This window comes from Squalius cephalus, assembly GCF_949319135.1.
Source record: "Squalius cephalus genome assembly, chromosome: 15".
Taxonomy (NCBI): domain Eukaryota; kingdom Metazoa; phylum Chordata; class Actinopteri; order Cypriniformes; family Leuciscidae; genus Squalius; species Squalius cephalus.
In genome coordinates, this window is record NC_137136.1 from 13,765,675 (window position 1) to 13,909,574 (window position 143,900).

The 143,900-nt window shown below is 37.6% G+C and overlaps 4 protein-coding genes across 22 annotated transcripts; 3 read left to right on the forward strand and 1 right to left on the reverse strand.

Annotated features, from left to right (window-relative positions):
• Positions 1–4,249: 4,249 nt before the first annotated feature.
• Positions 4,250–75,251, forward strand: ptk2ab (protein tyrosine kinase 2ab). Of its 16 annotated transcripts, XM_079894525.1 has the most exons (35): positions 5,622–5,733; positions 13,075–13,101; positions 32,773–32,999; positions 35,377–35,543; positions 39,180–39,267; positions 40,220–40,299; positions 40,703–40,765; positions 41,503–41,557; positions 42,864–43,004; positions 43,310–43,387; positions 43,463–43,561; positions 43,655–43,772; positions 44,894–44,933; positions 45,235–45,293; positions 45,928–45,945; positions 47,249–47,305; positions 48,261–48,281; positions 48,840–48,937; positions 49,945–50,029; positions 51,316–51,416; positions 52,583–52,698; positions 52,908–53,008; positions 54,751–54,840; positions 55,177–55,381; positions 60,341–60,452; positions 62,902–63,090; positions 65,295–65,381; positions 65,514–65,660; positions 66,317–66,430; positions 68,889–68,951; positions 70,728–70,767; positions 71,309–71,427; positions 73,052–73,207; positions 74,250–74,330; positions 74,428–75,251. In XM_079894525.1, exons 1-35 carry the CDS (start codon positions 5,697–5,699, stop codon positions 74,638–74,640), a joined length of 3,492 nt encoding a protein of 1,163 aa, XP_079750651.1. In that variant the 5' UTR covers positions 5,622–5,696; the 3' UTR covers positions 74,641–75,251. The 16 variants fall into 16 exon arrangements, with proteins under 16 accessions (XP_079750644.1, XP_079750645.1, XP_079750647.1 ...); XM_079894518.1 differs by lacking the exons at positions 5,622–5,733; positions 62,902–63,090 and adding an exon at positions 4,250–4,426 and having other exon boundaries at positions 71,309–71,412; XM_079894524.1 differs by lacking the exons at positions 5,622–5,733; positions 13,075–13,101 and adding an exon at positions 15,274–15,883 and having other exon boundaries at positions 62,974–63,090; positions 74,428–75,249.
• Positions 75,252–76,988: 1,737 nt separating this feature from the next.
• On the forward strand, positions 76,989–120,164 carry ldlrad4b (low density lipoprotein receptor class A domain containing 4b). 2 transcript variants are annotated; one of them, XM_079894549.1, is made up of 6 exons: positions 76,989–77,134; positions 90,269–90,786; positions 95,345–95,485; positions 115,819–115,973; positions 118,036–118,086; positions 119,502–120,164. In XM_079894549.1, exons 2-6 carry the CDS (start codon positions 90,747–90,749, stop codon positions 120,051–120,053), a joined length of 939 nt encoding a protein of 312 aa, XP_079750675.1. In that variant the 5' UTR covers positions 76,989–77,134; positions 90,269–90,746; the 3' UTR covers positions 120,054–120,164. The 2 variants fall into 2 exon arrangements, with proteins under 2 accessions (XP_079750675.1, XP_079750676.1); XM_079894550.1 differs by lacking the exons at positions 76,989–77,134; positions 90,269–90,786; positions 95,345–95,485 and adding an exon at positions 106,354–106,698.
• A 6,160-nt stretch (positions 120,165–126,324) lies between these two features.
• On the reverse strand, positions 126,325–129,627 carry fam210ab (family with sequence similarity 210 member Ab). Of its 3 annotated transcripts, none has more exons than XM_079894552.1 (4): positions 129,499–129,627; positions 128,001–128,448; positions 126,974–127,085; positions 126,325–126,860 (listed from the first exon to the last, which is right to left on the reverse strand). In XM_079894552.1, exons 2-4 carry the CDS (start codon positions 128,402–128,404, stop codon positions 126,540–126,542), a joined length of 837 nt encoding a protein of 278 aa, XP_079750678.1. In that variant the 5' UTR covers positions 128,405–128,448; positions 129,499–129,627; the 3' UTR covers positions 126,325–126,539. The 3 variants fall into 3 exon arrangements, with proteins under 3 accessions (XP_079750678.1, XP_079750677.1, XP_079750679.1); XM_079894551.1 differs by having other exon boundaries at positions 128,001–128,439; positions 129,499–129,621; XM_079894553.1 differs by having other exon boundaries at positions 128,001–128,430; positions 129,499–129,585.
• A 9,495-nt stretch (positions 129,628–139,122) lies between these two features.
• On the forward strand, positions 139,123–140,221 carry mc5rb (melanocortin 5b receptor). Its single transcript, XM_079894547.1, has one exon. The coding sequence runs from the start codon at positions 139,194–139,196 to the stop codon at positions 140,178–140,180; it is 987 nt and encodes a 328-aa protein (XP_079750673.1). The 5' UTR covers positions 139,123–139,193; the 3' UTR covers positions 140,181–140,221.
• Positions 140,222–143,900: the final 3,679 nt, after the last annotated feature.

Consider the following 143,900-nt stretch of genomic DNA (forward strand, 5'->3'; position numbering starts at 1 on the left):
TTTGATACGGATGAATATGAAATTTTTTTAGAGTGTTTAGTTCAGTGGGTAGGGATCTTAAGAAATGCCCTCAAATGGTTATCTTCTTATTTAAAGGACAGAAGTTCTCTAGTACAATTGGGAATTTTCTCTGATTCTGCAGTTTGTGTTTGTGGGGGTTCCTCAGGGGTCAGTTCTGGGGCCCATATTGTTTTCTTTGTACATGCGACCACTCTGCCTTATTTGTCGAAAATATAATGTTGCTTATCATTGTTATGCAGATGACACTTAACTGTATCTTTTGTTGAAGGCATATGATGGATCTGCATTAAATGCCCTGATGAATTGCTTAAGAGACATTAAACTATGGATGGCACAGCATTTTTTATAATTTAATGAAGCTAAAACAGAATGCCTAGTGTTCGGCTCCATTATGTCACCCACGTATATACTTGATCATCTAGGCCCTCCTGCCTCTAAGTATAAGCAAGCAAAGAATCTGGGAGTGATCTTTGATTCAGAGCTTAAATTTGATTAGCATGTAAACTCAGGGGTGAAGTCTGATTTCTTTAATTTTAAGCGCATTGCAAAAATAAAACCCTTTTTGTCTTGATTTAAAGCAGGTTATACAGGCTTTTATATTTTCAAGTTTGGATTACTGTAATTATTCGTTGTATCTACGGCTTCCTCTTGTTCTGTTGAACTGCCAAAATGCAGCAACTAGGATTTTGACTGGGAGTGGACCCAAGTAGCAGGTCAGTGCAGTTTAAGGTTTTAATAGGTTTAAAAGGTTTTATTTTATTTTATTAAAGGTCCCCAAATCTCGTCTAAAGTCCAAAGGGGATTGTGCCTTCTCTGTTGCTGCACCCTGCCTCTGGAATAACGTGCCATTGGATATTAGATGCTGAACTACATTGGGTCATTTTAAATCATGTCTTAGGGTGCATTTACTTGCCCAAGCATATGACTGAGTCAGCATTACACCTTGTTTTACTGTTGTCTTGTGGTTTAATGTATTTTTGCTTTGGTGTTTTATGTTTTTGGTTCTTTGTTATTTATGCTGTTGAAATGTTGTTTGAATGGAAAGCACTTTGGCCAACTCGAGTTATTTTTAAATGTACTACCGAAATAAATAAAATGTATTAAGAACCAATTGCTGTGCTCTTGAAGCGTATACTTCAGGAATGGGATTGCTCAAATCTCAACAGTGGAAATGTTTTTCTGTATAGCCTGAGTATAAGCAAAGTCTTTGAAGCTTGTAGCTGTAAAATATAAATAACAGTTTAATATATCTTTCTGAATTAATTTGAAAGCTTTCAGTCCTTTTAAAAGCTGTTCTTATTTTGAAAGAGCTGAATATAGAATCGGGTGAGGTTTGTGGAGCTGCCATGTACACAATTTCCTGAAAAGCCTTGGATCAAAGGAAATTGAGGTCCAAACACCAGCACTGCCTAAAGATGGACTGAAGCCATAATAAGTAGATTGCGTATCAGTGTGCCAATCATTGTGGGTGTCTCTGGAGTGGCTTGTAAGATTGTATGAAAATTTGCTCTTTTACTCTGCTATTTATCTGGGTTTTTGTTATTGCAGGGGTTTGTATTTATTTCATATCAGAAATGATTTGGTGGAATCTTGTAAATGTCTGGGTCTTATTTGGTCCTCAGCAAAAAAAAAATATATATATATATATATATATATATATATATATACAGGTGCTGGTCATAAAATTAGAATATCATCAAAAAGTTGATTTATTTCAGTAATTCCGTTAAAAAAGTGAAACTTGTATATTATATAGACTCATTACATGCAAAGTGAGATATCTCAAGCCTTTATTTGTTATAATTTTGATGATTATGGCTTACAGCTTATGAAAACCACAAAATCAAAATCTCAGAATATTAGAATATTACATGAAATCACACAGTAATTACACAGTGATACCATGGTCATTGAACCAGGTTTTGGTTCTTTTGGCAGTGTGGGCTGGTGCAAATCCTGCTGGAAAATGAAGGAAGCATCTCCATAAAGCTTGTCTGCTGAAGGAAGCATGAAGTGCTCTGGAAATGTCCTGGTGGACGGCTGCGTTGAGTGGAAAGCACAGTGGACCAACACCAGCCGATGACATGGCTCCCCAAACCAACACAGACTGTGGAAACTTCACACTGGACTTCAAGCATCTTGGATTGTGTGCCTCTCCATTCTTCCTCCAGACTCTGGGACCTTGGTTTCCAAATGAGATGCAAAATTTGCTCTCATCAGAAAAGAGGACTTTGGTCCACTGTGCTTTATTAAATCCAGAGTCAACGCAGCCGTCTACCAGGACATTTCCAGAGCACTTCATGCTTCCTTCATTTTCCAGCAGGATTTGCACCTGCCCACACTGCCAAAAGAACCAAAACCTGGTTCAATGACCATGGTATCACTGTGTAATTACTGTGTGATTTCATGTAATATTCTAATATTCTGAGATTTTGATTTTGTGGTTTTCATAAGCTGTAAGCCATAATCATCAAAATTATAACAAATAAAGGCTTGAGATATCTCACTTTGCATGTAATGAGTCTATATAATATACAAGTTTCACTTTTTTAACGGAATTACTGAAATAAATCAACTTTTTGATGATATTCTAATTTTATGACCAGCACCTGTATATATATATATATATATATATATATGTTGTCAAAATAATGCAATAATATATAAATAATTTTAAAATAAAAAAACTATTATATATATATATATATATATATATATATATATATATATATATATATATATATATATATATATATATATATATATATTAAAAACAAATTTATCATTATTACATGCAAAAAAATATCATTACTGTATGTATCAAATGTATTTTTTCACATTACAATAATGAGATAAAGGGTGTGGGGTAAATGTGATTTATTGAAATTAAAATAATTTGCCAATGCATACACAATGTTCTAAAAATATTAATGAATAATATTTAATAAAATAGGCTTTATTTTCTTATAGAGTAAATTATAATTTCTTACTAAATATAATATATTGTTTACACAACAAAAACAAACAGAATCTCCTCCTAGATCAGCCCTTTTTTTTCTTGCAAACAAAGAGTGTTTTTAATGTCACATCTTAGAATATCAATGTTTATGTGGAGTCAGCATTTGCCTTTAATATTTAAATAAATATGACTTAATAAACATGGAGCCATTCTGAATCAGCCCTCTTGCTCAGGACGTGTTTGCAGAAGGGACCCTTGGCTGTTTTTTGCCGCCCATGCAAAGAGCAGTGATTGGCTGATGTGTAACATTCTGACCCTGGGGTCAGCCATCTAACTGTCAGACGTCACTGGAAGGAATTTTGGGGATGTGTCTGGAAGACAAAGCCAGCATACATCTATCCTGTCCCTAAGTCCCTGGATTGTCTAGTGTGTAGGCGTGAAGCACATATCAGTGCTTTCAGAGCTGGTGTGCGCAGCATAAGAATGAATTTGTTTAATTGAGAAGCAAAATAACAGACAGTTGATTCATAGAAATTGTTAGTTTTGATGTCAAAGAAATAGCACATTCTTCAGTAAAGTTGACAGGTGCAAATCATACTGATGTAGTCAAGTCAAGTGGATGGTAAGCAATTTTTTACCTTGTTGGTGACATTTCCAAATGAATCACAATCAACACCAACTTCAATATCTATAATATATAGTCTACTGTACCAGTAGCCTATATAGATTATTATTTTTCCATTAGAAAATTATCATCAGCTAGATTATATTTTTGGTCTCAGGTCGAGTCAGCCATATTGGAGCGAGCGATTCAGAACTGCAGCAGCGAGCGTTGGGAAGCCCGATTCATTTACTGTATCGGTTCGTTCGACCCGTTCATTTCAGCGAACCGATTCACTGATTCCTTTGAGTCATCATTCAAGGGTTCCCTGCCTGAAGCCTATGGACTTCAACACATATTTAGTTAAATTCGCTGCATATCGCTGTGTTTTCGATTAAGTTTATACAAATGTAGATTAATGTTAAAAATGATTTGCATTTGATGCTGAGATAAAGATTTTTGTCTCATTTTTTTTTTTTTTTAACAGACAAATGTTCTTTCCCGTCACACATGTTAGCGTTATAGTTGTCATGTCTCTCACGTACATTTTAATTGTCAATTTTCTTCCTTATACAGTCCATTGATTTGCAAACGCTTTGCGAGTCGGTTCTAAAGAACGATTAAAAGGATTCGGTTCAGCATAATAATTCATTCGCGAATCGGTCATCACTATCAGCAGCGAGTGAGAGCAAGAGGGAGGATTCCGGCTTCAGATCCACTACAGACCCCACGGAGCCTGGACGGACCCACAAACAGCGTTAACACGGGATACCAACCTAAGCCCAACATTACAGGGTGTTTATCAAGAGGGCGCGTTTTTGGAGACATTCGATGAAAAGAATATGGTAAATATTGGTCCCTTGTTAAGAATGCACGTTTTATATTTGCTATAATAATTGCAATAAGTGTGTTAGCCTGGTAGCATAGCGTGAGGGGCTCGGATCTGCACTTGGACATGAAGAGTGGGCTTTCCTGGGCCAATTTGACATGTTGTGTTGAATTAGATTGTGAATGCGAGGCGTGTTATTGCATTGCAGCGTGCTTAGGATTCCCTTATCGTTATGAAATTTCTGATAAAAGTCATCTATGCACGGTTTTGCAAGACAAAATGCTCCTGGCAATGCGAAAGAGACCATACCCAGCAATTTTAAGCCATTCCCAATGTTTTTTTTTCCTCACGGAAAATGCGTCGTGTCAAATTTAACACCAATCTGCATGTTTAATAACCCGGTGTACATATGTCTTGATCGCTGTTGTTTTGTTATCTTGAGTTAACTGTGTTGTGTTAGGGTCTGTGCTGTGTATTGTTGTCAGACTGTTTCTGTTCACATGGTGAACTGAAAACAATAACAAAAGACAATGCGAACCAATTTTGTGCGCAGGCAAGCTTTATTAGCATTTGCCCAATTTGTTAGGGAGGCTATGTAGCCCAATATTTCGGATAGCCTACATGCATGGTTTGGAGGGTTGAACTGGTTAAATTCAATTCAGTTTTATAAAACAGAAGAAAAAACTTATTGGAAAAGCTACAATAATAGCAAGGAGGATGTGATATCTGTCCACAACCATATTAAATTATTGATCTGTTTATCAAAGTTTTATTCTTTATTCTGCTTCTTTTCTTTTTATGCTGACTTAGAAATTCGTGAATGAATTGTTCTTTCTATTGAATCTCTTGAACCGCCTCGCACAACTTTTCTGAACGATTCGTTCACGAATCAGACAGATTTTTTTTCTTAAATCAACATATAGGCTTATACGAAACCAAGTTGGTTTAAAAATAAAATTTTATCAAAACGTGGGAAATCTAAATTACGTAAATAACCTTGAAAAAAAAAACAACAACTAATGATGCAGATTGCAGAACCGGTTGATTGCAAGGACCTGTTCGAGAGAGCCGATTCACATAAATGACTCACTAGTAAGTGTTTGCTCTTCACCTGCTTTTTATGGATGTTGACCAATCAGAGCAGCGTTATGTGGTGGGCGGGGCTTCTATAGGCGTGTGTATGTGTGGGTAGCAGGAACCCTTTGCAGGTATTCTCTAGCGTTACGTCATTAGCACAGGTAAGGAGCACTGAGGAAAGAGCCTGGAAAGGTACATGGAAATACATCATGCAGTTCTGGAGTTTTCTAAGTTGTGCTAGTGCAGGTACGTGAGACTTTGTTATAGTGCTGACATTAATCACAGGGGCATTGTGTAATGGTAATCATTCATTATTTACAAGCTGCTCAAAGACAGGAAGAGGGTTTCTAACAGGCAGCTTAGGGTCGGAAGCTTATTTCACATTATATATATAAAACCCATCCAGGTGAAGCATCTCATTTGAAAACATTGCTTTGCGTACTCGCATATGGGCTCATCTATAAAACAAAGGGCATTTTTTCTGCTTCAGGGTGGAGTAGGGTTACCTCAAGCCATATTTCATATTTCCAATGCAAATGTGATCGGAAGAACTCCAGGAGGCTTGGCTTGGTGTGGAGCTGCGCTCGAGGCTATGTTTTTATATGGTGGTGTATTTTCAGTAAGCCTCGATAATAGTCCTCAAATACTAAATAAAAGAGCTGTGCCTGTGTGTATAGCCATTTTCACTGTTATTGCTTAATGTACACGATCCTGCAAATGTTTTAAAGAATGTTTTGGTTCATTGTTTTGGTTTGAGTAATGGTAGGATGGTAGTGTCTCTAGCTTGTTGTGGTCTTTTACATGGTGGTTTAATGCTGTTTATCTGTGTTATAATTGATTAGGTTTAGTTTTTAAATGTCGTTCGCCATATGCAGGTGATGTGTAATGCATTGCAACATTTGTTTAGAACAAATTCCTGTGTATTTGACAAGTCTCAACATAGCTTTGGTCCGCTGCAGGTATTGGAATGATCCACCAGGCAGGCACAGCGAATGTTGCTTATACATTAAATCAGCATTGATGTAAGTTTTAGAAACCTATGCTGTAGATGTTTTAAGAGTTTAGCCTACATAATATTCAGTAACCTTTCAGTGAACTTGGATTGAAGAGTAAAGAGACCATTAAAGGAATATTACGGTTTCAATGCAAGTTTAGCTCAGTTGACAACATGTGTGTTGATTATCTCAAAAAATTACTTTCACTCTTCCCTCTATTTTTTTATTGCAAAACCAAGATTGAGGCACTTGGAATGGAAGTGAATGAGGGAAAGTTTTGGCAGATTTAAAAGCAGATTATGTATTATTTGAGCTGTCAAGCTGTTTAATCGATCATTTTTTGCATTCATTTTAGGTGTTGTGTTATGGCATCAAAGTTGTAAAATTGAACATAACTTTACAGAGAAAAGCTCAAGCCATGATTTTTTTTTTTTTTTTTACACAAAATCACGTTAACATGCATTTTGTTTACATCTTGTGTCTATAATTCTGTTTAACACATTGGCTCCATTCACTTCTATTGAAAGTGCTTCACAGTAACCTATATTTTCATCTCTTTAAAGGAAAATGAGGGACAGTGGAAATTTTTTTTTTTGTGATAATCAACATTATGCCACAAATGCTGAGCTTAACTCGCTGATCCTGGAATATTTCTTTAAATATATTACCATTATAAATGTTTGTTGTTGTTGTTGTTTTGGAAAGAAAAAAACTTTTACATTTATTATTTAAAAAAATCTATATTTCAAATAAATGCTGTTATTTATTTCGAATGTTCTAGTCATCAAAGAATTCTTAAAAAAAGTGCTACAAATATTAAGCATTACAACTGTTTTCAATATTGATTTCTCAGTAATGGCTGCTGAAATGTATCTTTGTCATCTCAGGAACAAATCTAAATATATTAAAATAGAAAAGTTATTTAAAATAATAATGTTTTACAATACACATATCTTTACTGTATTTTTTATGAAATAAAGGCAGCCTTTTTTGAGACACTTTTTATCAAAAGCATAAAAAAAAATCTCACTGACCCCAAACTTTTGAATGGTAGCGTAGTTATTGGATACTTCCATGTATATATTTTTGTTTATTCAGTAACTGAACTAGCTAATTAAATCATATGGTGGTTTGTCTGCCATTGTAAATATAGCTATCAGCATTTTGATTTACTCATGTTGAATCATGTGTATTGTTCGACTATTGTATCGCCTTCAATGTTTACTAAAATCGGAATCTTTGTTCTACTGTCAGTCTTGTATCTGATATTGATCGATGAGTGTTGACTCAGTGATGGCTCGCGTAGATGACGTTTTTTGCCTGCATGGGTGAATATTTATGTTACCATGACTCCAGAAGCGCATCAGGAAAATTTGGTAAAGAAGATCCAGTTTCTCCTACCTGAAGTGCTCCTCAACCGAGCATTGGAATCGTCAGGTGTGTGTTATTAAGCCAGGGCATGATGACTGGAATGTGGATTTATTCAGCTCAGCCAGGCCTCAGGGTCTTTTTTCCCTCTGGGCTATTCATTAAGGGAATTATCCTGGGCTGCTTTTAGGCCGTAGGGTGACATTTTCTCTGTCATTATTACTATTGATTGGCTGAGGTCAACACAAATAGCAGCGATGAGACAATTCTGTCTGACTGATTTCTTTTTAATGGTGATTTTTACTTTTCAGGGAATATAGCCTAGTTTTTGGGAGATACTGTTCTGATCACATCATCTAGTGGGGGTGTTCTGTGGTACCCGAAAGAAGATATTTTGACAAATGTGCCGTGGTGTCTTTGAGTCCAAACAATAAGTCAATGGAATCACTATGGACAAAAACATTTTTCAAAATACTTTTATGTTGAGGAAGGGTGAATAAAAGGATGACTGATTTGTCATTTTTGGGTGGACCATCCCTTGAAGTCATCAGTGGTAAAGCCCTGTCGCCTTGCATTGATTCAGGCCCCATTTACACTTTGTATTAAGAATGCGTTTTGGTCAATGGAATCACTAGTAGATGAGGGAGACACATTTCCGTTTACACCTGGTGTTTTAAATCCATCTCTTTTGTCCACTTTCGACCACTTCTGTCCTGATTTCTTTGAGGGGAGGGTTTTTTCAGATCTTTTGATCTAATGGACGAAATAAGCTCATGCAATTTACATATGAACACGAAAGGAGACGACGGAAAAACACAGAAAGCAGCAGCTTTTGTTTCTGCTCTGAAAGCCACAAGCCTGTTCCGAACGCAGTGAGTGAGTGTGTTAGAAATCAAGAATGGTGAGAGAACATTGTGCTTGGTATGTTTTTTGTCTTGAAACTAAACTTAGGTCTTCAGCCAACAAACTTAAATCCCGTCTGTCTAGTGCGCTTCCCATAATATTTACGCATTAAGTCAGTAGGTGGAGAGTAGGCGGTGTTCTGTGGTTGTTGGAATGCATTCAACCACATGAGCGTCTACACCAGGGTTTCTCAAACTCGGCCCTGCAGGGCCACTGTCCTGCACAGTTTAGCTCCCTAATCAAACACACCTGAGCAAGCTAATCAATGTCTTCAGGATCACTAGAAACTCACAGCTAGGTGTGTTTGATCAGGGTTGGAGCTAAACTGTGCAGGACAGTGGCCCTCCAGGACTGAATTTGAGAAACCCTGGTCTACACCATGAAAGCAATCCGGTCGAATGTGTTTTCAACTACCTTTGGAAGTGGTCGAAAGTGGACAGGCTCAACTTTTTGGACCCCGTTTACTCCTGTATTTGCCGTCGTCCACTTGTGATCCAATTGATGAAAACGCTTCTTAATACCAGGTATAAACAGGGCCTAATTAAAGTCATCTCACCATCTGTACCTTAAAACTGGTCTCAATTCAGCCTCTGTCAGTCAGCAGCACCAACACCAACGTGATGAGTCGTTATGGCACTGTCACAGAGCTGTGACTGCTGAGAGGAAAGATAAGAGGTTAAGAAACGGGTGAATTTGTGCGCTGTAAGCAGAGGGGGGCTTTGAGAAGGGTTTGCACTGATGGATGTCTTTTGTAGATGCTGTTGAGAGGGGTCAATCCTCTCCTCGCTGTCTCTCATTCTTACTCTTCCTTCTCCCCTGTGGCTTTCTCTCCTCCTATCCTCTGCCCTGAGTAAAACACATCTCTCTCTCTCTTATGCTTTTGACTCTATTTGTACTTGCTTTTAAGAAAAGCAGAAGGGATACAATTCTGACCAATAATTATTTTGATGTTTATGTGGCTGATAAATGGCATGACATATATTAAAATACTTTTTTGTCTAAATATATTAAAAACTAACAGTTAATTGTTTTAAATTGTAAATTTAGACATCACAAAATGATAATGTCAGTATAAAAAGATTAGCCTATATTCAATTTGAGATTTGCTGAGCATTACATTTAACAATGTTATTAAATTAGTTTTTTTAAAGTGAGTGTAAGATGACTGCAAAAGCATTTAAATGTACAAATAGAGGAATTGAGCACATGCGATTACATATTTACTATTTATTGATCCCAAAAAACGACAAAATTCTTGAATATCAGATGACTACCTGATATGGTACAGATATATATTGTGCATTTCTCAAAATATTCCAATGCAACTTCCTGTTTGCATTCGTCCATTCATTGGAAAAATTAGTTGGAGGATTTTAACATTTAAAAAGATATTTTCCGCTTTGCTCTCTGTGATCGTGAGCATAATGTTTAGCTTGCTTCTAATCTTAGTTTTCATGTTATTTCCTAGATTTATTCTTTGTGTAAAATGCTCTGGGTGTCATAATAACTTGGCATCAGCGTTTCATAATAACAACTGATGTTCTCAGAAAACTTGTGCAAGATCATCTGGCTGTTATTCAATAAGCAATAAAGACATCATTAAGATATTGGCTGTCATCCCTCTTTAGTCTTGCGTAGGTTTGCTTTCTTATTAAAGGGATAGTTCACTTTGAAATTAAATTTTGGTATGTTTTAGCTTACCTGAAGGGCATCCAAGATGTAGGTGTCTTTTTTTCCGCAGTAGTTTCAATTTTGATATTTTTAGGTCAAACCGTTCTTGTCTGACAGTCATATCATGCAGGTCTATGGTCACTGTCTCAAAGAGCATGCACAGAGTCCAAATTAAAACAATTCCCCATCGTCCAAATTAAACAATTCCCCATCATAAGTACACATTGATGACCTAAGACACGAAACGAGCGGTTTGTGTGAGAAAACGAACAGTATTTATATTGTTTTTACCTCTTATAAAACAACCACGTCTGAATGATCTGAGGGCGCGGGCGCTTGTGTGACGTGTACGCAGACTGGTGCATAGCTAGATGTCTCATTAAAGACATTCGTTCCAATGAACTGCCGTAGCCAAGGCGACCTCTAGTATATATATCTATGCACCAGTCTGCGCACACGTCACACAGCAGGAAGCGCCCGCGCCCTCAGATCACTTGGACATGGTTGTTTTATAAGAGGTAAAAACGATATAAATACTGTTCGTTTTCTCACACAAACCGCTCGTTTCGTGTCTTAGGTCATCAATGTGTACTTACGATGGGGAATTGTTTAATTTGGACGATGGGGAATTGTTTTAATTTGGACTTTGTGCATGCTCTTTGAGACAGTGACCATAGACCTGCATGATATGACTGTCAGACAAGAACGGTTTGACCTAAAAATATCAAAATCGAAACTACTGCGGAAAAAAAGACACCTACATCTTGGATGCCCTTCAGGTAAGCTAAAACATACCAAAATTTAATTTCAAAGTGAACTATCCCTTTAAGAGTTTTTTTTTATTTTTTTTGGAAAATCAAAATAAAACCAGCTTCTCATGGTAGAGTTTCTGGTCCAAGCTTGTCATTTATGGTCCAAGTTGGTGTAGATGGCTGTTCTGGCTGGAAGTTGATCTTTTAGACAACCTTGTTCCATCAATAAAGAAGCGGCCATATTCCAAAAATCTGTTTAAGTTAGTATTACATGTTTTTTCTCGCACAACACAGTGTGTTTTTGTCTTATATTTATTTACAGAGACATTTCTTTTATATTCCTGTTGAAAACATTGATGTAGCATGACTGTCAGTTTTTGGAATTGAGCACTTTCTCGGATTGGTGTGATGAATCAGTCAAGAGATTATGTGAGCGATAACATCTCAGCTTCTTCTCCTGCTCTCACTCTTACAGTCTCACAGTCAGGCCTGGAGCTACAGCGCAGCCTATTACAATAGACGAATGCGATGTGTGTGTTCATTTATGACAATTTACTGATCTTCTCTGTTCTCGATGAAGGATGGCTTCAGTGTTTGTTTCTCTGAGCTGTCTATTTTTCACAATTACTGTCTGCTTTGCTTCTATTTCCCTCTAGTGCTATGCGAGCTTTAGGTTGATTGTCAGTTTGATAGCTGCCTGCATTTATGAGAAGATCTCACTGGCATTAACTGTAAAGCTGAACATAGTTCACAGAGTGAAAGTTGGTCGCTGGCAGAGAAAAACAAACCAGATTTTTTTTAGGTTTTGTAGAGTACTGCAGTGACCTTTGAATTAAGTGCAGTCTTACTTATCATCACAGTTACAAAGTCTGACCGCCTTTTTGTTTATTCACCTTTTCAGCGAAATGCAGTGTGAAATACTGATGCTTTGAATAGCTGAAATGCCCTGCATTCCAATTAAAGTGCAGTGAAATTCAGCATCTACAATGAGAAGATTATCCAGCTGTATAATGAGATGGCTTTGCTGTGGTTGTGATCGTCGCTCAGCCTCTGGCTGACCTGCAGTGGGCTCAAGAATGACCTCATTCTCTGCTTTTTGTATCACTCTGTCCTTTCTGTCTTCTATAGTTTCATGCTAATGATCCTTGGACATAATTCTATTCTATTGTGTTATGTTGTGTTCCAGACAAACATTTTTTATGTTCAGTTTTTTTGTTAATGATCACTGGTCAGAATTCTATATTCTATTCTATTCTATTCTATTCTAGACACAGAAATGGAAACCTTTAAAACCCCATTAAATGGCTTAATGAGGGCAAGTTTCATTCATGTGTTGACATATTTACCGTATTTTCCAGAAAATAACTCACAACTGACTATAAGTTGCACCTGGTCAAAATTGCATTGTTGAAAAAAAAAACTAAAAATTGCATCGCGTCTGTGTATGTCACATTTTGTTTGTAAATTTTGAAATAATGTAACATACCAAAAAGTTAATGAAACATTTACAAACATTCATTATAAATAAAAACAAGAATGTTCGCATATAGATAACCTCAAAACTAATAGACTGGTCTGGGTTTTAGAATTTCTAGTATAGTTGCAGTATTTGTGCTTTAGTTGTAATTTCATATTTTTTCCCTGTTTGTTTTCCTTTTCTGTGTCAGTGGTTGTTTCAGATGCATTTATCATTATGCGCACATAAACACATAGTCTTGACTGTAGCTGGTGATTTGAAGTTGAAGTTGAAGTTGAATGTGTAGATTACCAGAGCAGTTGACAGCTAGAGGGCTCTCTATACACACACTGGTGCTTGAACATACATCCAATGCTTTTGTATAATGAAGATTATTTCTGCAAGTGTATAAACTCTAATATGATTCTGTTATTTTTTGCAGATATTTCAAGGATATCATATTATGCAGGTAAGACAACCTCTTTTACTTTCCCTTTCTCTCTTTCTCTCTGAAATGGATTTCAAATTGATCGGAGGGGGGGGAAATGTCAGCCTAACCTTAATCCACCATTTACTGAATGTGAATTGAGTAGAGCATGTTCTCCTATAAAGCAGATCAGTACATTCTGTTCCAAAGCCTGTCAGATGCCTTTGGGCTGCCCATATGACAATGGAGCTGCATTTTAATTCCCCCCATAACCAGCTTTTCTCTTTTGATGTATTATTCATTTATGTAAAAACACTTTTTAATGCTGTAATCTCTCAAGCTTTGGTTTTTTTTTTTCTTTCTTTTTGTTTTGTGTGTATTTTTGCTTTTAGTGGTGTTGAGGGAGTGTTGTTCAAGTCTAGATGTGTAGTTTGCTGGTGCATCTTCAGTTCATTCATAGTTTTCTCTGGATCAGATTCATGATGCCCAACCAATCAGCTGATGCTTCATATTTTTAACCTTGTTTCTTTCCATCACCAAGGGCATTATTGTTGGAAGGAAGGAGGGCCTTTTTAGACAGTAGGGTTCCTGTGTGTCTGTTTGGCATCTATGGAGACCATTATTAAGCACAAAATGGGGCCTATTAGCTGATATTTGAGAATGCGGTTAGTATAGCAGGAAATGACCTGTTTGCCCTCCCTATAGGGAACGAGTGCTTGGAATGGTAATGAATATCTCTGGCAAACATGGCAAGGTGAAACTCTTAAATAACAACAGCAAATTATTTTCTGCATTATATGCTTTGAAATCAAACGGTAAGTTAAATTATAACAAAATAATGCACAAATCTGCTGGTACAGGTCTTGTACTGTACTCAGTACAGGTCAGGAAGAACTGTTCTTCCTCTACTAAGTTTCTTGACCTTTTGTCTGTTTTGGTCATCACTGTATTTATCCATAAAAGACAAGTGGTCAGCATTTCTCCATTCTATTTTTAGCACTCTCTTAATTGTTTTTTTTATATATATGTACAATTAACTGTCCTGTCTAATAATACAAATGGACAATAACACTTCCAATATATATGGCCAGTTCAGATATCTTAATTAAACAAAACTATTGAATATCAATTCTAGAGATTTGTTTTTCATTGGAAGTGCACATTTTATCAAGCCAAATAACACTACTTTGTTCACAAATAAAGAAATAGTTTGAATTATCATTAAAAAGATGTGAACCAATTATTATATAAAATATAATACAAATATAAACTGATGAGAATCAAAGAGAATCTGCTGTCTTTTTTTTTTTTTACTGATTTTTAAAAAGGTTTTTCAGTAAAATTCTGATATATTTTACATGCATATTTACAAAAAATATGATTTTTTTTTAGAAGTTTTGTGGATGTTATTTACTACTATCGTTAAATCGTGATATCGTCTGCATTGTATCTTCTGCAATTTTTGATATATACAGTGCCATTGCAGACTGATTTATGGTAAATCTCTGATAATTTTTTGTGTTTGTATAGTAAATAGCACAGTCTTAGCTGTAGTTTGTAATCTGAAAAGGTATGTTTGGGATTACACAACTTCTGAACTATTTCTTCAGTACATTGAAAAACTGTGTTGAAGTTATGTAAATTGCAAAGCTTGATGATGCACTTGTTTGCTAAAAAAAACTTTAGCTACATTTGCAGCGATGTTTCATCGTTTATTTATGTGCATCTCTGCAAGTATGGGCTGTTGTCAAAAACAGGAAACAGGCTTCCTTCCTTGAGCCTTTGTCAGGTAGCTTACGGACATTCCTTCAGTCGCTCTCTACATGAAACTCCACAGCTGTCCTGAAGAGCCACAAACAGTCTCTTGATGAAGCAATATAACATTTCTACCATTATTCATAAGCTGATTAGGGGTTCTTCGAAACGATAATGCTTTGTATTTAAATGTGCAACACAATGCCGAGAATGTAAACAGAAGCCGGACCGCCCAACTGAATAATCCTGGTCAAACCCTGACCCTGAAAAACCTGCTCGGCTGCTTCTTTTAGCTTGGTGGTCTGTGTTTTGTAAACATAAACTGGTCAGCCAATAGCAGTTGGTTTCACAGGACTCATTAGCATATTTAAAGAGGCCCCTCCTCTCATTTCAGTTGGCCTGATTCTCTCTCTCTCATCCCTCCCTGTTACACATACTTTCTCTCCTGACACACTCTGCCGGATTGTGAAACTTACACACGCCGTCACCGCAGTCTCTCTTAATCTGGATGAACCTCAGAAAGGCAGCTAAAAGGAAGCATTTTAGCATGTGAGGATTATTCTTGTCGACATTTCTGCTTTTCTTCCAGCCTTTCCTGCCGCATCCATTCTCTGGAATACTCCGGACAGCTGTGGGATTTCCCAGTCACTTTTGGATGTTTTTCCACTGCTCTTGTTAGTGGTTTTCGAAAACAAGACCAGCACACCTTGCATTTGTATCTACCTGGCGTCCACCCTCTTTCCATTTCCGCTTGCTCTTCTGGATCACTTCATGTTTTCGCACTTCTGGATTAGAGCATCCGTCAGCTGACCAATCACCTTCCTGTGACCTCGCACTACGCCCCGCCACAAGCCTTTGAGGGCCATCCCTGGTGGCCTGGTCAAAGTGCGTTGCGGTGGGCCGGGGTCACCCCCTGCTCCCTATGACTGTGTCAGGGAGTCGGAGAGCCGCTGGGCCTGGGAGAGAGACGAGAGAGGAGGCCAGCGGATGGAGAGCAGCGGCTGCAATCCCTTCCCGCTGTGCTGGGCACGAGGAGCCAGCGTTTACTCCTACCCTCCCCCTCTGCCAAGTATGTCACCCACATACAGCACTGCAATCCGCTTCCACGATACTGTTTCACGCTCGATCTGTCTTACAGGATGTGGAGTATTGATTTAAAGGAGGTTGAGGAGAAAGGTGTAGGAGGTCCGATATGACCTCTCAGTGGTTTTCGTCTCTAGGTTTTTGCTACTGTCCTTTATTGTGGTATTTGCTCTCAACAGAAGTGCTTTTGAATTGGGTTTAGTTTAATATCTCGGCAGATGCCTTCTAGCACATCATCTATATTTGTAGGTCTGTGCCGCTACAATCTTACATTGTTTATTGCACTTATTTTTCCTCACAATATTGCATCAGTCCTTCATGTTTTAGAGTAGTTTTATTTATGGTACGAGATAAAAGTGAAGCCAATAGCACAAGAGATTCACTCACTCGTGTTTGGTGAAGTATCAATCATGATCTATCTATGATATTTTGTGTAATGTATTGTGAGATAGTTGACCATTCCAACCTTAATTTATACCGGACTCGACAACCTGTTAGACCTGTTAGACCTTCAATTTATTTTGCTAAATGGGTTAGACTACTGTTCAAAGGTTTTTTTTTGTTGTTGTTTTTGAAAAAATGTAAGTATCTTATGCTCACTAAGGCTGTATTTATTTGATTAAAAATACAGTAAATACATTAATTAATATTGTAAAATTAAATGTTCAGCAGCCGTTACTCCAGGTTTCTTCAGAAATCATTCTAAAAATCTGGTTTGGTGCTCAGTAGACATTTCTTAATATTATCAGTGTTGTAAACAGTTGTTCTACTTAATATTTTTGTGGAACCTTTGATTTTCTTTTTCATAAAGTGCATTTATTTGAAATAGAAATCTTTTGTAACATTATGAATGTCTTTACTGTCTGTTTTGATCAAATTAATTTATCCTTGCTGAATATAAGTATTAATTTCTTAAAAAAAAAAAAAAATTGTACTGACCCCAAACTTTTGAACAGTAGTGTATAGTACCAGACTAGGCAGTTTAGTCTTAGATTTGTTTTACAGACTTACATGAGCAAGGGTCAGATTTTAATTTTTGCAATCTGACTTGAATCATATAATTTATTATTCACGGACCAAAGATTATTTTTTACTTGCATTTGCCACTGAATGTGTGGCCTGTATGCCTATGTTTACCCTTCCTGATTCCAAAAGTTGATTTATACTGTTGTCCCGTGTACAAGTCTGGGCAAAGATATTAAAATTTGCTTATTTCTTTCAATTATTCATTCTTTTTTGACATGGTTTCAATGAAAAGCAACCCCTCTAGAGCAGGGAGTTTTGATGGATCTCTTCTGTATTATAGGACTGAGAAATCAACTCACTGTCTATGAGCTCCAACTCATTAGGCTGAGTTTAATGAACAATCAGAGAGCCTGATTATCTCTACGCTGACATCAGTGCAAGAGCAGTCATGTAGGTGGAGTAGCTTCATTTACTGAGGGGTGAATTCCCACCTGAGCTATACTGATTGTGTATGTGGGAAGCTTGGCTCATACGAAATACCAAATATATCGTTATTTTTGTCAGTGAGATCTGTGAGTTTCATTGTGTGGCTGATGCATGGTACTGTTGCAGAAATATTTACACTTGTATTTTATTGTATTTATTTTACTGGCTAATAGGCATTCCCGATATTAGCTTTCCTACAGTACATACTTATCTAATTGCTGGGAAATTACCATTTGTTTATAGCTGAGTTAATCAAATCTCAGCAATACTGGTGTTAATTGGATATTATATGCCTTTACAAATGAATATACCAAAGGCACACCGCTTGACAGCCACTTTCAATTATTTTCTCACATTTACTCTTGGGCCCTATTTCACACAGCGATTGCAGTTTACTGCCCACAGCCACCCAAGCTGCAGAAAGGAAATTGTAATTGTATTATTTTATCATAAATTTAATTTATCAAACATCATTTATTTCTTTTTTTTTCCTCTCTAACTGTCCAGGCCATAGATAAAATCAGACCTCCTGCATGACTAACTTCTCTTCACCACAGTCAGACAGTTTCCTTTTTCTGTGCACCAAATACAGATTTTATAGCCATTAAAAGATGAGAATTAGTAGTGTGTGTGTTTTTTTTTTTAATGCAAGTGGTTACAAAAAATGTATGTAACTTCATTTTAAACATATTTTTTGTTGAACTTTTTAGGGGTTCAAGCATGAAATGCTGAAACCCTATTGTAATTGTAAGGATTTGTAAAACGCATCGTGCAGGACAAACCGTAAGGCCTAGAGACTTGAAACCTGGCCAGATGGTAGGCCTCAATTTGGGGACAACCTATCAGAGTATGACCCCGATTGGCCCATAGGTGGCGCTACAGCAACCAAAAGTTCAAAATCGCTCATAACTCTTAGACCGCTTGTCCCAGGATCAAGTGTCTTATATCGTTGGAATCCTTGGCTCGAGGCGGACAAAATGGCTATCTCCGATTTGGATGTAGGCAGGGAAAATTTTCTGCTATGTCGGATTTTGTCCAAAACCTACTTTTGCGAACTAGTCCCTGGTTTTTCGCCCGATCGGAACCAAACCAGTCTAGGACAATTCTCTGGACTCTCTAGATCAATAATTATCAAAAAAAAGTTGAACTTTGCCATTTGGGTGGCTGTAACAGGGTCATTTAGAAAAGGGGCGTGGCAAAATACACTCAAAAGCCTATAAATCCCAAAGGAAAACTCAGAACTTCACAAAAATTGATGAGCATATGTGACAGAACATGGTGAGGAAGCATGCAGAGTTTCATGGAGATCGGACCATAGGTGGCGCTATAACTGGCAAAAAGCCTTCATTCTTATTAGGGGTTCAAGCATGAAATGCTGAAACCCTATTGTAATTGTAAGGATTTGTAAAACGCATCGTGCAGGACAAACCGTAAGGCCTAGAGACTTGAAACCTGGCCAGATGGTAGGCCTCAATTTGGGGACAACCTATCAGAGTATGACCCCGATTGGCCCATAGGTGGCGCTACAGCAACCAAAAGTTCAAAATCGCTCATAACTCTTAGACCGTTTGTCCCAGGATCAAGTGTCTTATATCGTTGGAATCCTTGGCTCGAGGCGGACAAAATGGCTATCTCCGATTTGGATGTAGGCAGGGAAAATTTTCTGCTATGTCGGATTTTGTCCAAAACCTACTTTTGCGAACTAGTCCCTGGTTTTTCGCCCGATCGGAACCAAACCAGTCTAGGACAATTCTCTGGACTCTCTAGATCAATAATTATCAAAAAAAAGTTGAACTTTGCCATTTGGGTGGCTGTAACAGGGTCATTTAGAAAAGGGGCGTGGCAAAATACACTCAAAAGCCTATAAATCCCAAAGGAAAACTCAGAACTTCACAAAAATTGATGAGCATATGTGACAGAACATGGTGAGGAAGCATGCAGAGTTTCATGGAGATCGGACCATAGGTGGCGCTATAACTGGCAAAAAGCCTTCATTCTTATTAGGGGTTCAAGCATGAAATGCTGAAACCCTATTGTAATTGTAAGGATTTGTAAAACGCATCGTGCAGGACAAACCGTAAGGCCTAGAGACTTGAAACCTGGCCAGATGGTAGGCCTCAATTTGGGGACAACCTATCAGAGTATGACCCCGATTGGCCCATAGGTGGCGCTACAGCAACCAAAAGTTCAAAATCGCTCATAACTCTTAGACCGTTTGTCCCAGGATCAAGTGTCTTATATCGTTGGAATCCTTGGCTCGAGGCGGACAAAATGGCTATCTCCGATTTGGATGTAGGCAGGGAAAATTTTCTGCTATGTCGGATTTTGTCCAAAACCTACTTTTGCGAACTAGTCCCTGGTTTTTCGCCCGATCGGAACCAAACCAGTCTAGGACAATTCTCTGGACTCTCTAGATCAATAATTATCAAAAAAAAGTTGAACTTTGCCATTTGGGTGGCTGTAACAGGGTCATTTAGAAAAGGGGCGTGGCAAAATACACTCAAAAGCCTATAAATCCCAAAGGAAAACTCAGAACTTCACAAAAATTGATGAGCATATGTGACAGAACATGGTGAGGAAGCATGCAGAGTTTCATGGAGATCGGACCATAGGTGGCGCTATAACTGGCAAAAAGCCTTCATTCTTGAAAAACCTATTTTTGCGAACTTCTCCTAGGTTTTTTGCCCGATCGGAACCAAACCACTGCAAGAATATTCTCTGGAGTCTGACAATCAGTAATCATCCAAAAAATTCAAAATTTCAATTAACGGTCGATAACTGGAACCAAAATATTTGATGGCACCAGGGCCACTTTTACTAAAACGGTTATAAATTGTGAACAGAAAGAGATTTTTTTGCTAAACTTGGGATACATCTTCCTGAGCTCAATCTGAGATCACTTGAAAAAAAATCGTAACAATTGTCCACTTGGTGGCACTATAAAACGGTTATAACTTGTGAACGGAAAGAGATATTTTCGCAAAACTTGGGACACATGTTCATGAGCTCATTCTGAGGTCACGTGAAAAAAAATCATGACAATTGGCCACTTGGTGGCACTATAAAATGGTTATAACTTGTGAGCGGAAAGAGATATTTTCGCTAAACTTGGGACACATGTTCATAAGCTCAATCTGAGTTGACATGAAAAAAATCGTGACAATTGGCCACTTGGTGGCGCTATAACAGTGAAAAAAATCATGAAAATCGCTATAAGCGCACCCAACTGTTAGTCTACTGAAAATTGGCACGCAGTGTCTTTGTCCAGGGTGCCATGATAGTCTATGAGAACATTGGTGTATCTCAAAAAACTCAGTATAAGTCATTGGCACAATGCCTTGAAGGAGCCTTAGAAGTTTCAAGCCAGTGTTTTTTCACAGGAGTGACCTCCTAAGACACCTGAATCCTTGCCGAGTCATGACAGGTTTCGCCCATAGACTGTAAAAAATATGGACAAAGCGTCTGTGACGTCACCCATAGACTTTCTGCAGAACGGTTTTGAAGCCGTTTATGGGGGGTATGGGCGGCGCCATCTTGGAAAATCTTGGGAAATCCTAACCCCGCCCACCTTCTGACGCAGCGCGCGTCACTCAGCTCGCTCTGCTACTCCGGTTATCTCTGTGTATATTTTAGGCAACAAAATATGTTATAAAACACCATACTAACTCTTTTCGTTTTCATTTAAAGAAATCTTAATATTATAGCCACACAAATGTGGTTCAGGCAACGCGTATTGATTATATTCACTGCACATAGTTTGCCTATTTATAAAAAAAACCAAAATATAAAACACAAACCTGCCTCTTTTTTGTTTTAAATATAATATAAAAATATTAAACATTTTAATATGGTCCAGGCAATATGTGCATTTGTACTAAACAACAGATTTTGCAGTAAACAACATATAGATCATCTTCGTTGTGTTAAAATTTAAAATGACAAAACTCAACCCAGTCTCTTTTTGTTAAATTTCAGTTGTATCAATATTAGCCATTATAAAAGTATAAGTAAAAGGTATAAGAAGCTATACAAATAAAGCAAACAATTCAGTCAAACACACAAAGTCAGCGCTCGATCTAGTCTAACAATACAACAGTAAAGTTAAATAGCTTATAAAGTTATGAAACTTCCCCTCAGCAAAAACGATTGGCCAGGGAACAAATTATAGTTTCACAAAACCAAAAATCGCCCGTTAGATATAGACAAGACAAATTATAACTCATGTTTAACCACTACAGAGACCCCAGGGTCAGCGGCGAACGACTAGCCGAGGAAAAGCTGTTCCAGGCAGGGTACATGCGCCGAGCGCCCGGTCATCATCGCTGGATCTCACAACTGGATAAAATTTTCATAAATCTTTAAATAAACCACAGATTTTAGCTTTAAATAACTACATTCTCGCCTGAAAAACTCTTAAAACTACATTTCATGATACAGAAACAGTAGTATTATATTTCAACTGTGTTAAAAAAATGGCGCTTCTTATGTTGTCATTCTCCTTGGCGCAGCCTAAGCTGTCAATCAAGCTGTCAATCAAAGTTAACCACGCCCTTATTTGTCATACATTTTATATCTAAATACTATCTAAACTAACGAGTTAGAAAAAAATTCACTACCCTCGCCGTTGTCAGGCACTCGGAACCTATCAAAAAATACAATAAAAGTCCATGGGACCAACCTGTAAAAACATGAATTTATGCTGTGAAAACGGACATTTTAACATGGGGGCTATGGACATTTGCTCCCTTTTGGGACCTTCCCCTAGCGGATTTTCGATGTATTGCAGTTTTTCGCACTTCCGGGTAGGCTTCATTTTTCAGATGAGAATGTTGCCCCTTGGTTTCGCCTTATGGTTTTTGTAAGTGTCATTTAGAGCTTTAAAAAATTGTGGTTATCTTCAAAGCCGTTAGTCCGATCGAGACATAAAAAAAAAAAAAAAGCTAAACAATAACACCAAAATGTTAAAATTATGATAGGGACTGACAAAAAAAATATTTAAATCCAATCAATTTCACCCATGGATCAGTTTGATGCTCTCACATGTTTGAAACGAACAATTGATGGATTGTGATGAAATTTGTTTTGAATTGGGACTGGCGAATCCCTGTCCATAGAGCTAGTAAGTCCCGCCCATCCGTAAAACCCCACTGGACCTCTAGGTTGAAAAATCGTCAATGCAAGTGAATGTGAGAAAATAATTCTTTTCCGGTCCAGTTTGAATTGTGCCATGAATGTGAACATACGTTGTCTGTGAATTTTTTATATCATTTTTCATGTTACGAGTTTGACAGTATCTTGTATGATTCTTTGGCTAGCAGTTGTGGAAAAGACATAATGAGAAAGACTACATGTCGCCTATGTGACGTCACCCGATAACACATTTTTCCTTCCACTTGTCAAATCACGGTGCTCATGCTGCGATAATCTATGGAGACAGATCGAGATGCTTGTGTGTTTTGTACCCAAATGTCACCATTCAAACCAAATGGGCTGTTCTTTCTTCAGATTCCCGTCTGATGTAAAAACTAGTTGTAGTCCACAAAGTGCTCTCACACAAAGTCTAACCGTATCAAACTTCTACCCGCTAAATTGTGGCATTCTTCACACGAAAAATTATATTAAAAATTCACAGACAACATATGTTCACATTCATGGCAAAATTCAAACGAGACCAGAAAATAATTATTTTCTCACATTCACTTGCATTGACGATTTTTCAACCTAGAGGTCCAGTGGGGTTAGCGGAAGGGACTTACCAGCTCTATACTGTCAATGACCGCTTGCAAAGACCCGCCCACTTTAGTTACTGTTGCTATGTCTGACAAGCGACGCCACTCTCACACCACACCAAGTTCTCACGCAGTGAAAAATACATTGCGGATCAGAGAGGAGACTGCGCGCTGACAGACAAGTACTTTTGATATGAAACAAAGTCTCACCTTTCAAATGTAGTCATTTTTTAGAGACATTTAAACAATAAATACCATTTTGTGACTCTTTAATGTGTCTGACAGATCGCTGTAGACTCGAGGCTCAGTTAAAGCTGCTCGTGAACCGATCATCTCTTCCTTCTAGTTAATTTATAGCATTAAAATAAACATAAATGAACATATAAGGAATGTTGTTTTAAAGTGCTAAGACGTCAGTACACTTTGTTTTTCAAATTGAAATCCTCCAATGTTAATCTACTAACTCTCCTGACTGCTTTGTTGGACAAAATGGCGGATTATGATTAGTCAGATCGCCTGTCATTTAAACTCCCTGCGAAGGGTCAATTGAGAATGCCCATGCGCACAATCCTGATCTAATCGACAACTTTGCAGTTGCACATAGGAAAGCCCGGAAAATCCCGCTATAATGTAAGAGAGCATCTTTTTTTATGTATTTGGACCTAGGCCTAACAATGTGTTATCGTGCGCTGACACCATGTTTTTTTTTGTTTTTTTGTTTTTTTTGTTTTTGGTGAGGCTACTCCTGATTTTGCTAGTCATCTCATCTCTTATATGCTGTGTATGATCATATCCTGCCCTATTCATGGTAGCCTACTTGCAGACATTGCGTCATCAATATCATCAATTGCGTCATCAAGGGGCCCGCCTTGATAATCCTACTTAAGGGCCCAGTGTTGGCTCGTTACGCCACTGAATATAATTGTCTAAACTCCTTATCAAAATTACATATTTACAACAAATTTGACACATATATATGGGCACACTTTGAGTACTACTAATAAAAGTGGTGGAGATCAGGCAAGACTGTAAGAAGACTGCTATAACTGCTAGAAAAAGGTGCTATAACTGTAAAAACGCTTTAAAACCATATATTTCCTATGGTAAACTGCCTGTATTGGCTGTAAATTGACTTTTTCATCTATGATGACAGTTGTTAAATGCTTGCTAAATAAAACTTAATGTCTTTTGATGCTTGTGAGCTTAAAGGCCTTAAAGGCCTTAAATGCTTGAACCCCGATAAATGCTGCTTGCAGCTTTAATTTTTATTTATTTTTTTATAGCTATCAAATCTAATATATTGAGTGATTCCAATATTCAAGTCTGTGATTTTGAGTAAATGGAAAAGACCTGTTTTTATTTGACATTCAGTAATGTTGTATCCTAGAGTTAAAAGACAGAAGATACTTGTTCCTGCACTGGCATTAGCAAAGCTATTGCTCAGACACAGCATCATGCATTATGGTCTTTGTACATATAGCCATTCACAACCTAACCATAAGCTCTACTCTTCAGCACAATGGTTACCATAAAACCTTTAGCTTAACAGAAATTCCTTTAAATGTCAAAAATTACTGAACATTAAACATTACCAGGTCTTTCCATTCACTCAAAAACACATAAAATAACACTTCATTTCAACATTTACTCTCCTGATCCAGCCATATGCAAAGCATGCTGGGGAATAAAAATCCTCCGTCCAGTTTCAGTTAAAGCAACAAAAATCAATTACGTAATCTCAACACAAACGGATTAAGTAAACTTCAATTTTAAATTTAAGTGGATTGAACCCAATGCAGTTAAGTTAGGACAAAATGTATAGCAATTGTGTTACATTAGCTCATTTTAATTAAGTAATTTGAACAAGCAGCAAAGTCATATTTTTCAGTGTAGATTTAGTAGCAGTACGGTGTATTACACATAAAAAGTTGGAAACTGACCTCTGTTAGCCAAGGGCAAAGAAATGAGGACACAGTGAACAATGACAGGGCAAAAGTACATGAAGAGGAATGAGAGATGAAAACTACACCTTTTCTTTTGTCACACCTTTCTCATGTCCAAGGGTTTGAGATCTAATAAGGCAAATAAATGTCAGTCTCTCTCTCTTTCTCCTTTTCCTTCCAGCTCCTGTCTGTAAAGAAATTGAGTTGGAATTGGGATAAACCATTCCTGTCTTCGAGGCGTGTGTTTGCTGCAAAGAATCTGTATGTCTATTGGCGTCATCTTGTGAGAGGAGACTGAATCCTCTACCTATGGGTCTGTGCAGAATTACCCCATGAAAAGACTTTAGTCATCTTCTAAGTTTAACCTATAGCTGTGGAGGAGCCAGTGAAATAAACCTTAAGTGAGAAAGAGATATCGAAAGAGACCACTCTCACTATCAGATGTCTCAGCTTACGTTTCTTGAGCTCAGATACTGGAGCTTTTTGTGTGGTGTCCAGTCTCTCAGAGATTGAGTTCTTTGAAAAGACTATTGCTGGGAGAAAGATAAGGTGAAGGCACAGCACATGCATACTAAAATGATTACAGTATGACATGTGTCTAAGCAATGACTTTAGTTTTATCTAAATGATGTAGTTTTAGCATGTTTGGTCAATTTTGTTTCTGTTTTTTTTGTGTGTTTTTTATTTTGGGTTTTTTTGTCTCTCTCTTTTTTTTTTTTTTTTTTTTTTTGCTTCTGTCTCATCATTTGCCATGTTCTTTTGAGTAACCATACTAACATCCCATAATAAACATCTGACATTTGAAATGTACACGTTTAAGTTGCACTTTAAAATTTTGTATCACGGATAATTGTTTAGGCTGCAGTCCAATAAGAGAGGGAAGTATTTAGGGGGAAATTGATAACCATTCTGGCTACTGTATGACTGAGATTTTGGAAAATCCTACTGAACGCATCAAGTACTGAAACAAAGCTTCTCTCTCTTGCCTCTGGTTCAGTCAAGGACATTCATCTGAATAATCTTATGCACAGTGAAACTACCATTCAGTAATTTTTCTTGTTTGATTCAATGTAATGCCACTGGACCTATTTCCTCTATGGAAATAGCACAGCTAAATATAATATTCTCAGGTGTTACAGTGCAAGCTCCTGTGGCCATATTTAGCGTCAGGATTCATAACGGTTCAGGCTCAAGCAAAAGATTTGAAATTTGAGTGTTCCGTTGGCTTACAGCTGTTGTTTTTATATTTTTGACTCCCCCATTTTGACTCTTCCAAAGGATTGTCCAAGACAGTAATCAAAGTAATTTTGATGTTTTATTATGTCACAGAATGTAGCAGAAATACAACATTCAGATGATATTTGCTAGAGTTTGAATTAACTGTAAATGCTAGGTGCCTTTGTTATCAGTCAGATATGTGTGTGAACTCCTCCTCCTGACCAAGGTCCCATTGAACCACGTGTGTTTACTTGTGGGCGAGTGCACATTCGTGTGTGTATGTAGGCCGGAGCGAGTGAATGCAGTCTATTAGCTGGTTTAACTCAAGTGTTGTGATTTTAGGGCCGTTGAATCCAGGTCTTTGACTCATGATCGTCTTATCAGGAAGTGCTGTGTATTCTCCTGGTCTCCTCAGGGCAAACGCACAGGAACTGTATCACCGGTTACGTGAACCATGGGCCAGTCTGGACACATTATGATAAGCAGGATGTGATGTCACACAGAGGAAGCTACTGAAATGTATTGTCTGTTTGAATATGTGAGGGCTGGAATTTGTGTCCGAAATGTGTACCAAAAGACTGACAGAGACAACGTGGATTTAATGTTTTGTTGACGTCCTTTGGACCCACCGAAGTGTATGTGTGCTTTGCACTTTAGTGCTTGCGTCAGATCATTGTTTCTGTTTTTAGAGGGCCGTTTGAGCCCTGAACTATTGAGATCTGCGCTGGCGTGTACCTGCTGGCCCTTCTTCAGAAAAGGTAGGAGAGGAGTTCAAAATGAACTAAAACTAACTTAAAAAATGCTATAAAATGGGTCTTTTGCACTTACCGGTTGTTTCACACTGATTTAATTTCCCATTTGCAGGGATTATTGTGTTGGTTACCTTAATTTTGTTTAACGTCATATCATTTTTCGAGTTATTTATAGATTAGGTAGTTATTATATATCAGTATATCTGTGGAATGCTTGAAACTGATTGGTGAAATAATGAATGATGTCCAAGACAACTGACCACTCATCTGCTTTGTTCAGGGTTTATTTTACGATAATGACCATGTAGGCTTATCGTCACCAATATGCTTAGCTGTTAACCATCATAATAGAGCTGCAGACAAATCGTGGGAATGTTTTGAGCTGATTTAGCTGACGTGAAACAGTCAGCCATTGTGGTGTTGACCTTGCGGCTTTGGAATGCTGTAGTTTGCCATCGTGGATTGTTGTACTTGAAGCTTTTTTGGCAGAATATCTGACATTATCATAGTCCCCAAGGCCACTCGTCTGGCATGCTTGCAGGAGACATCTGTCCCTCTGAGGTGTTGGTGTCTGGACCTTTTCCTTTATTTTCTCCTAGGAGTCCAACCTCCTGTTAGTGTCTGCAGTATCCTGCTGTAAATTTTGCCCTGACAGTTAAATATTGTGCTGATCAGCCCTTCAGCTTTATCAGCGTTGATCCAAAGCTTTGGAATTGCCTTGCTGTCGTTCGTTGCCTCAGTAGTTGTGTTCAGGTGACACCTCTGAAGCGACTCGACTAAGAGCTTTCATTGTCTTGTCAGTGTGTTTTGATTTATCTATGTGTTCTGCAATGGATGTAAATGTTTTGTGCTCTGTTAAATGTATTTTTCTTTTCTTTCTATTCTGAAAAAGAATATTCACTAAAACTGATAGTTCAGCCATTTACTATATCTTTCCCAAACACTAAAAATATTCAATTGTGGATGTTCCTGCAAGCTTTTTCCATTTGATTGATTATCAGAACCAATGATATTAGAATCAGAATCAGAATCAGAATCAGAATCAGAATCAGAATCAGAATCAGAATCAGAATCAGAATCAGAAAGAGCTTTATTGCCAAGTGTGCTTGCACCCACAAGGAATTTTTCTTGGTACTGAAGCTTCCAGTGCACATATACAAATACAAATACAACAAGAAACATAGTAATACAAATTCTAAGAATAAAAATATATAAAAAATAAATAAAAATAGTATAAAAGTAAAAAAGTAGGGTCACAGTTGGGTTTAGTCCGAATAAACATTTACAGATTATGAACATATTTACAGTATTTTGAGTAGTATGAATAATATAAATATAAATATCACCTGAGTTAGAGAATATTGCACTAGACAGTGGGAGTCTAGCGCATGTTACAGATTTCTAAACATATTTACAGTATTTTGAGTAGTATGAATAATATAGATATAAATATCACCTGAGTTAGAGAATATTACACTAGACAGTGGGAGTATTGCACTTACAGGCATATGCCTTGGGGGCATGTTAAGTGTTCAGAAGGGAAATGGCCTGTGGAAAGAAACTGTTCCTGTGCCTGGATGTTCTTGTGGCCAGTGATCTGTGTCGCCGTCCTGACGGTAACAGTTCAAACAGGTGGTGTCCAGGGTGAGTGGAGTCTGTGATGATTTTACCTGCTCTCTTCCTCACTCTGGAAGAGTACAGGTCCTGGAGGGTTGGCAGGGGGGCACCAATAATCCTCTCTGCAGTCCGGACTGTCCGTTGTAGTCTCCTGATGTCCGATTTGGTAGCTGAACCAAACCAGACAGTGATGGAAGTGCTTAAAACAGACTCAATGACGGCTGAGTAGAACTGGATCAGCAGCTCCTGTGGCAGATTGAACTTCTTCAGCTGGCGAAGGAAGTACAGTCTCTGCTGGGCCTTTTTCACAATGGAGTCAATGTGATTTGCCCACTTCAGGTCCTGAGAGATGGTAGAGCCCAGGAACCTGAATGACTCCACTGCTTCCACAGTGCTGTTCATGATGGTGAGAGGGGGGAGTGCTGGGGTGTTTCTCCTGAAGTCCACGGTCATCTCCACTGTTTTGAGTGTGTTCAGCTCAAGGTTGTTATAGCTGCACCAGACAGCCAGCTGTTCAACCCCCAGTCTGTAAGCAGACTCGTCACCATTTTGGATGAGACCGATGACAGTGGTGTCGTCTGCAAATTTCAGGAGCTTGACAGAGGGGTCTTTAGAAGTGCAGTCATTAGTGTACAGGGAGAAGAGCAGTGGGGAGAGAACGCACCCTTGGGGGGCACCAGTGCTGATGGTGAGGGTCCTGGATGTGAGTTTCCCCAGTCTCACTAGCTGCTGCCGGTCCGTCAGGAAGCTGGAGATCCACTGACAGATTGAGGATGGCATGGAGAGCTGAGTCAGTTTGGCTGTGAGAAGATCAGGGATGATGGTATTGAAGGCCGAACTGAAGTCCACGAATAAGATCCGTGCATAAGTCCCAGGTCTGTCAAGATGTTGCAGGATATAGTGCAGTCCCATGTTGACTGCATCATCCACAGACCTGTTTGCTCTGTAAGCAAACTGAAAGGGATCCAGCAGGGGTCCAGTGATGTCCTTCAGATAGGCCAACACCAGTCTTTCAAACGACTTCATGACCACAGATGTGAGAGCGACAGGTCTGTAGTCATTAAGTCCAGTGATTTTAGTTTTTTTGGGAACCGGGATGATAGTGGAGCGTTTGAAGCAGCAGGGAACTTCACACTGCTCCAATGATCTGTTGAAGATCTGCGTGAAGACTGGGGCCAGTTGGTCAGCGCAAGCTTTTAGACAAGCAGATGAGATGCCGTCTGGGCCTGAAGCTTTCCTAGTCTTCTGTTTTTTGAAGACTCTGCTCACGTCCTCCACGCAGACCTTAAGCTCAGGTTGGATGGCAGAAGGGGGGAGGAGAGGGGTTGCAGGAGGTGATGGTGGATGTGTGAAGTGCACATCAGAGCGGGTGTGAGGTGTGAGTCTGGGCTTCTCAAACCTGCAATAGAATGCATTGAGAGTGTCAGCCAGTTGTTGATTCTCCACAGATGGGGGGGATGGTGATTTGTAGTTGGTGATGTTCCTCAGGCCTCTCCAGACTGATGCCGGGTCGTTGGCTGAAAACTGGTTTTTCAGCTTTTCAGAGTAGCTTTTTTTAGCAACTCTGATCTCCTTTGTCAGTCTGTTTCTGGCCTGGTTGTACAAGATTTTATCCCCACTTCTGTAAGCATCTTCTTTGGCATGACGAAGCTGTTTGAGTTTCCCAGTAAACCATGGTTTATCATTAGTGAATGATAAGAATGTCCTGGTAGGAATGCATGTATCCTCACAGAAACTGATATATGATGTTACAGTATCTGTGAGCTCATCCAGATCGGTGGCTGCAGCTTCAAAAACAGTCCAATCAGTGCAATCGAAGCAGGCCTGTAGATCCTGCTCTGCTTCGTTGGTCCATCTTTTTACAGTCCTTATTACAGGTTTAGCTGATTTCAGTTTCTGCCTGTAGGTCGGTATAAGATGAACCAAACAGTGATCAGAGAGCCCCAAAGCTGCCCGTGGGACGGAGTGATACGCATTCTTTATCGTGGTGTAACAGTGGTCCAATATATTACTGTCTCTGGTAGGACATGTAACATGCTGTCTGTATTTTGGCAGTTCACGGGAGAGATTTGCTTTGTTAAAATCCCCAAGAATGATTAAAAGAGAGTCTGGGTACCTTTGTTCCATTTCAGCTATATGTTCAGCCAGCTGTTGTAGCGCCGCGCTCACACACGCGTCTGGAGGAATGTAAACATTCGCGAGAATGAATGAGGAAAACTCCCGCGGCGAGTAGAAAGGTTTACAGTTTATGAAATGCGCCTCTAAATTAGGAGAGCACATCTTCTTCAGTGTTGTTACATCTGAACACCAACTTTCGTTAATGTAGAAACACAATCCACCACCTCTCGTTTTCCCCGTTAGTTCCGCGATGCGATCCGCTCGGAACAGCTGGAAGCCCGGCAGATGTAATGCGTTGTCCGGTATGGCTTCACTCAGCCAGGTTTCAGTGAAGCACAGAGCAGCGGAGTTTAAAAAATCCTTGTTAGTGCGGGTGAGGAGAAGAAGTTCGTCCATTTTGTTAGGGGCTTTCGCACCGAATAGTTCTAGCAACTAGCCACTAGGGTGGTTCCCCGAGAACTAATGGTTCTTGGAACTCCTTTTGGAGGAACTAATTTAGCTCCTACTTCAGAGTAGGGTCTAACCCAGCGCTATAGGAACTATCTGAGTCATGAGTGTACGCTGATTGGCCGAACGCACGCGAAACACCAGCACCCGCCATTTTTAAAAGGCAGTGTAAACACAGATTATAGTTTACAGATTATTATTTACTCCAGAAACTAACTTGACGAACACAGAAAACAGTGATAGATGGGCCTCTTAACCTTTACGCTAAGGAGAAAGTCCATCGCAACTTTGAGGGGACCAAACCAAACATGATTATGTATTTGTGCTCAGTTAGCAACATTGGATATCAACCAGACGGCATACACTAATAACTTTTCATTACTGTCTACTACTTCTATGTATAACAGTTCTATCTAATAAAGTATTAGACAGGACTGTTAGACATATCGTAAACTAATGAACACGGAGAATGCGAGCACTGTGTGCACTCTGGCATTCAAAAGCGCCGTCAAAACAAAGGTCCACCGCGCCGTCAAAATAAAAATCTCAACAACAAATTCAGATTTCCTACTGGCAGTGCGAAAACAACCAGGAAACCGTTCCTAGGGGAACTAAAATCGTTCCTAGTTCCTGCGGTGCGAACACGGCAAAATCCGGGTACTTCTGCCAATAGTTCTAGGAACTATGAAAAGGTTCCTCCAGTGCGAAAGCCCCTATTATAATAATAAATTGTTCTGTAACGATAAAGGATTTAGACATGTTTCTTTTAATAATAATTGTAACACTTTTCAATGTTAGTTCACATTAACAAATGTAGTTAACTAATGTTATTACACGGCTCTGTGGAATAGCCTACTTGATTCTGATTGGTCAATAGCGCCATCCAACAGTATGTTATTCCCAGATAACAAGCGCTCAAAACAGATAACGCAGGCTCATCCGGGTTACTGAAGTCAGCAGTGCTATACGCCTGCTAGGAACGTTTTTTTCTTTGTGGAAGTTTTGTGTTTGGTGAGCTAATAAAATATTAAAACTCAGTCAATATTTTGTGTAGTTATTTAATTATGCCATCCAGTATCGTGGACTCTTGTTTCATACAAATGCAGCTGCTGCCATTTTGTGACTATTGTTTTGTACACTGTTGGATTATTATTATGAGATACAAAGAGGTACGATTTTAAAACCGTTTAATCTGAAATCAATATATCTTGTCCCCATAATTATTTGTGGCAAAATGCTGTTTAATAAGTGATATGAATGACTGTATACCGTATGTCCGTTTAGTTTGAACTTGCCGCGCTGCAACTGCTCTCTCCGCGGAAGCTGTGCTTTTAAAGCACATTTCAACTCCGATCAATATTTCGTGTCTAATTATTTACTTATGTGGCAAGTAGCCGTGTAATAAGCGGGATAATGTACATCCAGCCGGTGGTTCTCTCAAAATAACCCCCTTCAGGCTGATCAAGATCCTCATCATCCTGTCAGGGGTTATTTTGAGAGAACCACCCGGCTGGATGTATAGTACATTATCCCTTACTTAACAAATGGGAATATTTCATTATTTATAAAATTATATATATATAACTTTGTTCTCTGCAGAATATGACAGACAGTTAGCACCCACCAAAGCCATGGCAGCGGCTTACCTGGACCCCAACCTGACCCATGCCCTTAACCAGGGGGTCAAGCCTCGCTTCAGCGCAGGGATGGAGCGGACGGCAGGGGCTCTGGAGCGCGTGCTCAGAGTCTTCCACTACTTCGAGAGCAGTAGTGAACCCTGCACCTGGTCCAGCAACATCCGACACGGGGACTCAACTGATGTCAGGGTGAGTCTGCAGATCGACTGGGTCACCCACTAATTTGTTCTCCAGGATACACAGCACAGAACTTTTAGGGATGGCCATATCGTTTTCATCCAGGAGAGAGAAATGCAATGTCATGGTCTTAGTGAGACTGATAATATTAGGGTACGGGTATTATATTACTATTTGGTAAAAACTGAAACTGAAATTGAAATTGTATACATTATATTATGTTATTTAGTGCTGTAGGAATCTTGAATCTAGGTAAAAAATAAACTATATATGCAACTTAAATGTAAAAAATATTTTATAAATGGCAGCTAATGTTATATAATACAAGTATTATTCATTGTTAATTTGCTTTTTACACTAGTTTCACACATACACACAGATCAAGGCGTTTTCTTTTAATTCTTTGATGCGACACCACAGCTCATGCTCCCAGTGTGAATGCTGTAATCAGTTCATGTGAGTGTATGTGTATGTGATGTGAATCTGGTGTTATGCTTGCTCAACGTAATTTGCCAATTGTTGTGTGCAAGAATGCCGGATCTACAGAGAACAGTCAAATAAATGCAAATATGCATGCATAGAATGTATGTCGACTGTAGAGAGCATGTCAATATGAAAACAAAGCCAAGATATTTGAGAAAAGTGGGAAATCCTGGCTGGATGATTTAATTTCCATGTCTGGAAAAAAGTATGGTCACCCTGTCGTCGAATTCTGTATGTGAGCTTTTATTATTATTATTATTATTATTATTATTATTATTATTATTATTATTATTATTATTATTATTATTATTATTATTAATATTATTATCATTATTATCATTATTATCATTATTATTTTCTTTTGCTTAAAAAAAAAACATTGCAAAAACATTATATAGATTAATTTCAGCCATCATGTTGGTTCTCATCCATAACATAAAAATAATTCATATTAAGATAAATAAGAGACACCATTGTTAGGCATGGCCACTGGAAAATGAATGTTATTGGTATCAGGCAATAATTTTTTATTATTCAATAATATTATTTTTCTTTCCAAAACTAGCAATAGAATTACAGTCATATTGTCATTATTAAATGCAAACAGACAATAGATAGGTCATCATATTAGCTTTTTGGTAAATCAGTAATTATTGGTTACATGCTTTCCTTATTGTTAAGAGGACTATTTTCATTGACTGAAATTGAGTTCTAAATTGTGTATTTGTGATGTTTAATTGTTGTTTTTGAACTTAGTAGAAGTCTTATTAAATGGATAGTTCACCCAGAAATGAAAGTTCTGGCATCATTTACTCACTCTAATGTCGTTCCAAACCCGTAAGACTTTTGTTCATCTCTGGAACACAAATGAAGCTCTTTTTAATGAAATCTGAGAGATTTCTGTCCCTGCATTGACAGTCTACACAACTACCACTTTGACGCTTCAAAAAGTTCATAAAGAGATCGTAAAACGAATCCATATGTATCGAGCGGTTTAGTCTGAATACTGATTGATACGTCTTATTGATGCATTAGTTTTATTGATACTGACACCACAAACATTCCTGTGTAAGACTAAAGATGATACTTCCTCTGAGCTTCATGCTTTTCAGCATTATTCAGAATACAGCTCTCCGTGGCCTAGAACACTCGTGGTAAAACCCCCTCAGACAATGGCATGCTACTCTAAATTATTTAATGAGGTTGGTTTTTGAAGCCAAGTAGCCGTTGTTAGTTCAAAGCGTATTGTCCCTCTTTCATCCCTCACACATCTGCCATCGTCCCAGTTTTATGCAGGTTTACATCTGATGCTCTTTAGTCGTATCTGGTCTGAACCTCATCCAAACCTGGCTCACACTAAATGATCAGATGTAATCTGTGGGAGTTTATTCAGGTGGGTTTTAGTGTGATAAAGCCCTGTGATTTATCCGTGTTTTCCCGTTTTTAAAATGTTATTTGTTTTTTTTAGACATGCTACATCATGTAGTCCGATGTCTGTAAGGAAATTGAAAAGATAATGGCCATGAAATATAATTCATCACACACTAATGTGGCTTATCAGTTCTTTCCTCATGGCTCATGCATTTTGCAATTTGCATAATAAATTAAATAACAGTTTTTCCATCCTGTTAGACATCATATATTATGCTACAGCAGACTCTTGAACATCCTGCTCTTTCTTGGTCTCATCTATCTCCTCTCGCACAATCCCACAGAACCAAAGAACTTACTGACCCCGTAATATGACACATTGATCAAAGAAGGATTAAACTGAAACTCTTCTGGCTTTGAACCGTTTCCTTCAGAATATTCTCTCAGATTCACTGAGATGTGTCCTGCTTTGAATATTTTAGAAACTCTATAGGGTACTATACGTTGTCACCAAATTGTTGTGTGTGTTTTTCAGGGCATTATACAGAAGATCGTGGACATCCATAAGGTGAGGTGTGTGTCCTGCTTTGGTCTGCGCCTTTGCCAGCTGAGAACAGGTGAAGTTCATTGGCTCCACCCCGACATGGGCGTGTCTCATGTGAGAGAGCGGTACGAGCACAGCCATCCTCAGGACGACTGGAGGTGAGTCACTGTTTTAATGCCAATATCATAACCATAAAAGCAATATTATGACTCGGGAAACATTGAGATCATATGACCAGCTGAGTCGTGTAGTTCTACTCAGTTAATACAATTACAGTTCATGGCAGGTCCATCTGTTTTTCAACCAATGACAAACAGGCTGAGTGTTCAGAAGTTTGAGGTCAAACTGGGGTCACTAAAGTTTAATGTTTTTGTAACATTATAAATGTCTGTATACGGTCACGTTTAATCCTTGCTGAATAAAAGTATTAATATCTTTTGTTTATTTTTTTTTATCTTCCTGACCCCAAAGTTTTGAATGGTAATATACTTGAAAATAATGATTATTTGAATTTTAATTTAATTTGGTGACACTAGTAGGGCATAAATTAGTTGGCCAATATTTGTCCATTTTGTGATTTATCATAATTTCTTTGTGTAAAATAATAGTAGTGTGTGTGTGTGTGTGTGTGTGTGTGTGTGTGTGTGTGTGTGTGTGTGTGTGTGTGTGTGTATGTGTGTATGTGTGGCCTGGTAAACCCTACATTATGGGGACAAAATGTCCCCACAAGGATGGCAATATCCAAAATCCTTGTTCGTGTGGGGACATTTTTTGGTCCCCATGAGGAAAACGGCTTATAAATCACACTAAGTGATGTTTTTTTTTAAAATGTAAGTTTTCTGTGATGGGTAGGTTTAGGGTTAGTGTAAGGGAATAGAATATACAGTTTGTACAGTATAAAAATCATTATGTCTATGGAAAGTCCCCATAAAACATGAAAACACAACGTGTGTGTGTGTGTGTAAACAAATATATATTCTTGTTTTTTTTTTCATTTCATTTGCTGGTTTCAGAAATAAATCCTTGAATTGTAAATACTGTATGTCAACATTATAGTGGCCACCTTACTTTTTAGATATCAGTTTTAACATTGGCCTTTGAAAAATGTGTATTTTAAATGTGAATGTTTTTTACTTTTTACTATTTTACTTTTTAATATGCTCTCATCAACAATCATGTTTTTTCATATGCACTTAAAAATAAAAGAAAGCAGAACTATGTGCTTTCTGCAGAGGAAGTAACCACAAGCTTTAGATTCTGACAGGTCTATGTTGCCGCACAGGGGCTTCGTAAAGTGTGCCATCACTTTCTGTAATATTTCCCCGTACTGCTTTATGTTTCTGTCTACAATACAATCAAAACACCTCTAACATCTCTGAGATGGCACATCGTTGACATCTGACACCACTGTGGTGCTGTGGCACATTATTAACTATTATATTAGAATTAGAATTTTTTTTTTTTTAGGGCTATTGAATGAAATGATGATGGTTCAAGCCTAAAACCATTCGGGAAGGTGTTAAATTATGCAAACCTTCCCTTGTTTCATTGTACATTCCAAAATCTTTATAACCCCATACATACTTTGAATAGGGTCATGCCTATTTTTTGAGGATGACGCTGCATATCGCTCTGTTGGAAAGAATTATCGGAGTGAATAAGCTGTTCATGTTTAGAGGATGAAAGAATGATATAATGGCTTATGTATAATTCATTCAGTGGGGGTGGATAATTCTGCATCAAACTGAGGTTGACCCAGTGGGCGGAGCTTCAGAATGAATGTGGCTAGTCGTAGTGAGTTTTATCTTAATGAAGCTAAATAAAGCAGTCCCTGCTTAATTGCTCTATTGTTTATATTCCATTCACGCAGCCCGAGGCTTGTTTCACCCATCTTCTTTCTTCAACCGTTCATTATGTATGAATGGGCTTTTTATGCATTTACGGGGAAGTCCGCGGTTCAAAGGATGAGCTGGATTCTGTTCGCCCTCCAGCATGTCTTTATAATGAAAAACAGAGCTCTGATAATAAATTCAGCATTTGCTTTAAAGCAAGACATTTTACCCTCTGCAAATGCACATCAGCAGGTTAAATTCCTCCTTTTTACTTTCTGAAGAAATGGAAAAGAAACAGACTTGCAGTCTATCTCTTGTTTTTCATGGTCTATGATCGTGTTTCCCATATGGAAAAATATTATTCACCACAGCTGAAATTACAGTGATAAACTGATATAAACCAGAACTCCAAACTGGTTCTATTTTAATAATAATACTTTTTTTTATTGGTGGGAATCTGTGCTAGTACATGTAGAAGAATGTTTCTATGCTGATTGGCCTGATTGTAGAGGGACAAAATTTCTACAATGTTTATGATATCGACGCTGAGGTAAAAACACTATTGTTACACAAATGAATGAATTTTGCACTACTCAGGAAGTACATCAAAACCAGAAAGAAATGGTAACTTTAACTACCCTAAAACACACTTTTATATTGTATTACACAAATAGTGTGTGGATAAAATATAAGTAAAATGCAATATACATTCACACATTTTCATTTTATGTGTACATTTCTGACATTTGTTTTCAGTATATGTTCATAATTTATTATTAATTCGTTTTTATTTACTTAGTATTTGGTTTCCTACACTTATGTGCTATTATGCAAAATGCTGAAGCATATGCACTAAACTAAAAGGGTTGGTTCACCCAAAAATGAAATTTCTGTCATTGATTACGAACCCTCATGTCGCTTCAAACCCGTAAGACCTTCGTTCATTATCGGAACACAAATGAAGATATTTTTGAAGAAATTCGAGAGGTTCTGAACCAGTCATAGGCAGCAACATCATTGCAATTTTCAAGGCCCGCAAAGGTAGTAAAGACATCGTTAAAATAGACCATGTGACTACAGTGGTTCAACCTTAATGTTATGAAGTGACGAGAATACTTTTTGTGCTCAAAAAAACAACCAAAATAACAACTTTATTTAATAATTTCTTCCCTTCCCTCTTCGAATCATGTAGCTTATAAGGAATCAAGAATAAAGTCAAATGAGGCTTTTTAAACAAAGTGACAGAATCTGTTGCTGTTCTTCCAGATCCGAACGTTCACAAATTTCCCGCACAAAAAAGCCCAAGCCTACAGATAGTGCATACCGTCTTTGTCAGCACAGATTATTTCCACAATGCATTTTAAAACTATTTGAAACTCATTCTGTCTTGATGTTCTGTGCATCATATCTGAGGCAGATGGCAGCAGGATCCAGGTACATCATCCCCAGCCGATTTAGAGAACATAATTGTTTTGAACGTGTGAGGCAGGTGCCACAGCATTCTGGCTCGTTCTCAGGTAGAGAGATGTGTTGAACTAATTTAGTGTAATTGAGAGCAGACAGTGAGCCAGCTGTGAGAGAACAGGGTTTGATTTTTACCTCCCAGACAGACAGCTGCTGAGACCAGCCACTGATACCACAGTAATTGTGTTGTCTGGCAGACTTTAGAAGATCATGTCTCACCGGCATCTCTAATCAGTCACATATGAGAGGGAAGATGAGTAAACCGCTCCCAACCATCATCATTGTTAAGGATTCAAGACACACAGTAAAGATGTTCAACCTGAGGGCTTCATTTTCTAAAGCATCTGTTGTGATTGGTCAGGCTGTGTGACGGCTGCCAGTCATTGATGATTATTTTGAGGTTTATGCTGAGACGGTGCAGGCAACTTCAGATAGAGCTGACAGCATGTGCTTTTTGTTATTAGATCGTTTCTTTAATTCTCTCTCTTCTCTCTCCAGATATGAGCTACGGATTCGATACTTGCCTAAAGGATTTTTAAACCAGTTTACTGAGGACCAGCCAACTCTTAACTACTTTTATCATCAGGTGATTGTTTAATTTGGCAGCCTGTGTATTGCTGGCAAACCTTTTGTTAATGATTCACCCCAAAATCAAAAAAGGTTGAAATTATACTATATTGCAGGCTTCATTGTCTTAATACAATTATAATGTAAAACTAAGTACTCCCACTCTCTAAGTACACTCCCAATTCTCAATAAGGAATTGCAAAATAATAATAATAAAGAAAGTATTTTAGCGTAATGGTGTTATTTGTTGTACAGCTTTTAATTTATGTGGAATATAATTTCAAAAAAGACAATTATATTATAGATGTTTTTGCAAAAATGAGAATCATAATTGTCATGATAAAAATGTCACAATGCAAAAATGTAATGGTCCTACAATAGGTATGTTTTTCTTTATGCCAATTTTTAGTGTATTTTCTATTTAATTTTTTTTTTTTTTATCATTATTTTGGGGTGAAATATATATTTTCATGAGATGCACCCACACTGAGTGATTGAGTGGTGGTTTAGTGTTCAAGGCTCAGGGGCCATAACTGGTTTGATCACTGCCAGGTTACAAAGATCAAACCATGAGCTCACAAACATCATTGTAAAACACTTAAATGACAAGTGACTGGCCTTCGTATGTGAAAGTTGCACAAACCAATTCCACCTGGTCCTTGTGTGACGATCTATACAAAAGAAATGAAGACAAACGAATTACAAATAGCTTGAATTGAGAGGAAAGTACTGCTACATCAGTTATCAACCTTCATTATTTTTTTCATGAATAGTAAATTACCTCTGTATTATTGTGTTTCTTGTAAATTGAAACTCCTCATTGTCTTATTTTTTATTTATTTGACATGCAATATCGGTCTGCTGAGGAGGAGTGAAATTATAAATTCTGTCATCATCCATCCTGTTCAGTCCGTATAACCTTGTGTCTTTCTCCTTGCCTTGCCTAGACTAATATTTCTCTGTATGCCCAGGTGAAAAGTGATTACATGATGGCGATTGCCGATCAAGTTGATCAAGAAATAGCACTTAAACTAGGCTGCATTGAAATCAGGTATGTGTGATACACATTACATTATGCAGCACAACTGTTTTTAACATAATAATAGGGAATATGTTTCTTGGGCATCATGTGACACTGAAGACTGGACACAGAAAGCTGAAAGTTCAGAGGAATAAATATTAAAATATAATGAAATAGAAAAGTGTTATTTAAAATTGTAATAACATTTTACAATATTACTACTGTTCATTATTTTTTAAATGTATAAAAATAAAATAAAATCTACATTTACACTGTATTATCAAATTAATGCAGAGTTAGTAAGCAAAAACGGTTTAAAAAAAATGACCAACCCCAAACTTTTGAATGGTAGTGTAATTTTAAGTGTTTTCCAATGACTTTTATCAACTAAGGATTGAATTCAGACAAATCACTTTCCTCTTCTCTGTTCCAGGAGGTTTTTCAGGGACATGCGTGGTAACGCCCTGGATAAGAAATCAAATTATGAATTATTAGAGTAAGTACTGCTGTCTATGTTTAGATCATTCATATCCAGTTCTAACCTTGTGCCCGTGTTTAATTACGTGATGCATCTTCAGACAGAATCCGTTTTTATTGAACTTGAGAAATTTTGGTCCAGTTAGCTTTGATGTAGGTGATTTCTGCATCAGGTAGTTGTGAGAAAGTTAAAAAATAAACTGTACACTGTTTTGCGAGAAATGAAGTCGACATTTGTGGAAGTTCTTCCTGTTCCCTTCGTCCTTCTTCAGAAGTCTGGTCGTGTCTGTTAGGAAGAGATGCGAGCGGTCAACCGGACAGGAAGAGAAATGCTTGTTGCTGTCACTATTAACTTATTAAATTCTGATCAGTTCTCATTATTCATATTATCATATAGAGCACTGTTACCTTATGATGTAATGCTGTGTATTTCAAAACAAGCTCATATTAGACTGAAAGGAGTACTCTAGGTCTTTGAACCATTAGACGATTTCTCTCCATCTCTTTTTCTTTCAGATTGTGTGTATATGGGTCAGAATATCTAGTCCGTGTTGCATGGCCCTCTGAAACCCGTCTGATCTATTTTGAGTAGGGTATAATTGATCTCTGCGTATCTCTTGCAGTGGTGCAGCGGCTCCATTACTGTAGTGTTTACACCGGAAGAGACAATAACCTCTACCAATGGTTCAGCCTGATCTGAGGTTTTACTTTCTTTGAAAACTGAAGTCAGTGTCTTTCTGTATTCTCTCCCTGCAGGAAGGACGTTGGTCTACGGAGATTCTTTCCAAAGAGTTTATTAGATTCAGTAAAGGTAAGACATTTCTGATGCTCCTGCGATGACTTCCTCAAAACGGTGGTTGTCTCGATTTATTGAATGTGAGAAAATGCTATTGTTCAGGCAAAATCAATGTTATTACCTACCTGGCTTCTTCTGCGGTCTCACACCCCTGAGATGATTTGGCCCAGTTCTGTTCTCTCTCTCTCTCTGAAGAAGCCACTGAAGGGAACCGTTCTAATGAAATGCAGTTTGCCACAGAGCCAGTTTCCTTTTCCACCTGACCTACCTAGTCCGTTTCAGTCTTCAGTATGTTGTGGCTTGATGTCTACTGTTATTTTAGATGCTTGTACGGCATTATTCTTTGAAAAATTCTATAAAAATTCATTGCCACGCGTTTACATTTTTAAAAGAATTACTTAAATTAAATTACATATTAATTTACATTTTTTTCAATTTATTAATTTTTTTCTATTAATAAAAGTAAATATATGTACATGTTTTCTTTTATTTTTATATATGTAAAAAAATTGAAAGACAGAATATTTTAACATCCAAAAATTATGCAGTTCACATTTACATTTTTGCAGTTAGAATCTTCTGTGCTTCTTCTTTTTAATTACTGCTCATTGAATCATTGAGATTGTAGACTAAATTGCAATCCTGTGTGCATTTAAAAATTGAGGTTGAGAATGGGAATAGCATTTGTGTCCCCTAAGGGATTTCCCTTTTCTTTGTTAAAGGGGATTTTCTGCATATTTTGTGGCTTTCGCTCTCCTCTGCTCTTCCTTTTCATAGTTTACATTCTACCCCAAAGCAGCCCAAAATCGCGCCTTTTCATTGGTTGCCATGGAAACCCAATCCCATGTCAAGAGGGAAGAGAGAATTACCGACCAGTTTTGAGGATCTTTAGATTCTGCATCCCTTATGGAGAGGACCCTGATTCTAATTGGCTATTTATCATGTCTAAATAATGAATACTTTTTGATAGTGTTTGCATAATTTGACACACAGCTTGTTTACACCATTAAAGATTCATTTGAAAGCTATTATGAAACTGTTTAAATTTGGATTATAAGACCCCCTATTGAGATAGCTGTCATTATTCTACGGAGACGGTTTTATTTTAGCGATTTCCTCGGCTATGGTCTTTAGTCTTGTATTGTGCCATCAGAATGATTGACATTCTCTCTGAAGAAATATTCATTTAGAAAATTCAGTTATGAACGCCATTTCCTTTTAAAAGATTAAAATGTCCCAGTTTGTTGAAATAAGGGAACCTTTAAGGGATTGTAAGTAATAGCTTAATTTGATTACAAGTAATTGTCTTTTGTCTTTTCAGGCTAAATCCCTGCGGAAACTGATCCAACAGACGTTCAAACAATTCGCCAATCTGAACGATGAGCAGTGTATCCTCAAATTCTTTGAGATCCTGTCCCCTATATACAGATTTGATAAGGAGTGTTTTAAATGTGCTCTCGGGGTGAGTTGAGTTTAGATGTTAATTAATTCAATTCATTCAAATAAAGCCACAAGTTGTCTAATAACTCTCTTGATTTATTATTTCTTTCTTGATGGTGATGTAATGGTCTGTAGTGCCCTCTGTTGGCTAAAAGATGAATGTCATCTCCAAATGGTCATAATCTTTTTTTTTTTCTTTAATTTAAATGGATACAGCCTTTAATCATTCGTCAATGTGATGGGAAAATAAAGTTGCATTGTATTTATTAGTTTGTTTGTGTTTCATGAAGTGTTTGAGTTGAATGTGTCTGCTGTTGTGTGTGCTAGTCGAGCTGGGTGATATCAGTGGAGTTGGCCATCGGACCAGAGGAAGGCATCAGTTACTTGACTGACAAAGGCTCAAACGTAAGTCCTGTGGATGGGGGAATGAACTGATAGACATCTGTACAGTGTTTATTAAGTCTGTATCTCTTTGTGTAGCCAACACACCTCGCCAACTTCACGCAAGTGAAGAGTATTCAGTTTGAGGAGCGAGAGAGGAAGGGAATGCTGCAGTTAGATGTGGCTAGAGCACCTGAGGTAACACCCACACATTTTTCAGTGTATTATTTTGTCTCATGTGTGGTTTTTGTACATGGATATAATGGTACAGTGTTCTTGTGCATTTCTCAGCCTCTGACGGTGACGACTACAACACTGAACACTGCGGAGAACATGGCCGATCTCATTGACGGCTACTGTAGACTTGTTAACGGAAGTTCCTCATCGTTTATTGTCCGTGTACAGAAAGGTGAGAACACATACATATAGACACAAATACAGATCTCAGACAAAATAAGATACTCTTCTGTTCAAAAGTTTGTGATTTAAAAAAGAAAATAAATTTAATTTGTTAACTTTAGTGCATTAACTAACGATGAATAATACATTCTTGCAGAATGTATTATCCTTTATGTTAGTTAATAAAAATTTTCATGTTCATGCTAGTTCGCAGTGCATTTAACTAATGTTAGCAGATACAACTTTCCATCTTAAATGTATTAGTGAATGTTGAAATTAATATTCACTAAGATTAATAAATGCTGTATTGTTCATTGTTAGTTCATGTTAACAAATGAAACCTTATTGTAAAGTGTTACCGAAATTAATGCTTTTAGTCAGCAAGGACACATTATATTGATCAAAAGTAAAAAAAAAATTTTTTACATTTAAAATAAATGCTGTTTTTATTTCTATTCATCAAAACAGTCCTGATTTTTTTTTTATCACGTTTTCACAAAAAATTTCAAGCAGCACAATGTTTTTAACATTGGTGATAATAAGAAATGATTCTTAAGCACCAAATCAGCATATCTGAATGATTTCTGAAGGATCATGTGACACTGAAGACTGGCGTAATGATGCTGAAAATGTATTACATTTTAGCTATTTTAAATTGTAATAATATTAACACAATTTTACTGTATTTTAATAAAAAAATACAGCACAGGTGAGAGACTTCTTTCAAAAACACGTAAAGAAATCTCAAGAAATCTCGACCCCAAACATTTGAACTGTATATATATATTATGCAAAACAACATATTTTCCTAGTTGGAGGTCTGCTAAAAATAAAGCTAAAACAAAATCTTGACAAATGAACTGACCTTACTAATAGATGCGCATCTGTTACTAGCATGTTCACTCTTTAATTATCACATAAACTTAACTGGATTCACTTCCATTGTCACTCCTCATTTGCATAAAACACAGCTATTGCACATTTCCAGTGGTCACTGTTGCTCATGTCACCTCAAATCATCAAATAAACTCTGAAAATGAAAATTATATTAATACTCAGTTTTTTTGTTTTGTTTATTATTTCTGTTTTAGTTTTCACATTTCAATTTTATTTGTCAATGTTTGTCAACAGAAGGAGAGAGAGCTCTTCCATCTATCCCAAAGGCTCCAAAGTAAGTTTCTACCCACAGTTTTTCATTAGATAGACTCAGCTCCTCTTACACACTCTGTTCTTGCTCCTTTGGCCTCTTTGACTCAGACATGTGGAATCTCTCAGTGTACCCTCAACTAATGTGACGCGCAGCCCAGCTCCCATTAATGTGACTGTGGTAGTGCCCATCTGTTATGTCATCCTCCCTGCACATGCTAATGGAACAGACCGGCACAGTGGCTTCAGTGTAGAAAAGGTCATTCTGTGATTTAAGTTTGATTGAGAATGTACATGATTCATCTTCTTCAACCTCTGTCACACAGATCAGCAAACCATGAGAAACGGTTGCAAGGAGTCAAGGCCAAAGCAATCTCCATTTCAGGTAAGACTTATCCAAGAGGACTGCACTGTGACCTCGCATTTTCACTGACAATGAGTTTAATCCATAACTAATTCTAGCCATGTTCTTTGAACCTCTGATGTTTTCTGGAAAGCCTGTTGAGATCTCATTAATTCTAAGTTGTTCGAGTTGAAATGAATGTGGTCGAGTCTGTTGCTCTGTATCTAAAACTCCTTCAGTTACTTTCTAAACCTTCTCCAACTTACTTTTGTGTGTAGAATGTCCCCACAAGGATGGGGACCCGAAGTCACCTAAATTACAGTGGTCAATGTTCCTCACAAGGAAAATGGCTTAATAAACACTAAATAATGTCTTAATGTGAGTTTCACGGGAAAGAAAGTGTCATTGTCTCAGTGGAAGACTAATAGAGATCACTAGGAAGGCCCTCACCATGATAGTGGATGTGTATTTAATATAATCTAAAACTTTTTTCAAGAACTTCCTCTTGCTAATAATGGTTTGGGGCTTTGTTTTATTGCATTGTGTAACAGCCATGAAATACTTTTTTGTGCTGTTGCCTCTCCTTCTATCTGTTATGATAAAGACATTAATCTAATGCTTTCTCTTTCTCTCTGTCTCTCTTCTTAAATCTTTTGCATGCTGATTGGATCCACAGATGATATTGGTGGGGATGGTAAAGTCCAATTTTGTCTTGAGTCTTATGAGTCATCTTGATCAGCGTGATTTTGCTGACCAAAAAAAGTTGAATATGTCAATGATTCTAATGCGCATTTAAGTTTCCCATAGACTGTCAATACACTAGTTTTAGAATATAGAATATTTGAGAATATAACTTTAAGATATATTATCAATTTAAAATTCAGTAGCTATAAAAAAAAAATGAAATGATTAATTTGCGCCATCACTTTTAAATGCTCAAAAAAAAAAGTCTACATGGCATTTTTCTTATAACAAAATGTTGTAATAAAAATATATTTAGGTAAGAATTGCTATTTATGTATTTTAAACTACATTTTTAACTTTTCAACAATGCCTGTTTGGTGAAAATTATGGTTTCTTTTTTCTTTCTTTTTTGTAAACAATTTTAGAGCAAAAGATATATTAATATCATCAAACAGCTGAACAATATCAGTTATTTTAATACATTTTAAATATATATATATATATATTGACCAGCCATATTGCCTCAAACTGAACTCCCAACTATTTGTATTTGAACTTAACTCAACACAGCAATATATTTGTCAGAGAATATTAAGTATATATCAAAGTGAGCTGAAATTTTTGCTCAGAAGTGTTTTCCTGTTTGATAGCACAGTTTGACTGCATTCAGTTTCATGTTATAGTCCTATGAACTCCAGAAAAACAAAATACCTAGGTGTATCTGTGTGCTTACAGTGGAATTTGATGTTGTTTTGATCTCGTAAAACTATTCAGTTCAGCCATGTTAGAGACTTTATCTAAAGAAAACACACATCCTTTTCTCTAATAGTAAGGGGAAAGTGTTTGCTCACAGCACTCCACTCGCGGGACTTCACTGACAGTCAATACAAGCTGTCAAAATCTGTTGACTTTCGCTGCATTGCTGAGTAGAGATTATGTGACATAACTTTTTCCTTAAAACCAGACACAATAGCTGTCAGATTACCCATGACTTCATCTGTTTTTCCCAATGACACCAATGCTTTAGAAAGAAATTCCCCCCTCTCTGCCAGATGTACTCGCTCTTTAAACACACGCTCAGATATCACAGTTGCGAGGATGTGATCGAAGCCAACTCAAACTCCTGCAGAATACATAGACCTCCGAACACTTTTAAACTTAGCACTGCGGCGTTAATGGGGAAGAGACGGTGGAGTGTGTGAGTTGTGCCAGAGATGAGAAGACGTGTTTCCGAGGGGGCTTCTGGTTTTAGAAGGGCTGTTTTTAGCTGGTCTTGGTTCATTAGGACTTAAAATACTGTTTTCCCTTTTCAGAAACAGATGACTACGCTGAGATCATAGACGAAGAGGACACATACACCATGCCCTCCAGTGAGTATCACAGGTTTACAATGATCTCAGACCAGTATTATGGTGCTCTGGCTTAAAAAATCACTTTAAAACTAAATCAATCAGCTAAAAGTAGATCCTTTTTGTGTGTTTTGTCCACAAATATGAACTTGTTGAGGAAATCCGAGGTTGTATATTGTGAATATTTCAAATTTGACTTAAATAAATCTGGTAAACTATTGGTATCATAAGTTAGTTCAGCTGTTCTATATCGTAAAAGCAAAATATATCATTCTGCAAATTTTCCTAACCTACTTTCCTATTATCTACCTGATTTTTGAGCATGCTGTTTGGCATCACAGACACAGACGCTCTTGAGACGTTTATAGATGCTTGAGTCGGTGTCGCTTTCTGCTTAGCTGTTCTTTTAGGTCTGAAACTGAACTCTGTAACGTGGCGTTCAGTTTTGTCTTTCCCTTTCTGTGCGCTTGCATCTCAGTCAATCATCATTTGCTCAGTGTGGGCTTGAATATAGGAAGTTGTATAATAACAACAGAACTAAATCCATGTATTGACCAATCCTGGTCACATGGACGCTGTTCCATGTGCTTATAGGACACAAGGGAAGCATTGAAATGGATATGATGTTGAAAGCCTGTTTTATAAATAGAACAAACATTTAGCTATATCATGTATTATTTTTTTTTTATTTAAGAATCTTGTATGTTTGTAACCCCAAAATTACCTTTTTTTTTTTTTAGAATAATATTGATAAGTAAATGTTTTATTTATTTATTTATAAATAAATAATCTGCCCACAACTGTGAAATTAATATAAAAGTGTTAAAATCACCGGGCCGTGATAACAAAACTTAGCGTTTGTAAGCATTCATGAAAATGTTCTTTATAAAAGGAAATAATTATTAGTTAATGGTGATCTTAATGATATCCAGTGTTATATTTGCCACTTTGTTTTCTCTCGTTATTGGCACAACAGAATATTATGGACTAGATGAAGGTAAAGCTGTTTCTCCTGCTGTTTTCATTCCCTTCCCTTCAAATGCTTGAGACTTCATGTGTGACGGTGGGGCCTGTGTGTTTGTGTGCTTTCGCTTTGCCTGTCTGTGTTTCTTTTGGTTGAATCTTTATATCCTTATTTACTGATGTTTTAAACAGAAATCAATGTTTTTTTGGATTTACCCACATATATGCTGCGTTTTGACTGACACATTCAAGTTCCACTAAAGGTGCTCCAAACTGGCTTTGACACTTTTACGTATTTTTGTTCAGTAACTCTTTTTTTTTTTTTTCTCTTGTTCATGAATAAACCTTGGTATATTTTCTTTATTGAGTCTTGTTTGCATTTTTGGTTTATAATTGTGTTTTAATGGCATGTATGGGATAGATTATATTTTGGAAAGCATATATGAACAGATTCAGATGGAGTAAAGAATTGCATGGTGTCTTTGGTTCTTGGTTATTTTTCTGAGTACATGGTGCAAAGTGGCCTGTGATAATCATAGATGAAATCATATTTTTAAGTGTTCGTTCACTGTAGGTCCATTTTGTCTTTCAGCCAGAGACTATGAGATCCAAAGAGACAGAATTGAGCTTGGACGCTGTATAGGAGAGGGCCAGTTTGGAGACGTCCATCAAGGAATCTACCTGTGTCCGGTATAAATTACTTGTTACATTTTATTAAATTATTTAAATGGTAATTATGTGAAATATTATTAGAATTTGAAATAATTTTCCACATTTTTTTCTTGTAAAATTATTCTAAAATGCTGATTTGATGCTCATCAAACAAACTGTTGAAAAAGGTGGTGCTTTAATAAATAGATGAACAGAAAGTTCAAAAGAAAAGCATTTGTTTGATTTTTTTTTTTAACAATATCTTTACTGTCACTTTTGATCAATTTAATTCATCCTTACTGAATAAAAGTATTAAAGGGTTCACCCAAAAAATACAAATTCTGTCATCATTTACTCACCCTCATGTCGTTCCAAACCCGTAAGAGTTTTGTTCATCTTCAGAACACAAATTATGCTCTTTTTAATGAAATCTGAGAGATTTCTGTCCCTCTATAGACAGTCTATGCAACTACCACTTTGACGCTTCAAAAATTTCATTAAGAGATCGTTAAACTAATCCATATGAATTGAGAGGTTTTGTCCAAATTTTCAGAAGAGACACAAATGCTTTAAATGATGAACCAATTTAAATTTTATTTAACCGATTTTATTCACATGCTGTATATAAGATATGGTAAACTCATCTGTACTTGCTTAATGCGTGAGAACAAATGCATTTGTTCTTGCAGAAGCTCAAAGTGTTGCGTAACACAAGAATGAACCTCATTGGTTCTCACACGTCAAGCAAACATGCTTGAGCTTCAGTTTACCACAGCTGATGTGTGAGTCGATGAATGTTTATATGTGAAAAAAAGCCTAAATTGAATATGTTCATCATATAAAGCGAATATGTCTCTTCAGAAAATTTGAATTAAACCGCTCAGTTCATAAGGGTTAGTTTTACTGAGTGTTAGATTATTAAAGGTTCAGTCTTTATTAAAGTATAATTTTCACACTGTGATAAGAAATAATTATGCCATATGAAACGGGAAGCTGGACTAAAACAGTTATTAAATGCTTGTTTTTTGTTTCTTTTTTGCCGTCAGGAGAACCCAGCACTTTCTGTGGCAATAAAGACGTGTAAGAACTGCACCTCGGACAGCGTTCGAGAGAAGTTCCTCCAGGAGGCCTGTGAGTGTAAAATCTCTGATACCCAGCAGCCCATAACAACACTGAATATCTGCGTCATTTACATGGCTGTGTCCGTCAACTTTCCATCACTTAAATTAAGAGGAATGTGTTTTGGTTAGTTGGTGCGGAAACTCCAAACATTTTTAGTTTGTAAGAGCACAGCTGTTGGCTTTTGTACACTTGAACAGGTGCTGGTATGAGTGAGAGTGAAGGAAAGGTCAGGCACTAATAAATAGGACATGATGTTTTTACCACAGCTTTTATAGATCCTTCACAGATAATTAGATTTAACTGTATAATTTAGTTTTGTCTGATTTAGATACACATGATGCATATCCCACTATTCTGAATATCAGCTAGTAATGTCATACCACACTTATTAAAGGGATAGTTCACCCCAAACTGTCATAATTTACTCACATTCAAGTTGTTCCAAACCTGTATGAATTTCTTTCTTCTGCTGAACACAAAAGAAGATATTTTGAAGAATGTCGGTAGCCAAACAGTTGATGTGCCCCATTGACTTCCATAGCTTTTTTTCCTCCATACTATGGAAGTAAATGGGGCCTCATATCACAATGTTTCACTATGTATAAATGAGTAGTTCTCATTTGGTTTTGCCTCAGGACCCAGATTTTACTTTAAGCAATGTGTTGTGACCTAACACAATACTACATTTTTTAGGAGATGATATACAAAAGAAATGCACTTAAAATAGAATAAAATTCTTTACATACTATGCGAGTAATATATTGTTCTTTCATTATAAATGCAACAACAAATATGTACACTACTGTTTAAATTTTGGGGTCATGAAGACCAAGGTTGCATTTATCTGATCAAAAATACAGTAAAAACGGTAATATTTTTAAATATTATTACAATAAATAATAAATATAGAAATACTATAATTTAAAAGAACTGTTTACTGTTTTGTAATGTTAAAATGTAATTTATTCCTGCAATGACAAAGCTGAATTTTTTGCTTCATTTCTCCAGTTTTCACATGTCACATGATCCTTCAGAAATCATTCTAATATGCTGACTAGTGCTATCAATGTTGAAAACCGAACAGCATTCATTTGAAATAGAAATCTTTTGTAACATTATAAAATGTCTTTACTGTCACTTTTGATCAATTTTACTGAAACTTGTACCCGAAACTTTTGAATGGTAGTGTATGTTTTTCATAACAAATGCAGTTATACTGTATATGCTGCAGTACGCCCTGCTGAAATGTCATAGCAGTGATGTTGGGCTAATTTTGTCTCTCTGTGTTCCTGCAGTGACCATGCGACAGTTCGATCACCCGCATATTGTTAAGCTGATTGGTGTCATTACAGAAAACCCAGTGTGGATCATCATGGAGCTGTGCACACTGGGAGAGGTGGGGCTTTTTTTTTTACTTATGGCAGGCAATCTGGGTTATGTGTAGCAGTTTGCATTGGGTTTGGGGAAGGGTTTTTAACACGTCATAAATGTCCAAGGGAACATGTCCTGATATTAAACGCATTAAGCTCACATTATTCGCAAAGATGGCAGCTGGGTTAAAGCTGGAGGAATCTATCATGACTGCTTGTCTCATAAACTGGCCATAAAGGCGTAGCAGAGATGATTGCTAGCGGAGGCTGTTTGTCACAACACTTCTCAGATGATTCAATCCAACTGAGACACTGTGAATGAGGGTAAATGGGCTTTCTGATGGGAAACTGTTACCTGTTAAACAGCTAAAAACTCTCTAAAGGGGTTCTGCATTAACATAAAGCCCTATTTACACCCGGTGTTAACATCTGTCTTGGGTGATCCGATAAAAAGCGGACAGCTAAGACACATGCTGTTCACATCTGGAGCCAGATTGAGAGAACATTCTTTAGAGTACTTTACTTTAGAGTAAAGTAACTTTAAAAATGACTGATTTTATTTTGATTCCCAAATAGGAATGTTCTTATCTTTTTTTCTTAAAGGGATAGTTCACCCAAAATGGAAATTCTGTCATGATTTACTCAAGGCGTTCCAAACCTGTGTGACTTTTGTTCTTCTGTGGAACACAAAAGAAAATATATGAACTATCCCTTTAAGATAGTTGTTAAGACAAAACTTTACAAAAATGTAAATGTTCTACAAATCATTGTAAATAACTTAAAGTTAGAATAACCTCCAACTTGTCTTAAATCTCCAACGGTAACATTATAATTATTTGGTTTATATTAATTTATTTGTTTCAAATATTAGGCATTTCAATTATTCAAGCAACTACATTAAACAAATTTTTTATATGCACCTGTATTTTCTATTTTCTTAAACCTGTGTGCTGCTGTCACAGTTGTGGGAGGAAAAAAACATAGTAATGCAATAGAAACTCATGGATATAGTCTCTGGTTTCCTGACCTGTACAACAGCTCCATCTAATGTTCATCGTTGGTTTTAACTCTGGCAGTGCTGTTAATTGTTAATTCATGTAGTTAAATTTGCTGTGCATTTGCATAAAGCTTGCGTAATATTATTTCATTATTTACTGATATATTTATGCATTTTTTTTCTTTTCTTTTTCAGTTGCGTTCCTTTCTTCAGATTAGGAAGTACAATCTGGATTTAGCATCGCTTATCCTGTTTTCTTACCAGCTCAGCACAGCCCTTGCATACCTAGAAAGCAAACGCTTTGTGCACAGGTAAGTGTCCACATCTTGCAAACACTGCTGGTGTCGTAGTCATCACTTCACTTTTCTGTTGAATGTTTTTGAAGGAAGGATCAGGAGCCTCATCTAGTTGTACTTCTGCATGCATTATTTATTTGACTGATATTGTACTGATAGTCTGGATATAAGGTGTCTACTTAAAGGTGTCTACTGAACATTTGTTTTCCTGATGTTTTTTTTAGGGACATTGCGGCACGTAACGTTCTTGTGTCTTCAGTGGACTGTGTGAAGCTGGGAGACTTCGGGTTGTCTAGATACATGGAGGACAGCTCTTATTATAAAGGTACGAAGGCACTGTCGACATGTATACCTTTTTTGTGTGTGTGTGTGTCCACAAAAAGAAATAGTGGCAACAGAACAAACAGAGAGCAAAATGGTGAATGTAACATAAGCTAATACAATACCTTTTAACAGACATAATTGAGTGTGAAAAAAAAAAAAAAAAACATTCTCACATATATCTGTATCGGCAAATACCAAAAATGTCATCAGTATCATACTCGTTCTGGGAATGTATATAGACTATGTTTGTATATAGAATGTATATATAGACTGTATATAGACTATTTAGATCAATGCTTGATCATCAAGCAATATTCAGAAACGGGTGCAGTTGTATTTTTTCTGATTATGTTAAAATATGAGAAACAACTGCCTATTCCAAATTTATAGAAAAAAAATATCATTGGATGAAAACTTGGCTAGTAAAAACATTTATAATGATACACAAGATTTCTATTTCAAATCAATTCTGTTCTTTTGACTTTCTAGTCATCACAAAATCTTGAAAAAAAAAAATATATATATATATAAAGTAACTCCACTTGTTTTCAATATTGATAATAATAATGTTTCTTGAGCACCAGATCAGTACCAAAATTCAGCAAGGATTATGTGACACTAACGCCGGTTTCACACTGCACGCGTTAGCAGAGCGTATTTTTTTCGGCGCCCATGTTAACAGATTAGAGCATTCACACCGCACGCAGAGGCGGCGCGGCAGCGCGGCAGCGCGTAGCAGGAGCAGAGCAGGAGCAGCAGTGGCGCGATAAATCTTACACTGAATTAAAGTGACAATGCATTGATCATGGCCAAAATACACCTCAGTTTTACCCAAAAAGCGCATTGATGATATCTATTGTGTTTTAAACAGTCAATCAAATGACCAACAGCAATTTAAAAAGAAAACAAATGTCCAAAAACAAACTTGTTGCCCGAACAATAAAAATAAAGATGAGCCAAAAGTTATATAAATGAAATGATTAATAAAATAAGCTTCTTGACAAGTCTTTTCTCTTAAATGTATTTGAAAACGAAATAAAGCAATGCCAACTTACCAATTATAGAGTAGCCTACTCTGTCTGTACACACGCCGCGGTTCAGCCGCGCGTGACAAACGCTGCTAGTGTGAAAGCAAAACGCACGTGTTCTGCTCCTGCGCTGCTTACGCTCTGCTAACGCGTGCAGTGTGAAACCGGCGTGAAGCTTGGAGTAATGGCTGCTGAAAATTCAGCTTTGCCATCACAGGAAAAAAATAACATTTGAAAATGAATTAAAATGTAAAAGTTATTTAAAAAATGTTTTTTTTTTTTTTCTGTTTTTTTTTTTTTTTTTTTATCAAATATATGCAGCCTCGGTGAGCATAACAGACTTCTTTCAAAATCATTAAAAAACATCTTACCAACCCCAAACTTTTGAACGGTAGTTCACATTGGTAGTTCACATTTTCATGTTAAAAAAGAAGAATATTATATACATAAATAAATTTTAAATTCTGCACTGTTTTCACTCAAATTGCTATGCTGATAATATAATTTGTAGTGAAAATTGTTGCATTGTTGCATTGAATTATATATGTTACATATGAAAATAATGCCAAAATGGAAGCATTCTCACTAGTGGTCTAGTGGAACAGACTCTTCTCATTCTCTCTCTCTCTCTCTCTCTCTCTCTCTCTCTCTCTCTCTCTCTCTCTCTCTCTCTCTCTCTCTCTCTCTCTCTCTCTCTCTCTCTCTCTCTCTGCAGCCTCTAAAGGAAAACTACCTATTAAATGGATGGCGCCAGAGTCAATAAACTTCAGACGTTTTACCTCAGCCAGCGACGTGTGGATGTTTGGTAAGTGTGTGAGTGCTTTACTGCTTTCAATTCCTCTAGTCAAAATCAGAAACTCAAAATCATGTGCATGTTCAGACATTGAAACGGCCCACAAAAACAGTTTCCATTAGCATTATGCGTTCAATGCATTTGGGACATCTAAATCGTTTAAAAAAATGTGTGTGTGTGTATAAAAAGAGTGTGTGTAGCAAAAGTTTAATTAATAGTGTAGATTGGGGAGTGATGCCACTTGTTTTATTGCAGTCTTTAATTAATGCTAAAGTTGGGTTTCATCTAAAGTGGAATATTGCAATTGTCTTCATGTGCATCTAGATTCACTTTATGTTTGTGTTTTAGGGGTGTGTATGTGGGAGATACTGATGTACGGAGTGAAGCCGTTTCAAGGCGTGAAGAATAACGACGTGATTGGTCGGATTGAGAACGGCGAGCGTCTGGCTATGCCTCCTAACTGCCCGCCGACCCTCTACAGCCTGATGACCAAGTGCTGGGCGTACGATCCCAGCAAACGACCACGATTCACTGAGCTTAAAGGCCAACTAAGGTCAGTCCACATAACTTTGAGTTTTGCATAAATTCTGCTCTGTTCCCTTTTAGCTGCATTTGAATATTAAAGGTCATGGTCAACAATTAAGCTTCCTTCTTAGGCTATGTTCAGACTGCAGGCAAATCAGATTTTTTTTCTCAAATCAGATCTTTTAAGGTAGTCTGTCCACACTATTAATTGCAATAGTTTGTGCGTCCAGATATAATCAACCTATCTGCATAGGTCGCTTTGTAATGACGTAGGCGTACGGACGCATGTGACGAGGCTTTCAAAACCGATTGCAGGAAAAATGAGGTGCATTATCTCTCTTTCAAAATAGAGAGAACTCTGTCTGTCGCACAGGAAAAAATCCACAACGGAGGAGGCTGGCATACATGTTTGAATGTATACTTTCTGCATTTCTGTCACTGGTTTTGACGTTGCCGTTGTGTGTCGCCTTAAGAATGATACAAAAGAATTTGAAATCCAAATGTGAACAGCCAGAGTGTTCAGACTGAGACACATCTGTAAAAATCCGATTGGAATTGCATTTCAAATCGCCTTCAAATTTGTTTTGAATCAGATTTGGAAAAAATCTGATTTCATGTGTTTTTTTGCAGTCCAGACTGTCAAAAACCCATCTGGATAATAACTGGATATGCAAAAAATCTGATGTTTGCTGGCATAGCCTTGCATAACCACATAGCCTCATAACCACAGTAAATGAGTCTGCCTGATAGATGGCGCTGTAATGCTCTAGTATAAACAACTGTGTGACTGGCGTGATTGTTTAAAGAGTGCTGGGCGCAGCAGGTAGAGATTCAGCATAACATTCATCCATGCTTGATTGAGTTGAATGAAAAGGCCTGAGGTTAGACCTGTAATGCATTTTATATCAGAGCTGTGGTTTGCTTCAACACATTTAGCTGTGGTGCTCATGCAGGCTATTCAAGTCCAAGTGACATTTACTAGTGTGGTTTAGAGCTGTATAACTCCAATGCTCAGCTTGCTCTATATTATAAAGATAATACTACATTTACAGTGGTTGTTAATGTTTCGTATAATTGTTCATGTCCATATGTGCACCATATTTTTATGTTTTCTGATATGATACAAGAGCTTTTTTATTAAGTCAACACTAGTCGTCTTGTAGTTGGATGTTTTATAAAATTAAAACAAAAACATCTTCCCATGCACATATGGAGTACTATTCAAAGGGTTGGGTTTTGTAAAACAATTTTTTAAAGAAATTAATATTTTTATTTAACAAGTAAAGACATTTATTCTGTTTCAAATAAATGCTGTTGAGCTTTCGATTTACCAAAACGGTCCTGAAAAAAGAATCACGCTTTCACAGAAATATTAAGCAGCAAAACTGTTTTAACAGTGATAATAATAAGAAATGTTCCTTGAGAAGCAAATCAGCATATTAGTAATAATTATTCTAAAGGATCATGTGACACTGAAAAATGGAGTAATGATGCTGTTAATTCTGCTTTGCAATCACAGGAATGAATTATATTTTAAATTGTATAAAAAAAAACCTGTTATTTTGCATTGTAATAATATTTCACAATATTACTGTTTTTACGGTATTTTTAATCAAATAAATGCAGCCTTGATGAACAAAAGAGACCTCTTTCAAAAACATTAATATGTCTTGCTATGTAAGTGTAAACATTAAGAATTGCATTCTTAGAGGAAGTTTAATCTAGTTAAGCCTTGACTCAACCTCTTCAAGTCTATGACACTTCCTGTCTGGACCTGATTTTATAGTTACAATAGCAACTATGAAATAAATCATCCTTTCTTTCTTTCTTTCTTTCTTTCTTTCTTTCTCTCTCACACATCCTTGAGTGTTTATCTCTCCCTGACCCTTTCATGCATGTACACGCACTCCCTGAATCTTTCATGACACAATAGTATTGAGTTCCCAAATGTCTGTTCTTGTCCACACATGCAGTCAATTCCTGTAAACGCTAATAGAGAGGGGAAAAACGACCTGTATTCTGACAGGCCATCAAACACTTGATTCCTAAATAATCTGAGGAATCTTGTCTGCCTTAAGCAAAAACATCCAAGTTTTCTATTTGATATAAAACAGATTTGACAGCTTGAGATATTTCCAAAATCTCAAGTTATACACACATGCCCCAGATATCCAAATTGATACAGATGTGTCATGTTGCATCTTAAGTTTACAAATGTATTCCTTGTTAGGTATCTTGGATGGAGTGAAAAAAACAGTTCCCTCTCTGAACCATCATTAATTTAGTTGTACATTAAATTGTAGCACGTCTGTTTCTAGGAGACCCTGTAAATATTTGCACTGTTAATGCCATTTATAAAACCAAATTGCAGCCATAACTGACGCTGAAGTTATCAGAGCAGGTTTAGTCAATATGTTGTGTTTGATAAGGAAATTAGCCACTGTATACTTGAGTTCTATTGGTGGGTTTATGGTCTTTAGAGTGTAATCTCAAGGTCAGCGTTGATGGGGTTTGTTTTAAAAGAGCGTCACGTTTATGATAGCTAAACAGCAGTTTTAATAGAACACAAATAAAGTTTGTGTACCTTGCCCAAAATGATCTCTTAATGTTATTTCATCAGTGCATACTGAGATGAAGTGACGATGATGAAATGTAATAGTCACATGGGTTTGACACACAGGATGCTCAAACAATTGGCTGTTCTTCAGAAGTCTTTGTCAGCGATTGCAGAAAGAAAGTCTAGTCTAAACAAACTGAGGAATGAATCATTATGTTTGTCTTCGCACTCAATAGTTTGATTCTAAACATTGTTGAAGTACTGTAGTTTGCGTGTATGTTGAGATGTTTGGTACTTGATTCTGGACAGTGTAACATGAACTGAATTAGCCAGGTGTGAATGTTGTCACTTTCTTTTAAAAGAGTGGCCCTCTGAGGAACATAACAGCCCAGGAAAGTTCAGCATTAGACTTGAGAAATGAGGGTTTGGTGTGGCAGACAGTCTGATATTCACTGGATGATGGATTGATATGGTTTGGGTTAGTCTGGGAATCGATGGTCATTGCATATTCTGTATGTGGCCTTTGAGAGACAGCAGATATGTTCTCCCTTTTTTCCTTAAGGATGCATTTATACATGAAGAGCTGTTAAGCACAAATTTGTCATGACAAATTTAGTTTTGTTAATTTTTTTTTTTATTGAATGTTTTTTGACCAACTTTATTATTTTTATTTGTCTTTTACCTATTTTGTTGAAAAAAAATTTAATCCATAAGAGCTGTTAAGCCCTACATAAAATTAGATGTAACCTTTTTTTAACAAATTTCTTTTTTTATTTAGAAATGTTTTTTAATCATGATCATAAATTAACATAACAATTTACATTTTTAGTTAGGGAATGGTTTTTGTTTTTGTTTTTTTTCATAGATTTTGGTTTAAAAAAATTTTTTGTGTGTGTTTTATTTTGTTGTTGTAAGAATTAATTTGTTTATTAAGAATTAAGATTTATGAGGCCAGATTTTGCTTTTAACATTTTTAAAGGTTTTGTTAAGAAACGTTTTTTTGTGCTTTTTTTTTTTTTTTTTATTAAACAATTGTTCTGTAACCCTTTTAATCCTCAATAGCTATCAAGCCCAAACTTATCATGGCACATTTGAATCTGTTTTATTAGATTCAGCTACAGGTTTTGTCTTTGAGAGCCTGAGCCCCCTGCAACAGTTATGGCTGTGTATGATGGTCTGGGTGTGGGGAAGCTCAGCAGGTCTGGATTGATCACAACAGGTGTCCCTTCTGTTTATCCTGCATCTCTCTCTCTCTCTCTCTCTCTCTCTCTCTCTCTCTCTCTCTCTCCCCCCCCCCCCCCCCCCCCCCACATCCACTCATGGTCTCTCTGAGATAATAGAGTTTCCAGAAATAGACCCTCTCTCAGTCAGCTTGCATTCTCTCCCCACTAAGACTTACGCACTATTCTTTCGCACCTCTTCCGTTTCTGTAGTCACCTCTGAGTGCAAGACTTCACTTTTCGACAGGTACGAGTTTCACACATCGATACTATAAAGACTGTGTGGTGAGTTTTAAGGTCATTTATAACATTTCCATTCTTGTTAGGTTTTTATTTGATCACTAAAGCCATTTCTGTGTATGTACTGGAGCTTGAGCAGATCCCACCCTGAAACTGCACTACCGTTTGTGGTTTGGTGTCGGTCATTTTCAAAGAAGCCTCTTATGCTAACCAAGGCGGGGTTTTTTTTGTTTTTTTTAGCAGCCATTACTCAGTGTTACATTATCTTTCAGAAATCATTCTAATTTGAAGTTTGGTGCTGAAGAAACATTTCCTCTTGTCAGTTGAAACCGGCTGCTTAACATTTTTTGTGCATACTGGGTAAATGTTTTTACTGTCACTTTTTAAAAACAAAAATCTATTTAATGTATCCTTGCAGAATAAAATTATTAATGTATTTAACAGATAAAACCATGCTGCCCCCAAACCTTTGAACATTAGTACATATGCACTAAGGCAGTATATAATGCGTAAAGAGTGCTTATGTCTTTGGATTAGTGTCTCTTTTATTCACATAACAGTCTAGAATGAGAAACGTTGAAGGATTAACTAACGTCATGAAATGCCTGACTTTACTTGGAGCTTGTCGTGACGTATTTGATTGTGAAATAGCCTTTCAGGTCTGTTATAAATCTGTGTTTTTATTTTCCCTGGTAGTCGACCGTGTGTGGGTTGGGATTTCACACTGACTCGTCTGTGATAGAGTGACTCCACCTTTCAATCAATTGCATAAGATTGGAAATGTCTTCCACTTGAACTCATTCTTAGGAATGAAAGTCTGAGGGGAAATTACAGTACTTTACATTTAAGAGCTTTATTACTTTTCTGCTCTACAAGAGTGGTCACAAACTCGAGGATCCATATTTAGGTCTCATCGTTTTAGAAGAAAGATGTTGATGTTTGATCGTGTTTTCCACCGGTATTTGTGCAGTACAATCCTCTCGGATGAGAAGGCTCAGCAGGAGGAGCGCAGCCGTATGGAGATGAGGAGACAAGTCCCCGTATCCTGGGACTCTGGAGGCTCGGACGAGGCGCCACCCAAAGTAAGTAACTGCACTGGGCTATTTCTTATGTTAAACAAGCTGATTTACAATGTCCTAATTAATGTGTAACTGGCTAAGAATGCAAAAAGAAAATTCATTGGATTGTTCGTGTGTTTTTTACATTTGTGGCAGCCTGAGTTCATCTGGAACAGCAGGTTTATTACTAAGGTTAACAGCGTGTCACCATTTGTCACCCTAGCACATGGTGGCTTGTTAGGAGTTGTAGTATATGTGTGTTTGTTTTAACGTAAACCAGGTCGGTTTGGTTTTTTGTTTAACTAGAGCAATTTTTTCCCCATGAAAACTTTGACTGTTTCACATACAATATTTTTGTACATTTTATTTAGCAGCAAGCAAGTGTTAAACAACAATGTCAATGTATCTTTAAACATTTTTAAAGGACAAGATGCATTTTTTCGATCTATCAAAGAAAAAAAAGACTATAAATATATTTCCTGCAGTGATTGATTCATTATTGTGTGTGTGTGTATAGTTAGCCAGCAATTTTCCAGACTTTCCCTTTGTCTGTAATCTCAGCTCTCCAATGCCAGGTCACGTCTTCTGTCATGAAACATCACTTTATCTTGGATACACAGTACCTTTCTAGTTTTTCATTTGTTGTGGTTACATACAGTGGGATCTGAACATCTGAGACCACAACACAAAGTATATTATTAGCATAGCAATCTGGTTTATTTTCTTGTTTAATTAGTGTCCTAGAAATAGTGCAGATTTTAAATCTTTAAATATTTATATGTAAATATTTCCTGATATTTTTATTTCAATATTTGAATTAGATTTTGAATCACAGATATTCACTGTGGTCTCAGGCTTTTGGACCCCACTGTGTAGTACATATGCTTCCCATATGCAAAAATGCTTCTTCACATGTGGTTATCCGTCTTCACTTCTCTCTTCATCTTCATCTCTTCAACAAGCTTAATGTGAAAATAATTATGATTAGACATGTCATGATCTTTCCTTGTCTGCTACTAAAGAGTTTTAATCTTAATTGTATTTTATCAAGTCAATCACCCTTTGGTTGATCAATAAACTATAAAAAATGTAGTCAAATGAAGCCTTTTTATGATGGGAATCAAGACATCCATGAAATCCAGATTGCAATTTTGTGGATTTCAGTCCATGTGTGCCAGCTTTGAGATCTGTATGGTTTACTCCTCAAAATGAACTAAATTAATTTAAAAAACAAACAAAATGCGTTTAAAATGTACCATCTTTCTTTTCTGGAAAAACAGGTCAAACGTTGATGACCCACTGAGTCTTATGAAATGTCCCTTCCCAGCTTTTTGTTTTAGTTGGAAATACATTACCATTTTTTTATTAAAAGAAATTAATACTTTTATTAAGCAAGGATTCGTTCAAATTGATCAAAAGTGTCATTGTCAGTAAAGACATTTATAATGTTTCACAACAATTCTGTTTCAAATAAATGCTGTTCTTTTGAACGTTCTATCCATCATCCTGAATGTATCATGGTGTCCACAAAAAATACTAAGCAGCATATATTAAGAACTGTTTTAACACTGATAAAAAGAAGTCACCAAATCAGCATCTTAGAATGATTTCAGAAGGATCATGTGACACTGAAGACTGGACTAATAATGCTGAAAATCAATTAATTAAAATTGTAATAATATTTCGTAATATTACTGTTTTTACTGTATTTTTGATCAAATAAATGCAGCCTTGGTGAGCATAAGAGACTTTTTCAAAAACATCAAAAAAATCTTACCGACCTCAAACATTTGAACGGTAGTGCTTGTCAGTACAATTGAAGTTTTGATTAATATTGTTAGTCCATCTGCTTTTTGACAGGGTTTTAAATCCTTCCCTGTCCGTTGCTGCTCACGTTATGGTGATTGATGGGCCAGGCTGATCTTTCCGTTCGCTCTGTGTGTGGCTTAAAGCACTTCATACTCTTACTTTCAAACCCCCTCGCTCCCTGTCAGACCTGTCAATCATCCTGTCCAGGTGCCTATGTCTGTTTTTGTGTTGACTGGTCACACCTGCCGCTGTGCTAATGACCAGAATGAATCTGCTTTCACCCATATCATGTCTCACTATATTTCTGCTTTTGTCATCCTTTCTGTTTGTGCCCTGTTTCCTTGTGTTGGTTAGCTCATCTTTCATTGCGTGTGTCTGTGTGTGTGTGTATGTGTAGCCCTCCCGCAGACGCCCCCTCCAGCACAGCTTCAGTATGGACTGTCTGTCTGCGTCTGCGTCTGCGTCTACTGCTTCTCGCCCTCCACAGCAACCCTTCGGTTCCCAGATCTCCCTTTGCTTCCGCCAGCCCGAGTCGTCTGCCTCTCCTTTGGGTCCATGTGACAAACCCATCATTAACCGATCACCACACATGCAGCAAACGCTACAGCAAAACACTCGCACTCAGTGCCATGCTAATACTCAACAGCTTAACGTACATCCCCAGCCGTTCCCGCAGACTCAGACCTCGCTTCTGCTTCAGCCGTTACCGCTGCACTGCTCCCTGCTGTTTCCCCAGGGGTCCAGGACGAGACCCTGTGTGTCCCCCAGTGCCACTCAGCCTGCTTTCTTCGACCCCTACTATCCCTCCATGCAACAGCTGAGCCTGACCCACGTGCCCTACAGATTCTCACAGGCAGGTGTGCTAGGGCTGTTAGCAGGGTATCCCGGGGTTTTACTGTAGTTTCTTCATTAGCACAGGTGCTTTTGTAGGTACATGCCATTTTAGCTGCGGATTAGATGTTGTAGTGGTAAAAAGCAGTAAAGGGTTTAGTGCATTAGAGTCAGCAATGTTGACTGCAATATATAGCTGTATATAATCAGTCTATAATCAAGGGTTTTAGCATAGCCAAGCAAAACTCTTCATTTAATGACCAACTGAATAAGACAATGTGCAATAGAGTGCAACAGTGCCCCACTTTTTCACCAACCTTGGTTCTGGTTGTAATTTAATTTTTTTTCCCATATGGATTTTAAAAAGCCATGAACAAAACCAACCAGCTATAAGGTCAGGCGCAACATATTGCTTTTGCATATATATACAAATATTTAAGTAGTTATTTACTCTACATCATTTGCTGTGTTTTATGGAAGTGGACTTTACTAAAGAAATCTTTTGACTAGGGATGTCAAACGATTAATCGCGATTAATCGCATCCAAAATAAAAGTTTGTGTTTACATAATATATGTGTGTGTATGGAGTATAATTATTTTCTATATATAAATACACACACATGCATGTATATATTTAAGAAATATTTGCATGTATATACTGTGTATATATATTTATATTATATAATAATTTATATTATATATAAATATTTTATATATAAATAACACATTTTTCTTAAATGTATATGCATGTGTGTGTATTTATATATAGAAAATAATTATACTCCATACACACACACATATTATGTAAACACAAACTTTTATTTTGGATGCGATTAATCGCGATTAATCGTTTGACAGCCCTACTTTTGACACAATTTTCTTGTTTAGTAGTTTTTCACCAGGAATTTCATTGTTAAACACAATTATTTAAAAAATAAGTTGAAATAATGTGAGCTGATGGTTTTAACAAAAGCATATTGCATTAATTAACAGCCTCATATCTCACAGTATGTCTGTGTTTAAAGGTTCATAGGTTACTGACTGTTAAAAATCATTGAATGTGATTTTTAACTCCCAGAACCTGACTGTTGCACCCTACTGGATGTATAAGGATTAAGTGCACATTGTGTGTCAGCTTTTGGAGTTTATGAAGCAGATTCTGGTTAACGTGTATCTGTATACAGTACATGTTGGACAAAGCTGAGTTACAATCGAGCATTTAAAGCGCACATACAATAAGCACTTTTAGCGGCGCGACTGCTCTTTACTGTGACCCTCAGTGAGTGTAGTGACTTTTAGGCTTCAACATGGCTGTTATTATAGAACCACTATTTGATCAAATATGTTGTAGACTAAAAACAAGTAAGAAAAATACTAGCTTCAGATAATCTTCCCGATAAGATTGTGGAAAACTGCATGTTGCCTCTTCAATGCATGTAAACTAAATTGTGTGCCAGACCTGATGTTTAACAAGTGTATTAAAATTAAGGATTAACCTGCCATAGATGTGTGTGCTTGTGTGAATCTCAAATTTTATTTTCATAAATGCAGACAAAACAGTTGTAATAAGGCTCTCAACCCCATCCGCATCCCCAAAACATAATTCTTAACACAAAATAATAATGTTCTTAAAGCAGATTGATGATAAACATCTTTTTTTTTTTTGTTCTTTGTTTTAAAGACAATAAATCCCATCTCTCTCGTAGCAGTGTTCATGTGGGTTTCTCCCCATTTTTAACCCTTTTCTGTCCGTTTAGTGTGTAACTGTGTCGTCACCCCCTTTTTCTCCTTTTGTTTCCTCCTTTGCTCATCTGGAGCTGTGGTCAGTCGACTCTCTCTATGAACGGGTTTATAAGGTAGATCAGTCCGTCTCCTGTTTTCCCACCCGCAGCTGAACTCAGAGTATCCTACTCAATTGGATGAGGACCGCCTCCTGTCAAACAGCATTCATTCTTCAATCCCTTCCTTCTAATATTTTATACCCGCCCAGTCCTTCTCCCACGTATTGAATAACACATGCATTGTGTTAACGTTTAACTAACTGCTTGCATTTTATGTTTGACTGTTTTAATTTTTTCCCTTCAACAGCCTGAAATCTTCATCCACACAAAATGCACAAGAATTGTGTGTGCGTCTGGTGAACTGATTTTAACAGCATCTCCTAACCTTAAACTGACTGGTCAGTATGTGCTAGTAAATTGACATAGTTGTGTGTGTGTTTACAGCCCAGTCGACCTGGTTATCCAAGTCCCCGTTCCAGTGAAGGGTTTTACCCTAGTCCTCAGCACATTGGCCAGCACAATCATTACCAGGTACAAAACCAAGGGGTGAATTCACTAAGAATGATTTGAGTTGGTTCAGACCACTAGATTGTGGAGGATGTTTCACATGAATGTTTATGATGAATAAAAGTTTGCTTTATATGTGCATTTGGCATTATGTAGATGGCAGGGCACTCTGGGCCACACGGCTTGCTTCCCGTACCTGGCGTGATGTACCCTCCCCAGGCCGCAGGGACTGGACTTGATCACCACGACGGCTGGAACCATCGGAGAACTACTCAGGATCACATGTGGAACCCCAGCATGGAGGTTAGAAGAGAACGAGAGAAAGCTGCATGTCTTCTCAGTACTGAAATCTAAGCTCTGTTTCAAAACCGAATGAGCTGCCAACATAAACACCATTTTAGGCATCATTGAGACGCTCCCAATGTGAAGACAGTTTTAAACATTTATAACAAATGTTTAAGGCCTTTTAAGGTAACTTATTTTGGCCAAATTCGAAGGTTGCACTGTGAGTGTCCTTCATAAATTAGGAAAATTGCATTGAGACTCATTGTTTGTCCAAAATGGTGCATTGAAAAAATGTAAATATATTTGAAGTACTGAAAGTTTATTGCATAAGAAATAAAAACCTTTTAGGTCATGCAGACCAAGCGAAGTGCATGAGAGGTGCAAGTTGCATAAGCAATAAGGTCCATTGATGGTCACATAGGGATGTACATTATAAGGCACAGCTCACACAGAAGGCACTTCCAAACCAACGAATCTCGAAATCTTATGTGAAACTCATAATCGCACAGATTCCTATTGAAATGATTGGATTTTGTTTTGCAAAAACATCACCAAGCAGTGGTATATGTGCTAATGGCAGCTACTTTAACAAGTCTGCAGTGCCAGTTTGATTTTAGCTGTCGTATATTTAGTATCATTTTATCATCTTTGTTCATGAATTGTGTGCTTTTCAGGATGGTGTGGCTCTGCGCTGTGGTCTGTCTCAGCTGATGGAGGAGCAGTTGTTACTGCAGCAGCAGCAGATGGAGGACGATCAGCGCTGGTTAGAGCAGGAGGAGAGACTACTGGTACTGATCCCACTCACCTTCACCTCCTCACATGTATCTGCTCATCTTTATTCCCTTTTGCCACTCCTCTCTCCCCCGGCTTAGCTGTATTACATGGTTGTTAGTTTTCACTTCTTCCTAAAAGCATTTTAGTAGTGAATCATCATGATGTTTATTTATAGCTGCAGCAATGGTATGATATTCCAAACAGTCATTTTCATGTTTGTTTGAGAATAAGTGTGTCGGCCAATTGCGGTTTCCTGTGCTATTTATTTGTAAACGGTTGTGAGCGATCCTCACAATTTCACAACCTCAGCTCTGCTATACGTTTTTTTCCAAATAATTTGCATTCTTGAAGAATTACAGAAAGAATATGAATAAGGAATGAATGCGAAGGTATTGCACATTGCAGTAAAATGTGTGTATATGTATGTTTTTATCCGCACAAGTTTGTCTGTGAATATTTGTGTGCGTTTGTGGTATGGCAAGTTTTGGCTTTCAGTCTCCGTCATTTGTATCTTCACTGTGTCATTATGTTCAGTCTGTCTCACAGAAAAAACTCTCATAGCTTCCTGTACCAACTAAAAAGGGCATTCAGAGCTCCACCACAGCAAACAACATTCATTCTTCTGCTCAAACTATTACTTTTCCTCACAAACAACTTCTGTTGAAATGAAATGTCAGCTCTTTAAAGGAGTAGTTCGGCGAAAAAGTATTTGTTCATCCTCACGTTTTTCTAAACTGTGTTTTGCCAATGGAACGCAAAAGGAGATATTTTGAAGAATCATGCTGCTCTTTTCCATATGGAAAACGTAGTCTGTGTAATTCGTTCATTTTATTACAAATCTTTTGAAGTCAAGCGATAGAATTGTGTGATGAACAGACCAACATTTTATATTTATCACCAATAATCTTCCACTCCGGTGAGAATGATCTTCCAATCATTGAGTTAAGTTTGAGCTCAAGAACTGAATCATTTGAGTTTGTGAACAAAGCACTCAGAATGAATCAGTCTATTGAAAAGAACTGGCTCAAAAGAATGATTTGTTCATGAATCTGACTGATTCGTAACTCACTGAAGCAGTGTTTCTCAAATAACCAGGTCAGTGAATTGGAAGATTATTAGTCAATAAACATAATTGTATATAGTGCATGAGTTGTACGAGTTGTGCTGTTTATTTTATTTATTTATTTATTGGTGATTGGCAGCCATTGTGTGAAAAAGAGCCGTCTCAATTTGTCTTTTGTGTTCCACCATTTGCAAATAATGACAATTTTACACATAAATAAGATCCAGATAAAATCTAAATGACCTAAAAGCCAAAAAGAAAAAGTCATTAAAAAGGTTACACTCTTACAGTTTTTGACTCTTACAGCCAATGTGTGACCTTTTTTCAAAAAGCTTAGGATGGTTAAAAACTATTTGCATGCCCATTAAAGTTTTTTTTTGATGCTGCGAGTGGAAGAATGAGTTTTTGATCCCGACCGTTTGATACAGGTGCCGTTTTCAGGAATTCCTCAGTAATGAAGGGTTTTGTTGGCACTGAGGCATGAGACGAGTAAACTCAACCTGACCTGTATCTGCTGAAAGTTAAATTACTGATCACAGGAAGTTTTCATCTCTTCACAGATGTTATACGTGAATGTGCATGAGGAATAATGGGAGGGAAAGAGAGAAAACACTGAGCTAGGGAATGAGAGAGAGGAGGAGGAGTAGAGCAGAAAAGGGCTTGGCTCCGTTGAGTTGAGGCTCGTCGACTGTGAGTGAGTCAGTGTGTGCGTTTAATATGTCTCACATTCAGGAGACGAGTCACTCCACACACACACTCTGACTTATCCCACACACACACACACGCTTGCTTAATGGAGATCCACTCTGTGCTCTGCTCCATGCTTAAGAAACGCCAGAGAGAAACACTCACAGGAACAGAAAGGAAGATGCAGGTCTTTAAATCCTGCTTCGGAAAACTGGTACGGTAAACTTGGAAAAATTGGAAGGGGAGGGTGCCGTTTCAGTAAAGCTTGAAGTGTGCAGATTTTACGCTGTTTTTATTTCATCTTTAAGGGATCTTGAACTGTCATGGACTTGTTGTCAAAGTGCTGTAAATGAGTCTGATTGGTTTATATTCATTTGATTTATGGATGCTTTATCGTTGTCATTTTAAGGAGTAGGAACAGGTTTGTGAGCAATACATATGATGTGATTTTATACGCAATGAAATTATTGAACATGTGAGACATTTATTTTTGTAGCATCATGTTTTGCCCACAATGAAACTGTATTTTAAACATCAAATGTGTTCTTAGTGGCTGTTACTGTGCAAATTACTGGAATCTTGTTGTGTCGCTCCAGGTCAGGACGTGGTGTGAAGTAGCACAATACATGTGACAGACATGAATTTAACGAGGTGTCAAGTTTGACCTTCTTTCTCCTGTCTGTGTGTGTGTGTGTGTGTGTGTGTGTGTGTGTGTGTGGCAGAAGCCTGATGGGAGAAGTTCCAGAGGAAGCATTGACCGTGATGATGGAAGCCTTCAGGGACCAGTGAGTTTCTTCATTTTCTTTCTTTTTGTTGAAATACTCTACCGTTCGAATGTTTGAGGTCAGTAAGTAAATTTTTTTCACATAAATATTAATACTTTTATTCAGCAAGGATGCATTGAATTTAACAAGAATGCACTGATGGTTTACTATTGAACTTTTTATTCATCAAATCAGCATAATATAATTATTTCATGCGACTGAAGACTTGAGTAATGAAAATTCAGCTTTTCCATCACAAGAATAAATTACATTTTAAATTGTATTCAAATAGAAAACAGTTGTAATATTCTAATACTTTGTAAATAATAATATTTCACACTGATTTTACTGTATTTTTAATCTAATAAATTTAGCCTTGGTGAGCATAAGAGACTTCTTTCAAAAAATGTAAAAAAAAATCTGAACTCAAACTTTTGAATGGTAGTGTAAATCTTTATAAACTTAATGAAATGTAATGTTATGCAAGTTCATTTAAGGTTAAAGGGATGGTTCATTAAACCCATTAACCCTTTTTTTAACATACATGAATAAAAAATGTAAAATATGTGTACTCTTTGTATGCAACAGCAGTTTATAGTAGCCATATTTCTCAAGCAGGAGTTAATGCGAGAGTTAACCATCTGATCAGATCATGTTAAATATAGTGGTGTTCCCACTCATGGACATCTGCCGTAAATTATTTTGTATATGGGCGTCAACTCGCTCGCTGTGGGGGAATTCTGTACATGCACAGGAATTTCACTTAAATTGTTTTCAGTGGGAGACTGAAAGATTGTATGTGAAGATTATGTTGTATGATATACAACTGTGGGCAGTGCTGGGTAGATTACTTACAAACTGTAGTCCGTTACAGGGTCCAAATTGCATGACAAAAATGTTAGTAACGTAATCCATTACATTACACATTTTAGGTAACATAATCAGGCTACTTTTAGTTTGACCAATTGTAACGTAAAATCTCATTTCGAAATTCTAAAATTTGTTTCCAGTTTTAAAGAGTTGAGACAAAGAATAATTCTGATGTAAATTAAGGTTCTGATTTTTCTACTGTATGTCACAGATCAGATGCATTTTTTTTAACATTAATTATGTGACTTTGTACAGTCAGATGTTCTTCAGGTTTGAGACAAACTTGAGGTGTTCATGCAGCTTAAGAACTGAGACATTCTAAAACTCCTGTTTATTTTTTCATTTGTTAAAATGGATATAATATAATAATTTGTAATGACAATATATTTGAGACATTTTTGGTCTCCACTGATAAGTGCATTTATTTCGCCATAGTGTGGTTTTTTCAATAAATTTGAAGGGTCTGAAGTGTCTATCATAGCTGGATATCTATCAAAAAATTCATTGGGATAAATGGGGAGACCAAGGACAAGGGCCCTTTTGTGAGGAAACATGCAGCAGTGGACACTCGAGAAACCCAATCTGCTCTGCCCTCCCACTTCTGATGTTAATACAGAACTGCCACAGATGTTTACTAGTTTTTGAAAGTGTTTCATCATGATGTGGATCTAGAAGAGCAGAACTCCACAGCTGCTCTAGAGATTGCTTGTCTTCTGCAGTGGTTTTGAATGTCTATCCCGTCCCATTGGGCTGTCGTCTTTGATTCTCTGTGGTCTTGGCAGATGTGTGTATGTGTGTGTGTGTGTGTGTGTGTTGGCATGCCAGGCATCCAGGCTACTCCCCACCAGACCACAACAACACACATGGCACAGTCTGTCTTGGCTCCTGCATATTTTTAACTGTTGTAACTGTTTTTTGGTTTTGCAGACTGGAAACCAGCACATCTATCAACCTATAGGGAAAGCAGGTAAGTTATATGCCAGTTCTGTTTCATGTAATACGTAATTTTCGTAAAAAAAAATTGAAGTAAGATTCTTTTTGAAAGATCATAATACAGTAAATAGTGATATTGTGAAATATTATTACGATTTTACGCCTTGAGTTACTTGCTTGATTTCTATTTCAACATATTATAATGTATTCCCGTGATGGCAAAGCTGAATTTTCAGTAGTCTTCATGGTCACATGCTCCTTCAGAAATCATTATAATATGCTGATATGGTGCTCAAGAAATATTTTTTTATTATCAATGCTGATCATTTTTTCAGGACTGTTTTATGAATAGAATGTTCAGAAGAACAGCATTTATTTGAAATAGAAATCTGTAACATTATAAATGTCTAAGTGTTTTTGAGAGCAGATGGTTTATAAATGGCAATGGATTTGTATGAAAATGTAAATCTGGTCCACTTGAAAATGATTTCTATCTGATGTTGTTGCTTTTCAATGCTGCACTTATATAAAAGAGCAGATTGAATTCCAGACTAACTGTTTCTTGTCGTCCTCAGAGCACGCAGCTCCTCCTAAAAAGCCTCCTCGGCCCGGAGCTCCCAGCCACCCAGCAGGAGTCTCCGGACTCAACCCTACAGAGAGCTACAATGAAGGAGTGAAGGTACCAGAACTACCAGTGAGAAACTCACGAGCATTGTGCTTGTGGAACTTTACAGTAATCACTGCTTGCTGTTTTTAAACCACAAAGTTTGAAATTCCACCAAACACACACTGGGAGGCTGGTAAGATTAGCATCTGTACTTGCGGGACGCCTTCAGGAGCAGCTAGCATGCCAACAGATGCCGTTTGCCAAGCCTCATTAAAATCATCCTCATTCCTGAAAACCCCTTTCACATACACACGCACACAATTGCTCTGCGGGGTCTCTCATAAAAAGATCCCTGCACAGTTTCCATTCCAGCGCGTTTTCCTGATGCTGTGGGTCAGCGTGCAGGGGGTCTCGCAAGCAACAGCAGAAATGCAATGCGGCATGGAAAATATAATTAGAAACAATGCACGTATAATTGCAATCTGTTTCTCCATTTTATAGTTTTGCCTATGGGTGTGTTTGGTCAAAAAAAAAAAAAAATGATTTAAGGTCCCGTTATAACACTCAAACGAGCCCGGTTTTCTTTCTAGTGTTGATTTTCTGTTGTATTTTCAGTTTAAACCGCACGTTTGGGTGGGGAATATTGAAAGGCTCATCCTGTATTCTTTTTAAATAGCTAATAGGGTTTAGTTGTTCCACAATCGGGATGTAGCCTACTTCTTTTTGCTAGTCAGAGGCAAACATTCTCATTATAGAAAGCATTTGATTGGACAAAAAATTTGAGGTAGAAGATGATTTGTCAATATATTAATAAGACAGTTAATTTCTACATTTCTAAATTTGCTAAAAATAGACACAAAACTGTAAATTTGAATGTCAATTTTGTTATATAACTTAACAGCACTAAACAACGTTTTCATGAGGTTGGATTAAAAAACAGAAAAAACAGCGGTTTTCTCTTTCTTTCGTTGCAGCATGTATTTGTAAAGTGATGTTTATTAATCTCTTTCTTTTTTTTCTCTTTCTCTCTGCACACTATTCTCTCGCTCTGTGCCTCTGCCCTTCTTCTGTTGCACTGTTTTTGCACTGGTAGCCCTGGAGGGTAAGACCACCTGTAGACAGTGTTATGTTTCTGTCTGTGTTTATGCCCCCTTTAACCAGTTGCTATGTCATTACTCAACCATATCATTTCGAATCATAACTTAATTATCCACTAAACTGAATTACATTGGCTGTATAGATCACTATGCATGTCCTTTTGCTTTTTTAAATAAGCTGTGATTTTAATAATGTGCTTGTAGTGCAATCTAGTCTAGTGGAGGTTTTTGATCATTCTTTTGGGACGGGTGCACAGTTTATTGAGACCACTTGGTTGTTTTAAACCAAAATAAATGTGTCCCTGATCTCTCTATATTTAAGATGGGGGAACTTTTTGTATTCATTATTTTTGTTGTCATATCACATTTTGTATTAAAAGCAAGGATGGATATCCAATCAGCTCAATATTGTAGGTGGAGTTTGGTCTCCAGTAGTTGCTTATATATTGCCATCTAGTGTCAACCATAACACATTTCATTATCACTTATGTCTAGTAACAAGAATTAGATAACACAACCTTCATCTAAAATCCTTTATGTACATTAATACTTGTAATGAAATATACTTCATTAATGCATCATTTTAAAACATGTTACTTTTTATTTGTCGTTAGATTCAGCCTCAGGAGATCAACCCACCCCCAACAGCGAACTTAGATCGGTCCAACGATAAGGTCTATGAAAATGTGACCGGGTTGGTTAAGGCCGTGATTGAGATGTCCAGTAAAATCCAGCCAGCTCCCCCTGAAGAATACGTGCCCATGGTGAAGGTATGACACAACCTAAGAAATATACTAGATATGTATACTTTAGGGTCACTGAATATGTCATTTGTTGTCCAGAGAGATTATCCTAAAGGGATATTTCACCTATAAATTAACATTACTCGCTGAAATGAGCCTTCAGTAATTCCATTCTTACTTCCGGCAAGAACCTACGTAGGTTTGTATCACTGGCTTTTCATTGGCTGTCCGTGTACATCATCTACTTCGAGCCGCTCTCAAACATTGTAGTTGTAGCTGATGCCTGGAAGAGTGGTTCTTGTTTTGTGACATGTCGAGAAGATGCTGTTTTCTGAGCTGTGAAAGCAGATCCACTTTGCATGCACTTCCGATGGGCGAGGACTCGCGTTCAAATTGATGCGGTAAAACCGACGCTGTCGTTGCTGTTCGTTTCACTGTGTATGCGAGTGCTGAGGAAGCCTCTGGAAATTCAGATATGGCAAATTGGCAATGGGTGTTTCGTTTCCAACATACCCTGTAAGCGGTCAACCAATCACAACAAACTGGGCAATCTGACCAATCAGAGCTGAGGAGGGTCTCAAAAAGGAGGGGTTTAACTTTAGAGAAACTGACTCCTTTATTCAGCCGTTTCAGACACTGAGAAAAGAGATGCTGCAATGTATGAAACAGTGTTTTTTGGCCTTGGATGCATGTAAACCTGTTGTAAGAGACCTCCAAAACAAAATCAGGAATCTTTAAAATGGCATAATAGAGGCACTTTAAACAAAATTTTTAAATGTTGCCTTGGCAACTAAGTTCAAACTGAAATACTATCTGTGAATAAAGACATTTCTTCCTACAATGCTGTCATATGACTTTAAAATACTTTGTATGGACCACTTTTATGTTGTTTTCTTGTCCTTTGGCAACTATAAACTGCCGTTGCATTGAGCATAAGGGTTTAAAACGACATGACCTTTAAATAAAGAGTAAATAATAGCAAAATGGTAGTAGAATTTAATGGCAGTTTTAAGATGAGCCGTTATATCATTTTTGTACAACATTCTCACCATGAAAATGTGTGTTTCAGGAAGTAGGATTGGCACTGAGAACACTGCTGGCCACTGTGGATGAGACGATACCCTTATTACCAGCTCACACGCACAGAGAGGTAAACTCATTCACAAACTAACCCTAAAAACATACTCTTATTCTCAGTGTTCTTCCTGCCGGCTCAGCTAACTGTTACTCCCATTCTTCCTCTTCAGATCGAAATGGCTCAGAAGCTTCTAAATTCAGACTTGGCCGAGCTGATAAATAAGATGAAGTTGGCCCAGCAGTATGTTATGACCAGCCTGCAGCAGGACTACAAGAAACAGATGCTAACAGCTGCGCATGCACTCGCCGTAGATGCCAAGAACCTGCTGGATGTGATTGACCAGGCCAGGCTGAAGATGTTGGGACAGGCGCGGCCGCATTAGCCCTAGCAAAAGGACACGACGACGCATGTGACGCCCCGAGAAACACACCAGCACAGACTTGTACACTAATGGAGTCTCATGGGCCCCCCTTCACTACTCACTGACCCTCACGTTAAGCTGCACGGTAGATCACGGGTACCGTGAGGAGGGCTCCGGATTTATTTAACAGATGAGCTGGACCGGATTGGAGTCGTTACGAGTGAATCTCTTCGAGATCATAGTGGGCCGGTGACTGGATGCTGAGAGGGTGATTCTGAATCCGGGGGCCGCTTTGAGCTTTAAACGTCTCTGGAGGAAAAGAGACACCCTTACACTGTATCTAGTATATCTGTGTTTCATTGACAAGCCCGAGCTCCACAGCCAGACCACACAAATCTAGATTCCGCTCTAGTTCTGGTTGTAGAATCATAGAAGTTGAGCTGTTTCTAAGACTCTGTTTTGCACAGTAGAACTTGAGTTGGAACTGCATTTGCAAAATCTGGGTTTGATGAGTCTGGTTTTGCATTGCAGACTCTCACGCTTCTCCCTAGGACTGAAAGGGAGAGTGTTGTATATTTGGGCCTTGTGCCACCTAGAGGTAAAATAAAGCTATGACTGAATTAAGAAATGAATGTTGGAGTCATGTTTCCTTGTTTGACCCTGTGAAATCACTTGATGAGTTTTTTTTTTTTTTCGTATACCCCCCCCCCCCCCCCCCCCCCCCCGTGTGTATTTATATATGTGTATATATATATATATATATATATATATATATATATATATATGGGTTCATGGTTATGGTTTAATCAATAATAAATAGAGACCATGGACTTTAGGTATAATGCAGATCATCTGCAGGACAGTTCTGCCTGGAGTTTGAGAGACCAATCAGTCTGCTGCTCTTGCAAAACACATTTACATAAATCTTAATTATGTGCCCCACAGGAAAATATTTATTCTAGCTACCACTTTTAGTCTTAACACCAGTACTTATTCTTGACAAGCTAAAAAAACAGTTTCTGGTCTTCTGGGTGTTGGTTATGCCTTATTAAAGCCAAAAAGAGATTTTATTATTATTTTAATTATGTAGTGATGCAGTAGTGAAAAATGTTTTTATTTTCCATACATATTTTCTGGATGACTGTCCCATGCGCTGCTAAGTATTTATGAAAACTCAACGTTATGCTGACCAATTACAGATGAGGACTGAACAGTAAAACCATCATTTCCAACATGCAATCAACACTTAAATCAAAATACACTTATCAATGGTTGCTATGTTCAGTGTTGTTATAGTTAACTAAAACTGTTCAAAATAGTTTTCGGTAATTGAAATAAATGTTTTATGAAAAACTTGTCTTGAAATTAGTGATGTAGCTTTGAAATAAAGTTAAGTTCTAAAATTAAACTGAAACTTAAATACAGAGTTTTTTTATTTACGTAATATTATTTATTATTATATTTTATTTATATAATTTATATCTAATTATATATTAATATATTTGAATAATATACATTTACAAGTTTGGGGTCAGTAAGACTTTTTTTAAAGAAATTAATACTTTTATTCTGCAATATAAAAAATGACAAATGAATGTAAATAAATCTAATAAAAATGATAAAAACATGCAATTACTAAAACTAAAGTTAAAATGAAACTGAAAATAGAAAAATGCTAATACAAAATATAAATATATTATATCTGTAGATAAATAATACTAAAACTACACTCAAAATGGAATCCGAATATCTGGTTAAATGGAACAAAAGAACAAAATCATGTCACCAAGCATAATAACAACCATTTTAATAATAATAAAAATCCTTATTTGTGTAGTTTTTTATTTGGAATCTTTTAAGAAAATAGAAATTCTCTTTGTGTTTTAAAAATAGAGATGGATTTTCATTTATTCAACGCGTAGATATAGTGGCTTTAATCTCAAAACATATTACGTTAATTCCAGTAGGGGGCGGTATATGAATACATTTAATATCATTCACTGCTGCCCTTCAGGCTTCAATATGAACATTTAGAATTAACTAAATGTAAGTCGGGCGTGCAAAAAATATCATAGGAAAATGAATTAAAACTGAACATAAAGCGGTTTCATTTTACAGTATGGTAGAAAATGTATTGTTTAACTTCAAACTAAAATCACGCCCCAATCTAATATTAAGCTAATTTACCAAAACTCACATTCAAATCTAGAAAGTGGTGCAAAGCTCACGATACAATCAATGAAGTAAGTTTTTATTTTATTATATTTTTTTTACTGAAACTCTTATTTTGAAGACCGGAATTGCTAGCTCGAGTTGAGTCTCTTATTTTGAAACTCCACCAGTGATCGTGTGTTCCTGCCGCCAGCTTCACTCTCCACTGTGCGCCTGATTATTTTTACGCCGTCGAGTCTGGCGGTGAAATCCAGGTCATCTCCGCCGGATCAGCAGCCAGCACGGCTCAGGCTTCTGCTCTCCGCGGACTCATGGTGCCATTTCCTGATTCCTCTTTGCAGAGGTAAGGAGCTGATATTCTCCTCGTATATGTCTGGTTTTGTGCAGATGGCATCAGATGGGTGCGTAATGGTGCCAGCTGTGCCAGTGGCCCCGCGGATATAGAGGAGCGCAGCGGGTTTAGACCGGGGCACAAAAAGTTGCTGGGACCCTCTGACTTCATATGCAGCCAGACAACTACAAACCAATGATCGGGCCGGTGCGCTAGACTCATATTTCTATACTCCGCTAGATCAAATAATTTATCGGAGATATATTAGAGAGAAGTGGTCGTGCGTTAACGGAGAACACAGCCGGTTGCTTTAGTTTAACGGGACCCTGCATGTAACCCAGTTCTTCATCCAGACATAATAGGGCTCATTTTGGCCCAGACAGCGTGAGCTATCTTCTTTATTCTGCCATAATGAGCTAATTATCAAATGCTATGAGTATATGATAAATTCAGTTTTTATTATTAAAAATACATTACATTAAAAAAAAACATATTTAGTTATTACCAAAGATAATTAAACTTCTATTTATAAGGAGTTTTTCTTTATTCATTTTGATTGGTTTGTATACTTTTTATTGCAGTTTATTTATATATATATTTTTTTTTAATATTACATGGCTACTTAAATTAATACATGGATGTGAAATTTAGATATTTGTTAAAATGATATTTGAAAAAAAATTTAAAAAAATAATTTTATTTTTTTGTTGTTTAGCTTAAAGTGTCTGCTACGAAAAAAATGTGTAATAATAGTACTTTTTATTTATATACTATTAATTTTATTATTTGCAATCCAAGTTAAATTAAGGATACAACTACAAGTTATAATAATATTATAAGCATTATTAGAATGTGTATATATATATTCATAGTCATGAGATGGAAGTAGCAGCGATGGAATCATCCAATCAGAATTTTTTACAGGAATAAAATGAAAAATATATTCCTTTCTTTCAGAGGTAATAATAATGTATTAATTTAATGTGCAGTAGTTATGGGCTGCTTGTCTTGGACTTAATGGATAGTCATTTTCTGTCAGACACTCATTTTATATCACATTTGCTCACTTGAGGCTTTGATATTTTACTGATCATGTCACTTTTGAGCTCCAGAAAGACTGAAAATGTTCTTAATGTGTGTATCAAGAAGATTGTGAAATGTCAAAATGACCTCTTAGTAATGTCAGCGATGTCCAAAGTGGTTAACATCCCATTATCCAAGCTTTATTAATTGGTTGTTAATATTTTCTGCATGTGAGACCGAGAAGGGGACTGTGAGTGTGTTTGTGCCCTCTCGTCTGCCTGCCTGCCTGCCTGCCTGTGTGTGTGTGTGTGTGTGTCTGTCAGCTGACCCTGTCCAGACTTGGACTGAGTGTGCTGCCAGTGGCTGTCGTGACTAGTGTTCGGCCCAGTTTTAGACTCCACTCTCTGTGTCCTTTCCTGTGCGCTGCAGGTTCTGGCCCAGTTGAGAGACACAGACATGATTGTGTCATACGCTGCCAGAGTCCAACAGAGCGTTTATTGTTGCTTGAAGGCATCTGACGCTTATTTCTCTTCTAACTTCTTGTCTGTGGCATTCAGTCATTGACTCCATGTCCTGCTTGTCTCTAAGGGTCGTTGCCTCATGTTCATTCTGTATTTATGAATGTGAGCCGTTCCCCCTGAATGACGTTTATCGACACAGAAGGACACTTTCCACTCCTGAAAAATGAGCTCGTGTCCCAGCTGTGATGTCATCCGCTCCAGGCAGACAGCGAGGTGTGTCAGAGTGTCGGCTGATGGATCTGCCGTGGCATCGGGCCAAGTGTAACAGTGAGTCGTGGAGGCGCGTGGAGCTCAGGGACTGAAGAATGATAAATCGGTCCAAAGCGTGAGAGAAGCTTAGCAGGACTTGCGGTGCATCGGCACCTGTCTGCCTGCACAAAACGCACTCTGTTGGCCACGGATGACGAGTAACCCAGCAAGCTTGCTGAGTGACCATAACAGGGCAAAAATTTAAAAAAAAAAAAAAAAAAAAAAGTTTTGTTCCTTTAAAAAATTCTGCACTTTTAAATGGTTGATCAATAAAAAAAAAAGTACAATTTATTATTCATTGACAAGGATTTTTATTAGGGATGGACGCACAATATACCGGTACATTGTTTCAGTTTATTTGTATTGGTGTTGGATATTTAAATGTGCATGCTCATTTTCACAATTTTTAAATTTACATACATTTAATTTACATTAAATTGACATACTGTACTGTAATCTACTGTAACTGTATCTTTTTATTCTTAAAATTTAATAATGTTTTACATTTAAAATAATTGTATAATGTATTATTTTATACTAAATGATTTAATATTAAAATGATTTATTAATTTAATTACATATTATATTTTATTATATATTATTGTAAAGAGTGTTTTAATATAATTGTTTTGAATATTTAATAAAACTTAAATAGAATTATTAATTCAAAATAAATATCCATTTTTCATACTTTACATTAGAATGTCGGGATACTCAAATTCATGTATATAACTGGATTTTACTTGTGTTTTATTTATTATTTATTTATTTAGACATAAATATTACAAAATCTTAAAATCAGCCATAACAAATTTCAATAATTATCTGCTTTTCGGTATCAGCCAGAAACGTTCATATTTATTTTGCTGCATGCATAGAGGTTTGAGTATATTTTAGTGGTAAAAGCGCAGTAAATGGAGCATTATCCTGTTGATGTGTGAGTGATTTGAGGCTGAGAGCTGGGACAGCAGCCCACTCCAGACCGGAACACTCACTGCTTGTGGGAAGAAAGCTTCCTGTCTCGCTGAGAGCCGTCTGTCTGACGCGGAGTCATCGTACGCCAAGCTTCCTGTCTTGCTGCGAACCACATCATCTGGCCTCTGGCACTGAAACGTCAGGTGGCATAAGGGCTTAGGGTAGGGGCCGCACACGCTGAACCGGGATCAGCTGTTGTTCTGCAAACCCTGCTGTCTGTCATTATCTGACACGCTGCAGAACTGGACTCGGATCAGTGCGAGAAGGAACACCCAGGAGGATCTTAAAATTACTTGCACCCCCTCAGAACATACTTCGACTGGAGAGGAGACCACGCAGCCAAAAAGAGCGGCCCTCGGGCAGCGATCGCAGTCGGACGCTTATGGATCCGTCCATGGAAAAGGTCACGCCACCTATGTGTTCTCTACTTAGTCTCCATTGTAACAAAATAAACCATTGTTATTTTGCATAAATTAGGTGCAGTACATGTCTATGTTTTAGTAGCAAATCCTCTGTGATTGTCTAGCTGATTTTTTTTGTGCACTTTTTTGGATTCAGACAAGACGGCCTCTCGCAGTCCTGAGACCGATCCTTATGGATGATCCCAGAACAGAGGCATATGGCAGAGATGTTCCAATAGGGCTGGGGTCCCTTGTTGGCCACCTGTGGTCTGGGACAGATGGAGGCATGCTGGGGCATGAGGGGAACTGCAGTCCTGGCGGAGCAGAGATAAAGACACTAACTACCGCTCAGCTTGTGTCATTGCAAGAGCTTAATTGGTCTTTTTTACTTTATTTTTGGACCTTTTTTTATAGCAGCAGACTATATCCGCAGTTTGCCCCCTAGTGGCAGTCGCAATGAACTTATTGACCATGGTATGCTTGATGCAGTGATGACTTATTTTTGCATGCCAGCCCGGAAGTTAGCATCACCCTGGTTTCTTTGACAAAAGTAGGATTTAACGTAGACGTAAACGTAGACTATAAACGAACTGCGCCACAGGTGCATGACATCATTATCACTAGGTTTCTGACAGCGCTTTCAGTCTTTATTAAAAAAAAAAAAAAACCCTGAAAGTTTGAGTTAGAATATTTTGCAAGAGTGGTGCGTGATTATAAACACAATGAGGCTGTAAAAGCGGACTATAGGTGAGTTTTCCTGTTCGGTGTGATGAAGTTTAATGTCCCGACAACCTCCTTAGTCCCATTTATCCACACAAAGTAATTGGTAATTCTCACATAATCATCCTTTTTTTTTTAATGCCTCCGAAGTCTGATCCAAAGAACTCCGTCAGAACTTCTGTGCAAGTCCTCATTGGAAAGAAATTATTTCTGGTCTGTAGTGTTACAAATCGCCATCTGTCAGAGCTCTATTTTCCATCAAAAATGACAACATAACTGCTCTCCGGAAAATTAGGCTCCTTTTGACATGTTTAATAACTGTAGTTTGATCAGTTGGAAATGTTTGAAGTCAGAAAAAAATCAGTCAAGCTATTGTGATTTATGATCAATCATTGGCATCGCTGTTATTATTTAGTACTTTGTATTGTATGTGCCTATTTTTAACCTTTTAATGGAGATTGAGATTTGAGTGAGAATAGAAACCCACTGATGCTGTGGGGGTTCGAGTCCCGTCTCTGTCTGTCTCTAATGCTTCAAAGCTGATCTCTGTTCTGATACAGGACACTGCAGCACTCTGCACCAAGCTCTCTCTCTCTCTCTCTCTCTTTCATTCTCTCTTTCTCTCTCGCGCTGCAGCTTGACTTTGACATCAGCTCTTCTAGAGGACATTGCAAACACAAACTTTTAGGCCTCTAATTATTTACAGCATGTTTAGTTGTCCAAATCACCCTTCACAGGTCTGGAAGAAGGTGACCCGTCATATTAACCAAACAAGTCAGACAGAGGAAACATCATTTTGCGGAAATTGTTAAGATCAACCTCAGTGTCAATCAAAGAATTTAAAGCTACACTGTGTAATTTTTTAAGTTGATTCTTAGCAAAAAAACACTTTGTTCTTTCAAAATGATATGTGCTCATTAATGTGTAATTACTTCTACCAACTTATCAAGTATTCTCGTAAGCGTAGAATCTGCCATTTAGAATACATACGAGCGAGTCGCTCGAATGGCGGCAGCCATGTTGCGCCTCCATCTTGAAAATACATTGGCCAAAGAGGGACATACCTTTAATTCAAGCTTCGCCTTTCGCGTTTTTACACTCAGTGGCACCGTGACGAATGCGAGGGGGAGATTACTCGCGACTGCCGGCAGATTTGAAATAATACGGCCAATGTAGGAGTTAAAACGCCCTCGGAATGGGAGGGGCTAGAAAGTAATATTCAGTTGGTAGTCATAAACAATTTCACCGCTAGATGGGAGAAAATCCTACACAGTGTAGCTTTAACTATAATACACTACCATTCAAAAGTTTATATTTAAACAGAAACAAAGACCGTAATATTGTGAAATATTATTACAATTTAAGATAAATGTTTTCTATTTTAATGTATTTTAAAATGTAATTTATTCAAAGCTGAATTTTTTGCATCATTACTCCAGTCTTCAGTGACACATGATCCTTTAGAAATCATTCTAATATGTTGATTTGAGACATTTATTGTTATTATCGATGTTGAAAACAGTTGTGATGCTTAATATTTTTAGTGGAAACCATTATGCATATTATTTCAGGATACTTTGATTAAAGGGATATTCACCCAAAAATGAACTTTTGTCATCGTTGTTCCAAACCTGTATGAGTTTCTTTCTTCTGCTGAGCACAAATGAAGATATTTTAAAGAACGTTGGTAATCAAACAATTGACGGTAGCCATTGACTTCCATAGTAGGAAAAATAAAATGCTAGAAAATCAATGGCTACTCTCTACCAACATTCTTTCAAATATCCTCTTTTGTGTTTAACAGAAAATTTTCATTTTTGGGTGAACTAGTATTCCTTTAATAGAAAGCTCAAAAGAACAGCATTTATTTGACATATAAATCTTTTGTAAAGGTCTTTACTGTCGCAATTTAATGCAACCTTGCTGAATACAAGTATTAATTTAAAAAAAATTGTAGCTCTTTAAAAGCATCTACTTGAGTAAAACAGCTCTATACTTAACAAATCACATTAAAAAGAAAACCCTGAACCCAGATGCAACCTGTTTTACAGACTATAGAAGTTTGTTGCACATAACCCATATTTTTAGCAAGTACTAGCAAGCAGCCAGAATACTCTAGAAGCCACTTAGCAACCATCCATAACTATATAACAATGTCCTTGCAACCCCTCACATTTAATAAATAAATAAATCTAAAATCTAGCATGGTTTGTTTTGTCTTAAATGTACATAACAGTACATGTTACAAATACATGGCATCAAAACATAAGTATGTAGTGCCCTAATTTTTGTATTAACATCACTACTTTTAAGAAACATATCAGCTGATTTACTCAGTGTTGGAATGGATGGTATGAAGAACCCCTGGAGAACAAGTGTGTGGTTTGAGCTCATGCTAGACTTGACCTCCCTGACCTCTGCGGTGTGCACCGCTGCAGAATGCAGTCGAGCAGCAAAGGTCTGGCTGTCTAGACACTGTGGGCGGAGTCGCAGAGGGCTGTCGATTGATTGGCTGAGAGGAGAGATCCTGAAACTGATTAGACGTTCACTTCAAAGCCTCTTGTTTGTTTGTGGTTTGCGTTTCAGTTTTGTGTGTGTGTGTGTGTGTGTGTGTGTGTGTGTGTGTGTGTGTGTGTTCCTGTTCCTTTCTGAACAATACAGGAGGACAGATTGATTTAGTCTTTTCCTCCCACATGGCTCCAAATGTAATTGATTTTATTCGCCTTATCTTCATGTTGCGCCTCACCTCCGTGCTTTAAATAACATATTATGCAGTTGTCAATGTAAAGTCTGACCTGATCAATAAAGCCATTAATTAGTTTTCAGATCACTTTAGTGTATTACATTAAAGGGTAATCACTTTTCTTTTTGGGTGCAGAAAGGAAGTCATCTCATTCGCTGTTGCTAAGGCAACCAAAATCTCTAGCATATTGCATAAAACAGACTTTAATACATCCCACATTTTGTCTTGTTGGCAATGCAGGATTGTTAATCTAAATAAACTGTTCAAGAGAGGTGGGCCAAAATATATAAGAGGTTGGATTAGGCTGTCACTCAAGTTACTGATAAGGGCAAACAAGACCCAAAAACATATAGTGATGACAATATGGAAAAAAGACTGTCAGAAGAAAGATGAATGCAGGTACTGCAGTATAGAAAATGATAGACTGTCAAAACAACATCCGTCCTGAAACTGTGCTGACAGGCATGTTTTCTGAATTCATGCTGTTGTATCTAGTTTCTTTACACAGGCCAGTGTCTGCGTGTTTGCCATACAGTGTGCGTTTCCTCCTTTACTTACTCTCCTTTCACTTTATCACTTTTTCTGTCTGTGTATATATAGTTCAGAGTTTCTTATATTGTGTAATTTTATTTTATAGCCGTACAGACCTCAGTTAAAACTACACTGTTACTCAATCTACAGCACGAAACATACAGTGTGACCACCAGTGTAGTCTGATTCCCAAATGAATGATTCTTTTGAGTCGGTTCTTTTTAGTGAATTAAAAACACACTGCACAAACAGTGTAGTACAATCCAGAACAAATTACTTTTGGTATGCTTTTGGTTCACTAACAAGAATCAATCAAGATTGCAACCACCAATTCCCAAACAGATGACTCTTATTGGTTCTTTTTTTCGGGAATTGCATTGTGAAAATACATAGTTTACAACTATCTGTTACACTTAAATCAATGTAGTTACTAACTGGTACTTCATGTCACAACATGCATTGTGTTTGTCAGTAGTATTTTATAAAAATAAACGAATCAAATGTGTTCAAACATTCATTTTTGTTTTAGTATTGTTGTTTAATCTATAGTTGGACTAAATTTATGCTGCCTTTTAGAAATTCAGAAAATTATTTTAAAAAATCTGTGCAAATTATTATTATTTTTTTTATTTTATTTTTTTTTTGCATCAGAACCAAATTATTTGATAGTTATTTGTTCGGTAGTAATAACAATGAAATTGACTAAATAGTGGGGCTGTCCCCTAATAGTTGACTAAACGTTAGTCGTCGAGAAGAGGCTTAGTCGACCAAAATTGTATTAGTTGTTAGTTGCAAAAAAAAAAAAAACAAGAGCGAGGGAAAGGGACCGTTAACAGCGGGTTAATTACCTTGTGGTAATTGCAGAATGTCGGGCAGGAAATCCAAACGTTCGCTTATCAACCATCAACCTCAAATATGGCTTATCATTTGAAACGTTAGTATCAACTTTACATGGCTGCACGCTAACGTTAAAGGCAGAGTAGGTGATTTGTTCCAGAAACACTTTTTTTTTTTAAATGCTGGTTAAAGTCTCTTCAAATCCTGATAGCAATAAGTTAAGTGGTCTAAATGTATTTATATGTGTATACCATCTTTGGAAGGCGTAGGATCATATAATGTTTGTCCAATCATTGAATTTGGTCTGAATGTAATGATACGATCCTACCTGCCTGTAAACATAAAATTGCATACCTCCATGCACCCTGCTCGCGCAGACATGACGTCATCAGCGCGTTTCATGCTATGCAGAGTTATTAGACAGACGTCAGTCACCGAGCATCGCAACCGAAACAGCAGCCACCTTTTACAGTTCCTCCTGATCCAAAACAAAGAGCTTATGTTTCGTTCACGCCATAACTACTGTAATTTGTAAGAGATGGAAACCCCTGACGTTATAATCGGAGCGGTTTGTGACTCAAATTTATGCATTTCAATACTATCCACTCCGAAATTAATCTGCAGCAGTCAGGTGGTACAGGTTAGTGCTATTTAAGTTGTTTTTTGTTCATTATTATTGTAATGTTATGTTACATGAGGTAGTTTAATGCTGTCTCTTGTGACGCTTTTGTTTGCTTTTTTGTTTGTTGCGCATGTGTTTTGAAGGAGGCGTGTCTTTGGAGACGCTCTGAATAGAGGGTGGGATCTTATGTTTTCAAAACTAGCTAGCTATTGCTAGCCTATATCTTTAACCTAGATATGTGCGCCATTATTAGGCGCATATCCAAGTGTTTGTGCGGAGTGTGGAAGCTAAATTATAATATGCTTACTACATGACATGGAGGCGCCGGCGCGATTCCTTGCATTTTTTTCCCCCTGATAACAGCAGATACAAGTTTTAAAACCACCGTCATTTTTGGTCATACAGATAATACATCATTCGAAACTGTAAAGGGTCTACTTTTATTTTTGTAAACTCACAAGAACAACAAAACGTTGTGCTTTTGTAAAATACTACAGGCCTATATTTTGTCTATATCTATTAAATATAGCCTCATTATGGTTTAGTATTTTTAAATGAATAGCCTATAAATTTGCGATTTGTCGACTAATGGTTTAAATGAGTCAGGGGCAGCCCTACTAAATAGTGAAATGTGTTGTTATGTTTAAGAATGTAATTACCTGTGAAATCTTTTAATTCTCTCACAAGGGGTGGTGATTTTGCTACCTAAAATGGGTTGTTGACAAAAGAAAGGTTGAGGACCCCTGCTCTAGTTCTTTCTGATGTGCTTTGTTCTGTCTCCTGTCAGCCACATTGAGTCTCAGTTGGGCAGCACTAAAACTGAAACATGACTAGTTCACACACACATAAGCACCTATAAACTGACTAACCCAGACAGCTGAGTCATCATTTGTTAACCTGCAGATCCTGGTTGTCAGGTCAACTTAGGACCCGTGCAGGAAAAGGGTTAATCTGTCTGATTAGCGCCAGACATTAATAAGGCTGTCTTTCACTTTGTCTGAACCATCTGTTGTAATGGACTTTTTATGGACTCTACATGTAAGAGAATAAATGATTTCCTTGTCCATGTACACTGAAAAAAAAAAAAAAATCACTCAAAAATTGGTAGTAAATTTCAAAGAAATGGCAAGTAACCCATTGAATTTAACATGACATTTTGAAGTAGAATATTTGAAATAATATTTTGTGGTGAAATAATCTTTTATTTACTAATATGAAAAATAATTTTACAGTGTAATGAATGGGATAATTTACAGTGAACTGGTCATTATTGCAAAGCAAACCCCTTTAGGATGATAAAAAAAAAAAAAACCTGGGTCTTGGGGTTTATTTAGCTACAGACTGACAGGCAAGGTAGCAGCTATTAGTCATTTTTACTAATGGTTAATGACATGGGCTGTTATGATGTTGAGTCTGGCTGGATGAATCAGTTTAGCGAATAGTTGTTCCTAAGAGCTCCATCATGATTTAACCAGGCACAGAGAGTGAGAAAGAGACAGACCCCCTACTGAGATCGCATTACACAGTCCGACAGATACAGAGAATATTTTAGCAGCCATTTATTGCAGTCATTTAGTGGTTTCAGCATGGCTGTTGTTCAGCCTATCCATCAAACTATGTGTATTAGAAGAGAGAGTCGACACATGTGGAGAGTTCGGTGTCCTAATGCGATTCTGTGTCTATTTGACTTTATTTTATATTATTATTATTTTTTTTATTTTTTTTATGCACTGATATAAAAATTCTGGGCGAAAGTACCAAGATAGTAAGTCTATTCAACATACGTAGATGTTGATCCAAACCAAAAACTACTACTTTTCTTTCAACATCGAATATAAATGTATATGTTACAGATCCAAGAAAGGAGCACAAAACATTGATACTTCAACATTCTTCTGAACTTGAATCTTAGAAATGTAAAGAATGTCTTCACCAAAGGAAGCGCTTGAAGTTCCAGGCATATTTTGTTATCACATGAGCTCTTTTCTGGGTCAACAGCTTATGTAAAATATTGTCTGTAAGGGAAAACATTGTGTTTTGCAGTAACCGATCACACGTTTCTTTAAAGTCAATCACATGCTTACAAGGTTACTCTGAGATCTCATCAACACCAATGAACCTCTTACATTTAGATTACCTTTACCGTTATCTAACAAAAGCTAATCTTTAAAAACACTAATTATTCAATAACACTGTTGTGTTATTATATCTATAATATTGTGGTTTCAGTATTCACTTGTAGCATTTAAAAGACAGATTTTAAGTGTTTTAGTTTGATTTAGACAATATAGTATTGAATTTTGAAATCCTCATAACATGACAATAGTTATTGCTTTAGACCGAATTATATAATTTAAGGAATAGAATAGAATTTATAGAATTGAATTTGGACATTAGTTTGATTTTATATTTATTAATTTTGATATATTTTAATATATATTATCAATATATTTAATTATTCATATATATATCTGATATAATTTTTTTCTTTCACATCCCTGGTCTGAACAACGCATTAGATGCTTGGTTTGTAGAGCAGAACCACTAAGGAAAGGAGGGAAAAGGAGATAACAATGAAGACAAGTGAATCTAAACATCTGCCAGATGTTTGTCTGTGTTATCTACGATGGCTGTATACTGTCCTGAAACGACCTTGTGTGTGTGTGTGTGTGTGTGTGTGTGTGTGTGTGTGTGTGTGTGTGTGTGTGTGTGTGTGTGTGTGTGTGTGTGTGTGTGTGTGTGTGTGTGTGTGTGTGTGTGTGTGTGTGTGTGTGTGTGTGTGTGTGTGTGTGTGTGTGTGTGTGTGTGTGTGTGTGTGTGTGTGTGTGTGTGAGTGAGAGAGTCTCAGTCTTTGTTTGACTTGGACGGCGTTCTCTTGTTTCACGTGTGTGTAATATTATTTATTGTGTGATGGATCCGTGCTCTTGCTGTGCGGCTTGCGGCAGGGGTCAGACGAGGTGAGGGCTTGCCGTGTTTCTAAGTAACACAGTCGATGTGTAGTCTGCAGTCTGGGCTCAGCGCGGCGTCCACTGGGATGTCGGAGAGCTTTAAAGGTTGTCTGAGGACACGTTCTGACTGGTCTTTGAGTCTTCTCCAAATGAAAATGGAGTTATTGTTTTTTTTTTGTTTTTTTTGAGAAGTTAAATCAATGATATTAAGCCACAGAAACATTAGCTGTGGCTTGTGATAACTATGTCCAGTAAAATGTTCTGTTGTGTTATGTAACCGTCATTAACGGCTGACGCTCCTGCTGGGGATTGAAGACTCTAATGTGCATCTCTTCACAGGAACTTGATGTTTTGTTGCTGATAAAAATCTGCAGTAAGATCATAAAATGTTGATGTGTTGACCCCCTGCTGTTTCTAGATTTTTATTTAATGAAACACTCATGTTGCGTCTGTGCTGTGTCTGTCTATGTTTTTTTTGTCTATCTCAAACCTTTTCTTTGAGGTCAGTAATATATTTATAAATATAGTTTCTTTAAAGAAATTAATACTTTTATCCAGCTAGGATAAAAAGCAACAGTGAAGTAATTTATAATGTTACTATCTTAACAACAAATTGTATCGCGGTTTCCACAAGAATGTTAAGCAGCACAACCGTTATGAGATTTATAATAATAATAAATGTTTCTTGAGTATCAAATCAACATATTAGAATGATTTCTCAAGGATCATGTGACACTGAAGACCGGAGTAATGATGCTGAAAATTGTGAACTATGATATGATATTCCACCATATTACTGTTATTATTTTTTTTACTGTATTTTGATCAAATAAATGCAGGCTTTGTAAGCATAAGATACTTTCTAAAGCAACACTAAGGAACATTTTTAAAATAATGTTTCCAAAATCGTATCAGTGGTTCATCAAGTCGTAACAGGGTGAAAGGCACTTCTTTTTCTTTGTTTCTGATGTCGCAATACATCATACTTTTATGAAATCATGCAACAACATACTCTACTTTGTCTGTGGACATCGTTCATTCCAAAGCCGGTGCTGGATAAACAGCGAGCGTGCGTGCGACAGTAGACGCGTGTGGCGAAATTATTTACGACAGCGGTAATGGACAATTCCGCTTCCAACCTGTAGGGCGACCGAAGAGGCAAAGTTCCTTAGTGTTGCTTTAAGACCCCAAACTTTTGTACGGTAGTGCATGTTAAATTAAATATCCTTATATGTGCAAATTAATGTTGAATTTATATACTCAAACCACTAATACATTTGCCCTTATTGTCTCTATGATAACAGTACAATCTTAGTTTAGTTGATGACATGGTTTGCTGCAAACATGATGTGAATAAGATCATTCTTAATAGAATTAAATCAAATTGTGTATCGAATTGAATTGTTCTCCATTTGAATTGACTCGCTGTCAATCCTTAAATATTCCACACAGTACTTACTACAGTAGTAAGTCTTAGAGGAAACTGTGGTAACCTTTTGTTTGCCTTTTGCAAGTGAATTTTTTTGTTCTATGCGATTCAGTCACTCAACTGATTTCCTCTCTCTGTCTCTCTCAGTAAGCTTGCAGTCTGAAGGATGAGGTGGGGCGCATTGATTAGCATGCTGCTATGCTGAGAAGAGTTTATCCTTCCAGGACGAGCGGCAGCGACTACACGTTCCCTTCCTGAATCAGCCATCAGACACCTGCTCTGAATCAAGTACCTGTCTGGATCTTACCCTCACACACACTCACACACAGCTATGGCTGGCTGGCTCTGGCTGGGAGGGTAATCGGTGCGCTGGTTGCCCTGGCAACCCCACCCTGATTACTGCTGAATTGAGCCCTAGTCCATCACTGAAGACTTTTTAGCCCCCCTCCACCTTTTCTTCTGAGTGTTTTTGCTCTTTCGTGGAGGTAGAGGGCAGGAGCCATGGACTTGTGAGGTGAGAATGGCAGCAAGGCGGCTGTTCGGCCCCCAGGAGCCCTCAGGCAATCGGAGCCAATAACGTGGGTTCCCACACACACACGCGCACGGGCCGAGCGGCAGGAGCAGTATGCAGGAGGCTGACCTACCGGCCACCAATGCTTTCACAGGTGAGCACCGGGTCATTATAACCTCAGTGTTGGAATCACAGGGGATACGCTGTTGCCGTGAACGTGAGTTTAATGATTCATGCCGGCTGTAAAGATTACGTTCATGAGGAGGGTCGTGTTGTGCTTTACAAAGCCATGATGTTTTTTGTGTGCTAATATTCAAAGCTGCTCTCTCACTCCCCCTCCCTTTCCCAGACTCCTCTGCTCCATTTCTCTGACAGGCTGCATTTCTCTCCCCTGCCTGGAATGGAATGCGGAGAAGGAGAGAGAAAGCGTGAGATGGGTGGAGGCGGTGGAGGTCGGGCTGTGTACTATACCAAAGTTTGACAGTCTAGTGCACTGCAGACAGAGAGCAGAACCTCTCATCTCCTCTCCTGGTCTTTTCTTGTTTTTTCTCTCATCTCCTTTCTGATTTCCTTTTTTCATCTACTTCTCATCTTCTCTTCTCTTGTCATCTCGTCTTGTCTCTTCTGGTTTGGCCTCAGGTCATCTCTTTTCTTCTCATTTCTGCTCTTCTTTTCTTGTTTTGTCTTGCCTCATCTCTTCTTTTCTCATCTCATCTCTTCTCTTCTAATCTCTTCTGGTTTAATCTCTTCTAGTCTCTGTATCACTTGTTTCTTCTCATCTCTTCTCTTCTTGTTTCGTCTTGTTCTCATTCTTTTCTTGTTTTGTCTCAGTTTTGTCTTGTCTCATCTCATCTTGTCTTCTTTTCTCATCTCATCTTGTCTTCTTTTCTCATCTCGTCTCTTCTTTCTCATCTCGTCTGATTTCTTTTTTCATCTCGTCTAGTCTGCAGTTCTCGTTTCATCTCGTCTCTTCTCTTGTTTCGTCTGGTTCTCATTCTTTTCTTGTTTTGTCTTGTCTCACCTCGTCTCTTTTCTCAACTCATCTTGTCTCCTTTTCTCGTCTCTTCTTTCTCGTCTCTTGTCTCGTCTTGTCTCTGCATTTCTCTTCTCTTCTTGTTTCGTCTTGTCTTCTCATCTATTTCCTCTCCTCTCCTCATCTCCTCTTTTTTTTCTCGTTCTTGTTTTGTCTCTTTTCATCTCTAGTCTGATCTCTTCCCTCCTCTTCTTCTTTTCTCATCTCTTCTTAAATCTTGAATTGTCTGGTCTCTTTTTTTATTTTGTCGTCTTTTCTTTCCTTTTTCCCCATGTACTTCTCATCTTCTTCTCTTATTGTCTCGTCTTCTCTCCTCTTCTGGCTTTGTCTGGTCTCTCCATTTTTATTCACATCTCTTCTCCTCTACTCATCTGTTCTCTCCTCGTGTCATTTCATCTCATATTGTCTTCTTTCTTCTCACCACGTCATGTCTCATATGGTCTCTTCTTTTTCTCATCAGTGTCTTCCATTTTCATCATGCTCAGTATCTTTTCTCCTCTTATCTGCCATCTTCTCCATTCCAACTTTTCTCCTGTCCTCATCTCCTTTTCCTCTTCTCTCCTCATTTTATTTTGTGTAGTCTCTTCTTCTTGTCTTGTCTGGTCACTAATCTCCTCTTTTTGTCTTGTCTCTTCTTCTCTCCTATTGTTTTGTCTTGTCTTGTTTCATTTAGTCTCCTCTCTCATCATCCTGTCTGTGCTCTCCTTTTCCTCTTCTTGTCTCTTATACTTCTCATCCACTTCTCTCCTTTTGTCATCTATTTTTTTTCTCGTCTTGTCTTCTCTTCTCTTCTCTTCTATGCTTGTCCGGTCTATCCTATTCTCTCTCGATTGTTACTGTTTTGTGCTGCAGGTGAATATTGTGACTGCATGATTGACTCATGCTCTGTTAAGGTTTAAGGAAGGCAGAGAACTGCTGATTTGTTTGTGTAAAGATCTTCATAACATTTCTAAAACCACTTTTGGCTGCACCACACCCTGTGAGAGATTGCATGGCTTTGGTATTGTCTAGCACCTCCTCCTCAGACAGAGAATTTGTTTGGAGCGCTGGTGTCATCACTGTCTGGTTTGCTTTGCATTTCTGGTTCTGTGTAAATGCTTTATAGTGGAGAGTCAGTCTTCCATACAGTCGAATATCCACCGATATCAGGTCAATGTTGAAGCAGGAACACTTATTTTAAGATCATTTATAAGAGCCAGTGACCTACATATAGAGGATCATCGCCGCCTGAGATCCACAAATCACTGCAAAGTTTTTAGCCCAGTGAAACTTTCCCACAAACTCCGGCAGCTGAGGATTTTCAGATCCTCACAGGATTTGCTAGTGTTTTAAGTTGTTAAGTTGAGAAGTTTTTCCAAATGTAGACTTTTCATAGGATGATATCCAAGAGTAAGATCACTTAGTTTGGATAGTTTAGGTTTTGAGAAATAGTAGGTGTGAGGGGAAAAGGCAAAATTTTGAGAGCTGCTTCAAAGGCATCTCTTTGATATAAATTTTAGCTTCTTAAGGCCCGTTCACAACGAGAATGACTGTCCACACTAATGGATGATAACATTCTGTTTATTTTAAATGCTTTAAATGCTCAAGCTTTTTGAAGTCAGGATGGTTCTGATTGGATGTCAATGTTTTAATTGTTCATCAGCTGGGGAAAAAATCATTCTGAAATTGATTCCTGCGAAATCATTCCGCTATGTCGTTATCATAAATGTGGTATGGACTTTCTTTTTCTCATGGAATTAGAACGATTATTAAAACTTTGATAGTTTGATAGCTAAAACTTTTACTCTCATTGTTATTGCCCTTGGTGTGAACAGCCCTTTGTACAGAGTTCAGCGCTCTCATTTATTGACTAGATTGAAACTTTATAAAACTTAGTCGAATTAAATGTCATATTTTATTTCACACAAACAGAAATAAGGCTGTGGGGAATTCTGTACAGTCGAATATGCTGTATCATCGTGTACACGAGTGTCAGTCGTTCGTCCGGCAAAACATAAAAAATTGTCAATCTACTGAAACGCATTATGAAATCGTGAAGGGGAAATGGTCAAGGAAGGGGACCCAGTTTTAAACCACAAACACAAAATTGCAGCTGAACTTGACAACTAGCAATCGAGCATCTAGCATTTTTTGCCATGTTGAAACATCAGGTTTGACATTTAGTTACATGGGGAAAATGAAGGTTCAATGAGCAGTTCTGTAGATGACACAAGTTTTTCAAAAGTTTGGGGTCTGTGAGATTTTTTTTTTTTTTTCTGTTCACCATTTATTTTGATAATTAAGAATACAGAAAACATTAATATAGTGCAATAGTATTACCATTACTGTTAAAGGACAAGTTCGGTATTTTACACTTTAAGCCCTGTTTACAGATCGTTTCTGATGAAATAGAACGGTTAAGATTAAAATTTGGACACATGCTGCTGTCCCGAGAATTTTAGGTTTATTTCGCTTTCCCCCCCACCTACACAATGGCAGCCTATGGGCACTGGAACAATCCTTCCTAAAATGCATTAAACTTTCGTTTACAAAGACGTGAAACTCACCGAGTGGTCAGGGGTGTTCACTGATATGCTCACACAAAAATCGCTGCAAAAGATGCTTTCCAACAGGTTTTATCGTAGTTGTTGTCCAACTCCATTGACTTGTATTGAATGTGCAGTGTGAGGTACGGTATTACTCCGCCGCTTCTTCTTCTGCTGCTTCTGTGCATTCAATGAAATGCCAGCGGTTTGCTTGCAATTGGCAAAGGTGCATTATCGCCACCAACTGGGCTGGAGTGTCTATTATTCAAGCTCTCAACGGAAGAATCTACGGGTGTGAGACGTCTGGAAAAATAGATCCGCAGTTTTACAACGAATGGTAAAACACCTGTTGGAAAGCATCTTTTGCAACGATTTTTGAGTGAGCATACCAGTGAACACCCCTGACCACTCGGTGAGTTTCACGTCTTTGTAAACGAAAGTTTAATGCGTTTTATGAAGGATTGTTCCAGTGCACCTATACACCCATTCTAGAGGTTTTGGGGAAAGCGAAAGAAACCTAAAATTCTCGGGACAGCAGCATGTGTCCAAATTTTAATCTTAACCGTTCTATTTCATCAGAAACGATCTGTAAACAGGGCTTTAAGTGTAAAATACCGAACTTACCCTTTAATAGCTGTTTTCTCTTTACTATATTTTAAATGTTATTTATTCTTGTTGTGATGGAATTTTCAACAGCCATAAATTTAGTCTTCAGTGTTACGTGATCCTTCTGAAATCAGTCTAATATGCTGATTTGGAGAAACATTTCTTATTATTAATGTTGAAAACTTTTTCCAGCATAGATTTGTTAATAACAATGTTAAAGTCTTTACTGTCACTTTTGATTAATTTAATAAATCTTTGCTGAATAAAAGTATTAATTTCTTTTTTTTTTTCTTTTTCTTTTACTGCCCCTAAACTATTGAACAATATAGTGTATTGTATTTTGGGAGCTACATTTAAAATACATTTGGCTCAAAAATCATTTTCTAGGGATAAGTTTCCTTTCGCAAGGGCCAGAGCAAAGGTTGTAAATTTGACCAGCCCTGATGCAGCAGGTGTGAAAACAGAGCCTGACTCTAATTGTTATTGATTAACCTATTTAAAGACGAGTCACTGCAGTTTTTTGTGTTTGGATTTTTTTTCGTCCATAGAGTGCAGATTCCACTGTGCTAACGGCAGATGTCTGAACCTGGACTCGCAGGTCTGTGATCAGTTAAACCACTGTGGAGACAACAGTGATGAGGAGAACTGCGCCATCTCCACCCAGCATCCTGCATCTGCCATCTTCAGCTGTGAGTCCATCTCTCTAACACTCTTGCTCCTGCTCCTGCCTGTGTTCTGCTTCTGATGAGGTCAGCAGGATGTTTTCATACTTCTCATCTGAATTCCTGAGGCGTTAGTATCCAAGCCACCTGCAGGGTGTGAGTGTGAGACGAGTGTTAAATGGTGTGTCTGCATGTTGAAATGTGGGGAGTGTGTGTGTGTGGCCTGGTAAACCATACGTTATGGGGGCAAAATGTCCAAAATCCTTGTCCTTGCGGGGACATTTTTTTGGTCCCCATGAGGAAAACAACTTCTAAATCATACTAAGTGATGTTTTCTGTGATGGGCAGATTCAGGAGTATGGTTAGTGTAAGGGGATAGAATACGCAGTTTGTACAGTATAAAAATCGTTGTGTCTATGGAAAGTCCCCATAAAACATGAAAACACAAAGAGTGTGCATGTGCGTGCCCATCACTTGTTTTTGTGATGATATTCGACATTTTCCTCTATATGTATTTTTTGCCAATGACATTGTTTTGCCTTATTTTCACACTGAAAATGCCATTCATCCATACATCGAATTGAACTCCCATATGATGACCATATTTTTAATTTCTGAATTCAATTTTGTTTTAATATTTTTGGGAGGGGCATAAAGTAAAAAAAAAAAGTCAGGGTGATACAATTGCCCTGATTAAAGATTGACATATTTTATTATGAATTTTTAGGAAAAAAGTATTCAAAATTGTTATTTTGAGGCAATGTTATAAGACTATGTTAGTTCAGCTTCTGTTGTTTAAAAAACACTTTTACATTAAATTATGTGAATTATAGGTTATTACGTTTTGCTTGATGGTTGGATAAAAGGTTTTCAGAATCATAAGAAAACAACATAAATGCAAAGAGTGGATTTCCTAAACCTTTGCATTTGTGTTTTAAACTAGATTTTTTTCCTTTTGTTTTCTTTTGGACTCTCTAAAATTTCATTTACCTATATTTGCTCTGTAATTAAGCAAAATTGTGAAATTGTCAAAATCCTGGTGAATATCAGCTATTTCGTCCAGCCCCTTGTGTGAGACTATGGCAGCCAGTCAGCTTTGATCTACCGTAGCTCTTTTGTGTCTCCAAGTTTGAGGAAACCAGAGCAGACAAAAAAAAAAAAAAATCCAGAAAGAAGCACGTAGCTCCGTCTGAGTTTATCTTTCCGGGCTGTTGAAATCAGTCATCTGTTCTTGCCGTGTCATGCTCCCCTGTGTTCGCTCTGCTCTGAGGGGTGTCTTCAGTCAGAGCTGTTAGAGCAGTAATGCTCATTTCTCCAGCAGACAAACAGCCGCCATATACTGCGAGAGGGAGAGAGGAATGATGCTGATCGACGTTAGTGAAGACGATATATGCTGAGAGCGAGACAGAATCTGAGGAAATGTTTAGAGTCTAATCGAGTTTGCCATCTCTCTGTCTACAGCAGGGCCAGACAGATTGATCATGAATATAGTCTAGACACTCTGCACAAAATATTTTTTTCTCTCTCTCTCTCTCTCTACGCATTGAAAGGTTGTGGTCAGGACCGTCAGACAGCCTCTGCAGAAAATGGATGGAGTAAGAGAGTGTGTTTATCAAAGAGTATGATGAAAAGCTTTGCAGGGTTTAAGGGTGTGTGGCAATGATCTTCTTTATCAGGGGATTAATTGTCCAAGAGTTGATCAAGAAGGTCCACTAAGGTTAGTCATTTTTGTGGCAGAAAGTTTCATGACTACTTTTCACAGCCTGCTGCCATGCCTTTAAGTGACACCCCTTTAAAAAAACAATCTTTATTTATTTCAGTAGATATTAAAGAGGTATGTTGTGCAGGCCACAGATCGGGCATTTTATGAATGATGCTGATAAAACATGACAGACTTCTACACCTTAACACAGAAGAAACCACACTGAGGATCGTCTTACCTTACATACACTCTTGGTTTTACTGCGATGAGCACAGTTACCACAAAGCCGATAACATTTGCCTTTTTCCCGGCATCAAATCCCAGCACACAACTTGGCTGGCAGAACTTTACTGTAAAACCAACAACAAACTTTCTCAGACATAAAACTACAAACGTTTATTCACTCTGCATAAAAGCTCGGGGTACTCTCTGTCCTCTTTGAAGGCGGCACGGTAGCGGCACCCTTGAAGAGTATGCAAATCAGCCTCTTCAACAGTTTGCATGTTTGTTAATAGCTCTCCTCTCCAGAGTGTGTGTGTGTGTGTGTGTGTGTGTGTGCGAGAAGAGTTTCTCAAGAGCTGCAGACAAGCTGGTTGAAGTTGTCAGGCACTGGACATTCATAGACACTGTCCCGCTCGCACTGGACCAACACGTCCCACTTTGATGTCTGTCAGGGGACGAGTGTCTATAGAGATAGAGATCTCTCGTACTCACTTTCACCTCACGTTTCTCCTCTGCGGTTTTAAAACAGGTTGATGAGGGTCAGAGGTCGCCAAGGTCACGTTTCGGGCCTTGTCTGATGTGAAGAGCTCAACAATCAGTTTGTTTGAGTTTAGGATTTCCATCACTAATCTCCATCATCTCTCATGCTAATCTGGGCCGACCGCAGCGGGCTGCATTTTCATGCTAAGGGGCTCATTACCAAACCGACGTCATGTCTTCTGTATGCAATCTGTGTCGCTTGGAGGGAGGGCAAGTCCCAGATGAAGCGTTTGAACTTCTTGAAGAGAGGGAGAGAGCGAGAGGGAAGTGCCGGATGATGGAATTGTTTGGCTTACAGGAATGTCCGACTGTAAAGGAGACTTGAATGAAGTTCGGAGGGTCTTAATCAGGGTTTTAATGACAGATGATAATGACAGTGTGAATGAGACACTTGTTTGGTATTAGATGCCTTGAAACCAGTTTGAAGAGCGCTCTGCTTTGTTTGAGCTCACTTTGATTTGCGTTATTTGACTTTTCGCAATATTCGGGATAAGGAAAAGCAATTTATCTCTGAAGATGTTTCTCAGATTTGCACTTTAACGAAGCTACAGGCCAAGCACCTGTGCGCTAAATTCTTTGCGCACTCAATAGCGACTGTTGTGATTTTTGGTTGTAAATAGTTCTTTTTCCCCCCCCCCCCTAAAGCTTTCCAATGAATTGAATACTGTCAGTCCGATTCCTGCATTCTCTCCTTCCTCTTTTCTTTCCTCCGCTCACTTGCTCATGCTTTTCCCCAGCTCCTTTGATCCACATCCCACACACGTCGCTGCATTAGCCGGGCTGTTTTTCAGGGCGAGGGCCGTGCGGTTCTGTATTCGTTGGCTGTCAACACCATCAGTACTGATGGGTTTCAGACAGTGTCACCTCACGCAGGCTCACAGTGGATTCTGGGATTGTTTATCGTGGCTGAGCTGGAGGTCTATCGGGCACTATTCTTCTGTGTTCACTCATTTACTCAGTGCATTCATTCAGTCATTTTGTGCCGCGAACCTCCCAGTATGATGGAATCCCTCTGTCTCTCTCGGTGGCCTTCGTCCCTCGCTCGTTTCTTCATCTGTTACTTAAGTACGTTTGGCCCTGTGTGCGAGTGTGTTGAGAGAGTAATGATGCAGCTGGGGCCATTAAAGATGGGAAACTGACAGCTCTCCTCCCTCGCTTTCTTTCGCTCCCCTCTTAGAGCGATAGACGGGGATTAAAAAAAACAAGAAGAGAAAAAGAGGCAGAGCAATAAATGGGGTTGCTCTGGAATTCAATCAGGTTTGGCTCAAAGACCAAAGCAAAAACAATGAGGGACGCAAGAAAACGAGGGGGGCAGAAAAAGAAAGAAGCTTTTTACTAGGTGAATTGTTTGTACTTGATGTCTGAATTAGAATTAAGACCTGTATAGATTCAATTACTGTTTACAAACAAATACTGGATGGAAAGACTTCCATCTTCAGTTTTATATTAGCACTTAATTCAAATGTTGAGTTTGAAACGGCCAAAAAGTTTCATATATTGGGTTGAAGTACCCCATTTCCGAAAGATTGGAGGGGATTTGGGCTCCTGTAGATCCATTATTATTGGTGGATCAGATTTTACACAAATTATGATACTTTGCAGGTCTTGATCATCACAATCTCCTCTGCTTTAATAAAGAGCAAATTGATTCACAAAGCTGACCCCAGCTTACTGACCCCACACTTTTCATTGTGTGTTTGTTTGTGTGTGTGTGTGTGTCTACAGGTTTAGGTATACTTGTAAGGGCCAAATGTCCTCACTTATATAGTAAAATATCATGACAATTATGTTTGGACATGTAAAATGTCCTCACTAGTTTATATTCAAGGCTATGTCTACATGACTCCGGATACATTTGAAAACGGTGTTTTCGTTTCAGATGTTCTCCGTCCACACTAGCATTTTCCAAAAGTTTCTCATCCACACTGAAACGTCGGAAAATGCTAAATTCATCTTACTGCACATGTGCAAAAGCTCACTGAGATGATATAGACGATAAATAAATAAAGTTATCGCTTTGTTTTGCTAAAGTTACAATTGTTCTGGCAGGATAATTTTATTTAGCAAAATATCTCATCATTCACTGATGCGTCCAGGTCGCACTCAGTCACCATTATATGTTTGGTCTAAACCCCAACTGCTCTCATGTTTTGCAGCAGGACAATGCAAGTGCATTTTCTATCGTCTTTGCAGGACTGTGATATGAAGAGTGTGCAAAGTAAAATATTTTAGCAACTGGGTGAAAGTGAATAGCACATAACAGGCACAATACCGGTATAAACATGAATATCTATTGGTAAAATATGTGTCACATGACTAAATGTGTCATCGTTTTATAAATACCTCTGTTTTGACAATCCACACTACAATGCGAAAAACGGCGTTTTGAAATGTATCCACTTAGGAAAGCATTTTCAAAAATCTCAGTCAAAATGCCAACAAAAATGCCGTCTCTGTGTGGACTGAAGGCCAAAAGAGAGAAATATGCGTTTTAAAATGAACTTATTTGTGTGGATAAGTTCTAAATCTAGTGTTTCGTACAGGTTTCTGTGATGGGTAGGTTTAGAGGTAGGGGTTGGGTTTAGCAATAGAAATGATCACTAACCTAATATAAAATCAGTAGAATTCTATGCAATCTCCTCACTAATATAGTGAAACAAATATGTTTGTGCATCTGATGCTATTGTATAGCCTACTATAAGTGTTTTTCTTCTAAAGTCAAAGGCTTGTACAGTAGGGATTGTTCAATGCCTTTGTAGCAGTTTGCTGCTGAACCTGAAATAGCACCAGTCAAAAAATGATATGAAAACACTCTGGTATGTTTTTTTTTATTTTATTTTTTTTATCATGCACCCAAAATGTTTTCCCATTTATAAACCATTTTAAATGAGTTGGAATGCAAATGAGAATTCTTTCTCATTCTTTCTGCATTCCCTCTTCCAACCCGTTGTGTTTTTGTTCCCCTGAGGTGTTCATTTCTCACAAATATCTTCTCTTCTCTCTCCCCTCAGTGAATAAAGACTTTCATACTGAGACATCCTATTAGCTCATTTCCAGTTTACCCATAATGCCTCATAATGTGTTTTTATGTCATATCAGTCATGGCTGTATGGATGAAATTCAGACCCTAAATTCATTCACTCTCTGATTGCAGGATGTCAGGTTGCATTGTTGCTTGAAGATGCATGAATGGAATAAATGAATTCTTAATGTGTGTGTGTGTATGAGGGAGAGAGAATGAAACATGAGAAGAATGTTTCCTGCTGAGATGCTGTTTAGTTTCTGCTCTTTTTTTTTTGGATGGCTCTTTGTTTATTATAAACATCATGCCAGAAAAGTGAGTTGCAATCTTGTTTTCTGTCTTTTTCTTATTCATGTGTGTATGTGTATGTATGAATTACAGTTTTACTCTCATAATTTAACTACCTTGTGTACATGCGTACTTCACAGTTTCATATGAGCAGTGGAATAATGGATGCTGATAATTCAGCTTTGCCATCACAGGAATAAATTGCATTTGAAAATATATTCAAAGAGAAATCGGTTGTTTTATATTCTGGCAGTATTTCACAATATTACTGTTTTACTGTATTTGTGATCAGATAAATGCAGCCTTGGGTGAACATCATACTTTAATAAGAAAAGCTTTAATTTAGTATTTTATGGGAGAAGCAGTGAATGTGCATGTTATAGTTTCTGTTTTTCTGGGTCAGAGCCTTGAAGTTTTGGGTCAGCTGAGCTTGAGTCAGATGTGCCACTTTCTCTCTCTGGTGACCTACGTGCAGGAGGTGTGTCTGCTGTCTCAGCCTTGTTTCTAGTTTTTGGGGATCTGTGGGTGGTGATTGGTTGGAGCTTGAACATGTGACTCAGGGGAGTGGAGTGAAAATATGAGGGCCCTGATGTAAACATCACTTTTTTTAAATGGGAAAGTTTTAAACTCTTTTGGGATTGGAAAAGATGTGGAGGTGATAGTTTCGGTTTTGAGTTAGAAACTACACACTCTGTGTCTGTGCCTTGAAAGATATAAAATGAAGACTTTGGACAATCATAATCATTGTTTACTTTTACTCAACTCTGTGTATGTTCTTATGAGGCAAAATGCTTATGATTACTATTATTTTTAAATGAACTATTTAATAAAGGTAAATTTGAGCTTGACCCCATTAAGTGGTGGATTAGAGGCTATAAAATATCTTCATTTGTGTTTCGAAGATGAACAAAAGTCTTATGGGTTTGGAACGACATGAGTAATTGATGACAGAATTTTCATCTTTCAACTAACCCTATAATCTCTGGATCACTTTTTTATGGTTCTTCCTTTAAAACATCACACTAAATAATTGAATTCATATAATGCGGAGAAGTAAAACCAGTTCATCACAAATCATTGTGTTAAATTGGGAACTGCTGAGTGTTTGCTTCAGTCTGCATTGAGAGCTAAAAATCACTTTATTAATAAAACTAAAGATGGTCTGCTCTTAGGCCCAGATCTGTTTCAGTTTAGAAGCTCTGAGTTTTAAAACGTATTAGTGGAATAGTTTCCTCAAATGCAAATTGTAATTATTTATTAGGGATGCATATTTAATTGAAATAAAACCAAAATCGTGATACGGCTTAGTGCGATTATCAGTTCGCAAAGGGTGAGATTAAGTACATAAATATGTGCGCTGTGTGTTTCAGAGGGAAGTGCAGCACTGTGTTCTTTTACACGCAAGAAGCTCATCCGCTGTTTTCAGTGGCTTAGTTCTCATTATTAGATGCTGCTCCACACAAATGCATTTTGGAATGTAACGTGTCAACCATCTTCTCAAACTTGTAATGAGAAGCGCTTATAAACTGGTAACTTAGCAAAAAAAGAAACATCCTTTCACTTTCTTACAAATGTGTCAGCTGTGTTTATAATAATATTAGCATATCCCAGTTGTTAAATCTTTTTATGTTCAATTTGGGAAATTTAAGCCATTATTCATTGAAGATCTTGCTCGACAGAGATGGTCACCATTCACTTTTATTGCATAGAAATGAGCAGCTAAGACAGTCTTCTATAAATATGTCCTTTCCTGCTCCACGGACGCAAAAAGAAAGTCACAGGGGTTTAGAAAGACATGACGATGAGTAAATGATGACACAATTTTCATTTTTGGTATGAGAACTATCCCTTTAAATATTTTAAGCTACATCAGCAACCTGAATTTCTCTTGTGAAAACACAGGCCTTCATCACATTTATAGTGTTGTTTGTATGTGGTGGGTTTTTGTATTTTAATTACTTGTAAAATTCCCCAACAGTGGCACATCAAACCCCAGGTTAGTTTCTCCTGTTTGTAAACACACGGAGATGTCAACCGGACATATGGAGAGCTGTTATTATTTAATGAGGTTTTTATAGTATCTTGCAACGACTGGGAGTCGGAACTGACAGCCTGCTGGCTAGTGGCCCACTTCGAGAAACGCACGGTTATTTGTCACTGAGATCTTCCACTTTGATGACTGTTTGCGTTCGCTGTGTCTGCATTACCGAGAAGATGATGTGTCATAAAGGGGGTCCGAGAGCACGCAGGTGTTGTCCGCGAGGCCGTATGGCAGCGTCCAGGGAAGGAAGCACTGCCATGTGGCTCGTTAGCAAAATGCTAATTATGTTGTCAGCATCATTAAGAGTCACAACAGCAGCCATTTTGGGAGTTGCGGTGCCTGCTGTTCTTCCTGTTGTGCCCCTGTGAGTGTGCGCCAATGCAGGAGGCTGGCATTAAACCTAGACATTACCTCACTCCTGGGCAGACGACCCATTACGATGCTCAGCAGGCTGCAGGAGAGAGGTGAAAAAAACTCAATACCTGATGATTATATACACACACACACACACACACACACTGCAGTGCATCACATCTGCAGGCGGCCCATCTTGGCTTTGCAGATAGCAATCCCCAGTCATAAACTCACTCGCACTAGCAGACAATTTCCCCTTCCTCCTGTCTCACACACCACGTCCTGCAGGGATTTGTGCGAATATCACAGAACGCAGGTTGCAGATGGAAGTGTCTCAGAGATGGCTGCCATTTTTATTCTTGCAGTTATATTACAGGTTGTAACTGGAATGTTTTCACATGTCTGCATCTCGCTGTTTCTCAGGACTTTCCCCTCTGTTGACAGAAGGGGTTGCACAATTTTATAACTGCCACATAGACATGGGATGGTTTATGGAAGAAGAAAAAAAGAAACCTGTCATCAAGTGAGGCTCACCGTGTAATTTAGTTCTCGCAGTAATCTGTAAAACAGCACTGGCATTTTGAGGATCCAGTCATCAGCTATTTCTTGAGCATCTTGTTTGATCTTGTAATGTTTCCTTTTGTTATGAGGTAAACTATCTGTATTTGTGTACCTGTTGAGGTTTTTCCAAGCTAGTCATCAGTCCTGGCTCAGAGTGTTTGTGTCTCTATTATTAGCATTTCAAGTATCTATTAACATTAACAAATGAAACACTTTTTTTTTTTTCCAGGCTGATGAATTTATTTTTTTAAATAACAAACAAATATTTGTGGGGGACAATAATAATTTAAGCATATTAGTAAAGTTAAAATGAACATTTAATAGTTCAAATTAAGATACAAAGCTAAATTTAAGATGCTAAAGTTTAGCTAAATGCTTAGCTGCCAAATTAAAATGTATTAAGTCAAATGAAAATTGTGTGTTTAGCTGTGTACTGTGCATAAACAGTAACTTTTTTAATGGATGTGCAATGTAAGCATCATAGTGTGTAGTAAATACATGAAAGGTATACTATGTCATTTTCTGGCGCTCTAGCGTTTAATAAACAAATATGCATGTGTCTTGCAGAAGAGCATTGAGGCCAGAGCAGAGCTGCTTTCTTCTGTTTATGTATAGGAGTCACACAGTACTGGGATACTCTGCAGCGGTTGTCGTCCCACCTGGTCTAAAATAGTCTGTATAGAAACACTTATTATAGGCTTCCTTAGTGATTCAGGATAAGACAAAAACACGGTTTGGAAGATGGATTCAATTTCATAATATACAAAATTACACAATTTGTGGTGTACACAATTTCAACATTTTGTAAATGTACTTAAAGTTACGTAGTACACCTTTAAAATAAAACATTAATATTATCCAGGCTCACTCAATTTTAGACAAAGCGTCTGCTTAATGATTAAATGCAATATGTAACGGGGTCCCTGATCTATCTCTCTATCCACCAAGGGAGTCTTTTACCTGAAAATGTTGAATACCCCTGCTATATATTTTAAAATGGATAAGGTGAGACACTAGATGGCACTGTTTATCAGACAGCAACAAACCCCTTTTTTTTATTATTAATTTCATCTCATAGTAATTTTGATCAGTTTTTCAGTTATGCATTTAATTGAAATGTTCTTTATTTGGATTGTTTAATGATTGTATAGTCTGGTAGTTTACGTGGTGGCAGGTCTCTCTTACCTCAAATCCAGCTCCGGTAGTATTAGCATGCTGAGAGAATCCACCTCATTGCCCCTGAGACTTCCTCCTCAGACAGCCATTCAAATTCAGACTTGACCCCTAAACCCCCCACTCTGTCTGTCCCCCATGTCTGCTTTAACGGGGGGGGGGGATGTGTCTGTCTGCATACGTGTGTCAGGATCGACTCGACTTCCAGACTAGACCTCAGACAGATAAATGTCATTTTATTCCCCTGAGGACCCCTGAGGGCTGAGCTGCTAACTAGGGGTGAGCTTTTACAAGTTAAAATTACATTTCGACAAAAAATGTATTTTATTTTTTGCACAAATATTTTCTTTTTTAGTTTTCTTTTTTTAAACTGAAATGCATTTTCTATTTATCTGCCTGGGTGTTATATCTATATCCTGATATTTATATATTTTATATACTGATATAATGAAGTGCATTAAATCTAAGTTTAGTTTTCAGTTGTCCTATTAAATATTTAAAATTATATATATATATATATATATATGTATGTGTGTATGTGTGTGGGGGTGTGTGTGTGTGTGTGTGTTCCCCTCTCTCTCTCTCTCTCTCTCTCTCGCTCTTTCCCCTTTTTTTTTTTTTTTTTTTTTTTTTTTTTTGGACATTTCTCCGAACTACAGACTATACAGCATGTCTTCCTTTTAGCCCAGTGTGGATTCGGGTGTATTACCTTGCCCCACAATAAAAGCCCATATAGCTGCCAGGTTATTTATAGACAGACTGCGGGGCCTGTAGTTGGACGGAGGGGGGCTGTAGTTCTGGACACATGTGCTCTGTGTCGCCAGACAGCGGGGTCACCCCAAGGTCAGCCCCCTACAATGCTTGCCTTGACTGCTTGTGTCTGGCATTAATGGGGAGGTGTAACACTAGACACCCGAGCACTGCGCTCGACCACGTCCCACCCCCCACCCCCAGCCGGTCACCGATAGACCAGCCGTGTGTGCGAGTAGAGTGTGGGGGTGTGCAGGAGGGGGTGGAGAGGAGCTCCGTCGGCTTGATCTCACAAACACTCTGATTTTTGTGTTCAACCGGAGGGGTCATAGAACGAGATAGAGCGGACGAGTTCAGTTTAGTAAGTCAGAGCGAAGTGAAGCGGTTACCCGAGAGCATGTAGTGAAAAAAAACAGCATGTCAAGGCTGTTGCCGAGGGCTTTCAGTCTCAGCACGAGCTGTTGGACGCGCACACACCGGCTGGCTCGTGCACCGGTTGAAGTCTCCCGCGTACTCCATGCGAAACCTCACCGCACCGGATGGCTCCAACGTCACATGCGGATCCCAACTCCAGGGAATGGAGATTTGTGAGTGTTTTACTTTTTTTCTTCATTGCTAATAATGTCAGACTGTCGTCTGTACGTGTGACTCAAGCTAGAGCGTGCAGTTTAACTTTGAGTGTGTTTTATGTAATTTCGCCTGCAGTCTTGTCTGGCTGTCAGCTCTTATCAGCTGCTTCACGCACGTTACGTTTCCGTGAATGTCTGATCTCGGCTCTCCACCGTCTCTGCAATCTGTCTCTGAATGCGTCTGCTACGTAAACCCAGCAGACAGTGTTTTAACTCGAGTCTGGGGCAAATGTCTCCTGCCTTCCGGACTTTATAAACAAAGAGCCCGTGAGTAGACTGTCTAGGGGTTGCGACAACTTGCGAGCAAACATTTGTGGATAGATGGAGACATTTGTTTATACTGAGTGCTTATTTATGACATATTTCTTGGTAATTGAATAGATAAGTTCCATTTTTCGGGTGTTGCCAATCTCATTTCATGTGAACTATGAAAGTAGAAAGTTAGGAATGCAAATTGTCATCTTTAACTCATTGTAAGAGAAATATTTAACATTATTTGGTGGTTACACTGTTGCTTTAAGCTTTGTTAAAATTCTTGAAATGTGATAATGTTAACCACAGACTTTGTCCAGCAATTGAAGTCGTTGTTACTTGTGTAAAATCATATTAAATTAATAAACACTACTTTTCAAAAGTTTGGGCTGAGTAATTTTTTTTTTTTTAAAGAAAGCAATATTCAGAAAGGATGATTTTAATTGATCAAAAGTAAAGGCATTTATAATGTTAAATTAGATTTATTTTTAAAATATGTGCAGTTCTTTTGTATTCATTAAAAAATCCTGAAAAAAAATCTTTTTCCACGAAAATATTAAGCAGCACAACTGATTTCAACATTGATAATAATAAGAAATGTTTCTTGACTACCAATTCTGTGTATCAAAATACAATTTCTGAAGGATCATGTTGACTGGAGTAATGATGCTGAAATGTCAACCTTGCCATCACAGGAATAACTTGCATTTTAGAATATATTAAAATAAAAACATTTTTATTTTACATTTTTATAATATTTCACAATATTACTGTTTTTACTGTATTTTTAATCAAATATTTAATCAAGTATTTTTAATCAGCCTTGGTAAGAGACAATTTTTTTTTTTTTAATTTGCTAACCCAAACTTTTGAACCTTAGTCATGTTTACTAGTACATATTATACTTGTTTACCAGTGAAACCTCCTTAAACTGGATGTTCTTGGCTACAAAAGCATGTTTGGATCTAGAATTTGATATTAAATTAAGATTTGGTTGTTGCATTATGTAGCCTAATATAATTCGTTTTTCTCTCCGTCTGTCTGTCTGAAGCATTGCTGTCTGTCTAGATCTGTCCTCTGTTTTGTGTTCAGATGTTTGCTTTGTGCAGTTTGCTGCTCTGGCTGGCCTGCCAGTAACGGTTCTGTGAAACACAGACTCTTTCTCTGTTCTTGGAGTGAAAAGTTCATATTCAGTCTGGATCATAAATTATGAATTTAGTCCTGGGGAATTCCCACACAGTAGGTAGAAAAGGCCTTTCAGTAGTTTTTCCTGCCTCTCACAGAGACTATTCACATATGGTAAAGAATGCGTTTCTGCTAAATATGAACATACGGTTTTGAATTATCCTTTGAAACTTACAGCATTTTGAATACTTCACAGACATCTAAAAGCACCTTAAAACATCCCAAAACGTGCAGCTCTGAAGGAAAAGTAATGTATTGAACAAAATGGCCCTTAGAAATTGAGCCAAACAGATTGTCTATTGGAAAAGCAGGCTCTCTTGCAGTCATGGCTTCACAGTGAGCTCAGCACACTGAAAGCCGGGCCGGGTTAAGCAGCCCCGAGGTGCCACTATGAATTATTGATAAAGGCCAGAGTGCTTTTGGCATTACCCAGGATGATCCGGATGCCCACGCACAATGCCCTGGTTTAACAAGAGGGGCCTCTGCTTCAGTTCAACTCAAATTTTAGCCGATAATCGGTTCCACCAATATTTTTCTATGTAATTAGATCTTTAATGTTGTGTCTACCTATATCGGTAATTAGTATTGTTGTTTTTTGGGACAATATGTGTTAGTGTTATTTAATTGTGGACAATTGTTTTAGATTATCCATTACTTTAGTTATCATCTAGCACTTACTTAAAAGGATAGTGCTAGATTGCAGCAAAGATTTAGTTCTTTAAGTCTCGGTTTCACAGATAGGGCTTAGATTAAGCCAGAAATAGGCCTTAGTTCAATTAGGGCGTTTAAGTATGTTTTATAAACTTGCCTTAGACAAAACATTACTGGTGTGTATCTTGAAACCAAATAATGGCGCTGAAATATTTTAAGAAATGTCAGTGCAAGTTGCTTTCAGTTAAGACAGCTCAAAATATGCATTTTAGTCTGGGACGTAAGCCTTGTCCGTGAAACTGGGGTTAAGTGCACTATTTCTTGAATAGCACTTTGCTAAAACAGGTCTCACATCAACAATTCAACTTTCTCATCTACTATTCATCTAAAAGTTAATGGTTGTCAATATTTCATAGTGAACGTTACAATTTTGTGATGGTTAAATTACATTTACTCCAGTCTTCAGTGTCACATGTCCCTTCAGAAATCATTCTAATATGCTGAAGAAACATGACTTATAAATGTTGAAAACCGTTGTGAAGCTTAAGATTTTTGTTGCAAACGTGATGTTTCTTTTTTTCTGGAGTCTTTTATGAATAGAACGTTCAAAAGAACCTGTAGTGCTTACAGTAAAATAGATTCTTTTGTCCGCACACGTCTTTGTAACAGATCTTGCTCCAAGCAAGACCCAAACCTGTAACCTACTGCATGTCAACTGCATGTTCTGCTTGAAGCTTTTAAAAGCAGCTGTGCAGCTGGTGCAGGATCCAGCCTCAGGGAGTGACTCATTAGCCACGACAGCCCGAGTAAACCACAAAACGATCTGTTCTTCGTTAGAAATCCATACTTTGTTCTTCTTAGCGTTAAACAGGGACCACCCATGAAGGACGAAGGTTTAATAAGGCGAAGGGTGGGGCTAACAACAACAACACGGCTTTGAGGAATAAAGAACTGACTTTCTTCCTTCCTTCATCCCTCTCTTCATCTCTCCTTTTCTCTTTCTCTTTCTCCTCTCGCTGAACCCGCTCTTTGGAAATGTCACCGGTGAACTCTGTCCCGCCTGAACTCTAATGTTCTCAGATGCAGTAGTGTGATTCTCACAACTGAAGCTATTCCTGCAAGTTCATCTGGCGGTCATGAAGGAATGTTTTAGAAAGCAAGGCGCTTTTTTTCCCCCCCTTCCAACAGATCTTTCAGAAACCCCCTTTATAGCTAAGTATGCCCTAAGGCAGACTGTTCCGCTTTTTGCACCTTTTTAAACGAAAGAAAGACAAAAAAAAAAAAAACGTGTCTGGCAAGGTTTTTATAATCCTGGTCATGGTTGTTAAAGTTTATGGGCTGATGTTTAGACCGCAACATGCGTGTTTAGTTTGCCACACCTTTAGCTGTCATCTCTTTTGGTCACATCCACCCTTAACCGTAGAGTCCAAAATAAGTCCTGGTTATATTTGGATCAGGCAAACTGTGATTATAATTGCTGAATCTGTAATTATACATTGTGACAAGAACAGGCTCAAAATGTTTCCAAAGCCGAAATATGTGCATTTCACCGAGAAGTCATCCCTCCCCCTTTCGGCGTCTGCGCTCTTTTAAATAATCTTGTTATTGACGGTGAAAGCTCCCGTGTTGCATCGCTGCGGAGACCAGGCTGCGTTGGCGAACGTGGCTGTGGCACCTGGTTCAGATTGTCTGTGCTGTTTGTTTGATGGCTCCTCTGCATGGCTGGGCTGGATGCCCACTCTCCTGGTGCCCAGCAGGGTGCCAGTCTGCCAGCTTGTTTTGTGTTGTTCGCTCGCTGTCCCTGCATGCCTCTGGCCTTTCATTTCAGCACACAGACAACCTGTGTGATCGCTCCTTTACAAAACGCCCTCAGACAGGTTTGTCAGACCTTTTTGGAAATTTTCCATTAGTGCACCAAAAGGCGTATACATCCATAAAACAAAACATTGCGCGTATGAAATGCCACATTATATCAGAGCCCAGACGAAGAGTCCTCCATATGAAAGATACATGGATCTCTGTCAAGTAGTAAACAGTCATAACGCTTATTGCCGTCTCGCTGCTGATGCTCTCAATTGCCTGTCAAAACACTTGGATGTTATGTAGGAGTGTCCTGACCGCGATAGACACGCTGACAAACAAGATCACTCTACTTGTCAATTTAATCCATCTCTTCAAACGTCCTCTGCAGTGGAGACGTTGCCTTAGGTTTTGGTTTGTCTTGTGAAAAAGATGTATTTCCTGTTGTAAAATAAGCTGTCTAGCCCACAGGTAGTCAGTTCTGGCTCTGTTACAATAGGTCTCAATGACTAAATAAACATCCAACTGGCTGATTTGTTATATGCACTACCATTAAAAAAAATCTACCGACCCCAAACTTTTGACCGTTTTAAAAAAAAAAGAAGCCTCTTATGCTTATCAAGGCTGCATTTATTTGATCATAAATACAGTCAATATTGTGAAATTTTATGCTGTATGTATGTAGCACTGTAAAACCTTGGACAAGTTGCACATTTTAAAGCACTGTTTAGTTTGTTGTTGAGTGGTGACACACTTATATGGTTGTGTCCTGTACACAGCGGGCAAGGTTTGACCTCAGGTAAGCACACCTGTTCCTGTTATCCGGCACTAGCTTGGCATGATGCAGCGTCTGGTGCGCAGTGCCCATCTCCCAGACCGTCTGGAGGATCCGTGTGTGTGTGTGTGTGTGTGGCACTTGGTGTTATGTGTGACTGTGTTAATTATTTAGGATTAGTGTGTGTTTGTAGCATGAAGCATCTAGACCGATCTGGCTACACCAGAAGGTCATTGACACACACACAAACACACACACACACACACCTCTGAATGTTAGATTAGTAGGGGGTTCAGGTTAACATGAGTATTGTCACAAACACACACACATCTGCTGCAAACCTGGAGTATTACATGACATTTGTGCAGTTCACTACTGTGTGAATTGCGTTTTCTCTTTAATACACCACTGCTATTAAATTTGCTTGTCAATAGTTGTTGGACAAATAAAGCACCTGACCCTTCCCTGGTTCTCTTTACACAGTGAGTTGAGTGAGCAATCATTTTTGCATACAAGTAAAAGTATAAATAAGCCAATAATTAGAATCAATGGATATGTTTGACCAATATATAGGCTATACGTTTCTACTTATTCAGTTTATGTGTTTTTACTTTCAGGTCTACTGATCAAATTTGGTGGGTCTCTCAAGAATAGCACTTGACAACTCATTAAACACTGTTTCATTGCTAAAGTAACACACTGCTTGCATAAATGCTTTTTACATAAATTAATTCTAAAGTGAGCAACATGTAACTTGACAAGTGTTTGATAGTTAGACAGCCTGAAACAAAGGAAAATAAATGTGCACCAAATCCTACGTTCACACTGAAAGCCTTAATCATCAATTCCGATTTGCTGCTCAGATCAGATTTTTTTTTGTATAGCTGTTCACATTGACAAATTGGTGTCGTGTCAAAAAAGCAGAAAGAAAACAATAATCCATTCATTTCTATATATAAACCCATGTTGCAGCTGGACTAAGTGGATGTATATCAGATGTGATTAAATGTATTTGCATTTTGTTTTGTTTTCACTGAATCGTTATCCATCTGTTGAAAAATGATAGACTGGAGCATAACCATTCACATCCACTGATTATAACCTACATAAATATAATGAAAACTTCTGCTTGACAATTGGAGTCTCTTTCTCTGCATTAGACCCATCTTTGTCATAAGCTATTTTATAAAGTACTCGGGACAGGAAGTAATGACACCTACAGACGTGACCTCCATCTACTCCACTGAATATGTCACCTTCAAGACACACTTTGCTTCTCTCCATCTACAAATCTCTATTCTCTGCCTCTGTCTCTCACACACACAGTGTCTCCCCCCCCCACCTCTCCCACACACTCTCTCTCTCTCTCTCTCTCTCTCACTCTCGTCTGGTCTAGCGCTTTCTGTCTGCTCTGCCTGGTGACAGAACGGCCTGATGGATTTTGATCCTCTCTCTGTGGTCTGCAGAGAGAAACTCATTCTGTGTATGGCTAATCTGCAGTCTGTGATACCCAGACCCACTCTCATTTGTTCACGCTCTCGTTCTGTCTCACTGTGATTGGCATAAGAGGTCAGTGTTAAATAGGACAGAGAATGTGTCTGTGGGAGATTTGGACAGGACATAGTAACAATCAAAGAACAGCTCCTTACACTGTCCGGGCGGGAATGGGTTTTATAGGTTTTGAGTTACAATTATTAGACCATTTAATATATTGATTTAGGCTGGATTTGGAGCTTGCTTTTTTTTTAACTTAGACTGGGAGTGTCTTATCTGGATTTGGGTGTTACAGAATTTACATGGTGGCAGGTTTTTCTAGCTGGTTTAAGCTGGTCATTAGCTGATGTAAGCGGGTCATTATTTGGTTAACAAGCTACCATGTTCCAAAAAGCAGCTTAATCGCCAATAGCTGGCATGTTGCTGGTCCAAAAATGTCTACTGACAGCTTAGAGCTAGAAACCAACTCTCATGTTCCAAAAGCTCTCAGCTTAAGCTGTATTATTTAGCAGGGCAAACAATCACAAGGCATTTCTAAGAGTGGAATCTAGAGTGTTTGTTGTAAGTTTTTTTATTAATTAATTAATTATATTATATGATATATTACTGTTTATTTTTTAAAAAATCATTAAATCTGGGTGGCACTTGCCCATGTTAAACTCGCTACCACAATGCTAGGGATTGTTACCAGGGTGTTGCTATGCAGTTTCTCAGTGTTTTTTTTACATTGTTTGCTAAGGTGTTCTAGGTGGTTTCTAGGGTTTTGCTTCTATTGATTTAATTGTTATTTATAATTTAATTTATTCAGAAGATCTGGGTGGTTCTTGCCCATGGTAATTCGCCACAGCTATGCTAGGGTGGTTGTCAGGGTGTTGCTATGAAGTTTGTAAGGTGTTTTAAATGGTTTGTACATTGCTGTGTGTTGTTCTAGGTAGTTTCAATGGCATTGATAGGTGGTTGCTAGGAAATGCTAGGCGGTTGCTAGGTTGTTCTGGTGTGTAGTTTTTAAGTTACATGAGTCAAAGCCATGAGCACAGTGATGTCTAGATGTCTTAAATCCAATTGAGAAAATGCTTTGTATTTTACAAATTAAATTTTCATTAGTTATTTTTGATCAGTAATTATTTTATTTGTAATATTTGTATTTGTTTGTTTATAGTTTTTTGTTACAATAGGTTTTATTATATATATTTTTTCATCCAGATAATATAATAATCTGGCCTTTTGTACAAGCAAGTTCACTGGGTCAATGTCACAAATATGCTCATTTAATTAGTGACCTAGAATTACTGCAGAAGTTTTTATAACGTTACAATATTTCTTTGTTTTACATTTTTCAACATTCTAAAAATATCGACTCTCAAATCCCCACTGTACGTTTAAAAAGACTTCCCTTTATTGCCTGTGTTTTTGATCTTAAGTCAGAGGAACAGCTCAGCGTTCATGGGCTAGTTTGAAGCCTGCTGTGATTTTGTGTTGTATTGATTCAGTTCCAGTCTGCTAGGTTTGCGTTTGTAGTCTTACCAGTATTCTGATCTGAGTCTCATTCTCCTTGTCTTATCTGCCCTCCTGTCTGATTGTCACTTCCTTTGTCTGGCTGGCTTTCTGTGTCCTCCTCTCTGCTCTCTCTCTCCCTCTTTTGCTTCCTCCTCTTATGCCCTAAATTAGGAGAGAAGTGTTTGTTTCTTTTGATGTGTGAGTGCCAGTATCCCGCAGTACTGCACTGCAGGCAACAACTCACTCTTTCATTCTCTCTTCGTGACACTCTCACTTTCAGCCTCTCTGTTCGGTTTACTCGACTGAACGAGGTTCCAGAACGGTCCCTCGGCGCAGTTGGTGGAGAGCTCATTTTTGTTGTCTGAAAAGCATGTGAACTCCACAAGCGTCTCCATCTGAGAAACAGTCTTGGTCTTGACTGAGAGAACAAGTGTGAGTCCAGCAGGGTGTTCAAAAAGAAGACATTTTCAGAAACATCGATCAAGCTGTTTACCTTCATCACTTTGATTCTTGCAGGCATTAATGACAGAAACTTTTTGGGTGAACTGTTCATTTATTTGTTCACCCTAATGTCATTCTAAATCGGTACTGTATGCTGTTATTTATTTCATAGAACATAAAAGGAGAATTTTAAAGATTCTTAATTTTCATACTCAACCTCATGTCGTCTTAATTCTGAGGAACTTAAACGAAGATATTCTGAATTTTTATATATATAAATATAAATAACAGCGTTGATGGCTGTTTATATGTGAATAGAAGCCTAAATTTATGTTTATATGTAAATAAATCAATTCTGTTAATCATATAAAACGATCGAGTCTCTTCAGAAAATTTGGACTAAACTGCTCAATTCATATGGATTTGTTTTAAGATCTCTCTATGAACTTTTGAAGCGACAAAGTGGTAGTTGTTTGGACTGTCAATGTTTTCAAGTTGAGCGCAAGTCTTAAAGGTTTTGGAACGACATGAGGGTGTCATGACAATTTTTTCATCTTTGAAATATATAGTGATATTATTTGAGAAAAATATTGCTTATGCTAAGGGAATGAATATGTAATACAATTACAAATTCTGATCAAGAGAATTAAGGCTTTATCCAGTTTCTAGAGCTTAGCTTACACACCTAATTTCACAGCAAAGTTCTTGCTGTACTTGTGATCTTGCTTTAGTTCAGTGAACTATCCCAGTGAACAATTTTCTTCCTGTTGTCCATGGCAAACCAAAATGGCTCTCACCTTTTTTTTTTGCCAGATGATATCACCAATTTAGGAGACTGTAGTCATAATGATGTTGATTTGACTCTGCTGCCATCTTTTGGTTAAAATGAATATTATATAGATTTCCTGATTGTAAACTAGATCTGTTTTTGTTTCCCCCATTCTGCACTGTTCTAAGCTCTTTTTGTTTTTTTTATGTTGCAGCTGAACTGGAGTTTGTGCAGATCGTGATCATAATCGTCGTGATGACTGTGATGGTCGTGGTGGTCGTGTGCCTGCTCAACCACTACAAGCTCACCACGTGGTCGTTCCTGAGCCGGGCAAGTCAGGCACAGAGTCAGGATCTCTCTCTGCAACCGGTAAGACCCCGTCCTGACAGCAGCACCTCTTCTTAAACACTTTGAAAACCTTCCGTCAACCTTTCTCAAATATTTAGATGAGCCCTGGGCAGGAATAAACTAAAATTGTATGTATGAGGCGTGGCCTAGAAGTTCATATGGAACACATAACCTGCCACTAATTTCCTGTCTCTTCTCTGGTGTCTAACGGTGCTTTACAGAGCATGATTGCTAAATATGTAAGGGCATGATGAGCAATTAATTACAAGAAACATGGGAATAATATGGTATGTAAACAACAAAGCAGTGTGGCATGAAAACGGGAAACCGAAATGAGCAGAATATTTCAGTAAATCAACAGCAGAACTAAAAGGGAGTGAGAGTAGCACAGAGAAATCAAATGAGTTTTCAACAGTTTTTGGAAGGCAGAAAGGGATGAGACTTCACAAAGATACTGTGAAGTGAGTTCCAGTGTCCAAGAGCAGGAAAGCTCATAAGGATCATCAAATCTAGGACAACAAGCAGCATCTTATATCATATTTCAATTCAAAAACATCACAGTTCCTTGACGTATTCCAGGCTGAGAAACGAAACATCAATTTCTTATGCTGAATAGATGTATTTTTCACCTGCTGTGTCATCTCTAAACCTTATTTGGTATATATTATGCGGGTGAGCTTTTATCTTTGAAAAGAAGAAAACAGCAGGGCCTAAAAGTCTTGTGTGCGTGTGTGTTGTTTACTTCTGGAAAGGTCTTCTTTGTGTCTAATCCAAAATAACTTGCAGCAGTGCACTGAGCTGATGAGAGAGAGCTCTGCGTGTGTGTGTGGGGGGGGGGTGTGTGTGTGTTGTGTCTCATCTCACCCGAGGGATGATTTTCGGTACATTTGTACAGTTTATAACCAGAACAACTGCAGGAAATTAATCATATTGATTATATTACTTCAAAAATTTTAAGAATTGTATAGCTAGAGGTTTGTGCACATGCTACAGAGTGCATGAGGTCTAAGTTGTTCCCGCAATGGGCAACTGGATGAGAATTTTCATGGAAAACCGAACGCTGCTGCATAAGGACATAGTATATATTACTGGATGCACTACATGTAATTAAAACGCGACATATTACTCCTTCAGAAAAGTGTGTTTTGGAAGAGACACAATGGCAGTGTCCCTCTGAGACTAGGGCATTTTGATTGCATTCAGCAGTTCTGTCTAGACGCCAGTCAAATAGACACGCACAGCCCACTGCAGCACTCGGGAGAGACTGCTAAATGACTAGGACTTTTCATTTTCATTCATGAGGGAACGTAAGGGGGAGGGAAGCCAGCGAGGGAGGCAAGCAGCGATGTCTGGGAGAATGTTACTCCATGGTTTTGTTTAGGCTTTTTAATTCGAAATGGATATATAGGTACAGAGCATTATTAGAGTTTAACAAATGGAATCTGTCTGATTTTTAAAATGGATATAATTAGGGTTTAACAAATGGCTTTGTTGTATTTATTTATTAAACATTTTTAAATGTCATCCATGAAATGTAAATATTAATGTAGGCACGCAGCATTATTAGAATTTGACTGAGGTCTGTATGAAATATAATTAGGGTTTAACAAACAGGTTGTTTATTTATTTATTTATTTATTTATTTATTTATTTATTTATTGAAGAATAATTATTGATTGAATTTGTTATGTATATAAAAAAAAAAATTGTTTTTTAATGTCATCCATGCATTTTTAAATATGGATATATGAGATCACAGAGCATTATTACGGTTTAACAAGCAGGTATTTGATTTAATTTTTTATTATTATTAATATTATTTACTTTTTAATGTATATTTTAATGCCCTTTAGGTTAATGATAATGATGTTCATTTATGACAGTGAGTGAACTATTATTAGACTAGAGATTTATTAGAGATTCCTCTTTAATCAACTGTCAGGTGTTAAAATAATATTATTCTAGTTATTATGTATCAGTATTTTAGTATCAGTATTATTAGATTTTTATGATAGACTATGCTATCTTAAATTGCAAGTAATTCAGAATATTACATCTGTGTATTTTTCATCCTTGTTTCTAGGAGGGTTCTTTGTGGCCATCAGATAATGGGCTGAGACAAGGAGCATCTGAGGTAAGGTGTGTGTGTGTGTGTGTGTGTGTGTGTGTGTGTGTGTGTGTGTGTGTGTGTGTGGCCTATTCTCTAAGGAGCTTGTTTCAATGGTTGTTGTTCTCCTTGTATAAATGGAACTGCCTGTAACAAGCAGTGAAGTCTCCTCAAGTGTATGCTGTGTCATATGCCTGAGTGTGCCTGTGCTTCTCAGTGTAGGCGTATGTGAGGGAGGATAGGCTCTGAGACTGTGTCTGTGAGTGATAGCACTTAAAATATTGTGTGTGTGGAGAGAATACATGCATATATATTCATTGTTTGTGTGTGGGGGGGGTCTCTCTCACCGGGATGCAGCCTCTCAGCAGTTCATTAATCTCTCACCCTCCTCTGGCAGCGTCTAGACGGTCGTCTGAGAGACCAGACACTCACAGTCTATCTGCGTAAATTGCCTCCCATCAGCATCCAACTCGCTAATGTAAACGTGGCCCCTGCAGTAATGAGGCTGATCTCATTGGCTAACTGACATGCAGATTTCACTCATATGAGGATATTTTATCAGCTGCATATTAGCATACTAATGTCTGGACTGGGGACTGTTTAAGTTTGGGGCTCTGGTGAGTTTATATGGAAATGGTAGAGTCATTTTTTTAATCTGTGTGGATGTGACATGAGTAGAATACCATTATTCTGAATGAACAATTTTGTCTGTTGTAAAAATGGATTTATTTGGATGTTGTTCTAGATAATCATATAGACTCATTCTCTCTTTCTCTGTCTGTTATGTGGTATGGGGCTGGGTAATATAGCTTAAAAATTTATTTATTTTATTTATTTTTAGTTTTATTTTTTCATTATTCTGTTTATTTCATACTTTTATAACTCAAAAGAGATGATTTTCAGTTTTGTAGCTGATTGTGACCCAATACCTTTGGGGGTTTTTATCAGCCCTACAAAAAAATATGACCTATGCAAGAGTGCATTTAGTGCTTAGTGCTTAATACACTATAGGAGGGTGTACTGTACTAACCTACCTCAGGGGGGACTAAATGTTGCTAGGTGGAACAAACTTTTTTTTTGAACAAAGTAGTGCAAATTGCAAAGAAACCTAGCATTGGGGATTTGTTGCTTTTTCCTGTTGTAACGAACTCGTATCGAACCGTGACCCCAAAACCGAGGTACTTACCGAACCGTGACTTCTGTGTACCGTTATACCCCTAAGTTTTGGATTATACCCAAGTGGTCAAAGATCTGGACTGGAAATTGAAAAGTTGCTGGTTCAAACCCTATAAGGGATGATCCTTGAACTACTACTCCCATTGTGCCCTTAAACTTTGGATAATTTGCTAATGTCTAATTATTAGTTACTGATTATACGACTTCATAGCTAAGAGGGCAGATTTTCATTTTAGTTCTTGGATTCTCTCTCTTGTCCTCCGCAGGTGGTGTACGCTCCTCAGCCAAGGGACCGTTTCACCGCTCCCACTTTCATGCAGCACAACCGCTTCAGACGTTTCCAGCCTACGTACCCATACCTGCAGCACGAGATCGACCTGCCGCCCACCATCTCGCTGTCAGACGGAGAGGAGCCGCCGCCGTACCAGGGCCCCTGTACACTGCAGCTGAGAGACCCCGAACAGCAGCTTGAGCTCAACAGAGAGTCCGTACGTGCCCCGCCCAACCGGACCATCTTTGACAGCGACCTCATTGACATGCACAGTTCAGGGGGTGGCGGTGGGCCGCGACCTCCCAGTAGCAACTCTGGGATCAGCGCCACCAACTCTAGTACCCATGGACGCATGGAGGGCCCTCCGCCCGCTTATAGTCAAGTCATTGGGCAGCAGCCGGGCATCGTACTTTACCTCCACCAGCACAGCAATAACCCGCCCCTCCCTGTCACTGTGCAGACTCCACCCAGGGGCCGGACAGATTTAAACAGCCCAGAGAGCACAATAGCGCTTAGCAAAGACAAACAAAGGGAGGAGCTAGTGTGATGGGGCGGGGCTAGCACACGATTGGCCAATCGCGATCACTCTCCACCCATAAAGGGAACAGGTTCTCCCTCTTGACACTCCCGTGCACAACAGCGCTTAATGTGTCTTCGCAAGAAAAGAAAAAAAGCAAAACCATGTGTTTTTATAAAAAATTAAGAATATGGAGCTGAGCTTACAAAAGAAAACATTTCATTTGTTTTCTGTCAGACCAGCTGCGCTAAAACTGGGGTTTATGCACTGCCTGGAGTCTCCCACCTTAATTGCTCTGTATTACTTGTGTATAGCCGACACATTTAGAGAAGGTAATTCGCACACAGGACAGGCTTTTTGTTGTTGTTATTCTCGTTGGTTTTATCGTTGTATCCCCGCTTGAACGCCCCCCCTCCTGCCCAACACACACGTTGACATACTAGCTGTGTGGATAGAAATTTCTTTTTCTTTTCTTTTTTTCCATTTTTTTATTTTATTTAAAGACCGAGATCTGTGCAGCATGAACAAAACAAATGCGAAAAAGGGTGAAAATCCAAATCCTAGTGCCAAGGTTTATGCGGAAGGTGTCATGGGGCGTTGACTGTCTTAAAGACTTGTTATACATTTAAATTGAAAACCTTTTCTGAACTTTTGCACTATTGTTGAGGTTAATCAGAGAAATTTGGGAATGGGGTAGTGGGGGTGGTGATGTATGTGTTTACTGTTTGTACTGTCGTTTTCATGTAGATCCGATCATATGCTTCAGTGCGAGCTTTCTATCGAAAGGGAAGTGATCTTGTCTGTCTCAGCACAAGAAAAATCTCTGATCCAGCCTAAAATAACCTTGGTCTAAAAGAGGCACAGAATACAGAGAGTCTGCTCTACTCTCATCTATCCTCACCACTGACATGTTCAGCCGCTTTCACAGACTTCAGCTGATCTGAGATCAGTTGGCTGGTGGCACGGTTGACATTTTGCCTATAAAGAAACTGGCTTTACAAAGAGATCCAAACAGGTTTTGACATGTTATGAGATTGTCGCTTATTCTAAAGAGGTTATCCAACCTTTTTCTCATCAACTCTTTTTTTATTATAACCATGTATTTATTATAAAATATATATATATATATATAGGCGAAAGTAATACAATCTTAATGTTATTTTCTCTATAGACTCTAGTGAGAAACTATAAAAATGATCTTTATCCATCTCTCTCATATATATATAAAATTTGACTATGATTTTTGTAGGATTTTCTTTCCTCATTGGAGTCTGTCAAGAAAATAGCATCTCTACAATTTTAAGGTCACCATTTCATGCCTTTTGCACTTTTGCTTTCAAGTCAAAACTGAAACCGAATGAACCTATAAAATAATCAAGCTCTCTATTGTAGTGTTTTTTTTTGACACTAGTCACTACCTGCTAACATTTTCCACACTTTTTGTTTGGGTTACCACCTCTTACAGCCAATACCAGAACATAGACATTCATTGGCATAATCTTCTAATCAAAATGCCAGTGCGGTCGAAGAATAATAATAATAAAAAAAAATAAAAAAAAATTTTGCGTGTTGTATTATCTAGTCCCCAACAAGAATTAATCAGGTTTAAAAATGTGGTGAAGTCAAGGGCTAATGTGATGGGCATTTTTGAAAATACCTATTTTTACCCAGCAATCCTCTGTCCTGTTGCCTTTGCTCTCACTCTGTCACCAACCAGAGTGAACCCGACCCTGACACCAGCTCCAGCACACAGCAGTCCTGAACATCGAACTCTCTTCCTGTCCATATGTGTTCCTCTTATTTGCCACGTAGACATACAGTCAGGAAATCCAAGATCTGTACGTTCTCAGAGCGGCTCTCTGCATTCAGTTCAAGCTTGGGTGTAATCGATCACAATCATTTAGGCTAGAGGATGTTGCTCTGACCAAGAATCTGGTGCAGAGGTAGAGAAAATCTCGAAGAAACCCCAAAGACTCTTACCATTTAGTGCACACACATCCCTTTAATAAGGAGACTGAAGACTGAGGCCCTGTTTTTAGTCACCACTGAGTCTGTCAAGGACAGATGGACTTGTGAAAAGGACATGGTGATTTTTGTTTCTTTCTTTTTTTGCTGGGGATCAAGGTCAAAAAAATTCAAAAGCAACATACTCACCTTTATAAGCTACTCTGTTTGTACTCAGAATGTTAAGAGTCGGCCAATCAAAATGTGTTTGAATGCTTTTATTTCATGTCTGTGTTGGTTGGCTTTTTTTTCTTTTCTGTTTGGACAGAAATTATGTCTTCTGGACCCATGTGCTTTAAACCAGACTTAACACATCAGCACTCTCCTCTTCTATATTTAGATTTATTGGACCACATCAAACTGGACTAGATTTGGAATTCTAGAATCTGAATACCTGGGCTAGATTTGGAATTTTAGAATCCTAGCGGTTACATCCCTTAAGCCTGGTGCACACTGTATGATTTTGGCCACGATTTGGCCGTCTGAGACCAATTTTGAAGTCTGAAGTCTTTGATCGTTAGTTTGACATGTTCACTGACAGCCGATTAATGACCGTTGCAAAAAAAAATTCGCAAATTTTACCTCAGACAAAATTCTGGCATTGTCAGAAGATTTGACTCACAGTCCTGCAGTGTGACTTCTACGACGACCATCAAATTGTCTTTGTTTTACAAGACAAGCCACGACCAAAATCTACATTAGAGATTTCTTTGTAGCCACCATTTCAATCCCACTTGTAATGCAGCTCACAGTCACTGAACGCGTCGCTTGTCATCCAGGCGAGCTTTCTTGTGTGCGTCCGTTTTTAACGCGTCTTGACTGGCGTACAGTCTGACATCAATGACAACTGAGATCTTACAGTGTGACATGGCTTACAGCGAGGATCATGTTCGCAACAATCATAAGGACTATTTGTAAATCGTACGGTGTGCACCCGGCTTTAGCAAAAATGTTGGAATCGCCACACTTGGAGGACGTTCACCCAGCTTTTTTTGCTTTATAGCAAATAAACAAATCACAGATATGACACAGAACGATGTCTGTTTAATAGCTGAACATTGTGGTTCCATTACATTTTTTTTTTTAATTATTATTATTATTAATGGCATATTGTTTTCCATATCAGATTGAGGGAAAGTTATGGAATCATCAACAAAAACACACAATTAGTACTTTGTTGCTTCTTTTTTGGACTTTTATGATGGTGAATTTTTTTTTTTTTTTTTTTTTTTTTTTGAGGCATGGACTAATTCTCCATTAAAATAGTCCCAACTTCTTTTCATTCGGATTGAGATTGGCCATGTCATTGAGTTGATATGTCTTTCCTGAAGAAAACTTTAACAAATATGCATTGGTATATGTTTCAGAAATGCAAATTACAAGGTGATTCCATTATTTGTTTCCTCTATTTGGAAAACTGGAGAAACAAAATGCTATTAATTAAAATTATTTCATTTGTTTGAGATATGTTTCACATAAGTCAGAATGTTCAGATAAACAAACATTTTTTAATTTGCTATGAAGTAAAAAAAACTGGTCAAAGTATAAAAACTTTTGAATAGGCTAGATTTTAGAATTCTAGAATCCTTTTAGCTTCTAGATTTCTAACCAATTTAAATGTAATAATCCCAGAATTTCCAAATTATTATTCTAGAATCCCATAAAGTCCCATAAGAATGGCTAAATTCCAGCAGCTAAGCTCAGTATAGAACTGTAGAGTTGTTTGAATGGTGTATATATGCTCTTGTCTTTCAAGCACATGCTTTAAAAGCTCACAACATTGCAGAGTCTGAGGGAGATGTTTCTCTCAGCTCACCTGGGAAAATTAACCAAGGCTACAAAGAGCAAAGCGAGAGCACAATGTCACTGCATTCAGAAGGGCATGCTATTTTAGAGCCCTTTCCCTGTTACCTGTCCCTCTATTCTTTTCACTGGCTGTATTCAACCATTTCATTAGTCAGTTTGCTGCTGCTGCTATGCTGCTTCTCATCTGCTGCACTTTTTTTTGTTTTGCCTGTCTGTCCATCATCCATCCTTGCACCATCCTGGTAGATACTTCCCTTTGTCCTCCACAATTTGTTTCCATCTCGAAAGAAGAGCTTTGTGCCGTTTTCTACTGTCCAAGGAGTTTGCATGTTACTCACAAGCTGAATCGGTGCCTATCGATCGTGTTGTTTTTGAGCGACGTAGGAACCCACTTGCACTCTAAAAGTTCCCACCTTAGCTGTGCCTCACTTCCAATGGTGCTTTCTTCTTCTGTGTAATGTGTTTTTTTTTTTTTTTTTTCTTCTTCTTCTTTTATTTGTAAGGTGCTGTAAATAAAGTTAGTCTGTATGCACATATCCTACCCAATGGGTAGAAACCACAGAAAAAAGACATTGTTAATAATGTAACAATTTATAGTTGATATAAAGATTTTAACATGATGGCAATGGATTTGTAAATGCCTCCAGTTCAAATGTGCTTTTTTTTTTCTTTTTCTTTTTTGCCGAACATGGAAATTCGTTATCAGAAAGATGCTTAATGAAAATACTAAACTACAGAGCATTTCATAGATTTTTATTGAGTAACATCTTGCTACAGAAAGAATGAAAATGCTGCTCTGGATTAGAATGTTTCTTTAAACACTGCCCCAACCACAAAAGGCACACTTACACACATGCAAAAAGATTTATTTGACTAGGTTTTTAATCAGAAAACCAATCTAACCTAGTTAAACTAAGTCATAAATTGGGATCCAGTGAATGGAAACTAGTTAGCAGTGCCAGACTCCCGCTTACAGACGCAAACTCTGAGGGATTGTGATATGACAGTCTTGCTTAAAACAACAGTGTTCATTTTAAGCCCAACATGTACATGATTTTTCATGCCACCCTGTGTTGTGCTTCCTGTATTTGCAAGTTTAATAATGAACCAAATGAGAGATGTAGTTTTAACATTCTTATTTTTGTTATATACTGTATTTCAGACATTCTTGTGTATGTAGTGTATAGGAGCAAAAAAAACAAACAAACAAAAAAAAAGATTTTAAATTGCAAATATTTATGTGCTGGTGCTCCACTGTACAGTAGCTTGTATTCGCATGTCTATAGTTATATACCTGAAGATAATGTACATAGCGATGCCATTTTGACTACAAGCACCTGACTAACAGCAGTTGTGACTTTTTGAGCAATGTACCAAGATGCTTTTGAAGCTTTTCTTTCTTGCACAAGCACAGAGAACTAACAATAACTGAAATGAGTTAGACTTGTTTTACTCTGATGCTTATCGAGTGTCTGATAACAGACATTCATAAATAAAAAGCAGCACAATATCAGACCTTTTATACTCTATAAATTCCCTCCCCCTGCTCATGATGCTTCGTATGTTCATGTGCGTGGACATTTTATAAACATGCACATAGATATTTATTTTACTTACATCATTGTGTTGTAATTAATAGGTTTTAAGCATAAGGTCTGTTTTTGTAATGCTTTTTTATTTTCAGAATAAGTAATCAAAACATGTTGCTCTAATCACTGTTATAGTCGAACTTTTATGCTTGTACTTCTGCTGTTGTCCAACTGCAGTTAAACTAATAAACTAAAAGTACCAGTTGCTGATGTGTCTGATACTTGTAGGTTTTTTTATTGAAATAATATCCTGAACATGTTGTCATATCATCAATTTTATTACTCTCTCAATGAACATTGGCACATTGAGGTGATTTGAGTTTAGATTAAAAAAAAGTTTCATTCAAGTATTATTTTTTTGATAAAAGTAAACATTTTTAAATGTCAAAAGAGGAACAAAGTGGGTTAACAATTGTCTTTTTTACCCACTGACTTAAGCAATCCAGATACTCCGTAAGCACAAAGTGCAATTCAAGACATTGTACAGTCTAGATTACTATGTAGGCAATATGCACAAAAACTCAAATACAAACATGATAAATCAATGAAAATCATTAAATATAGATCCTGATATTAATTATCACTTATTAAAATACTGAAATATTTTCAATAGTCTTACATTGAACTAAAATAAACTCACACAAACACTCCTAATATGATTTTGGCTTAATTCGGTAATATAATTATAGTATTACTTCAAGTTTGTTTCTCTCCAAAGCACTCAACTTGTAAATTCAAGTGCATGGAAACCATTTGACATGGTAATAGTTCTTGTGTGCGAACATTCAATACCTTAAAGGTATAGTTCACCAAAAAATGAAAAATTGTGTCATCATTTACTCACCCTCATGTTGTTCCAATTTTTGTCAATGGGTTCAAGTTTTATTTTGAACTCCACTGAGTTTTCTTATATGGACAAACAATTTAAAAAAAAATCTTCTTTTGTGTTTCGCAGAAGAAAGTCAGCCATTTTTGGTTGAACTGTGCCTTTAAGTAAACACCAAACACTTGTGACATTGTAATTATTGATCATGTGAAACATTCCTCAATACAATTAGTTTTTAGAAACGATTCTCTTCCCTTGGCTGCTTGATTCGACCACAGCATGCCATGCGGCCTAGTCGGCTTTCTTACGGAAAGACATTTTGTCTTTCGTCTCCTGCAGTTTCTCCGAAAATTTGTCTTTCGTCTCAGAGATGCGCCCTTTAGTCCCCTCCATTCGTTCTGAGAGCAGTTCTTTGGTTTCCTCCATCTTCTCTGAAAACCTCTCTTTCGTCTCCTCCATTTTTTCAGTCAGTAGTTCCCTGGTCTCCTCCATTTTGTCTTGCAGGTACCCTTTAACAGGCGGAGGGGTGGAGAGGTATCCGTGTTTGCGGAGGTACTGCACAGACAGGGACGTTCCGCCCAGTGTAACTGTGTATCGGGCAGGAGTAGCGAGCTGTGACCAGATAGACAAAGCAATAAAATAACATTAACAATGATTGTTCGTATATCATATACATAATTGAAATCCATGTCATTGTCAAATAATCTTAGATTTTGTTTATATACCTTATACATGGCATAGGCTGTGAGTGCATAGCCACCCTGGGAATCTCTCAAAATTCCCACCATCCAATCCGGTAAACCGATGAACTCCAGAAACGGGACCAGATTCACCCCTCTGCAGAGAACACAGAACATTAACATGTCACTCATTTATCTTTACAAGAGAGATTGTTTGCTTTTGTAACCTTGATTGTCTAGATGACGCTGTTAAAGCTTGTCTGTCCTGCTGAAGCTCAGACAGACTTTATCTGGTAACACTCAAAATCCCTGCCAGCCTCACCTTAAAGTCTGTGCGCATAGTCTGTTATGTTTTCATCTTTAAAGCAAAAGCACCTCAATTCATGTAGTTTACTGAATTCAAAACTCTTACAGCCTATCAAGTACCACAAGACAACAAATCAACACACATAATGCGCTCAATTACATATACTGTATAAATGCATCATATTCATAAAGCTACATTAATTGTAGTGAAGCACATTATATCGGTACCGTATTGGTTATTAGCTTTTTCGAAATAATTTCTAAATTCATTTTAATTGTATATTCTTATCTACATTTAGATTACCTTTGCTGTCAACTGACATTCACTTTAAGTTCACTTTTTAAAAACACTAATAATTGAATAACAATGTAAATGTAATATTTAACTAATCTAAAAATGAATATCCATTTTTCATACTGTACTTTATAATATTGTGATGCCTATACTCAGCGGCAGTATTTATAATGATTTTAGTTTTAGATTAATTTTCATTTATTTCGACAAAATGGTGTATTATTTTAATATTGACAATTTAGTGTTATCAGTCATTGCATGAAAATACTTATCAGAAAAATTTTATCTTTGTAAAACACCAAGATTAAAACCTATAAATCTTAAATCCTTTCATTTTGTAATCAATGCCAAAATAAAGCACATTCATAAAAAGAACTGAAGTAAAGACAGAGCATCTGAAAATAGAACTGTGGCGCTTGTCATCTTGTTAGTTTTTACTAATGGTGCGTTTCTGTCCAGATGGTCACTTACTTCATTGCAGCATAATAGAAGCTCCCAAACCACACTGTGGACGTGACGACGTGCACCGGCACCATGACTTTACCATACTGTTTAAATGTCTTTTTAAATCTCTGGAAGAGCCCAATAGATTTGTCCTGCAGAGGGTCGACATCACCCTTACTCTGAAGGCCAGACCCCGTGTCACCCTTAAAAAGACCCTCAGTCCCAGCTAGACTTTGTGGAGGGTTTAATGGCGTTTCTTCCTCTGTGGACGTTTTGGGGCCTTCCTTCGTCCTGATGACATTAGTGCAACTGAAGCAGCGTGAGGTCCGGACGGTCACAGGAAGCTCCCGCGCAGCCCAGGTGTGACCCAGGTACGCCGAGTGCAGCAGGACCGCACGCCGCAGTGCGACTGGAGCCCACATCCGCTGCATCACCTCCCCCACATACAGAGCGCCACCTACAGGTCCTGGACAGGCTAAAGAGGTTAGTGTCAAACAACAATTACACACAAACTATTACAATCTGGCTAATGATCTACAGTAGCAGTCAAAAATTTGGTCACACTTGAATAATAATTATATTTTATGTATGAGTCGGCCTGGATAATGACACTAAATACAGCTAACTAGTGCCAGGGATACATGGGAGTTTCTTCAATAAAAAAACAGCCTGAATTCTAGCTACTAGGTGTGGCTACTTTGAAGAAGATAAAAACATTATGCAATATGCTGACTCTGGTTTAGGTTGATGTAATGCAACTTAAAATGTTATTGGAAGTTTTAAACTTAACTATCTATGATCTATTTAGTCATAAGTAATGATTAAAAAGCCACACAGGTTGAGCATGATGAACACATGCTATTGGTCAGAGGTTTGGGTCATGGCTCTCTGTCAACCACCAGACTGATCAGGTTAAAGACAAAGTACTGTAATTCCAAAGATTAACGAGGTTAGTTTTAACCAGTCAGCTCAACTTGACTAATTATCGGCTTATAATTGTTGCAGTAGTGAGAATATTCCCTTAAAACTTGCTTCAGTGTTTTATATGTAGGCCCACAAGGCTTTTAACACAACTGTAACATGTTTCCTACCTTCTAAGTAAAAGACCAAGCATCTTAGCCGATAAACAATAGTTGTGCTTTATGTTTAGCTTCATAACATTATATGAATACAGATATTTACTCAGTCACAAAAGTGTCAACACATTTAATCCACTAAAGGTTTAGGGTTCAATTCCTGACATGTTGTTTTTATGAAGTAACATCAGTTTGCCCAGAACTACAAGCATGATCACTCTGTGTTAGTCTTCTACATATTACATTTGGGGGTTGTTTTGGAGGACAGATAGACGTTTGCAGAAGTAAAAACACTAACTTAGAGCTTCTCAAGTCAACAGGGCCCTGATCTTAACTTCAACACACTGCTTTGCCACTCCTACAGGGTCAAACACACACCTAGAACAGCTCAAACAAAACAAAATATATCAGCTGGAAGAAATAGTTATAGAAACAGAGTGGCAACTTACATTCACCTCTTGAAGGTCTGTTGTGAGTTTATGGAGAGTCCGCGCAGAGCTCCATTCCTCTACAGACTTATGTCATGTACTCGCACGTTCTCCAGGCATATCCACATGGAGCTTGCTGCGCGCGGCATCATGGGAAATGTAGTCATTTGTGGGTAAGCACATGATCGCTCTGCTTAAGTTAGCCTTGAACTTGAGACTTTGTTTTATTAATAATAATAATAATAATAATAATACATTTTATTTATATTGCGCTTTTTAAAACCCAAAGCGTTTTTGTACTTGTCTCTGAATTAGAGATGTTGGTTAGACTTTTATCCATAGTCTTTATTTCCGCATGTTTTCATTATCATTTTTAATTATCTTTTATTTTTTAAACGTATTCTTGCGTTGTTATTATTATAATGTACTATTGTTGCTATTATTTTGTATCAATTTTTTTTTTTTTTTCATTTTTGAGTACATATCCATTTGTTGAATGAGTTGTTACAGTCTAAATAAAGCTTTAAAAATATAACAATAAAAATTAAAGCAATTAGATTTCTTTTATTTATTAACGTAGCCTAACTCTAATACTTCTGAATTTTACTCTAGATTCTTGACTAGTTATATTTACAATAGGTTATTTGTATCTACCGTTCTTATACGAGCATTTCTATTTATATTTCGATCATTCTCTAATCCATTATATCAAAGCAATAACACGGAAAAGTTGGTATGTCTGCGGGGTTATATATCCGGTTTGATTTTTTCCACCGTTTCCCTGGTACATGATGTATGAAGCTGCAGTTACGTCTTTCGTCCACTAGATGGACGTGAATCAGGCTTGTGTAGCCTAGTTCTCCATTAGCTCAAGTAGCAGAACAGAGCCAGGAGTTTCACATCAAGAAGGTCTCCGGTTCGAATCCCATCTTAGCCAGGAAGCTTTTCTGTGTGTTTCTCTTGTGTCTGCGTGGATTTCCTCTGGCTGCTGTGTTGTATCTCAATGACTGATGTTTTTTACTAAAAATGGGAATACACTGAATCATATTTCAGGGTGTCCCTTTGATCACTGCTTTAGAGCTTTCAGACAACCCCTGTCTGTTCAAGAACCTTTCATTCTCTTTCTGTTGATGTCCTCTGTGTAAATGGACAGTAAAGTACAGATCAGGGCAGGTAAATTGGAATCTACTTAATTTCATTGTTATTATTACTTTTTTGTTTAAAGTTGTTGATTTCCTAGAGAGGCACTGAGGAGGAATTAGTAATAATTTGTGGACATTGGTAAAGCTTAATAGCAGCAATGTAACGACATGAAATAATTATGTCCTTCATGACCCTGTACTGCCGCCTTCTCCCTCCAATCATCTGGGTCTCTACAGAAATGAATCAACAACATGTGCACCTCTTTCACTGGCTCTTATCTTCCTTTGATTTTTGTTGTTATGCAACTAAGATTATTAAAGCAATCTTCTTGTCATCTTGTCAGTTAATAAGACAGCAGGCTACAGATCCAATTAAGAAAGCTAAATTGAAAAGAAAAAAAAAGAAGATTAGACAAACCGTGGAAACAGAAACACAAGATAATGGCAATTTCATTAAATGTCATCATACATTTAGTTTGACTTGAAAATAACAGGGTAACTATCGATAGTGGATTAGTGTTCTGGTACTTTCTCTAAAATCCTGGGTGCCTCAAATCACATCTCATGACCAATATCTCATGACCATTAGTGTGAAACGAGTCACTGCTAGGTTAACATAGCTGAGTATGACCATATAAAAACATTCTTATGTGAATGAATATAGGATCACTGCTGTAAGTGGGTGATCACTTCAAAGGGGTCACTGCTTTAAATTTATTATGAAGAATGATATTTCAGTTTTGAAGGCAATATGAAATAAATGAGAATAAGTATACAAACACATGGTCATTTATATTCAAGTATAACTGAAAAACTATTCAATTTAAATGTGAGATGAGGAAGCACTTCATATCAATAAATACTGTAAACACTGCTTATTGCCAGAGTTTATTAAATCAGACTCAATGCAATAGTGACTGTTTGAAGAACTAAATTCCAATCACTCCTCATTACACTGTGTGCAAATCTCTTCTGACAGTGCTGACTGGTTATCAAAGAGGAAACCTACTGGGATATTGACACTCAGAACTTTGGCTCTCTTAAGTGCATTGACAAAGACTGCTCAGTCTGATCTAGTGGCAAGGTCGAAGGCACAGTGTGAACACACAGAGCTTTTACAAACCTGCCTGAGAAAATGCTATATATATATATATATATATATATATATATATATATATATATATATATATATAGAAGTTCGAAATTCAAAATACAGGTAAAACACCTGCAAAAAATAAATACAGAAAATTTCATCAAATTAATTCAGCACATTGTGTCCTATTTTTACTGATTTTGTTTTAGAGTGTAGCGAATGTTTTATTAGCACAGGATAACCATATCCGCACAGTCAAGCAGAGCCGAAGCACAACCAAAACAATGTTCTTCTGCAAAATGCATGCAGTTTTGTTTTTTAACCACTAGAGGGCCAAAAGTTACCTTTAAATGCTAAAAAACTGTGTAATGTGATTATTGTGATTTTTTTTTTATGATATATTATTTACAATACATTTGTTCTGTTTATTAGACCCTTTTGCTTTAATGACAGCAACACTTAAGCTTACACAATCTACAAGTTTGTGTAAAACCAGCATGAGAAGACTAAACAACTTGTCTCAGTGGCATGATGCACTAGCTCTTATTGCACCCCCCAGACTGACTCAAAATGTTCATTTACAGATGATGAGGGTGGTGGAGCGATGCATTTGCAGAAGTGGCTGGCCATGTATGATAGGAGAGGTTAAGGATTTGAACTAAATTATAGTTGTAATCCTTTTTTGATGTAATTATCTCGTCACACTTCACAAATCTGATCGTGAGAGTAATTATTGATTTGCTTCATTAACTACATATTTTCCCTTTGTCATTTTCTTGGCTGCAGTTAACAGGTGTTTGAGTGAGTATGATGGAAAGGTTCTTGCCCCCTGTAGATACTGGAATATAAAGCTCTGATATGTAGCCTACCAGTGGAACGCACTTAAAAAGAATTTCTCATCTGAATCTAATGTGGCTGCCGTGAATATTCCAAATGTGTATCATCACACCTTACTGTGAATAAAAATAAGGAACCTAAATGTATTGCCATCTGTTCAAGTTTGTGGGTTTATTTATATATTTTTACATTGTCAAGATGAAATATTTATTGTACTTTTCATGCTAGGTTAATTCCATGTTAGATATATCTAATAGTAGGCTACCTACAATATGAAATTTGGGCCTCTAACAGAGGCGGACAGAGTACACAGCTTCATTACTTGAGTAAAAGTACAGATACCCCTTGCTAAATTTTACTCAAGTACAAGTAAAAGTACTACAGTCAGATGTCTACTTAAGTAAAAGTACTAAAGTACTTGTTTTTAAAAGTACTTGAGTATCAAGAGTACAAGAGTACATTTTCTAAATATTGCATTACTACTGCCACAGTGCTTACATTGGTAAACACAGCAAACACTTGAAGCGAAAACTATCATTAACTTGTTCAGAAAATTGAAATAGTCTGGCGAGGTGGAGCTTGGCACTTTCCCAGGATGCGATATTTTTTTCCCCAGGATGGTAGGGGAAGACTCATGAATATTCATTAGGGAAGTCATCCCTGATTGGTCTGATGACCTACCCCTAACCCCATCCCTAAACCTACCCATCACTGGGGGTCTTATGACCTCCATAACCCCGCCCCTAAACCTACCCGTCACTGGGGTTAAGACCAATCAGGGATGACTTCCCTAATGAATATTCATGAGTCTTCCCCTACCATCCTGGGAAAAAAAATATCGCTCCCGGGATGGGCCTGCTGCGTCTTCATCCATTGTTTCGTCCATGGTTTTGTCTCTTATCTAAATCTTACCATGGAGTTGGCGGAAAGCTGAAGGTGCTGCTGATAGGCTGTCCCAATCAGTGGCGCCTGCACAATCCAATCACATTTGAGAGGGTTTCCGAGATGTTTCTTTTTTCCTTTTTTTTATTTATTTTTTTTACAAGAAGTAAAGTAACGGGTACTCACAGTTATGGATAGAAATGTAGTGGAGTAAAGAGTACAATATTTGCCTCTCAAATGTACTTGAGTAAAGTCATGAGTAGCCTACTCCCCAAAAATGATACTCGAGTAAAGTACAGATCCCTCAAAATTGTACTTAAGTACTGTACTCAAGTAAATGTACTCAGTTACTGTCCGGCTCTGGCATATACTGTCTATGGGCATATAACGCTTTGAAAATAATTGGAACGGAAATTAGTGGAAAGTGCCAACACGCAAGGTGTTGGTTTACATGTTTTTCTTCACACTGAGGGCGCTTCCATCTGCTTTTCTCTTTAATCAACTCCTCTGGCGTTCCTTTTCCTGTTTTGAGTTTCGATAAGCTCGACTGAGCTCAGATAATAAGTTCTGGACATCAGCTCAACTTTCTAAGGAGACCGAAAGTGCCCAGGTGTTCCGGCGCTGCCATTCATCCAAACAATCCCATCAAACAAATTGCCCTCAAATACCGGTGTTTGTTTTAAAACTGCCAACATCCTGTACTGAAAAATGAAAACGCACATTATGGTTGTACTTTTTTTAATCCGAAGAGGCATTGTTTCCTTGTTGTATGCCCATGTGTCAGGGCACAGTTTTAATGCAGCGTAGTGTACGCTGGTTTATTTTTGTAGCGTATTTGTTGAGCATTGACATGACTAAAATATAGCTTCGGTCAAGATTTTGGATGCTCGTTAATGTAACCAGCATCGCTGCCCGGGAACGGAGCACGAGTCCGCGCGGGGGTGGAGCGCGCGTTGTACTATGTGAGCGCGCGCTGAGAGATTCTACAGCAGTCATCACAGATCACACAGCTCTTGCATTAGATCATTCACCTTCTAAACATGCAATAAACCACTTCCGGCGACACTTGGCAACGTGAGTACCTTTTTATTTTTCTTCTTTTTCTTCTTCTTCTTCTTCTTCTTTTTTTTTTTTTTTTTTTTTTTTTTGGAAGTAGGCTACCATTACTAATTTGAATATACTAACCTATTTAGTCATTATTTGATCGTTCCACTTGTTGTTTTATTTATTTCATTTGACATCGAACATTATTATTGTTATTGTTGCACCTTTTGTTGTTATAGGCTATATACATTTTATGTTTTGCTTTATTTTTATCCCACATATGTAATTTCTTGCATAATTTTCTCACCTCAGAAGCAGATAAATAGAGTGTGATGCAAGTGTGATTTAGGTGTTATTAACATTCTCAGAAATTAAATGAGCCTTAATTAAATGAACAATAGACCATAGCCGCATACTTCCTTTTGCTGCACACAAATTGTGTGCAAATCATTCTGAAATGTCATGAAATGGTGTATGTCCCGAGGTGTGACTCTGTAGGGATTTGAGCTGCACACCTGCTTGTGAGAATTATGTCTTGGGACCACAACAGTTTGTGATTTATAACACCACTTAAATCCTTGTCAAAATGTAACCACCCACCAAGGGGCAACTTTTTATAATCCAAATCCGCTGTCAAAGAGCATTATGAGCATTTTAATATTATTCAGATGTGTCTGACAAATCCACTTATTATTGGATCAAATCCACTTTATTGAATACAGAGGCAGACCATCTGTTGAATATTGATGCTCTGTCACAGGGCTTGTGAGTAATGTCTTTGAATTTAGTAAAGGTCAATACAGTCTTGGTCCCTCTGAATGTATTAAATTGACAACCAATTTGTGTGTGATTAATATATTAATATTAATATATGTAGGCCTATAAAGTTACATTTAATTGACTGTGTGCTTCTGTGTGGTGGTATGCTGTTTGTTTCTGTGTATTTTTCATATTTTTATAAAAGTGCTCTCTTTCTGATGCATGAGTGCTGCTCACATTGAGTCAGTTTTTCTCACCCGAGGGATGATTTTCGGTACATTTGCTCAGTTTATAACCAGACAGATTGCAGGAAATTAATCATATTGTTTATATTACTTCAAAAATATTAAGAATTGTATACCTTGAGGTTTGTGCACATGCTACAGAGTGCATGAGGTCTAAGTTGTTCCCGCAATGGGCAACTGGATGAGAATTTACATGTGTGTAATTGTGTGTAATGCATGTGTGTGCATATGTTGGTATGTCTGTTTCTATTTCAGACCAGTTACTCTAGTAAACTGACATAGAGGGGCACAATAATCAGTAAAATCCTATCAGAGAATGAAACTATAAGGATCTTTAATACCACCAAAGCACTCAATCAATGTCACTTGTAATGACTCTGTTGACTTGGGGATCTGCTTTGATTCACCCACTTTTTTTGATCCCAAATAGCTGTCATTTCATGGATTAAAAAGATGAAAAACAACATGTATTCTGAGGAGATTAAAAGAAGCTTAATTTTAAGAAGAGGATTTTAATGAAAAGACATGACAAGATGCTCAGAACAACACACTGAGAAACAAACCAACAGTTCAGGAGCTTATGATAATAATAAAAAATCTTATAACACAGTACACCCAGTTGTATTTGATTGTTTAAAAAAAAAAAGTTTATAATGCCACAAGTAAATAAAGACGTTTTACATTTTCTTAATCCTCAAGTGTCGTATATGTTTCTTAAAGCGTTGAACTATCCTATATCCAAAGAACACTGGGATTTTTACTCCAGTAGCACTCTTTGCATTTCTTGTTTTAAAAAAAGTCTTAATCTTGTTCATTTTATTGTTGAATTACATTTCACTCACTTTTTACAAACCTTCCTGCATAAAGTGAATGCTATTTCATCATATTCAGGCGTTTCTTTGTGGTGCTTTCCTGATTGAACATGGTCATTGAATATAGCATTCTCATATTGCACGTTCTAGTTAGGTCTTGCTGACTCAATGCTCCAATACTCCATACTCAATGTAAGTCTTGTCCTTGAACAAACACAATATCTTTAAGTTATAATCCATTACAAATCCCATAATATTGATAATAATATCGATTGTGCTTCACAAAGATTGTTTGTTCAAGCATTTTTATTCTAGAGACTCATAATAATGGCTGTTTTAAAAATTCTAGGCCACAAACACATTTCACACATTCCAAAAAAGTACCCATTCTTGCAAGTGAAATGCCCTGAGCAAGAGCTATAGGATGCCATCGCCCTTAACTGTGGCAGCAAATGCATTAATGGGAAGGATGTCAACATATAGTTCATCCACCAGGATACACTCATAGTGTTCTTGACTCCATTGTGACCTCCATTGTACTACCTCTAGTCATGTAAGTGCAAAAAAGACACATAGCAGTAATTGGCCTGATCCAGCCAGGAAGGTCCCTAGGAAGGTCTTAATGTTTCCTTTTCCCAATGTTTAGAGCACACATTGCTGTCAATAAAGATGATGCATGTTCAAGCTGTGTTGTGCATCTTAAGCATAATGTGTCTCATAATTCTGACTTTATTTATCTTTTTCTTGCAATTCTGAGAAAAAAGTCACAAATTTGTGTGTGGGTGTGTGAGTAGCAGACAGACAGACAGACAAAGATTCAGAAGAATATGATTCCAATGAGAAGTTTAATCCAAACAGGCAATATAGCCCATAGAAGGCAGAGAGACACACCATACGTGAACATGACCAAACAGAGAATGAATGTGAGGGTTCAACTAATAAAGCAAACACAAACGAGACTAATTAACACACACCGCTGAAACCAAGAACACAAATGAGGAGTGGGACAACTGAACAAAGGAAACAGGAAACTAATGAAAGCATACTAAAAGTCTGTGAATAACAAAAACAAAACATAACTGTGACAGTCACTTTGTTCATTTTTGAAATGAACTTTTTACTGTATGGTGCTGTCTTGAACTTGAGCATGCGAGTACTGAACAAAGTCCCTCACTCGGCGTCCATCTTTGAAACGCCTCTCGGGCAGCTATTTCAGACATCCAAGTACAGCTCCTGTCTCTTTGAATGGGGAAACCTCAAATTCTCCAAAGCTATTCACCAAGCTTAAATTTCATATTTGAAATCACCAATTAATCAATGCAGAATAACTCCATGCAGTGTGCGATACTGTTCCATGTATGGTCTGTGTTCCCATTGTGTTTTTGCTTCTGCCCTGTGACCGGCTGCATCCGAAATCGCATACTTACCTACTATATCTCATCCCAAGGCGTCATATACTGACGCTTTTGACATTTCGTCTACATCGAACGCACATGGCACCCTTTAGCGTCAATATGAGACGCAGATAGATATGGGCCAGAAGGCGCCTCCTAGCGGTCTAACCCTAACCCTACCCCAGACCTAAACCTACCCTTAACCGAACAAAGCTCTGTGCGTGTCATATTGACGCTACACTCTCAGAAAAAAAGGTACAAAAGCTGTCACTGGGGCTGTACCTTTTTAAAAGGTACATTTTTGTACCTAAAGGGTGCATATTGGTACCTTAATGGTACATATTAGTACCTAAAAGGGACAAATTAGTACCTAAAAGGAACAACTTAGTACCTAAAAGGAACAAAAGTGTACCTTTTGAAAGGGTACAGCCCCAGTGACAGCTTTTGTACCTTTTTTTCTGAGAGTGTAAAGGGTGCCATGTGCGTTCGATGTAGACGAAATGTCAAAAGCGTCAGTATATGACGCCCTAGGATGAGAATGCGTTGACTATATAGTGGGCAAAAAACAGTATGTGACTAAAGAAGTTTGTCTGAATTCACAGTACTCATAAAAGAGTAGACAAAAAGTACCCTGATGACCTATTATTTGCGGGAAGATTCTGAAGTGTGCATACGATCAGAGACATTCTCTGATACGATGGATACTTTACTATCCCATGAGCCCACGGGAGAGGATTTATGAATGTCAGTGAAGCGACGCAACTGACGCTGGTAGGTCACATGATAAGGACAACATGTTGAATGTTGTACCTCCGGATTACATTTTATACTACACATTCATACAATATAGAACACTTTTTAAGCGGTCATGAAGTATTACTTGTTCAAAATAAGTACCTACTCAAGAGAGTATGCGATTTCAGACACAGCCCTAGTTTTCCTCAGTCAGTTTAATTAGTCTTTTCATTCACCTGTTGCCATTTAATTAGCAGTAGCTTCCTTTGTTTGATCTACCTATTTAAGTTCTGAGTTTTCTGTCATGTGTTGTCCGTCTTCGTCAATGTTAGCGCCTATGCAAATTTGTGTTTTCTCCTGAGTATCTCTTGTGAGTTTTGTTATTAAATTTGTTCTCTGAACTCTTGCTCATCGTGCAAGTTTATATACAACCACATTATGTGACAGATACTTTGCGAGTTGTTGTATAGTAGCACATGGTAGCGCTTCTTGTTTGGTGTGCGAACGAATAAAGAAAGAAATGTGTTGTCAATGACTTACCAGTAACTTAATTAAATAATGAAATTCTGAATTATAAATAAATAAATGATCCAACAGGATTAGTCTTATTCTGCAATTTATCTCTATCATGTAAACATTTTTATTGTAAAACAGCAGATTACTTCTTGACGTTTTAACAACTCTTTCTCTTTACAGCAAATGTACATGGATGCAGCGTCATGTATCTAACATCACCTGTTACCAGACACTGAGCGTCCATTCTGCATCAGAACATGAATACCTCGGAGTGGCCCACATTTTCTCCAAACGCCTCTTTGAGTCACACAAACCACACCAATGAGTCAAGCAGGTCCAAGTCAAGTGCTTCATCCGCCTGTGAGCAGGTGCACATTGCACCTGAGGTCTTCCTCACACTGGGGCTCATCAGCCTGCTTGAAAACATTCTGGTCATCCTTGCCATCGTGAAGAACAAGAACCTCCACTCACCCATGTACTTCTTCGTCTGCAGCCTAGCAGTGGCCGACATGTTAGTTAGCGTTTCCAACGCGTGGGAGACAATAGTCATCCACTTGCTGGCGAACAGGAGTTTGGTGATTGAGGATCACTTCATCCGTCAGATGGATAACATATTTGATTCTCTCATCTGTATCTCTGTTGAGGCGTCTATGTTGAGCCTGTTAGCGATCGCGGTGGATCGCTACGTGACTATCTTCTATGCTCTGCGTTACCATAATATAATGACCGTACGGCGAGCTGGGATTCTCATCGGCAGCATCTGGACCTTCTCCACAAGTTGTGGGATCATCTTCATCATCTACTCCGACACTAAGCCTGTGGTTGTGTGCCTGGTGGCCATGTTCTTTGCCATGCTGCTGATGATGGCATCACTCTACAGCCACATGTTCCTGCTGGCCCGTTCGCATGTCAAACGCATGGCGGCATTGCCGGGCTATAAAGCCAACATCAGGCAAAGAGCTAGCATGAAGGGTGCCGTCACCCTCACCATACTACTGGGAATCTTCATCGTGTGCTGGGCACCATTTTTTCTCCATCTCATCCTCATGATCTCCTGCCCACGGAACATTTACTGCATCTGCTTCATGTCACACTTTAACATGTACTTGATACTCATCATGTGTAACTCGGTGATTGACCCACTGATCTATGCGCTCAGGAGCCAAGAGATGAGAAAGACCTTTAAAGAGATCCTCTGCTTTGACGGACTACGCAGCCTCTGCAACCTGGTCAGCAAATATTGAAGAAGGTTCCTGGAAGAACCTGACGGGATGGACTGATGGATGAATGGATGTATACATAGATGGACTGGTGCATAATTGCAGCGGGGGAGGGGAAGTGAAGCCTGAACATCTTCATTAGGGACAGTATAATTTGTACATTTTTTCATGGTCATTTTACATCATATGAAATGTTTTTATGTTGCAGTGGAAGTTTCATGTTGTGTTGTTGTAAAATATTGAATTAAGAAGTTCAAAATGTGCCATTCTGTTATATGTAGTATTTATAATAGGAGTTACATTGTCCTCAGCAGGGGACTGTTGTCAGGTCAATGCAGTGATATTTTGTGCACAAAAAAAGGCTAATATTAAAATGCAGAGTAGAAATGTGCTTGTTTTTAGATACTTTTTTTATTTATAGAAAACAGGACAGAAACGCAACAATATATAGCAAACGAAAACATAATCCCCCGGTTTTAAGGTTTAGTCCCAGACTAAAATGCATTACTGAGCTTTTTTAACTGAAAGCAACTTGCACGGACTTATCTCAAAATGCACACCAGTAATGTTTTTTTTTTTTTTTTCTAAGGCATGTTTATAAAAGCTACTTAAATGTCCTAATTGAACTAAGGCTTAATCCATAAGGAATTAGTTCATAGGAAGTTAAAGGGTTAGTTCACCCAAAAATGAAAATTATGTCATTAAATACTCACCCTTATGTCATTCTAAACACGTAAGACTTTCGTCTTCGGAACACAAATGAATCCTGGCTTAATCTAAGACCTGCCTGTGAAACCAGGCCAATAATGCAAATATAACACATGTATGCAGTTTAGAAGTATACTTAATCATAAACTGTTGAGAATATTTTTGTAGTATATGGGAGAAACCATAAAGATAAATTAATAAATGAATGAATCAATAAATGAATGCACCTCAATATTATAAATTAAATCTATACTGTACATGTTCAAAATATTTGTGCTACACTTGGTTCCTTATTTAGAGCAGAGAGTAAAACGTTCTTTATAAGAGTAAATTAACTGAAAAGATAATTTTTGTTGTCATGTAAGATGAAAATTATTATGTCTCATTGAGTTAAAAATCACAAATAAAAATACAGCATTTTATTACCTTTGTATTGTTTAAAAAAAACATTTCTTAAGTTCAAAAAAGCATGAAAACTCCATTTAAAATAGTGTTATGCAAATGCGTGGTGTATGTAATTTATGCATGTAAATGTCTTCTGGTTTTGTTATTTTACTGCAGAAGAAAATAAATGCTGATATTCTTCTTAACAATCTCTATAGATTTGAACTTACAGTATAAGTATTATGATTTCCAAGCAATGATATCTGATAAATGGCATACTGTTTAATGAGCCACTGTGTTTGTGAACAAATAAGATATTTTCCTGTATTAAACACTTAAAGATTTGGTTACACTTTACAATACTGTTCATTCATCCACATTAGCTAATGTATCAGGTATAATAAATTAACCAAATGTTTATTTAAAAAAAAAATCTGAATTTGCTAAATATAGATTCTATATTCTATAATAATACATTTTAACATTGCAAGTTCAATTACACATTTACACAGGTTAATGTGAACAAACATAAATTATGAACAATTTAACATTGTTGATTTAAATTGATTTGTTGATTACGAATTAAAATTGTGGTTACACTTTAGTTTAACAATTCTCACAATGAACTAGTTGCTTATTAGCTTATTTGCCTTATATTAGGATATTGACTGTTTATTAGTAGCCTACTTATATATATAAAACATATTAATGCCTTATTCTGCATGACCATATTCTACATTCCTTAACAATAAGCAGTAATTAGGAGTTTATTGGGGCAAAAGTCATAGTTATAAGTTAATAGTGAGAATTGGACCCTTAACCAAAGTCTGACCAATTATTGTTATAGTTCATGATGCATTAACTCATGTTAATTGATTAAACCTTGTTGTGTAATTTGTTTTAAATAAATGTTGTTGTGGTCTTTTAATACATGCAATAAATTTCTTCTACTTTTTCCTTCAGTATAGTGTGAAACACTAAAGACCCGTTATAAAGAACAAACTGGTGTGACATCATAACGAAATCAGGCTTTAACGAAGTTCGTTTGGAGTTTGTGTAAGGAGTTTGAAACAGCTTGCCAAAGCGAAACTTTCTGGAAAAGGTAATCATCCTCGAACTATCATTGGTCTGGGCCAATTACATATGGTGTTCTCTGGGGCCTATGGAGTTACTTTTGTGCCAATAATGAACGTAACTTTTCAAGAAACTAATGAAAATATAAATTGAAACTGAATAAAATATCTTTGAAACTGAAAAAGAATAAATCGCAGGCAAATTTTTTGACTTCGTTTTTAATAGAAATATCACTAAAATGAAATAGAAAGCTGTGCTTACAGACGCTCACATCCACACATAAACACACCACTGACATCTTCATTTCCAGATGAAGAAGCAGTCAATCAAAAACTCAGTAGCCAATGAGAACACACTGCTACTAGCCCCGCCCCCTTTCACTGTCTATAGGCAGAACGGCAAACGAAAACTCAGGGAGCGTAAACGAAAACTTCAGAAGCGTAAATGAAAACTTCAGAAGCGTAAATAAAAACTTCAGAAGCGTAAATGAAAACTCTGGAAGCGCATTTGTAAGTTCAGATCAGCGAAAGAAATATGAGAAATAGTTAGCAAAACATGCAGTGTATTAAGAACGAAGTCAAAAACTTTTTCAGTTTCAAAGAAATTTTATTCATTTTCAGTTTATATTTTCTTTAGTTTCTTGAAAAGTTACGTTCATTATTATTGGCGCAAAAGTAATTCCATAGAGGGCTCCGCCTTCTTTGAGGTGGAAATCTTCTCTGGTTCATTTCTTCTGTTCAGTCTATTAAGGTCAGACATGGGTAAAAAAATAAACACACTGGAGAGCTGTTTAATGGATGGGGGAAGATGCCCCTCTTAAGAACAATGTACATGTATGTTTCAATTGTAACATATTTAGGTATAAGTTTAGCATGTGCAAGATGATGATGCATCAGCCAATGTGTTTAATTATAGGAAAAAATAGAAACATTTGCTAATTTAGTTGTTATAAAACAAAATGTAAAATTATTCAAAGAGGCCATTTTGCCCCACTATAAGTTGGCCCCCTACCTGTCAGTTGTAAGAAGCCCCCCAGGCTAAACTTTTACAGAATGTATAAATGACTTTAATATAATTCTTATTAATATTTATATATTTTTAAAATGACATTAATGTAAAATACTAAATCAGCTATTATTTAAAATTGAATTTTGACAATTTATTTCTTTGAATTGAATTACCGATAAATCAGAATAACAGTAAAACAGATTCATTTCTAAAGGTAAAATTATTCTGTTACTTGAATATTTACATATTTAATTGTCCATATTTTATTTGAAGATATGTCACAATAGCAAAAATTTAAATGCAAATTGAATGATTTCACTCAACTAAGTTTTAATGAAAGCGAAGATGTCTGAAATCTAATTCATGGAAAACTGAATAATAACCCCATTAATAACAATAATTATTACATTTAAAAATTGTCATCTTATACCCCAAGGGTCTAATTGTATCTTTTTACTTCAAAATAAAAACTATAACTTTTACTCCACAAATCTAAAAACATTAATGTGTCCACAAATCCCTCATTAACAATTAGAAACAATTTTTGATAACATAATACAATACCATAGA

Bases quoted from the DNA above. Each gene is read 5' to 3' on its own strand.
- ptk2ab (XM_079894517.1), top strand. From the start codon at position 26,877: ATGTGTGCTTTGCACTTTAGTGCTTGCGTCAGATCATTGTTTCTGTTT. The intron at 40,766-41,502 runs GTAAGTACTGCT...CTCTCCCTGCAG, and splicing joins TCAAATTATGAATTATTAGA to GAAGGACGTTGGTCTACGGA. The intron at 48,938-49,944 runs GTATAAATTACT...TTTTGCCGTCAG, and splicing joins AAGGAATCTACCTGTGTCCG to GAGAACCCAGCACTTTCTGT.
- ldlrad4b (XM_079894549.1), top strand. From the start codon at position 90,747: ATGCAGGAGGCTGACCTACCGGCCACCAATGCTTTCACAG. The intron at 95,486-115,818 runs GTGAGTCCATCT...TTTATGTTGCAG, and splicing joins TGCATCTGCCATCTTCAGCT to CTGAACTGGAGTTTGTGCAG. The intron at 118,087-119,501 runs GTAAGGTGTGTG...TGTCCTCCGCAG, and splicing joins TGAGACAAGGAGCATCTGAG to GTGGTGTACGCTCCTCAGCC.
- fam210ab (XM_079894552.1), bottom strand. From the start codon at position 128,404: ATGCAGCGGATGTGGGCTCCAGTCGCACTGCGGCGTGCGGTCCTGCTG. The intron at 127,086-128,000 runs GTAAGTGACCAT...TGTTCTCTGCAG, and splicing joins TTCTATTATGCTGCAATGAA to AGGGGTGAATCTGGTCCCGT. The intron at 126,861-126,973 runs GTATATAAACAA...ATCTGGTCACAG, and splicing joins CAGCCTATGCCATGTATAAG to CTCGCTACTCCTGCCCGATA.
- mc5rb (XM_079894547.1), top strand. From the start codon at position 139,194: ATGAATACCTCGGAGTGGCCCACATTTTCTCCAAACGCCTCTTTGAGT.